Raw genomic sequence first — 144179 nt, 5'->3', positions numbered from 1 at the left:
TAACGCCTGAGTGTAGTGTGTGTGTCTGGATTGCCCAGTATGGTAGGATCCAGTGGTGGCAGCTTTAATGTGTCCAGTGCGTGAAGTCCCATTCCCAGTTCCCAGAGTATGGTGCCTGGTGCTCATTAAGAGGAGTACAGGTTAAGAGTCAGAGGCAGTGAGGAACTGTCTCACCAGTCTGGAGGGGGAGTGTGTGGATGAGTGGTGTCTTGAACTGGAGGAGTTGGTGTGAGTTCTTTTTTTTTTTAAGGAGCTTGCACGTGAGGTGTACCTCTGGTGGTGTGCAGGAGGTCCAGCAGAGGCACTGGACAGGAAGGTGGATGTCTGGCGGTGTGCTAGATGTCTTGCAGAGGCATTAGGAAGTGATTCTAAAAGGAGTGGCTTGTGTATCTGATGATCCTGTGAAGGGGAAGAGGTTCATGTGTAACCCAGCTAGGTCCCAGTAGTATGGTAGGGGTGTAGGGGCTCACGCCCTGTCTCAGTGGAGGCTGAGTGAGTGTGGGACGGTGTGTCCCAAGTTGGCCAGAAACCCTATCTCAGGGCCTGGAGTGTTCCCTAAGGGAGCGCCAGGTCAGGGGCCTAGGCTGTAAATACAGGTCATTTGAGGAGGATCTTCCTGTGTCTAGAGGACGGGGAGTGTCTGTAACCAGAACTCCGGCGGTCCTAGTGTTGGGCAGTACCGCTCCTAAGTGGAGAGTGCAGAAGTCCTGGCTCGCTGAGCATTTGACCGTCTAGAGTGCTTGACCATTTGTGGGGCCTCTGGAGGTTGTTCCCCGAGGAGGGGGGAGGCCAGGTTCAGGTTCAGCCTGACCTGGAGGGAAGAGCATCTGTACTCAGTGTCCTGACCGGTTTTGGCTTCTAGGGGTACCGCTCCAAGGTGGGAGGATGCAGAACTCTGGAAGGGGGTGCAGAGGGACAGTGTACTTCTGACCTCAGTGCAACCTGAGGGTTTAGATCCTAGGTTGGGAGATTAGGAAACTTCTAGGTCAAGAGGAATCTCTGCCAAAGTGGATCAGCTGAAGAGACTGAGGGGGCTGCCCTTGCTGTGTGTTCTGGGGCTCACCTGCAGTTTGTTGTTTCCACTAAGGTAGAGGAAAGGGGACTTTGCTGTGTGCTGTGTCCCCCCCACCTGCTTGAAGAGGAACTTTGCTGTGTGCTTTGTACCTCAGAAGTAAAATAGTTTCCAGGTGATAGACCAGTGATGGAGTGAGGTCCTGATCTGGTAGGAGAATTGTGTTCTGGTGAGTGCTTCCCTGTGAGGGTGCGGGAACCCAGAAGTAGAGGTAGGGTGGGGTATTCCTGCCCGTGACCTCTGGTCAGCCTGAGGGTGTGGTCCCTAGGTTGAAGGATCAGTGGTAGTTGTAGCTACACTGAGAGAGAGAGTGCAGAATGGCTATTGTGTGCCAGGGGTTACTGCCCCCCGCTCTGTGGATTGGTTAGGACCGGTGACATTTAGATGGCCTAGGGCCTGGTCCTGGCTGTGGATGACTAGTGAGTACCAGTGGGGTATCCTAGTTGTGTCAGAGAGTTCTTGTTTGGAGGAAACCAGGTGGGTTTAGAGTGGCGTAGAACCGGGAGGTGTCCCTGCTGTGCGGGTCCGTGTCCGTGTTTTGTCACCCAAAGCAAGGAAGCCCATCAGTGGAGTGATTGGTATACCCTGCGTTTGGCTGGAAGGGGGTTCTGTTGTACACGGCCCTTTTGGCAGGTTCACCCCGAGACTTTTTGCTTTTTCCTAGCCTGTTTCTGGAACCTGGTGGTGGTGATTTTAGGCCTCTGCGCACTTTTTCACTGTGGTACTGTGTAAAGTGCTTGAGCTCTCTGTGTATGTGTGGTGAGTGACCTGCCCTTCCATAGGAATGAATGGGGAATATGTATGCCATGGTAGCTCCTAATGTGTGGGGAATGCAGGGTCGAGTTTGATATGTACGAACTTGTGAGATTGAATGCTGCGAAATGATATATGCGGCATGACTGTGTCTAGTGTAGAAGTGCCACTTTTAGAAGTTGGCACATTTGTGTAATTTGTGTCTGGCGTGTGATTGGCTGGTGAGCCTGGTCCAGGAGTGCCTGGGCCTGCTTGTGGATTGACTGTCTGGTTTGAGGGTGACAGGGGCTGGAGAGCTCAGGAGGTTGTCTGAGTCAGCCTGTGGATGAAAGGTAGCATCTGCTGCCAGGGAAGTGGGAGGAGATGGCACCTGATAGTGAAGGGCTGTGCCTGCCTGACCACAATGCTGGCTCCACCCCCCCGCTGGGCGACTGTCACCTCTGTCCCTGATACTGAAGGGACTTCCCTATAACCAGTTCTAGCAGGTTCTCACACTGCCTGCACAAAGACTTCAAAGACTTTTCCCTGTATAAGAAGGGGCTGTGTCCCCTTCCAATTGGTTCTTGTTTCTGGACTTGAATCTGCCAGGGGCGTGCTGCTGCTTGGGCTCAGGGGAATCCCTGGGCCCTGCCCAGCCCCTGGACACCTGATGGACTTCCCTGGACTCCTGGGGGACCCCTCTGCCTTGCTTGGGCTGATGGGGGGGACTTGGCTTTGCCCCCTGGGAATTTCTGGGACCTTTGCAGCATGGAGAAGCTGCATTTTCCTACAGAGAGCGCTTGATTGGTATTTCTAGCGCCTGGAAGCGCTGTGCTTCCCCCTGAGCGCCTGGGAGCGCTCTGCCAGTTTTCTAGTGCTTTGGAGCGCTTTACTTTGCCCAAGCGCTTAGTAGCGCTTTTATTTTCATATTTAATGGAAGCCGGTGCCCACCCGGCATTGCCCCGTGTTGAAATTCACCGCCGCTGCCTGGGACGCAGCACCGAAGGGGCCGCGCTGGGTTTGGGCCGCTGATGGGGGCTCGTCCCTGTGTGCCGCGCTGCCATTGGCTGGCCGGCCCGGGATGCCTTGATGACGTCTCCCCGGGCCGCGCCGTGATTGGCTGCCGGGCCGAGTAGAAAAGAGAAGATGAGCGAGGCGGCCATTGCGGGGCTCCCGGGAGCCAGGAGAGCCCTGCTGGTGCCATGGAGGATGTTGCTGGTCTCCCGTGATTGAGAGGGAGACCGGGGAAGAAGGAATCCGCCTGCCGTGTCCGCCCCGGGGCTCCTGAGTGAAGGGAGAGCCCCGGGGAGGGAAAGAAGTCCGGCCGCCCGAGCCGCGAGGCGTCCGTACTGCGAAGAGAGCCCCGCAGCAGGACCGCGAGCAGCGGGTGAGTCTGAGCTGGGCCGGGCAAAGTGGGGCATGTCTGTTCTGCTCCATGAGGGAGCTAGGGGACTATTGTGGTGCCGGTTGTGAGGCACAGAGTCAGGGCGGCCCTGGTTGGCAGCGGGTCGCCCCAACGGTAATTAGAGCCCCGAGGCTCCCGGTCTACGTGGTTGTTGACGAGCCCAGCGAGGCTCGAGGGCCATTTTTGTGTTTAGAGCCACGGAGGCTCTAGGGGGCATACATGATTTACGAGCCCAGCGAGGCTCGAGGGCCATATTAGTTAGAGGGGGCGTCGGGGCACATTGCCGGTGTCCGCCCCCTCCTGCCTGCGAGTGTTAGGTTTAGAGTCCAGTGAGGCTCTAGGGGGCACCATCGTTTTCAGAGCCTGAGGGCTCCAGGGGCCTATAATTGTTTAAGAGCGTGTGTGGCTCCAAGTGCGCAGTTCAGAGCCTGTGTGGCTCCAGCAGTGGCGCAGTTTGCGCCTAAGGGTCAGTGAGGGCCCTGGCACAGTTTTGATGATTCCCAGCTGCCCAGCAATTAGTGGGCAGCTGCACCGTTTAGGTCTTGGGATTTCACAGGTGCCCAGCAAGTAGTGGGCACCTGCTACGTTTAGACTTGTGCTTTGACTGGCGCTGCCTGGCAGCGCGCCCTGACATTCTGGACACAGGGCGTCTTAGCCCCAACAAGGCCAGTTGGCCTAGGGACTGCCACAGGTGGTGGCTTATGTAAGTTTTGTGCAATTGTATGGTTATTGCACCTCTGAATGTGTTTTCTTGCATCATGTGTTATTCCTGCACCTCTGAATGTTTTTAGGCATCATGTGATTTTTGCGCTATTGTATTGTTCTGGCACCTCTGAATGTTTTTAGGCATCATGTGTCTTCCTTTTCCCTGCGCTGCACCTCTGAATGTTTTAGGTATCATGTGTCTGCTTGCGCTGCACCTCTGAATGTATTTTGTTGCATCATGTGCTTTGTTCTTAACACAGCTGAATGTGTAGGTTTAGGCATCATGTGTTTCTCTTTACTACTCCTCTGAATGTATATTTATGCTTCATGGGTAATGTGTTCTTTCCTAGACCCCTAAACGCTGTGTGATACTTAGGTGGTTGTCCTTACACCTCTGAATGTTTTTATGCATCATGTGTTTCCCTTTACTACTCCTCTGAATGTGTTTTGGCATCATGGGTAATGTGTTCTTGGTTATACCCCTAAATGCTGTGTGATACTTAGGTGGTTGTTCTTTTTAGTACAGGTGGTCCTAGTAAGGTCCTGGTTCCTGTTACCAGTGGATACTGGTTGTGATCTTTTCATTACCATTTTATGTTTATTATTCTTTATTCTCGAAGTGCTATATCTGATTCTGACAGGCGCCCACGTGGCCCTGTCCTGTACATAATCCCTTGTGAATATTGCCCGTGCCAGTTGGCACCATGTATTTTGTGTGATACTATCTGATGTGTTTTTACAATACAAACGTTATTTTATAATAACCTTGTGTGGAGTTCCTTCTGTGGTGTGCCTAGTATGTTGTTGCTGTTGTGTGCTGGCGCAAATGCTTTACACATTGCCTCCGAGATTAGCCTTACTGCTCGTGCCAAGCTACCAGGGGGTGAGCAGGGGTTATCTTGGCGTGTGACTCCCTTGCCCTGACTAGAATGGTGGTTTCTGCCTAGCTTTGGCGTCAGCCTTAGCCAACTAGAAATAGCCAGTTCTAACAAGAAGAGTAAACCTTCATACTTGGATTAAACAAAAGCCAAGTCAATGAAGGAAGGCAAATCCATGGCTAGGCTAAGGCTGCTAACCCCCCCCCCCCCATACAATAAGCATTGGCAAAGCCAGTAGGCATCGACATTGCTTATGCTTTTGTCAATCGTATGCAAGTGCATGTGTCCATATGTATGCACAAGCATGGCCAGCAAATCCTTTTCTGTACCAGGCTACAGTACTTTAGGTGGTTACTAGAGGTCTCTGTGCCTAGGCTTAGCTATATCTACAGGCTGTGGCACCCTAAGCTGTTCCTAGTTCAAGGTCCCCCAGCACATCAGAGATTTATGAAATGTCCACCAACCCTGCGAAACCTTCTCTCAGTAAAGAAGCAGTAGGGCATCAAGCTGCAGGACCATTAGTACATCAGTAAAGGAGGAGGGATTACACTGCCTGGCATACCAGCACACAGTTAGCCCAGATGCATTGTGGTAAATGCAGTGCTTGATAACACTCACTTCAGTTGAACGTCTTTAGTATTCACCATTGATGGTTCAGCCAGTGCTGTGTATCATTTGACATGTTTGAGGATTGTTGTCCTTTTTAAGTAGGAATTAACAAGTGAAAATTTGGGGTGCTGACAATGCTGCTCACAGTCTTCTCGTGTTTAGTACCACTCCCAGACGCAGGTGCATCCCAGAGCTCGTCAGCCCAAAAACTCAGCAAGGAGCTAATCACAAAAGGAGGCGGACGCACACTGCCTGGCATACCATAACACAAATAGCCCAGATGCACTGCGGCAAGTGCAGTGCATGATGGCACTCACTTCACATGAACGTCTTTAGTATTCACCATCGTTTGTGCAGCCAGTGCTGTGTATCTCTAGACACATGTTTCAGGATTGTTGTCCTTTTTCTCTAAGTGTTATCATGCACTGCATTTACCATGATGCATTGGGGCAAATCGAGTGCTGGGGTGTGAGGCAGTGTGCTCTCACCCTCCTTTTGTTTGATTAGTACATCAGTAACTGCCAGCATTTCATTCAATTAAATCAGTGGAAATTGCCAATATAGAAACTGAAAGCAATGGATCACAATGTATTTCCCTGGAATGACCCTAGAGCTCAACGAACATGAGATGATGCTGTTGGTCAAGCATGTGAAAGCGGTCTGTCTTTGAGAAGCATTTGATGGCTGAAATCTAATTAAATTTGGTGCCTGAATGTTAAACCTGGGACTTTAAATAGCCATCCATTTGGAAAACAAACAATGTGAGAACCTGCTGATGCCCATTAAGTTAAAGATACAATGGGGGGCGCTAGAGGGCGCACGACCTAATGGCCGCACTTCTGTGAGGCTCTGGCTGCCTGGCCAGAATAATCCTTCGTTTCTCCTTCTAATCTGCAGATCGGCGCCTAAGAATCACACCGGAGTTTGGCCCACCTACGCTGCTGAGCCCGTCCAACTCTGGAGCTGATCTGAGAGCTAGCGCCTGAGATACGACGCCGTGGAATATCCCCGGAGGGCACCGGGGCGGAGAGCTGCTGCAGCGGACTGGACACCGGCCTACGCGAGGCCGCGGCCTTCCACGAGGCGTCCAGGCCTCGAGGGCGCGGAGAACAGCCCACCGGGTGTGCAGACCACCGGAGGCTCACCGGACATAAACGGAGGTGAGTCGCACCAACCTGGTTCCGCTGCGGGGTGAGGAGACGCTGGGAGCCGCATCTGTGCTTCGCTGGAGCAGCGGGCTGCATTCGGCGCCCGCCGCCCGGACCTTGCTCTCGCTGCCCTGCCTCACAGCGCACCTTCCAACTGTAGACCCGTGGCCCGTGCGGACCTCTGCTGCACCGGCTCCGCTGCGGGGAGAGGAGACGCTGGGAGCCGCATCTGTGCTTCGCTGAAGCAGCGGGCTGCAATCGGCGCCCACCGCCAGGACCTTGCTCTAGCTGCCCTGCCTCACGGCGCAACTCCCCACTGATGACCCGTGGCCCGTGCGGACCTCTGCTGCACCCGGGCGTGTAGGCTTGGGGACTGACGGATGGACAATAGAGGCCGCTGAGGTGTCTGCATTGCGGACCCTACCGGGGAGTGTTAACCCGCCCCTCCCCCCCTCGCACCCATTTGCCGCCCGGGTGCTCCTGCTGCCGGGGCCCCCTTGACCATACCCCGGAGAACTGCTGTCAACGCAGGCTTGCTTGCTTTACCCCGGCCCTTGGGGACGGACGACGGAGGGGCTGGTCATCGCGCCGGCCCCCCTGCTTACTCCATTGACAAGACGCTGCCACGGTTGCCCCTGGGGCACTATATCTGGGACGGCCTGCGCGCGGGCTCTGCTCGTGGGGACTGACGGACCGCCCACTCTTTCCAACCACTGGGTGCCAACAGCTTGGGCACCATGGGCAAGAACGATGCCAAGCAGCCCAAACTGTCCTTCGAACCTGCAGCTTCGAAGAAACCAACGCGTGGCGCAACGGGCGCCGGGACCTCCACGGGGCAGCCAAGCACCGAGCCCCCTCCTGCGGTCATAACACCTGAACTGCGCCTGATCATCGAGGAGATGCGTCAGGGCTTCGCAACAGTTGTTGACAAGGTTGATCGGCTTTCTTCCAGGATGGACGGCGTGGTACAAAAAGTGGAGGTGCACGAGGAGCGGCTATCTGAGGCGGAGCGACGCATTTCCACGGCCGAAGACACTGCCGCGACGCACGACACACGCCTTACTCGCATGGACAATATCCTCAGGGTGATAGCGGCGAAGAATGAGGAGTTGGAGGCGAGAAGTAGACGCAATAACATCCGCGTCACGGGGGTGCCGGAGTCCACCAACACTGGACGCATGGAGGACTATGTTGAACGCATACTGCAAACGGCTGTGGGCAAGGAGGCCTTCTCGAGTCAATTCATAGTTGAGAGAGCGCACCGCTCTCTGGGCCCGGTCCCCAAGCCAGGAGCACAACCTAGGCCTATCATCGCCCGGTTACTCAACTACCGCGACAGGGACGTTGCCCTCCGAGCTGCCCGCACGCATCGGAATTTATCCTGTGATGGTGTGCAGTTTTCACTCTACCCGGACTTCACGCCCATGGTGCAGGACCAGAGGAAAAAGTTCCTGGAAGTGAAAAAGAAATTGAGGGACATGCAGATCGACTACGCCCTTCTGTACCCGGCCCGGCTCCGGGTGACCCATCAGGGCAAACAGCACTTCTTTACGAACCCACAGCACGCTGAGGATTATGTCAAACGGCTTCGCACTGAAAGGAGAGACAGGCGTAACGAGGGTGAGGATGAAGCGGGAGGGAATCCTGCTGAACAGGATGAATGACCCCTAACGGCGCCATCATGAAGTCTCTGCCACTCGCACCCTGCCGCTCTGCTGGAACAGGGGCTGGGGGCTGCTGGCGGTGTCATCGGTGTCCCCGCCCTGGCTGCTCCGAGGCGGCATGCTCCTTCCGTGTTTGTTTTGGGCACCTGCCTCGCTGTGCCATGGACCCCCAGCGGACTACTAGCCCAGCTGGAGCGCACTGATCCTTACATTGACTGGCGCCTGGGGCGCACGCACTGATAAAAAAGCAGGTGACTGTGCGGGTGGCAGCTGGGAATGGGACGGGGTCACTGAAGTTATTATTGTTTTCTACACTTGGAGGGCTGTGGGTCCGGCACTGATGGCTTTTCGCTGAGGCTTACCACTGCAGGACTACTTTAGGCCAGGCACCACCCCTTCTTCTCTGTCTTCCCCATATGGCATATGCGGGAGGGGAGGGGAGTGTTGGGGTGAGTAGACGTGTACCTCTGATGCCCCCAGGAGGGGATTCCCCACATGGTTTTACTATGGTTATTGCATACGGGGTTTGGGAGGGGGGGAGGAATTGTAATACTGGCAAGTTTGGGTTGCTTCAGTGGGTTGGGGGAGGGTTCGGGGAGTGGGGTTTCTGTTACTGTGAACGGAGTGAGGAGGACTGTTTACTTGTTGGGGGGGGGCTTGTTGGGAGAATGACTGATTGTGCGGATGGTAGTCATGGCATGTGTGTTGGGTCTGGACGTGCGGGTTGTGGCAGTATGACTGATCGGGACACTCGACGATGCTATGCGCGTTGGTTTTTGGTACAGGATGTGGCACCACAGGGTGCTGGAACTCTTTGCACTCATTGGGTACAGGGATGTGATGTTGAGCACGGGTGATCATATGTTGAATACTGTGTCTATAGTGTCCTGGAATGTCAGAGGCCTTAATAATCCGCGGAAATGTAGGAATGTGTTGGGATACTTAGATAAACACCAGGTGCAAATAGCTCTACTCCAGGAGACTCACCTTAATCCACGTTGCATCCCTCGCTTTGCAGACAGATGGGCGACTGTGCGGGAGTTCTCCTCCTATTCCACCTATTCCAGGGGTACTGCCATTTTGATTAATAAACGGCTAGCGTTCCAAAAACTGGGTGCTCGGACGGATAGTGAGGGGAGATACGTGATCCTCTGGGGGAGACTGGGCACTGATGTTGTTATGCTTATCAACTGTTACGCACCCAACATTGACACGCCTGGGTTCTTCTTGACACTATGGGGACATGCACTTGAGGTCGAGGCCACACATGTAGTCTGGGGAGGGGACTTTAATCTTTCCTTGTACCCGGGGGCGGACAGGTCAGACGGTAGCGGACAGTACAATGCGAAAGCCAGGGAGGCGTTGCGGGGCATACTGGAGGAAGCGGGATTGTTGGACAGCTGGAGGCACTTGCACCCGGGGGCTAGGGAGGGCACCCACTTCACCACACATGCACGCTCGTGGGCCAGGATTGATTACTGCTTCGTCTCACGTGGTCTTGCTGGTGGCGTCGCCAAGGTGCGGCACCTACCCCGAACATATTCGGATCACTGCCCTGTGCTGACCGTCCTGGAATTGCCTGGATATGCGAGAATACGCCCTCCGTGGCGGCTGTTCCCTTCGGCCCTCCTTGACCCGGTATTCAAACAAGAACTTGGAGAGGAAATCGAGGCCTTCTTCCCTAGGAACAAGGGTTCTGTCGCTAGGGTTGAGACGATCTGGGAGGCTTTCAAGGTCACAGTGCGCGGAGTCACAATCTCTAAAAGCTGTGGCGTGTTGCGGGAAATAGTGCGCACGCTGACGGGTATTGAGTCGGAACTTAAAGCGTTAGAGGCGGAGATGGTTGGAAACCCTTGCCCTGAACTGGCGATGGCATTTAGAGCCAAGTTATCCGAATTTGAGGAGGAGGCGGCCAGGGAAGCCAAATTCCGTGGTAAGTACTGGACGGCTCGACGCTATTGCGAAGGAGATAGGCCGGGTAAAGTTTTAGCAGCGCTCACTAGGCACCAGCGATTTGCCACGCATATACTGGAAATCACTGATGGCGCAGGCAGAACTCATCAGGACACTAGGGGAATACAGGACACCTTTCTGCAGCATTATAAACGGCTGTATACCACGCAACAGACTGAAGAGGCTGACCTCGGTGGGTTCCTCGACGACATTGCACTGTGTTGGCTGAGCGATAGTGATAGGGCTTTCTTGGGGTGCCCTTTTGAGATTGACGAGATCCGAGATGCGATCATGTCACTCAGTAACGGAAAAGCCGCGGGACTGGACGGCCTACCGGCCGAATTTTATAAATGCTACATGGACATAATGGCACCAGTGCTGAAGGAGGTGTATGAGGAGTCGCTGGAGGAGGGGATACTACCGGGCTCTATGAGGGAGGTGGCAATCACTTCACTGCTTAAGCCGGGGAAAGACCCGAAGGATACCGATGCCTATAGGCCCTTATCGCTGCTGAATTGCGACGCAAAGATTCTAGCGAAGGTACTCGCGACTAGGTTATCCCTACTTATGACTACCCTGGTGCTTCCGGATCAGGCTGGATTTGTCCCGGGCAGGGCTACGTCCCATAACCTCCGCACCCTGTTCTCCCTCATACCTACAATCTCGCCGGACCTGCCGGTCGCTGCTGTATTTCTGGACGCCACCAAGGCGTTCGATTCGGTGGAGTGGGGCTATCTCCTGGCCATATTGGGCAGGATGGGCTTCCCCCGGATCTTCATTGCCTGGGTGACATTGCTTTACACCTCTCCAGTTGCTAGGGTCATCGTCAACGGAGTGCTGTCGTCGCAGATGCCGATCACGAGAGGGACCCGGCAGGGTTGTCCATTGTCGCCCCTGCTTTTTGCCCTGGCTATTGAACCCCTGGCTTGCAGGATCCGGCAGTTGCATAAGGACAGCGCCTTTAATTGCAACCAGAGACAGATAGGCATATCCCTCTATGCGGATGACGTTACCCTATATGTGCGGCGCCCGCAAGTACACCTCAACCCCCTAATGAGAGAATTCGTGTTATTTGGCGGAATCTCCGGCGTACACATCAACTGGGAGAAGTCGCAGTTCTTCCCCCTCACGCCCTCGGTGGCCCCTTTCCCCCTTGATTACCCGCTGGAGTGGTGTAGTACGGATTTGAAGTATCTGGGAATTGTTGTGTCACTCGCTAAGGAGGACACGGTCCGACTGAACTACGGGGTGGCCATCTCCAAATTAGCCGATAATGTAACTCGCTGGTTGGCCCTCCCACTGTCGATGGCGGGAAGGGCATCCCTGATAAAAATGGTCATCCTCCCACGCTTCCTATACCTCTTTCAAAATATACCCTATTACCCGGGAGCCTACTTCTTCAAAAGACTCCGGTCCGAACTGCTTCGCCTATTTTGGGGCGGGAAACAACCGCGCCTCAGCTGGAAAGTGTTGACACAACCGTATGACAGGGGTGGATTCGATGTGCCTGACTTGGAGGTGTATTACCTCAGCGCGCAGGCGCAACATGCTTATTATTGGATCAATCCCACCCCCTTTATGCCTCAGGTGGCGGCTGAGGACTGGATAGTTCACCCACTGCCGCTCAAGGGCATGCTGCTGGGCCAGATCGGGGATGTTGAGACGCCTGCCACTACTGTAACTTGTACCATGGACGCTTGGCGGAGGGTGACTAGATTACTGGAAGCCCCCATGCTCTACTCACCGGCGCTGCCCCTTTCGTATCATCCGAAGTTATCCCTCCTGACGGAAAATGGATTTCATTCCATGTGCAATCGCATCCAACTTCATACCTGGGGGGACTTATTTCATGAGAAGCAGTTCCGCACTAAGGAGCAGTTCTTTGGTGCTACTCCCCCGACGCCAATGGAGGTCTTTTATTACATCAGGCTCCGTCAGGGTATGAAGGAGATAATTCCTGGCTACCCGGGGGAACCGGATACGGTCCTGCCGCTGCACATCATGCTAGTCTCGGACGGCAGACATTTGGTGTCGAAGCTATATTCGGCCATTCGAGAACAACGGCCTCCTGCTCCGTCCAAGGCACGTACTGCCTGGGACGCTGACCTACCCGCTGCTCTCACTGATGAACAGTGGAGATACTGCTGCTCGGTTACCGCAAGAGTCTCCTCTAGTTGTAGACTGAAAATTATCCACTACAAATTTGTACAACGGTATTACTATACCCCGGTTCGGAAACTGCGATTCCAACTGTCGGATGACGACAGATGTGCGCGGTGCCGGGCAGAGGGCGCAGGTTTCCTCCATCTGGCCTGGGAATGTGGAGCAATTCGGGAATACTGGGAGCAGGTTCATGCTGCTTTGCAGGTGATGATCGACGGCCCTCTTGACCTGGAGCCGGTGGTGATGCTGCTGGGTTATACCAAAAAAATTCCCAAATCGGATCGCAAGTTTGTCGATCTCGCGCTCCTTCTAGCTAAACGGAGGATTGCGTGCAGATGGGGGAGAGGGAGGGCACCCAAGTTTAAGGAGTGGCTGGACGACCTTAAGTACTGCCAGGACCAACATGGCGTTTATGCGGACCTGATGCCTGCCCGCTGTAGACCCAGGGACTTTTGGTCCCCCTTGCAGGCTTACTGGCTGTCCCTGGCTGCCGGCAGCGACTCCTCTGGTGAGGACGAGCCGATACCTGGCCCATGAGCGTGAAAATGCACATTACACTGCACTCACCGCAATACATACCGCCCGATGGATTGGCCCTTGACCAACAGAGCTCCACCTCACATATTCCTCCCATGGTTGGTTCCCTGGGGCGCGCAGCGGCTCCCTATCCACTGGGCACACTCATACCATATTGTTACACTGGGCGCCGTGGTTGTCTCACTGGGCGACGACAGGGAGACTTCGGACCGATGACATTACGAACTCCTGGTTTTCCTTGTGGAGGGGATACCTGACTTCGAGGGAGGGGGGGGTCCCCCCCCTTGCTAAAATTGCACAGCTAAGATGGCGGGGGGAGGGATGCAGGCACAGTGGCTTCTGACTCCGGGACATTGCTGGAATTCATCCATATTGTACCTTGCCCAGTGTGGACGATGGTTGTCCGCTGAATGTACCATGATCGATACTGTACAGGATAATTGCTGATGTTACTGTCATGACTATGTGCTGCACAATGTTAATAAAAAAGGTTTAAAAAAAAAAAAAAAAAAAAAAAAAAAAAAAAAAAAGTTAAAGATACAATAACTGATGGGGGAAAACCTCCTGACTGATTATTCCGGTCACTATAGACCAGTGGTTCTTAACCTTTTTACTTCTATCGACCCCCAATGAATCACTACTGGAAGCAAAGTACCCCTGCTTAAGCAATTTTTAAGATTTGATCCTTAAACAATTAACAAAAATACAGAAACAAGTATACCTCAAATAAATATACAAATTATAAAATATTTTATTTAATTCCCAAACAAAAAGAATATGCAAATCCAACTACTCGTCTGGGTCCAGCAGACTTGAGTGCAACTTTTGAGGGTCAGGACCTGGTCCCCCAGACTGCACTTCAGCGATCAGCGGTGGTCAGGTAATCTTGGCTATCAACTCACCTAGGCAGGCTTCTTCAGCATTTTGTTTCCTGTACCTGTAACAGGAAGTCAGCCAACTTCCTCTTGGAGTCACTTCTTCAGACTGCGTCTTGGGATTACTTTTCTGTGAGCAAGGCACCAAAGACACAATCCTCTCTTTGGTAGTCCAAGGCACAGCTGGTGCAGTCAGGTTTTGGTGCAGCAGGTCTTTAATAGGACCAGGGATCAGCAGGGCAATCCCTTGTCTTTCTACTCTTCAGTACAGACGTGATCTGAGGTCTGGGTGCCACTTTTATGCCCAGATTGTGTCCTCAAGGAACGAGGCACCTACTAGCCAATTTCCTGTGAAGTATGGCATCTAGTTTGTCCAGAATTGACCACTCTGGCCACTTATAATGACCACTCTCTTGGTGTGTGGCACCCCCTATCCCACCCCAGAGGTGGGGCGCACACCTTGTTTGGCCTTCCTGCCAGGGAAAGGTAACGCCTCTTACATCAACAAGTCCATTGTGTCTCTTCCTGAGAGCCGTTCACACCTCTGCCCATGATGGCAGAAGTCTGTCTTGTTCCATCAACCGTAAACTGTCACTGGAAAACTTTGGGCAGCAGAGTGGCAACTTTCTAAAGTTGCCATGTGCTCAAAAGTCACATTAAATTTGACTTGGGCATCAAGTCGGGTTTAATGCAGCAATTTTTTTGATACCTTTATGTACCAACTTTAGTAGTTTAGTAGTCCCATTCAGAAGTAAATATTGCTGAGTGGTCAGTCTGTAACTCTGTACTTGCCAATGGGGCTACTAGTCTTTCTACGGGAAAAACAATAACAGGTCCCACCTTTTAATATACGGCACACTGCCCTAGGGCTAAATAGACCTGCCTTAGGGTCACTTACAGATATACTAAAAATAAAATTCTAGATTTGTCAATACTTTAAATGGTGATAAAACTGCTCTGCCAGCCAGCAATGGTAGGCTGAGTTGTGTCTGCCACACTTGTGGTTGCACAATAAGTGTTTCAGTCCACGAGGGACACTTTAACTCACAGGCCCTGGGCACCCATGGTATCATATATTAGAGATTTGTAAGTAAGTTAACATATGCCAATTTTGGGAGAGCCAATCGGACATACACCTTTTAAGAGTCAGACCACTGGCACTAAGGATTGTTTGGCAGGGCTCACTACATTATCAGAGAAAAAAAAAGCATCATCAGTCCAGAACCTTGGTGGTGATGGTACAAAAAGAGGCATTTCCTTACAATTACCTTTAATATGTTCCACACTGTACCATACTGTTTGTCTGTTGTGGATAGAGTAAACAATGTTTAACCAATGTTAGGCAGACAATGGGGTTTCAGTGACTACTGTTTGCTCTCAGAGCTGCACATTTGTATGTACAAGAGATGGGGTACACAGCAGCTTTATGAAATGTTCCGTTAAGGTGCAAATGAATGCAGCATGAAGGTTTAGTTTTTGTCTACCTTTTTCCTGAAAGAATTTTGATTTAATAAAGAAGTAATGATTAAACAAAGGGCAATAATGTGTTCTGATGGTTTCATTTTTAAAGCCATTGTCATGCTTACAGACTCATGTAGCTAGTGAGGGAAATCAGAATGAGAACATACTTTTTCTACTGGATCTTATCCTATCTTTCAGCTGCATTCAACACCGTCGACCATGACATTTCGTCTAAGAGTTTACTACCATGCGGAATAATGAACCAAGCTCATAGCTTGGATAAAGTCATTTCTGTCCTAATGTACCTAGGACATCCATTTGGGTCCATTTAAATCCATGCAGAACGTTGTTTTTTGGAGTGTTCCTTAATGTTCAGCAATTTCACACCTATTTAGTAATCCCTGTGTTATTCCCCTTGCTCATCTGCTACATGAATAATGAAATATATATATATATATATATATATCCAACCAAACAAGTCGCTGTAGACCCCGGCCGCTTGTCAAAGGCGGGCCTCGGATGGGATAGCGAGTCCCAATGTATCAAACCAAAACCTTCTCCAGTAAAGAAAAAGAGATCCGGGCCACTTGGAAGTGCAAAGCGTGGTTTTATTCAATGGCTTTCTCGACGTGTTTCGCAGTCAATTCTGCTTTTTCACGAGAAAAAGCAGAATTGACTGCGAAACGCGTCGAGAAAGCCATTGAATAAAATCACGCTTTGCACTTCCAAGTGGCCCGGATCTCTTTTTCTTTACTGGAGAAGGTTTTGGTTTGATATATATATACTTGTCTAGATCGGGCATACAAGAAGATGAGTCTGAAATTTTTCCTTGGAATTATTTAGTATGGGCGAGGCAAGATGGCCGCCGAGACGCCGTAGTGGATGGTCGCACCCTGTAACCCTCCTGACTGGGAAGATGAGGTGTACTACGTGCTCATATGCTTAGATTGCAGACTTACAGATTTGCAGATTCACCGATCTACTACCAAGCTAAGTTGATTTAATCTAATCTGCTGTGGAAAATTTGCCTTTCTTACTGGGAGAAAAGAGCACTCGATACTGATAAAAAGCGATGCTGAGAGAACTCACTGGCTTGCTTTTTTTGATATGTGACTTTCCACAAGAGAAAAAGTGGGCTCTGCAGAAATATCTGCACAAACACTGTTCAGCTTTGATTTCCCGTTCGCCCCGACCTGGAAGTCGCTATTGGAAAGTTGCTTCAAAATCTATGGCTACAAAACCTGCACTTTACTCGAGGAAGAATCGTGACCGAGACGATTGGAGCCGTGACTCCGAGGTGGAGGAGGATATGGATAACCTCGGGGCCCCAGCGCTTAATTTAAGAGGGAAAGCACGATCTAAAGCGCAGCAAAGGCGAGAAGCGGCAAAGGAAAATAAATTAAAGAAAATACGTGAAAAAGAGGAAGGAGGGAAAAAAAAGAATGTGACTGTCCCAGCGCCAGCTATTGTAAGGAGAAGAGAGGAAGCAAAACTCACCGCTGGGGAGGTACTTGGAAAGGAAACTGCACTCCGCCAGATGACCATAGTTGAGACTTTTTTGCCCGCAGCAACACCAGTAACGACTGACCAAACAACTTTGCAGTCGAATCTGCCACAGGGAGTGAGAGTCCCCACGTTGGTGAGCCTGTGCAGGATGTTGCAGCCTGCTGTGGAGAGGGAACCGTTTGAACAGGCAGGAGCATATGGGGATGGTACCTGCACGCTCGAGGTACAGCCTCTAACTGAAGTTACAGAGGCAGCAGAAGGCGGAGACTTTTCTACTGCTGTGGAAGTGGGCGGACCCAAGCTCTTAAAGGAGAAAGCCACAATTCATTTGGCACCAGTGGTATCTGGAGTTAAAGGGCCAGGCGCAGAACAAAGCCTGGTGGAGGATACAGTTGTAGAAAAAAGTAATTCTGAGGCTGCAACTAACTTAATTGAAACAGAGCTACGGGTTGATAAAGATATTAACTTGGATTCAATTAATAAGAGGGATGCAAGCACACGCAAATTACCTGATGCACTTCCTGCCTCTCCCAGTGATGAGGTTTTTTTCACTGGTAATGACGAGGCGGATGATGAGGAAAGTATGAATGGAAGTCTGGGATCAACGACAGACACGGAGTCAGAGACGGAGAGTTCAGATGATGAAACAGTGAATACTGACACGGGAAGTAATGAGACTGTATCAGGGACTGACTCTGAAAACTCCTCAACTCCTATCAGTAGTGAGATAGAACTTATTGATAAAGAATATAAGGATTCAGTTCAAAAAACATTGCAAAAAGACGTCTCTTCTAGATCAAAGACAAATCCTGAGGGCAGTATCAGATCTGTGGAAAAAATTAAAACTAAGAGCAAAAAAAAGAAGTCAAGCAAACGAAAAGGGAAATCTAGACAACAGAGATTGTCAAAGGAACGCAGAGGCAATATGAAAACAGTAGTAAAAAAACTAAATTTGGATAAGATGGCAGAGAACTCTGGAATACCGGCAGATGAGTTTGTAAATGGTGAAACTCTGGACTCTGCGGACCGTGGAGCGGGTGGTGGTATGTCTAATTTTGAAGTTTTATTTACAACATTAAAACAAATGCAGAGTGAGGCTCGCATTGAGAGCCAAAAAGCAAAGCGCAGGACTAAACAGGCGAATAGGAAAATACAATCCTCCTTGCGTAAGGTCAGCAGGTTGTATGAGGAGATGGCTGAGAGAGTCTCTGAAGTAGAGACTAGAACCGGGAAATTAGAAGATGATATGGTCAAAGTGAAGGATGACAGAAAAGAACAAGATAAGACTACGGCCGACATGTTATGGAAACTCGAGGAATTTGAGAACAGACAAAGACGCAACAATGTTCGCCTGATTGGAATACAGGAAGGGAAAGAAGGAAGTGATGTTCGGGGGTATGTTGTTGACTTATTAAAGGGTGCCCTCCCAGAGTTGTCTACATGGGATCTTGACCATGAAATACAAAGGGCGCATCGTTTTCCTCTGATCCAGAAAGCAGCGCAGAGTAAGCCTCGCGCAATACTTCTATACGTGGGGAATTTTCTTTTGCGAGAAGAGATAATTAACAAAGCAAAGCCCGAAGCTAAATGCAAATACAACGGCGTAGAGTTCTTTGCACGTCCTGACTTTTGCCACACCACTGTGGAAAGAAGGTGGAGGATGAGGCAGCTCATTACCCCATTTCAAAACATAGGTTGTGAGGCTTACCTTCTGTATCCCGCTCGTTTGAAGATTGGAGTAAATGGGAACTTTAAAATTTTCTACTCTGAGATACTTGCATAAGAATATCTTAACTTTCTGCAAGACCAACGGAAAACAAGGCACAAGGAGAATGTTGAGAATAATGATCATGCAGTAGCTCTTAGGGATATTCCCCAAAAGAAACGAAGATAAATATAATATGGAAAATAGAGACTGTGTAAAGTAATTTTTGGGGACGAAAGCTACATATGAGGACTTATTTAAAATAATAGAGGAAACTGTTTGCTCAAGGTCTATGAAAAATGTATTTGATGTTTTACTCCTCTTTATCGGATGGTTTTCTTGAGTTGTAGCTTTTTCTGCTTCAATAAGTAAAGATTGGTATTAATATAAGAAGAATTGGGGTAGAGGTTGAGCACTAATAGGGGTGGTATTTGTTGGACATACACTGAGCACAGTAAGATGAAGGGAAAGTTAGGGGGGTTTACGGGTTTGACATCCAGGAGGCAAAAGTCGGCCAGACATAGGTCCGTTGAACCTATTTGCCTGTAGGGGGGGTGGGACTCTGAGGGTGGGCAGTCTGGGGTGGGGTTGGGGATGGGCAGGGAAATGGACAGGGCACAAAGGTACAAGACACTTAAGAGGATTTGACAAAAGTAATTTGTATCAACTGTATGATATGGGTAGTGACACTGAAGATGTGGAAGACAATATTGAAATTAACAGGGAAGTCTATTTATGCAGTGTGCTAGGCCTAGTATTGTATATCGTTTCTAGAACATTAAATAAAAGCAAGCAGATAGGGTCTGAAGAGAACTGGCTGGGGAAAAAAAATAAAATGAAAAATGTCTATTAGATTAGTGACATGGAATGTATGCGGCCTAAATGATGTAACGAAAAGGCAGAAGATAGGAATACGGCTACGGCAAATGAACGTAGATTTTGTGTTTCTTCAGGAGACACATGTAATGAGTACCCATGAGATATATCTTAATCAGCTGGGGTTTCAATTAATAGTTGCTTCTAAACAAGGAGTTAAACAGAGAGGGGTTGCGATTCTATCGAGGGATAAAAATGTAGTAACAAGGAGAAAGTTAAGAGATAATTGGGGGAGATGGGCGATGGTTGAGGTACTATTAGGGGGGGTGTGGACTACATTAGTTGCAGCATATGGTTCTACACAGGACGATCCAGAAATTCTGCAATTTTTGGATTCTGAGTTGGCAGACTGGGCCCCTCGAGTTATTATAGGTGGAGACTTAAATATTGACGGAGCGGAGGGTCTAGGATCAGGCTCAATAAGACAGTATAAGGGGAGGAAAAAAAAGGTCTACAAGGCCCTTACTGATCTTTTAGAAAATAATACATTGCAAGATGTCTGGGGGTCAATCAGATCGAAACAACTCGGTTATACATATTATTCAGCACCGCATCAGATATGCGTTAGGCTGGATTACTTCCTGGTTTCCAATGATTTAATTAGTATAGTGGAAATTGATAGACTTCCTCGGATACTTAGTGACCACAATCCCCTAATCCTAACGATAAAGCAGAGTGGGGGAACAACAATAAGAAGGGAGTGGACATTCGAAAGGGGATTGCTTTTAGATGATGACTATATAAAACATATGTCTAAATGGATTACTGAATTCTTTGAATATAATAGAGGAACTGCTGCAGTTGGCATAGTATGGGATGCCTTTAAGGCAGGAGCACGCGGTGAAACGTGTAGTTATAGCGCCTTCAAGAGGAAAACAGAAAGACTGCGATATGAGGAGAAAGAGGGAAAAGTACTGGAGGCAGAAGAACAACTTAATAACTGTGTAATAAGGGGAGAGCCGACTGAACAATTCGTAATAGAATTACTGAAGGTGAAAAGTGAGGCAGAGGAAGAACTTGCTAATAGAGCCGCAAAGCAATATACAATCAGAAGGGAGAGATGTTACGAGTTCAGTGAAAAAATAGGGCGAGTCCTTGCTATACGAACCAGACAGATAGCGGCGGCAGGGACGATTAAGGAAATAAAGGATGAAAAGGGACAACTACATTCAGATCCAGAAGAAATTCGGGAGGTCTTTAGGAAGTTTTACCAATCTTTATATGATAAGAAAGATCCCAGTAGTATCGATAGAATAAATGAATATCTCCAGAACATTGAGGTAAAAACTATATCCCCTGAAGATGCAGAGGAATTAGAGACCGTGTTGGACGAAACTGAGATTAAAGAAGCAATGACTGCTCTACCCTCGGGGAAGGCTGCTGGACCTGATCAGCTACCGATTGAGTTTTATAAAAACTTTCTGGGGATGTTTAGGTAATAATTTAACTCAAATGTTTCAAGCTGCACAAAGTGGGGTATCCATTCCCAAATCCTGGAGCGGGGCAGATATAGTATTAATTTTAAAAAAAGAAAAGCCTCCGAATGAACCAGGGTCGTACCGCCCAATAACATTGATGAATAATGACACCAAAATTTATTCGAAGGCACTGGCTGCAAGATTTGCAAGAATTATAAGTAACCTGGTTAGTGATAACCAACATGGGTTTATTCCTGGTAGAGGGACAACTCACCATATTAGAAAAGTCATAACTTTATTTGATGTGGCGGAAGTAGCAGGAGACCCGATGGCAGTTATGCTTTTGGATGCGGAAAAAGCATTTGATCGGGTCTCCTGGCAGTATTTGTGGCAGACCCTAGCTAGAGTTGGGATTAGAGGAGGCTATTTGAAAGCAATTCAGACTTTATATATGGACCCAGGTGCAGCATTAAGGATAAACGGGGGTATAACTGGTCAATTTAAAATCAAGAGAGGAACTCGCCAGGGATGTCCTTTCTCTCCCCTGCTATTTGCCATCTATATGGATCCCTTAATACGGAAGATAGAATCAGCACCAGAGATCACCCCAGTCAATACAGCTCTTGGGCCATGCAAGATATTAGCCTATGCTGACGACGTTGCGGTGATAACACCTTGCCCTACGGAAGCAACTACATTTGTAGAGGCCGAGGCCTTAAGATTTGGACAAGTCTCAGGGTACTCATTGAACGCGTCTAAAACTCAGATTATTAAAAACTCTTTTACACCTTGTGAAGATAGAAGAGTAGTGCCGGCAGGGAAATACCTCGGAATTAATATTATGTCTAATTTAGATAGTTTGGTGGATAATAATATTGCCCCAGTAATCGAAAAGGCAAGAAAAGATTTGGATCGTTATGAGAACTTACATTTATCATTAGTTGGGCGAGTTAATATTATTAAAATGCTGATCTTACCCAAACTGTTGTATCTTTTTAGGGCAATCCCTCTTCTAATTGAAAATAAGTGGTTTAAAATTTGCGAAAGTATGGTAAATCGTTTTATTTGGGCTAGAGGTAAAACCCGGAGGGCATTGAGGTATATGTCCCTTCCCAGGGAGAGAGGGGGGTGGTCACTGCCGGATCTAAAGGTATATTATTGGGCTGCAGCAATACAAGGAATGGTTGGATTAATTGGGGGGGCTGAGATGGATGGATGGGATAAGACAGGCTCGCTGGCTATATATGGTTTAGCTCTGGGTACAAATGCTGAAAATATTTTTTTAAGATTTACTGATGGAAGTTACTTTAAAAGAACACGTTTCAAGATAATTATGGCGGCCTACAGCATATGGAAAGGATTTTCCAAAAAAGTTGGAATAGGGAAATATAGTGTATATACTAGATTCAAAAATAATCCCTCATTACCTAGGGCTGTGTTCTCAGGAATGGTATATGAGGAATGGGAGAGTCGAGGTATAAGAATGATTGGTGATATGTGGGATGATAATGGCATCTTACAATTTATAGATTTGAAAAACAAGTATATGTTAAACACAAATCATTTCTTTAAATACCTCCAAATAAGGAGTTGTATATTAAATAAAAAAGGGGGAGCTCTAGGCTTTGGGAGGAGTATAATGATGGATCTCATACAAAAAGGTAATGACTGTACTATAAAAAGATTTTATTTAGAAATGACAAAGTTAAAAAAGGATGATCTTGACAAATGGATAATTAAATGGTCCTCAGATTTAGATATAGCTAGAGAAAGAGCTATTTTCTCTGAATCACTTGAGATGGGATGTAAATTACTATGCTCAGCGTCTCTTCAGGCCCAGCACTACAAGAGCCTGTATCACCTGTATTATACGCCATGGAAAATTGCTCAATGGGGGGCTGTGTCGGGCATCTTGTGTTTTAGATGTGGCAGTATGGAGGCCAATTTGTTACATATTTTCTCTACTTGTCCACACTTAGATGAGATAAAACAAGATATCGGGATTTTTTTCCGGAATGCCTTAGACACAACAATAGAGTTGGACTCAGCAACTATTTTGTTGGGAATATCCCCCAACTGACAAATTAATTGTAAATATTTTCTGTTTGTAGCAATGTCGATTTTTAGACTGCTTGTGGCCTCAACTTGGTTAGATCCAAATCCTCCCACGTATCATCAATGGCTAGGAAAAACTTTGTAAATACAAAAATTGGAAACAGCTATTTACTCTAGGAGAGGGAGAAAGGGTAAAAAGCTGGGTATACAAATCTGGGGTCCTTTGATTCAATGGAAGGCTGGAACTGAATAAGGTATTTTGAGGAATGTATGTATTATGGAATGTTAACATATATTATTTGTATCCGTATATATTATGATAGGATCTGTATGTAGTATGTATATTGTAATATTTCACTTTCCCTTTTTCTTTTGAATATGTAGTTGAGTATGTGGCTGCCTTATGAAACGTATTGTGCCTTGTCCATGTAATGGGGGAGGGGGGGGGGGAAATAAAATGTGGGGAAAAAATTTATCAATAAAAATATTTAAAAAAAAAAAAATGGAATTATTTAGTATATGAAATTGTCCAAATTGCTGCTTTCTCCCGCAAAGGATTCCCGGCTGGGAATTCTTGTTTAGCACTTTAATTTCACTTTCACACTTTACACTTAAGCACTTTACGGATTGACAGTATAAATTTTGTTTTTATTTACGGTACATGTGACAGAGACTTAAATTTGTATAATGATGTACAGAGGAATTTAGAAGGGGCAAATAGACGAAATTGAGCATTCTTTATGTCAGGGGCTTTAAAGATGGTCTGTATTATGCAGTAAAAAAGGAAAAAAAAGTTTAAAAAGTCGTTCATTACATTGTTACATTGTGACATGGGGAAAGGACATATTTTAAATGCTCATAAGGGGGGCGTGGCCAAGATGGCGGGCTGAGAGGTCGCACTTGCCGAGACCCCCGGGCCCCTGAAACCCTGCACCGCTCGTAACCGCTGATTCCCCCCCGGATCATGCGGTGATTGAGCCTGGAGACCCCGGTGGCGGTGCGGAGCGATCGTTGAGCCTTGATTGCCCCTTCGGAGGTGCGATTCAGACCGAAACAGCTTGGGGCGGAGCCCGCTGGGCGGCCTGTGTGTGAGCCGGGAGCCGCGAGTCCTCCGGGCCTGGGATCCTGGCGGTGTGCCCTGCCGCCTGTGAATGGCCCGCTGCAGTACCTGTGCCGTGATGTCGGAGTAGGAGTCGAAGGGGACTTCGCGAGCGGAGCGGAGCTGACCGAAGGTGGTTGATGAGAGCGGAGCTGCACGGAGGAGTAAGACGGAGGCGGAGCCGGCATCGAGTTGCTACGCAGGTCCGAGGCTTGAGGGTGCTCGCCCCGTGAGGCCGCTACGGTTCGACACTGGTTGTGGAGGAGTGGTGTTGGGTCCCCAGGGCGGATATTCCCCCAGGATTGCCGGCCCCGGCGGCCCCTGCCCCGCGAGTTTGCCCTCCGGCTGTGTTTCTCGCCACTGGACTTGAGACGAGGGTAGGCCTCACTCCTTGGGCGTTGGTCTATTGATAGTAACGGGCGGCCATTTTGTGGACTCCGGCCTGGCTGCTCGGCCCTGCTCGGGATCTCTGTGTGGCGGTGTTCCCTGACCGGTGTGTAGCTGCTCTGGCCCTGTTGATCTCTTTTGCCGAGCGTCGTCCACCGACGCCCCCTGTGCAGCCAAGATGTCGAACGCTAGGGGACAAAGAAGGGGTGATCGGACTCTGCCGGACATGTTGGGGCGCGGTGCCCTGCGTAGCGGAGGGAATCAACCCACCACGACCTCCCCGGCCCCGACCAGGGGCGCTGAAGGCGGAGAACCCCCGGTGACACGATCATTCCTCGAGTCGCTCTTCAGCTCCTTGCGGGAGGACTTTCAAACGTTGAAGCAAGAGGTGGCCGGGGAGGTCCGCGAGGTACGGAGAGAGGTGGACTCCCTGGGGGAGCGGGTCAACACCGTGGAGGAGGCTGGTCATTCCAGAGACGAGGAGATCACCCATCTGCAGCAGGAGGTCCTGCGGCTGCGGGAACAACAGATTGAGCTGCAGGCCCACGCCGAGTACCTCGAAAATCGATCCAGGCGGAATAACATCAGGGTCCGTGGCGTTCCGTCCGGCGAGGAGGGTGAGAACGTGACGGCATACTTGGAGGGCCTCTTCCGTGCAATTTTAGGGGAGTCGGAAGACTTTCAGGTCCGCATCGACAGGGCGCACCGGGTGGGTCGCCCCCGCAGAGCCACAGCACCCCCCCCGGACATCCTGGCCTTCTTGCCGGACTTCCCCCTGAAGGAGCGGATCCTCCGCGAGGCGCGGAGACAGCAGCCTTTCCGATTCCGAGACCACCCGGTGGCCCTGTATCAGGATTTATCTACGGTCACGCTGCAGAAGAGAAAATCCTTCAAAATCGCCACGGACTTCCTCCGGGAGCGGGGGACGCAGTACTCTTGGGGTCACCCTTTCCGCCTGATTTTTAGGTAGAACGGGACACTGCACCAGCTCCGGTCCCTCCAGGACGTTTGCGCGGTGTTGGGCCTCACTGCATCTGATACGGACACCCCGGCGCCCCGCCGCAGGCGAAGCACTCGAGACGGCTGGCAGCAAGCAGGGGGAAGGCGCTCCCCAACGCCGGAGCGACCGGGATCGCCCACGATTCGGGCGGACATGGCGGCCGCCATCCAGGAGGCCTCCAGAGTGGCGGCGACTGGCGAAGTGGCCCTGACGGCCTGAATTTACTTCGGGGGGAGTCTGCACTAGCCTTTTCTTATTGCAGGTGCGGGGGTTCTGGGGGAGGGTGGGGCAGGATGGCGAGTGCAGGAGGTGGTGGCTGGACGTCCACTAGACTGACTCTCCACGGCCTTGTCCGATACGGACCGGACTGGGACAATGTCTTCTTTGCAAAGTTTGAGAAGCGGGGAGTGGGAACGGGAACGGCAGGGGGATGTTTTGAGTTTGGGGGCTAGTGAGGGGATTGGTAGTTGGGGGTGGTACGGATTCGAGCGTTTGGGGTTCCAAGGGGAGGGGGGGTTCTTCTAGTTGTGGGGTGTTGGGGTCTGGGGACTGTACTGTGCCAGAGAGATATCCGTGGTTGCTGTGCGTTGAGGCTTCGTGAGATGGCCTCTATGTTTGCTTGCTGGGCTTTGCCTATCTGTGTGTGCTCCAATGATTCCCCTCCTTGATGGCTCTTAAAGTGGTCACTCTAAATGTGAAAGGGTTGAATAATCCGGTTAAAAGGCGGGCGGTATTGTCTCTGTTGGAGAACTCCCAGGCCGATGTTAGCCTGCTGCAAGAGACCCATCTGCTGGCTAAAGACTGTTCCAGAATGCGTACCCCCAAATTCCCTACGCAGCTTTTCTCCTCTAGCGCCTCTAAAACGGCAGGGGTGGCGCTCCTGTTCTCTAAGGGGTTCAGGGGGGAGATCTTACACAAAGTGGCGGAGCAGAAAGGGAGGCTTTTGGCATATAGGATCAGGGTGGGGGGTTTAGTACTGACTGTCGGCTCTATCTACGGCCCCAGTGACCACCAGGATCAATTTTTGCACAGGGCATTGGAAGATGTAGCGTCCACCTCTGATAGGCACATAGTGCTGGGGGGAGATTTGAATCTAGTTTTCGAAGCGGCTATGGACAGGTATGTGCAGCGGCGCCACCAGTTAGGTGAGCTCTCGGGCTCAATTTGCACTCGACTTGAGGAGCTGGACTTGCATGACATGTGGCGCCACCTCCACCCCACTACCCGCGCGTACTCCTACTTTTCACATGCACACAAGTCCTATGAGCGACTGGACCATCTACTTGTGTCGGGTCCAATGCTCGCTTTAGCCTCGAACGCTGATATGGGGGTCCTCTCTCTTTCCGACCACGCGCCGGTGGAGGGTACTTTCAATCTGCCCCCGGTGGCTCGGCCGAGAGGGGTCTGGCGGCTTCGGGACACGCTATTGCACAGACGGTCGACAGTGGACCAGATCCGCGCGGCCATTGTGGACTTCCAACGCGTGAACGATAATGACGATACCTCTCGCGCGACGCAGTGGGCAGCCCTGAAGGCTGTGCTCCGGGGCGAATTCATAGCTATCTCCTCGGCGGAGAACAAGGATCGACAGCTTAAGAGGGATGAGCTCACCCGGCAGGTGCGGGAGCTGGAGCAGGTTCATCATAGAACGGGGCCCCCAGGGTCTGGAGACAGCTGAAAGCTGCCAGGAAACTCTTGGCGGCCCTGGACACGGACCGGGCGGAGTACGCGATGCTTCGTCTGAAGCACAAGTATTACACCGGCGGCGATAGATGCGGGCGGCTCCTGGCCAATAAGCTTAGGGTGCAGCACCAACAGCACCGAGTGAAGGAGCTGGCTGACCCGACCGGAGGTTCTGTCACGGCAGATGAGCAAATAGCGGACGTCTTCCGTAGATTCTACGCAGACCTCTACACTGGTGAGGCCCCCTCCGCCCAAGCGGAGGCGGAATATCTAGAGTCGGTACCACTCCCGTCGTTAACGCCGGATCAGGCTCAGTATCTGGAACGAGACATCCGTATTGAGGAGGTGGTCACGGCGATATCCCGGCTCAAACCGGGCAAGGCCCCGGGACCGGATGGCTTTATCCCTCTGTTTTATAATACCTTCTGTCAGGAGCTGGCGCCTTTGCTGACCCGCCTTTTCAACACCTTCGCGGAGCCGGGTGCCATTCCCCCCGAATTCCTTCAGGCCACGGTCTCAGTGATCCCGAAACCGGGCAAGGACAGGACCGCCTGTGGATCCTACCGTCCTATCTCGTTGCTGAACACGGACTTGAAAGTGTTCACCAGTATATTAGCAGCACGCCGGGCACTTCATCTCCCGGGCATGGTTGACTCGGATCAAGCGGGCTTCGTGCCTGGCAGGCAAACAGTGGACAACACAAAGAGGGTGACTCATATTCTTGAGAAGGCCTCCAGGATCCCCGGGGAGAGGATGCTCCTCTCCATAGACGCGGAGAAGGCTTTTGACAGGGTGCACTGGCCCTACCTAGAGAAGGTCTTGGGCAAGTTCGGGATAGGCAAGAAGTTCCGTCATCTGATTTTCAACTGCTACCGGTCCCCGTCCGCGGTGGTCCGAGTGAACGGAGGTAGCTCCCGGCCCTTTGCCATAGAACGGGGTACGCGACAGGGGTGCCCACTGTCTCCTTTGCTCTTTGCCCTTTACATGGAGCCGTTTGCTCAAAGGGTTCGGCAGAACCCCGACATCGTTGGTGTCAAGATGGGCGAATTTCATCATGCGATTAGCCTGTACGCAGATGACGTCATTCTGACGCTCGATGACCCGCGGAGGTCACTGCCGGCTTGCATTGCAGAATTGGACCTCTTTGCCGAGGTGGCGGGCTTTAAGGTGAACCTCGGGAAATCAGCCGCCCTCGACATTTCGCTCGCTAGTGCCACCAGAGCGGAACTACAGACACTTTACCCTCTGAGCTGGTCCAAGGACCGGATTCCGTATTTAGGGATCCTGTTGGCGCCCTCCCTCCCGGCGATGGTCAAGGCCAATTATGCGGCTTTGAGCACGAAAATCAGAGAGGAACTGGGTCGGTGGGATAAGGGCACGTTGTCGTTGCTAGGTAGGGTGGCCGCAGTGAAGATGACCCTCCTGCCTCAGGTGCTATACCTGTTTAGGGCGTTGCCGCTCCAGCCCCCCACAGGGTGGCTTGCGGAGACCCAGGCGGCCATTACACGGTTCGTGTGGCAGGGCCGTAGACCGAGGATCAAGAGGAGCATCGCGACGCTGGCACCCGAATCTGGGGGGCTGGGGATACCGGACTTACGGAAATATTTCCAGGCCGCCCAACTCCGCTATCTGGTGGAATGGAGCCGGTGGGAGTCAGACAAACACTGGCTGTTCCAGGATCAAGCGGTGGCGGGCAGGACATTACAGGAGGTCCCATTCTTGAAGCGGGCTCATCGACCCCCTAACCTTTACGCATCTTTCGTGACGCGTGTCCCGCTTCGGGCATGGGACTCAGTGGCTGTTAGGAATGAGCCTACTACTTTTCCCTCTCCCTTTACGCCGCTCATTGGCAATCCGGACTTCGGTCCCGGTACGGAGCACGGTGCTTACGATCGCTGGCGGGCGGCCCGCTGCTGCACTTTGTATCATCTATACGGCCCGAGGGGGTCGTCCCCTTCCAGGACTTGCAGCGGGACTACGGCCTCCCAGAGGCGGAGCGTATGAGATATATGCAGGCGCGCCACTGGGCATTGCAACCCCAAGTGCGCGATACGGCAGATCGGGAGATCACGGTGTACAAGCGTTGGTTAATCACCCGCACATCGGACGCTAAACTGATCTCAGATTTGTATAAAATGTTGCAGCCCCCCCCCTTTCATATTCACAATCCCGGTCGGGAGCGATGGGAACGGGAACTCGGACGAGGGCTGAGTCACACGGAATGGGACCATATCTCCTACCGCTCACGCCACTCGGCCTATCACACGGGGCTCACGGAGACCTTCACCAAAATCTCGACCTACTGGTACCGCACTCCGGAGAAGTTACATGAGATGGATAGGGCAATACCGGGGACATGCTGGCGCAACTGTGGCAATAATGGCACGCTAACACACATACTGTGGGAATGCCCCCTTTTGGCTTCTTACTGGGAGGAGGTCCTGGGTGAGGTGGACAAATGTTTTGAGATAGAGCTGCCGAGGTTCCCTGCCTATGTTTTACTGGGTTTACCGAATGGGTTGATGTACCCCCTCAGGTCTAGGAGGGGCAGGCAGATTGCGATTGCTCTGGGGTCAGCGGTGCAAAACATTCTCATACACTGGCGCTCCACCACACTCCCCTCTGTTGTGGGATGGCTGCATAGATTGTGGCATGTCCTTGGCATGGAAAAGATGTCCTTAGTGGCCCTGGGGGATACTGATGCTTTTGAGGAACTGTGGGCGCCCTTCCATAGTCTGTTGTGTTCTGAGTTTCGGGAGATCACCTGTCCTAGATATCTTAGGTTGTTACGGCTGACGCCGCCACCGGATCCGCCTGCCTGATTGGTCGGGGTTGGCATTGCATAGCGGGGATTACTGGAGGGTCGCTATGAGGGGAGAGCAGAAGGTTATGGCACAGTACAGGGGGTGGGTTGGGGTGTGGTAGTTTTGGGGGTTTTGATGGTTAAGTAGGTTTTTGGAGCAGGGATGATTTCCCACCCTTCCCCTTTTTCCCCCCCTTTCTTTTCCCCCCCCCCCTCTTTCTTTTTTCCTCCTCTCCTCTCCCCTCCCCCTATTCTTCTTTCCATCCCCCCCTACCCCCCCTCCCCCCGTTATTTGTTTGTGACCACAGGCGCACAAGCTGTGTTCCTGAGTCGAATGGTGCCTATTGAAGAGATGTAACTGCTTTGTTGTATCTACTGTATTGTACGCATTGAATGTGCGGCTCCTGTGGTTTATCTTTTTCTTGCCCTGTTGTTTCCTATCTTACCCTGCTTCAATAAAATACTTTAAACCTAAATGCTCATATGCGGTTCAATTGATACATGTGTATTTGTAAATTAATATTACTTCTCTTTTACCTAAGTCTTAAGCAACGTGATTTTAAATGCAAAATCGGAAAAGGTAAGGGCTATAAGTCTGAACAAGCGACAGTCTTTCTTCTATGTACATCGATGGTCACAGGACAATCCGTAAATACGTTTTCATTGGTGGTTTGTATTTTTTAAAATGGGTGTGAACACAACCACTTTCATCTGGTGAGCAAGGCGACTGGGTTCGCCGAAACGCGTCGGATCGTGGCACTCCTGATTCACCAAAAATAAAAATAAACAAGATTGCTGCAACCTATACCGGATTCAAGTGTCCGTTTTTCTCCTGGAAGGTGCTGTGTATGCGGCATGCTTTGGGAGCGTTGGTATATATATATATATATATATATATATATATATATATATATATATATATATATATATATATATATATATATATATATATATATATATATATATATATATACACATCTCCAATGCATTATATTCTTCACAGTCTTGAGAATAGAGACCAAAATACCTTATTGTGACCTTAGGAAGGTACTCACTTTTGGATGGAATTGAGCTTTTTGAAATTAAATTGCTAAAAAACTTAGATTTTGGTTATCCACAAACAGCATGTTGATAGCGACATTAGGTTTTTGTCTTCCACCATGGGTAACCCTCTATTACCAACCCAAACAGAATTCTCTGACTCCTAGTTGATTATATTTATCGTTTGATAAACTACAGTCTTCCATGTCAAGATACATTTTTAATCATGGTCATCTACTACACAGTATTTTTCTTTTCTTATTATTCCTTCATCGAATTACCACCATCAATGCATTTGTCCAGTCAGGCTTTGAACCTTTTTCAAATATTTCAAATATTTGCTGTTTTCAGATGATCCAAAACATAGTTGCAAGGAGTTTGCTGAGAGTAAACAAATTGAAACCTATTTCAGCACACCCATGAGGATCACCTTGAGAACCTCCAGACTTTTGCCCAAAATGTTCTATGGCCTAGCTCCAAATTTCATATCCCAGAAATGTATTAAACATGTACCTAGATGAAATTTCAGGTCCGGCTCTCAAATTCCATTCTCACACTCTCACATATAAATGCAACAAATATGGATATACATTTCATGTTCAAGGTGTTAGAACTTGGAGCAATCTGCCTTTCCATCCTCATGCCCATCCTGATCATTTAAAATTCAGGAAACTCCGAAAACCGGGCTGTTTTCCTTCTAATCCCACTGATCTCCGGGTTTCCAATTCTTTCTCTCCATACCCTCTCTACTGCACTAATGGACTCCCTGGTCACTGTGCTTTACAAATATACTTATAATAAATTAACAAATAAATGTCAGTCAATGGAAAATTGACTTTTGAAAGGTCATTCACAGGTAAGACATTATTGCCGTATAATACAGGGTCTGAAACAACTGCTGCATGGACAAATGTGTAATTTGTCTATACGTTTGGTGTAACATTAGACTTTTCAGCGCATAAGCAACTAAGAGCTACAGCCTAGCAACTACCATGGCTCAGGACAATATTGCACAGACACATATAGAGAAGATACATAGAGAGTCAATGTATTATGAACCAATAATACCATGCAATCAAGGGGTTCGGTTAACTAAGACAAGAGGCAGTGGGTCCAGTTGTTTATAAATGTCAACAGAAGTGTGAGACTACGTTATTGGACTTTAACCCACGTTATCATTTATGTATTGGTTATTAATATTGGTTTCTTTTGAGCAGGAAGCTAGAAGAATAGCACCCTTAATCCAAACAGAAAAATGTTTATTGAAAACAATTTTACAATAGTTTGGTGTTTGGAATTTAATAGGAAAAAAGATTTATGTGCTAAGAAGCACATTCGATATGTAGAAATGCGATCTTTCAATAGTTGCTCCATTTAATGTTTGGCTAACAATGTCTCTGATTTCAATTAGAACCCTCTGGTTTTGTTTACCTATGATGTAGAGGATTCTGATTAAGGAAAGAGCAATGGTGAAACTCAGTACCATGACTTGGTGGCTTCATTATCTAAACACATCACAATGCTCGGAGACTAATGATCTACTAAAAGGAATATGACTCGAGTTGCCTTCGTGCTGGACAAAATCCACAATACACGTGAATTATGTCATATCATTTGATTATGAAACATTTTTCACAGGTATGAAACTATTCTCTTAAAATATGGGATTTGAAACCTCGCTGATTTAACCCTAATCCACTCACCACCTCTGTTTCCTCTCCAGTGTCCTTTGACACCAGCAGGTTTAGTGGCATCAACTATGAAGCTATGGTTGGCCCCACACAATGGTCAGACAGGGGTATGCAGGGGAAGCATATAGGTCTTGGGAGCAGCCACTGGCTTCAGTGAAAATACATCCTAGTTGGCCTTCTGAAATGCACCGTGCATGCGATTAGAAACCTTGGTGGCAGGCACCCACAGGTAAACCATGAGATGCCAAGAATGAATCTCTGATTTTGGATTGTAACAATGCTGATGTTGAGGAATCAATTTGCTCTGGTCACAGAGCCTTCATAACCCACAAGAATTGCACATGATTTGGGTTTTTGAATGCTCCAACGACATACCAATACACTTTGATTGATGGATCCCAATATCCAGGACATAATGCATTGACATATATACCAATGCTGTGGCTGAGGCCTTAATAGATAGTGTAAAGCAGAGGCATAATTTAGGAAATAGATTGGTCATTTAATGTACCCATCACCTGCTTAGAGCATTCAGAGAGAAGTGACCAAGGCTCCATTGAATACAGAGGCAGTGTCAGAGCACAGGAAAGGGGTCTGCTGCACACCCAGACAGCTTAAAACTAGGATAGTCAGATAAGGGAAATACCATTCAAATCAACACACAAAGCACTGGAGGAGGGGCAGATGGGGCTAGTAAGGTAACGAATAGGGGGAACTGGAGTAATGCAATGGGTATCCGAGGGAGAACAGAGCTGGATGGAAGGAGCACAATGAGGTGGACTCTGAACATGGAGAGCTGGATGTTATGTTATGTTAATAACTTTTATAAAGCGCTGCGATTACCCAAGGGTGTCCTGGCACTAGATTATTTATCCTGAAGGCAAGGAGCAAGGAGGAAAGGATTTATTCAGTAAAAAGCCAGGTCTTCAAGCCCTTCCTGAAGTTCAAGAGAGCAGTGGCGTTTCTAAGGTTGTCCCCTCATCACTGCTGCAGTCACTGCCACTCCTTTTGTCTCCTTAACTGAAGGTTCAATGGTGTAGGCCTGAATCTCTTTTGTCTGTGTATGGGTTTCTCATAGTGTTCGTCTGTGAGGTATGGTTAGGTTTTCTCGTGGCTGAACTTCTGGACATCCTTTTTAAGTTAGGTTAGTTTTGAATGTGTCAAGTACTCTTTGTATTGGGAGTAGTCACTGTTAATCTCCTCCAGTATCTTTTTGAAAACGGAAATGTGCACTGTTGTCTTTAGTTTACTTTCACTCTGTTGTATGTATATGATTAGTAGGTCGGCCAATTTCCTTACTGTATTGATTATTAATACCAGCTAATCCTTTGTGCATTTCTATGCAATATATGACCAGTTTTTTCAGAACTCCTTGTTGTTCAAAAAAAATCCTTGGTTCATTTGTTACTATTAATCCTGTGGGAGCTGTGTTCTTTCGAAGGTATTAAGTTATAAAAGCACCATGTAGGGCTGTGCGTATTTGCTCTTTTTTGATTGTAGAAAGAGCTTCCCATTGATTTGAGTTCTTTACGGTCTGTGCGACCCCGTATCTGCTAGTAAAGGGGGTGCTGTTATTATTTCCCCTATTGTAGCCTCATCAAATGCGAGTTTGTTGTTTATCTCCATTTTAACTACAGGGGCAAAATAAATATTGAGTCATCAATTTTCGGGGGACTATTAAAGCGAGTGGGTTATTAACACCTTATATTGAAGGTACCCTAGTGAATTGCTAGTATTGCCAATTTTTATAAAGTTGTTTTGTTCACACAGCCATCAGCTGTATAAACCAAGCAACACACTAAACCCTGGGGTTTCCCAGGGGAGGGAACTAGAGGCTACAGGGTGTTCAGGGTGATCTGGCCTCCAACCTTAACATGTACACACAAAGAAGCTACCCTGAAGAAAAATTACCAGGAAATTACAAGGTACTTGGTGGAATAGCAGGCATCTCAAAAAAAGTTAAGGACTGTCCTCACACACCACCGGGTGTTAAGCTTCATCATTGGCAGTCCTCGCTGTCTAGAAACTGTGTTTGGTAGAGAGCGGGCCGACACCTGGAGACGGGGAGGCACTTCTAAAGTCTAAGTGGGGGCCCGAGAAAATGAGTGAGTTTAAAAACCAATTCTGAGGGGAAAATATTCAATAGACAGTAGAGAGTCATTCAAGGAATATAAGATGGTTGGAGAGGTGTAAATAGTGGGTGTCGCTTAGGGACGAAAGAGAATTGGATGAAACAGGACATTGGAACTAAAAAAGAAGTGAGCTGGGTATGGAGTAATAAGAAAGCATGACCCATCAAGGACAGGTGGGAAATTACAAGAAAGGCATAGCTCAGCAGTAATGGAGTGGAACTAATGGAGAGAGCTTCGAAAAGGACTAAATTGGATCAAAAGGAATACACACATGGGTATGCGTTTACTCTTTTCTATCATCAACTTCCTTGTCTTTTTTGACAGTGTGACCCCGCCCAACCAGAGTAACAGGAACACTGAAAAGACTTCCACATCCTGTCCAGATCGCTTGCACTGAGCTCCCCTTCAACCACTGGCTCCCCTCCTTTCTCTAGATCCACTGGGGTGATGTGAACGTTCTGTGGGTTGAGGTGGAGGAAGGCGTTGAAGTCTTCAGGGTCCCTTCGGATGCAGCGACCTTTGTGCCTACAGAGCTGCTTACTGCAGACATCTGCCGCCCTGGTCACATTCAGCACGTATGGCCCCAAAGAGTTGATCAGATTCTGACGGAGGTTCCTACAGTGTCGCTGTGCAAAGGGGGAAAGAAAAGAAGAATTAGGGTGAGTCATTAACCCCAAGTGCTTGAGTTTAATGTCTCTAGAGTAGTTTGCACAGTTACTACAACATTACACTACAGTCCCATCCCTTTTGCTACATTTAGAAGTGCTGCCAGAGAAAATACTTTATGTTGAGGACCTGAACATTTTGATGTAAACTAAGTCACATTACAAAAATATTAGAAGTTGTTTCTTTCCCTTTTTTACCAAGGTTTGATATAAATCTGAAATATTTGGGATTAATCAGATCCATCAGTAATATCCTGGTTTCTCAATGCTCCATATAGTCCTTTTTAGGTCTCACTTAGGCAGCACGCATGCGCTGCATAGGAGAGACCTAATGCCATCGGCACAGCTTTGGGGGTTAAAACGTGCATGCGTTGTATTGCTTACAATGGCAACGCGTGCACGTCTGGCGATTTCCTTGCGGGAGCGCACGGCGCCATATGGTCGCAAGTATCGCACCTTGCTGCACTCTCCCGCAAGGGAATCACGTAGGCCCCCCTCCCCTGCTGCCACGCAAGGCGCGCGCTTTTTCTAATGTCGTGGCTAGTTAACATATGTGCTTCAGACCGGTTACCCAACTGTCTTGTCAACTTATGAAGTTAAGTCCAAATGAATAAAAAATAAAATTAGACTAAAAACATCCTAGAAAGTTGTCATCTTACTTCTCCTATTGACAGACCTTGAAATGCTAAAGATATTTTGGTAATTTGTTGACTCATCTGTGACTATGTAAAATCTGGTTATACTAATACGTACATCGAGATATGTCAAGATCACATATATTCTACTCTTGGACGTTTTCAGACAACCCTCAGCTTTATAGACCTGGCTTGGCTGCCCAACCGCGCGCAGTAGGTTTCCAACTTGCTCCCTTATTTCCTTCGTTTAGATCAAGCATTAATCCTAACAGTCTCTCAAAACCCTCATTAACCAACCGGTTCTCCCAGATAACGTAATCCACCTACCAACGTCTGCGACAATGTGTCGATACAACCTTTACTCCTTCTACCGCAAAGAAACATTAGCATCGTATGCTGACAGAAATTAATTCCTACCTGCTCCGCCATTTCCATGGTAGTTAATTATGCTGCAATATTTCCAGGAAAGTTTTATTTTACAGACTGAAATCAGTGTTCTGGTGATACAGCCTTAACGAACGCCGTTTGTCCCATAATAACGCCAAGTACGGCCAGAGTCAAGGAGAGGACACCCGGGTCAGTGCCTCCAATCATATTCGAGGAAACATATTGAAGTTATAGTGTGGGAAGCATAATGACCTTGGGTTGGTTGTGGACACGCTTATCTCTGGATTGGGTATAAGATTTCTCGATGTTTATTGGCTGTACTGGGCAGTCGGCTGGTTTCTGGTGTTGAGGAGGTAGTTTTGGCTGTTTCTGTACACATGTGTCCCAGTTGATGGCACCCAGAAGAAACAGAGTTCCATGTAAAACTATTCAAAGCTGACAAGGAGACTTTTCTCTACTAACATCTGTGTAGCTTGATAGGGAGAGGATGTGCCCTAATGGCCAGAGCTGCCGACTTTGGAGCGGGGTAACCAGGTTCAATCCTCAGCTTCGGCTCAACGTCCTGTGATTCGAGCAGCAAATCATTTAATCTCCTAGTGCATGCCAATAATGAATGTGTTCTCGTGTAACCATAACTAGTGTTCACGTAATGCGCTCCTAATACCTTCGGGTCGAGTTCCAGCTATTTACATACGCAAACAAACAAGCATTTGCAATGCAATAGGTCTCGCATTTATGCAAGTTTAGGCTATTGGCATTGTAAATGACAATGCCTTTTACTTACATTTTAAAAACAAAAATATAAATAAAAGTCATTGTCATTTACAACGCCAATAGCTAAAACATACGTAAATGCGAGACCTATTGCATTGCAAATGCTTGTTTTGGGTTCCTGCAGTATAGTCTATAACATGGTAAAGTTCTTTTCTGTCCATTGTGGCTACACACTTTCTAGATTTCAGTATACCTGAACATGCATGGCGACTATAATTTACTTAATTATAATACCAGAAGCGCTGATGTACCATGATAGCAGCCCAGCTGATAAACGGATAACAGTGAGGCGTGACATGGCTACTATTCTACTTGTACAACTATGATGTTATAGTGGTACTATTATCAATTTCACTTCTGCTGTGACAATAAGACAAGCTCATGGCTCGTTCCCCCTACTCACTCTATAAAGAGAGCATTGTTTGGTGGAAATGTTTTTACATGTTGTATTGAAACTTAAGGAATCCAGTTATTCAGTGTTTTATTTTTAGAAATGTAGAGGGGAAATAAAGTCAATTACTCACGATAATTTTCGTGGCAGCTACTGATAGTCAGTGTCAGATAGTAAGTAATGTAGATATTTTAAAGGTTACTGTGATTTTATTTCTATTTTAGGAGAGAGGAAGGACTTCTACAAGATAACGTTTAACAAAATAAAGAATATATTCAGATGAATGTGTAAAGAGATGCTTTTCTATGATATATATTCTTAGTTTATAGTGGTTGAGCATGCCCTTTGGAGTAAAAAATAAAAGTAAATAGAGCCACAAGTGGTTGAAAAAGCAAGGCCGTCACTGTGCTGGCGGGGTATCTTAGAGACTGCAGCTGGTACAGGTAAGAGTCTGAAAGAGCTAAACCTGGCCAAGCTCATTCTTACTCAGCAGAAGCATTTGCACCAAAAGTGAAAGAGAAAGAGCCAGTGAGCAAGCAGCGATACATAAAACACATCTGAAGCTCTTTGTGTCACTTAGTTTCTCAACTGCGCACTGTGCATGGGACCACCAGCCACGGATTGGTCCACGTTGTATGCAATAGGCTTCCTAATTTTAAGCAGGGCTTTGGACAATGAAACAAAACCTTAATATTCTCCGGCGACAGGAGCCTTTAGCTCTGCCGGGGACTGGTCCTGGTAAGTGACGTAAATAAATTGGCCTTGCAAGCTCTAGGAAACCAGTCTGGACCTCTATTGACCACAGCTCAGGACATACCTCTGTACAGACCCTCAAATGTTTCATGGTATGTGTTAAAGCATTACAACAGCAGTGGGCTGCCATTGCTCATTGCGAATACTGGCCATGGTCCTAAGCTCCACACAAGCTACTATGATATGCCAGGGTATCTCTAGTCATTTGGCATGCTGACCATAAGAACTGCCTGAAATGTAGTACCTCATAAAGGATGCCCGTCGGTCTCGCCGCAGCCCCGGTTACTCTAAAATCTAGGGTGAGATGACGCCAGAATATATCATTTTTGCCATGATCTCTACCATATTCATGGCATATGTGTGCAAAACCAACTTTCATCAGAAAGTCACGCTATTACCAAAGTATTATTTCTTACCGTCTCGTAGGCTGCGCAGCCACTTTCATCATTTTTGTGGCACTGGAAAAGCCTACTTTGGGGGATATCTTAAACTACAATTGTACCAAAAGCCATGATAACCTGTAGCTTAGGGAAACTTATGTAGCTGCAGTGGCAATGGCCACTACAAAATATGTACCAGAAATGTGAACTTACCTTCTTTAAAAAGAGGATGCCAAATGTCTGCTATGTTGGATACGTTTCTCAACATGGGAAGTCAACGATAAAGTGCTGAGGGAATTTGAGTACATTTAAAGATTTTGTTATGTTATATTTTTATAAAGTAGAACATTATTATCGAGACCAATGTGCAACGTCTGGAATTTTACAAAACCTGCCAGGGAATCCTGGTAAAAGTGTGAGTTGCCAGAAATTAGAACTGCATATAAATTGTTTACCCATAACAGATGTTTATCATAGGTATGGATATTATGTTTTATATACTTTTATGGTCTTGTTAGACCGAATAAAGGTATTTGTTTATGCTTTTTGATGACGCTCATGGGAAGGGGTGATTAGTATGCACCTTCCCCCAGGAAGGAAACCTACTGTGGAGTGGCCAGTCCTTGGATACTCATCAGCAATGCACGAGACAGCACAGAGGCTGTGCAGTTAACGTTCTGCCTTGAAGTCCTCTTTGTCTTGCAGACATTGCTCTTCCAAGAATCTGAGAAACCATGTTGAATCACTGCTTGCATTTACAGTGCCATCAACCAACGCTCATGAAGTGGGGGATAGCAGAGTATAGTAAACAGGAAGTGGATACACAAACAAAGCTGGTCACTTTATGGCTAGAAACCTGCACCAAACCAGGTATCCGGTATGAACTACCCAAACCAAGCTGAACCATTCCAAAACAATGCCCTCTTGGGGCTGGCTTGCTTACATAGTGAACAGGGTTTCTGCTTAAAGTCTCTTAGCCAGGATTGTAGAGGACATATTTCAGCTCCTATCACGACATCCGTGGACTCATCTGTTGTTTACCGTCAGCTACGCCCTTTCTGCATCATGGTCTAGTGCCTGCAAGGCACAGACTCAATGAGCTTGGACTATGGTACTCAACATCATGGAGGTATGGGGAAGAAGAGTACGGAGGGGAGGCCCGATCAAAGACCCTTTCAAGCAACTAAGTTAACTGAGAGGCAGTGTCTGCTGGATGCTGGAAGACCTGCATTTTGAAGGACTTAGTAGCATTTTATCATTGTGGTGTCCAGAACTGAAGATTTCGAAAATGGCAGTTTTGCAGGTTTGAAGCCAACATGAGACTCGTCCACGGTGAAGAAAGCAAAGAAAAATACAGTGCTTGACATTGCAGACTGCATGGTATTCCTCTGTACAGGGGAGACAACTCTTAGAAAGAGACTAAATAAAAACTAAGTTAAAAGGTAGATTTCTGGTCAGATTAAGACCTCATAGGTCTACTATGGCTCTGGATTTAGGAATGTTGTTTAGCTCTGCAAAACTTTCGAGTAGGTTTCAGGGGGAACCACCACATTTTACAATGTTAAAAAGAGAGCCCCATTTTTCCTCTTAACGTTCTTGTTCATGCAATTAAATATCTTTTTATTAATACTTGTTTCTACACTTTTCTGTAAATTAGCTTTCACATTGATAGTAATTATGCTTTTTGTTTTCTGCTTCCACAAGCACCATTGGTGTAGGTAAGCCTTTGGAGCCATGCCTGTACTAGGATTGGCGAGACAGAAGAATAAATACCTCAAGGAGACCTTTTGTTTGCCTTTGTGTGGAAATCCATGGATGGTGGATTTGTGGGAGGTCAAGTATAGTATCTAAAACATCTCGTCACTCTCACCATGCCCCACCAACCAGTTTCTTGCAATACCTCCGATTTTGTAAGGTCTTGCCAGAAACCTGAGTTGAATTTCTTTATTTGTCCCAACACTGAATGAACCTTCAGTTACAGCCCTCACTCTAAATGTGACTTCTCCACAGCTGTCCAAAGTAGTCTGGCTACTCGACTACTGCATACCAAAGAACGTGCTTTTTGATGATAATGTTAAGAAGTGTGTATAAAATAGATCTAATTTACTAGAAACCCAATGTCTGTATAATCTTTTTACTTACCACATTTACACCTCAGTGTGGGGACCCAGGTGTACAGAGGTTTTACAAAGTTAAAAGAGAGGAAGAGAGAGTGAGTGAGAATGTGTGTTGGTTGTGTGCGTGCGTGCAAGTGTTTTTGTGCGTGTGTCCCTCCCTTACCTCAATTCTCAGTAGGCGCCATCCCATCCACTACCTTATGGACAGCAGGCATACAAGCCTGCATTGTGGGAGTTGCACCAGTCCCACCGGGATCTGGTCCAAGAACTTAAAATAATTTACTACAGTGGAAAAGCCACTACATGTAAATGATCTGGTCGCTAGGAGACTGGGCCAATCTTGAACCAGTGATTCAGAGATGAAAGCCTCTCTTACACCTTGTCCAAGCTTATAAGCTTTCCAGTCATAGAGATTTCCTCTCCTCTTCAATCCTCACATCTCCTGGGCATCTCCTAATCCAGTGGACAAGTGACTGCGTACTTACTTCAGAATTGACGAAGGAGTTCCCACTCCACAGCACCACTCCAGCAGCTCCCATGGCAGCGCTCTCGCCGATGGTGTGTACCAAGTCCACCTAGGGTTGAAACCCAAAGTCAATCATTAATAGGCTGTCTCGTCTCTCACTCTTTCACACTGGCCACTTCCTATATACCAATCTCCGATACAACTTTCTTCGATCTTTTCCTTACTTTATCATTCTAATCCAACAATTGTACTGACACTCTTCTTTCAAGATTTCATTCACTGTGCTAAACCCACATTATTTATTTCTCCAGAATTTTTTGAACTGATACTGAGGACTGTCAGAAATTACAGTACTGCATGCACCATCACCTTTGAAACATAGATCCAGTTGAAACGGGGTTTATTCTAATGTTATACACATCACCTCTCCCTCTAGAAAAGTGGCTGTCTCCATTACCACTAGTTGATATCGCTCCCAAACTCACATCAACCAGTAACTTTATGGTTTTATGTTTCACTTCCTGTTTGTTTAAAATGAACAATGACAAATTGACCAAATCTTATCTTTAGCACCTTGACCTGTTTTTGAAGCTTTGTGTTTATCTGGGATAGATGCATGAAATACCATTGTATCAGACTCCATGCTCCATTGCTTTTCCATTTCAATCTGTTTTGCACCTTGCTGCCCTGTTAAATAACTAGTTATAGGAACTATGATGGATCCATCCTTACTAATGTTCACTGGGTCCAGCTCACTTAGAAAACTGTATTGCATTTATTTCAAAGACACTTACATTGGGAGAGCCAGCACAGGCAGCTGACATATTGTTTTCTGGTGGATAAGGTATCACTTGCAGTAAATATATCTCCCAACTGGGCTGCCCAATGCAATCAGGATGTGGACCCCTACCACTGCTCAGATATAGAATACATTACATTTTGATATATGACCAAATGTTGATCATGTTTGGCTTCGTCTAAGATGAGGTTGTAGAAGTTGAGAACACTCAGTGCAGGTTAAACTGATGGCCCTCACTTACATGCCCATTGTATATATAAAAAGAGAACTGCAGATTTATGCAACCTTCATACAAACTATAGCAATGAGGATGACCGAGCAGTGGCCAAGGTGATGGTGTTGACTGAGTGTAGGTTATCAATATACTTACCGTGAAAGTGGTGACCGTGAAAAGTGCTGGGGATCTCCCAAACAGGGCCCAATGGGTCGGCTGCCAATGGTTGTTACACTCACTGTTAATTGTGTTATGTCTTATAAGCTGTAACATTCAGATATGTCTATCTTTCTCTACGAAGGGCCTGATTTATACTTGGATGGAGCACCAGTACCATCCACCTGTCAGGGTGGGGGAGAACATGCCCTTCACCATCCTGATTGATTATCGTCCACCAAATTTAGAAACGGCTGCCGGCTAGAGGTCATCTCTGTATATTGAAAGAAACTGCCGTCCATTCAACGTACAAAAAGTTTGGTCTGGACGCCCACCTTTGGTTTTGACAACCGTTCACCAAATTCCAGCAACCTTCAAATCAGGCCCTAAAAGTCCTGCCAAACATTCATACTTCTCTCTTGATCAACCTTTATTATGTACATCTGACTCTTCAAGTGAGGTTCCTGAAACATTGACAATCACTAGGGTTGGGCCCCTTTTTCAACACTAGAGCGAAGCCACGATTAATTCAACATACACTGCCGTGCAGAGCTGGGATCCCTCCTTCGATCATACAACGAGCGAGCTAGGCAGGGTTTTCACGCTAAGCACAAAGATGAATAAAAATAGCACAACCACAAACTACCAAAAATAAGGAAGCAAGTAACTGCTCAGAGCTTCCACAGCGAATCCATTTCACAGGCTGCTCCAAATATAGTTGTGAGCGTCTCACCATCTCTCCTGATCTGTAAACCACCTGCTGTCCCTCGGTTCATAACTTCTCGGTGGCTCATCCATCTATTCAGCCAACTCCATGCCTGAGTCTCACAGCCCTGATGTCTGTGGGCAGTCAAATGACGTTTATGTACTAGAACACTGGTGTGTCAGGTTTACAGATGATATAAAATTGGACCAGCACTGTCCAGATATCATTATGACAAAACTTTACAATGTCAAATATCGCTCGGATATCACAGTATCTCTTGCTCTGTGTGTTTTCGATACCCTCCTTGCATTTCTCCGGACAACGGGTGCTGGGATATCTATGCAGAGCATGAGTCAGTCCTCCATTGGCTGATATTCTGTCTATATTTCTCATTAGCAAAAGCTGGGTCACATTACCCTCTGGAAAGAGCCAGGCCACATTTCACTCTTACCACTAGCAAGAGCCTGCCCGCATTTCAGGCCTGGCCTCGTTTTGATTTAACAAGAGTTGGGCCACATTTCTCTCTATCCAGAGTCTGGCTACATTTCACACTAGCAAGAACCTGTCCATATTTTACTTTAACCAAAGGATGGTCACATTTCACTCTAGCAGGAGCAAGACACATTTCACTCTAGCAAGAGCCTGGCTAGATTTCAATCTATCAAGAGAAAAAGAACTTGTCCAGAGACAGCCAGGTTTCATTGTCCAGTTTTCATTGTAGCAAGAGCTCTGCACATTTCACTCTAGCAAGAGCTCAATACTTTGATAGAGAACAAAATAAGAAGATATTGGTCCATAAATAGCACCAAGAAACCGTAGGTGTACGTGTGCTTTATATAAATCCTATTTTCATTCATTCATTTATTCACTTGATATATATATATGTACTTATACATAGATATTAAGCCAAGCAAATCCTGAGCGATATCCAAGACTTAACACCCTGCACACAGCGTGTTGGTTCCAAGTAGTTTTAATGGTAAGGCGATTCAACCCTTCTGAATCTTCGTCACGGTGTGTATAATATATACATATATGGTCATGTGATCAAGCCTCTTCCTGAGGCGAAACGTGTCATGGCGGACGCGCTGGCACGAAATTAAATAAACTCACTTTCTGCATCAGCAACCCCTGGGTCTACTCTTCGTCATTTTTGGACGTCTGACAGCGTATGCTGGCAGTGTGGCGATTTCTTGGATAGATAGATATATATATATATATATATATATATATATATATATATATATATATATATATATATATATATTCACAGAAAAAGCATGAATTAAAGTGGTGTTAATGTTAGGAACTGTAATTATAACTTACTTGACAAATTCACTGGGGAAAAAACAAAGGTTAAAGGGCCGTAGTTTGGTGAGAATTTAAGCTATAACATACAGTTTTAAACTAACAAAACCACTGAAATACATCAGTTATAGTGACCTTAAGTAACAGTAGCTTGTGCCCTAAAGTAACTATAATTTGTTCCCTCGGCATGCATAGTGTTGTTACCAATGATCTAATTTCATATGTTGCAATGATGTTATCAGTAAACTCATATGGGAGGTAATTAGCAGTGCAGCTCTCATAGGGTGGGAGCATACAAGTCTCCCTTGCCCGCGCTCAGGGAACTAGTGTCCACGGGGTCAAGGCTGTGATGATGGGCCGGATGTTGTCGTTGGAGGGGAGGGTGGTATCTGGAGTCTGCTCGCTGAAGTGGTCATTGAGGGCTTTGATTTTTAGGTGGAAGTAGGATCGGAGCTTGCTGCAGAGGTCTTGGGAGGGAGTGACGTCTGTGGTTCGCTATGGGGCTTGGTGAATTGCTGGACGATGTTGAAGAGTTCCTTCGAGTTGCTCGAGTTGGTGAGGATTTTGTTCCGGATGAAGGTCATCTTTCTGGATTTTATGCGTTGGTGGTACTCTGTACTGGTGTTCTTATAGGTGGTCATTCCGTGGTTTTCCGTGGTTTTGCTGTTTCTCCATCGTTTTTCGAGACGTCTGCAGGAGCGTCTGGCTTTCTGGAGGTTAGCCGTGAACCAGGTGGCCTTCAGGGATCGTTGTCTGTTGGTGGTGCAGAGGGGTGCAAGCTCGTCTGCGCAATTGGTGATCCAGTGGTGTAGTTCCTTAGCTCCAGAGTTGGCGTTGGTCGAGACAGGGGGGTCGCTGCTGAGGGCGAAGTTGAGGTGCTCCTCTGTGACCTTGCTCCAGTTCCTTTGCGGAGGGCGAGGAGTGGGTTTGAGAGCGGTGGCGGTGTTGAAAGATGTACTCAGTGTTGGTCAGTCTAGAGGGACTGTGTGATGTGGCTAAAGCAGATGTTGTTCCCACCTGCGAAGATGGAGTTGAGAGTGTGTCCTGCCTTGTGGGTAGGGGTGGTGATGAGCTGTTTCAGTCCGATGTTAGCGAGGTTGTCCAGGAGAGTGTTGGACTTGGGGTCGCTGAGGTTGTCGAGGTGGAAGTTCAGGTCTCCGATGAGTATGTAGTCTAGGGAGGCGATGGCCTGGGTGCGACAAGGTCAGCAATGGTAGTGGTGAATGAGGTGTGGGATCTGGCGGGTCTGTAGGCGAGGGTCCCGCAGAGAGTGGTTCTGGGGTTTGTCTGGATCTGGAAGTGAAGGTGTTCGGTGGTGGCAGGGGAGACGCTCAAGGAGGCGGAGGGAGCTGTTGTATGTGATGGTGAGTCCTCCACCTGGGCGGTGTGGGCAGTCCTTCCTCTGGAACTTGTATCTATCGGGGATGGCGGTGGCGATGTCCATGGCGGCGGAGGCGTTGGTCCAGGTTTCCGTGACGAAGGCAACGACTGGCGAGAGGGTGTCGAGGAGGTCCCAGATCTGCCATCGATTCGCGCATATTCCCCTTCAATAGCAGCATTCAGCATACTGTCACTAAGTAAATCAAATGCACTTCTTGTCTGTTTTTTTATAGAGACAATGCTTTTGCGTGCCATCCCTGACTTTTACCAGACAAAATCATTTATATATATTTGTTTGCAATTTTATAGATCACTAACTTGGGCCAAGGGAATTAGATCACTTTCCATGAGCCAATTCTAACAGAAATGCAAGCGACGTGGTTATTAGTATAGGTATTATGGCGCCTTTAGGTCAGTTTTGGACTAAATGTATGTTGGTTTCAAATTAGATTAAGGGTGCTCTAAGGTATGGAGAACCACTTCACTCCACGAGGCAAGAGAACAACTCTCAAAACATAAATTCTACTCCCAAGCACACGTTTTCAATAACCACCACATATACAATTCAAATACATCTCCCTTTTTTTACTCGGTAACAGTGTAAAGTATACATTTAAATATACTAACCAAGTTAACTGTCTACTTATTTTAACGTGGTCACTTTCAGTAATTAACTCAAGTATTGCTTTAAGTGTGAATACATTCGCATGATTTACAGTACATGAAAATAATTATAAAAAATGTGTTAACTCCTTGATGGATATTTCCCATGAAGGAACGAGAGTACCATCGGGAAAAACGCCATCTGCTATTACCTCTGTCAGGAATCTCATGGAATGCTTATACGAAACCCTGGAATACGGCAACACTGGTGGGGTGGAAATGTTGAGGCTGAACTCTGCTGCCCGCAAGGCTTCTTTTACTCGGTAGTGGACATAGAGAAGACCCTCCTGAGATGCCATCAACTTCTCCGGCATATAGATGCTAGGATAGATGGCCTTGGACTCTTCCCAAAGCCACTTAAGTTGGTCATTCTTGTGGATAGTCTCTGGTTGGCAAATACCGTCATATTTGCTCTCCTCCTTCTTATAAGCATAGTTGAAGCATTCGGGAAACCCATAGAAACCCCATAGACCCATTGGTCTCAGCTGTTGCCCAGTCCTTAATGTCTTCAATATGAGAGAATGTGCTGCTTTCTCAAACTCCAGCTTGGCCAGGTGTCCTATCTTCTCACTGGGCACACCAGGGAACTTCCTTAAGACCCACTCCTTGGATGCCCGCTGATAAATTTTCTTAGAACCCCAGTTTTGGTTCCACAAGGGACGCCATTCCTCCCAGTCAACCACTGCCAACCCTTTGAAGTCTACTTCCAGGAAGTGGCGAGTGTCTGTGGAGATTTTTGCAAGGTGCCTCTTCAAGTTTGTATTCTGAGGTAGGCCACCATTGATCCATTGGCCATTTGGGGCAATGTAGGGGTAGAAACCAAGCTTGTTCTTGTAGAAGATAGTCATATTCTGCCCCTGAAACCGGTGATCTCGGTTTTCCACAATGTCAAAGACTCCAAGAGGGAGATTTACGCCATACTGTTTCTCACACCCAGCAGTCGGCATGTTCCACACAACGATAAAAGGCTTATGATGAGCAACAGGACTGGACGACGACTTCCCCCAGACAACACTTTTCAGGAGCTGGACAGAGGAGAGCCAAAAAATGACCCAGGGAAGGTAATCTAAATTCATGGTGGGTCAATAAAATGTGATTCTAATCCAGGAAGCTTCTCAGGCCTAGCATCACGTCCTCTTTCAATAGGCAACCTAGAAGAAAACAGAGACACAGGTAAGAACATACAGAGTTATACAGTGTATGAAATGAGATTTTTTTTGTGTTTCTAGAGTGAGGCTTCGGGAATGAAGGCACATCACACTGTCATACTCTCTTATACTCTGCCAAAAAGTTATTGCATTGCCTGCCATTCTGCTACTGTGCACATTTGTGAATGCCAGGCCCACTCTTATTGTTTTGTGATTCGGTCTTTTTTGAAAATGGACATTTGCTTGAGCACTTACTGCTGCTCTCTGATGTGACTATTTCCAAGTGTTGGGTTACAAGCACATCTCTGCAGAAGACAGATGTCGATGCACTTTCCATGCTGTCTCCTAGTGTGGTCCACTCCATCTTTATGAGGCGGAGGTAGGTTGCAATGTGCAGGTACCTTTTACCTGCTAGTTGGTGTGCAGCTCCATGTAGCTAGTGTCCTCGCTAACACCTACCCAGTTATTTCTGCCCCGGTAGTTATCATTCTTCTCATACCACTCTAGCCTCAAGTAGTCACTTTTCACAACTGATAGTTTTCCCAAGGAAATCTATGTTTAAGGCTGAAAATGGCTTACTCACTTGTTAGATATCCACAAATGGGTACCCCTCTGGCATAAATGTTTTTTTACTGTATAATTGTAAACTATTAATGTCTACAAATATGTAGTAGGAAACTCTATCTTGACTCGCTTTGCATTGCTCGACTTACAAATTGTTTGTGCTTTAAATTGCTCATAGCGCTCTAATCACTCGCATTGCATTGCTCGACTTTACAAATTGTTTGTGCTTTAAAAATTTTCATAGCGCTCTATTGCTCGCATTGGAATCAGTGCCTGATTGTGTCGGTGCCTCTGCCCATTGCGACGTTACACATTGTGCCCCAATCTCACCCTGTTTGGCTTTGTTATTGTTGCTGCCATTTTGTTGTTGTGCCGTCCCAGCCCGTCTCTCCACCCGCTCCCGCCTCCCAGCTGCTCCTCCCTCCCACTGATAATATAGGTGAATCCCGTTCTCGTGCAGCGCTGTGACCGTCCTGTCCCGTGCAGAAGCGGTCGCTCCTCTCACCCCCTGATCTCCTGGGTATCGTAGCGCTACATCGCTGACTGCTGTTTGTGCTTTTAAAAGTATTCATAGCGATCTATCACTCGCTTTGCATTGCTCGACTTACAGATTGTTTGTGCTTTAAATTACTCATAGCGCTCTAATCACTCGCATTGCATTGCTCGACTTTACAAATTGTTTGTGCTTTAAAATTTTTCATAGCGCACTATTGCTCGCATTGGAATCAGTGCCTGATTGTGTCGGTGCCTCTGCCCATTGCGACGTTACACATTGTGCCCCAATCTCACCCTGTTTGGCTTTGTTGTTGTTGCTTGTTGTTGCTGTCATTTTGTTGTTGTGCCGTCCCAGCCCGTCTCTCCACCCCGCTCCCGCCTCCCAGCTGCTCCTCCCTCGCCCCACCCCCCTCCACTATCCACTTATTACAGATGCCTTTGCGCGCAGCGTTCACGCGCTGCGGGTGCGCCCCATGCACGCCGAAGGTGCGCCAAAGGTAAGCCCGCCTACGCCCGTCCGCGCCTGGACCGCGCCCAGCGCCAGACCCCCTGGTCCTCGCAAAACCCACTCCACCCGCATAACGTACGACGCCGCAACCCTCTCAGCACTTAACTCCGGCCGACTCCCAAACTGCTACCAAGCCGCCCCAGGACACACCCATGGACCCTTCACCTGCCACTCTTGCAAGTTCGACTGCATCAAGACCCACACCAAATCCACAAACTCCAAACAGAGCTCCGACAATAACCACCTGAAGTGCATCCTGCTCAACACCCGCTCGGTCCACAGAGACGCCATTGACCTTTGGAACCTACTCGACACCACATCGCCGGACGTCGCCTTTCTAACAGAAACCTGGATGAACGCCTCATCAGCACCCGACATCGCCATAGCCATAGCCATCCCGGACGGCTACAAGATCATCCGAAAGGAGCGCATCAACCAGACTGGAGGATGCATCGCCATCGTCCACAAGAACACCATCCGCATCACGACCAGTTCCGACGATAACCTCGCTGCCGCCGAACAACTTCACTTCCAGATCCACACCGACCCCAAGCCCACACTCAGAGGCACCCTCATCTACAGGCCACCAGGACCCCGCACACAATTCAGCTAAGACATCACTGACTTCATCAGCCCACACGCCCTCCCCTCCGAGGACTACATTCTACTGGGAGACCTCAACTTCCACCTGGAAAAGAACAACGACAGCAACACCACCACCCTTCTGGACAACCACCCCAAACTCGGACTCAAACAACTTGTTAACACCCCCACACATTATGCCGGGCACACGCTCGACCCAATATTCACCTCCAGCAAGCACATCTCCTTCAATCACACCACAGCTCTCCATTGGACAGACCACAGCTGTGTCCACTTCAACTACAAAAAGACTACGTCCCACAACCCCCCTCAACCAATTTCCCGCAGAAACTGGAACAAAATTACCACTGACCAACTCTTCACATCGCTTCTCCAAAACCCTCCTGCAAAATCTTCGGACCCAAACCTTGCAGCCACCAACCTCACACCATGGATCACCCACAGCGCTGACGATTTAGCACCCTTGAAAAAACATCAAATCAAGCAAGGTATCAAAAAAGCCCCCTGGTTCAACGATGACCTTAAGAAATCCAAGAAGTTCTGTCGCACCCTCGAGAAAGCCTGGAGAAAAAACCCAACCACTGACAACCTGACCACCTTCAAGAACGCCACCCGCAAACACCACCAACTGATCCGATCCACCCAAGAAATCAGCATTCAAGGATCGACTCGACAACAACGCCCACAACAGCAAGGAACTATTCAACATCGTCAAATAATTTACCCACCCCACCGCCGGCACCAACGACATCACTCCCTCCCAAGACCTCTGCGACTCCCTAGCCTCATTCTTCCACAACAAAATCGCTGACATACATAACAGCTTCGAAAACCAGTCCACCCCACCCACCTCTGAACTAAAACCCCCCTCCAACAAGCTTTGCGCCTGGAACCCAATCACCAGTGAAGACACCATCCGCCTGATGAACTCCATCCACTCAGGATCGCCAACCGACCCATGTCCCCACCACATTTTCAACAAAGCAGACTCCATTATCGCACCCCATCTCCGAGACGTCATCAACTGCTCCCTCAACTCCGCTGCCTTCCTGGAATGCTGGAACCATGCCGAACTCAGCGCCCTTCTGAAGAAACCCACAGCTGACCCCACTGAACTTACGAACTACCGCCCCATCTCACTCCTCCCATTCCCTGCCAAAGTCATTGAGAAAGCCGTCAACAGTCAGCTCGTCGCCTTCCTCAAATCCAACAAATCCCTCGACCCTTCACAGTCCGGCTTCCGAGCCAAACACAGCACCGAGACCGCCCTCATCGCAGCAACAGACGATATTCGAACTCTACTGGACAACGGAGAAACAGCTGCCCTCATCCTACTTGACCTCTCAGCAGCCTTCGACACAATCTGTCATAGCACCCTCATACAACGCCTCAGCAACGTCGGAATACAAGGAAAAGCATTGGACTGGATCATCTCGTTCCTCGCCGGAAGAACCCAGAGAGTCCGCCTCCCCCCTTTTAGATCAGAGGCCACCGAAGTCATCTGCGGCGTACCACAAGGATCATCACTCAGTCCCACCCTCTTCAACGTATACATGAGTCCCCTCGCATCCATCGCGCGCCAACACAACCTTAACATCATCTCCTACGCAGACGACACCCAGCTGATCCTCTCCCTCACCAAAGACCCAAACACCGCCAAAACCAACCTACTCGAAGGGATGAAAGAAGTAGCCGAGTGGATGAAGAACAGCCGTTTAAAACTGAACTCGGACAAAACAGAAGTCCTCATCTTAGGTTCATCCCCCTCCGCTTGGGACGCCTCATGGTGGCCACAGGCCCTGGGAAACGCACCCATACCTATGGACCACGCCCGTAACCTGGGCTTCATCCTGGACTCCTCCCTCTCGATGACCAGACAAGTCAACGCCGTCTCATCATCATGCTTCAACATCCTACGTATGCTCAAAAAAATCTTCCGTTGGATCCCCACCGAAACAAGAAAGACAGTCACCCATGCACTGGTCACAAGCCAATTGGACTATGGAAACCTCCTTTACGCCGGAACCACAGCCAAACTACAGAAAAAACTCCAACGCATCCAAAACGCATCAGCCAGACTCATACTAGACATACCCCGCCAAGCTCACATTTCCGGTCACCTGAAAGACCTCCACTGGCTCCCGTTAACAAGAGAATAACGTTCCGTCTCCTCAACCACGCACACAAAGCCCGACCTAGGACCCGAATGCCTCAACACACGCCTGTCCTTTTACACCCCCACCCGCCAACTACGATCGTCCAATCAACCCCTTGCCGCAATTCCACGCATCCATAGATCCACCATGGGGGGAAGATCCTTCTGCGACTTAGCGGCCAAAACCTGGAATCCTCTCCCCACCCACCTCCGCCTTACACAGAACCACCTCTCCTTCAGAAAACAACTAAAAACTTGGATATTCGATAAGTAAAGTACCCCCCTCCCTCAAGCGCCTTGAGACCCTCTGGGTGAGTAGTGCACTATACAAATGCTAAACTTGAAACTTAATGGTCGGGACAAATATTCCAGCCAAGGGTTGTGGTAGCTCCTCTTCTAGGTTGATAAATGGAACAGCCAACCTCAAACTTCGTGGGGGTCTAAGGGAAGGGGTTTCTCCACAGGGACTTGGGGTACAAAGGGAAAGACATTGGGCTGCATTTCCCCAAGGTAGAGTTCTGTCCTGCATAGAACTCCGCACTGGAGGAATAACAAACGTCACGTGACATTCCCATGACTGCAACTGGAGTGTCCGACTGGGAACGATTGTGAATTATCACCGCGTACACTTAAACCCTTGCATAGGAGTATATCTACTGGTGTAAAGGTACGACTTTACTTTGTGAATGGCCCTCAGGGTCTTCCCTAAAAGAATAATTTTTTTTTCAGCTTTTTAGTGCATTGGTCAGCTAGGGATACAGGTTAATACAACAACCAAAATGCTGTCCTGCATCACAAAACAAGTGGTTTCTTAAACCATGGCATTGTCACAGATTATAAGTGCTAGAAAGGATAAAATACCTTATGAAGAATACTTGGGGGTCTTGAGAACCCAAATTCAGAATATAAAATGTTTCCGGAGTCCCTATGACTTGAGTGAAAACTGTGACTATTCTGACATTTGGTGGAAAGAAAATGAGTAGGGCAAAAAAAGGGCAGGGTGTGTGCCAGTTTGTGTACCTCTCACCCAGAAAAGAACTTGAGTGTGAAAGACGACTGGATTCTGCTGCCTGTGCTCTCACGCTTTTGTGTATGTGTATGAAGCTTGCAATGCTGAGGCATGTTGTATGCTAGTTAAAGGAATAATTTATTGTTCAATTTGTGAGTGAAGCTTGAAATGCTGCTGCATGTTCTATGCCAGGTTAAGGAATAATGGGGAACATCCATCAAGGTAGGCTTTTGTGATTCCTTAATTTGCAAATACTAAGGAATCGCAATTATGGAATTGCAAGAGCCTATGCATATAGGAATCACACAAAAATAGCGATTCCTACACATTCCTTTATTGTGACTCGCAAATTGCGACTCGCAATTAAGGAATGGGTTCCCATTCATTCCTATGGGTCTACAGACCCATAGGAATGAATTGGAATTGCATGCGCTATTATGAGTACCCAATAGGTACTCGCAAATTGTGCATGCAATTTCAAGGGTGCCAAAAAGGTCTTATTAGCTTTTTGGTAACACAATTGTATGCAGGACACAATCCACCTAGAAATGGACTGCTTAGAGGTAGCAAGACCCGTCCTGACTGATCCATAATTAATAAACAACTGGTCAGACCTACGAATATCTTTGGTTTTATCTAGATAAAATTTCAACACCCTCCTAACATCCAGGGAATGGAGAGACCTTTCCGCTGGAGATGAAGGATTCTGAAGGCAAAGTTATGGTCTGGTTGACATGAAAATCAGAAATAACCTTGGGAAGAAATTTAGGGTGAGTACGCATAACAACCTTAGCAGCATGAAATACAGTATAAGGTTCTTGACAACACAACGCCTGAATTTCACTCACCCTGCGGGCCGATGTAATGGCCACGAGGAACGCCGCCTTCCAGGACAGGTGCTGCAACGAAGCCTTATGAATAGGTTCAAAAGGCTCCCTCCTCAACCTGGACAGCACCACATTCAGTTCCCATGAAGGCGAAGGAAGCCGGACAGGAGGGAATACTTTCTTCAATCCTTCCAGAAAATCTTTGATCACAGGGATCTGGAAAAAGGAAGTCTGTGAAGGGCATTTCCTGTAGGCAGTCAATGCGGCGAGATGAATCTTAATGGAATGAACATTAAGTCCAGACTGCGCCAAATGTAGAAGGTAAGGAAGGATGACATCTTCCTTACACGTCGTCGGGTCATGGTTCTTAGACTGGCACCAGATACAAAACCTCTTCCACTTGTAAGCATAGAGGGTCTGAGTGGAAGGTCTCTTAAACTCCTTCAGTATGTCCATGTAATCCGCAGGCAGATTCAGATGGCCATATTGCACTATCTCAGGAGCCATGCGGCCAAACTCAAAGACGAGAGGTTGGGGTGTAACATTCGTCCCCCGAACTTTGTGAGAAGGTCCGGCCTGCACGGCAGCCGAATGTGAGGAGGGAGAGACCGGTGAAGCAGGTCCGTGAACCACCACTGCCTGGGCCACTCCGGGGCAATGAATATCATCCGAGCCCTGGACCAGGCCAGCTTGATGAGCACTGCCGGAATCAGGGGAATGGGAGGAAAAGCGTACAGAAAGCTGTTCGACCAGTTGATCCATAACGCATTCCCCAGCGTTCCCCGCTGGTAGTACCTGGAGGCGAAGTCTCTGCATTTGCTGTTTTCGGCGGTGGCGAACAAATCTACGTTTGGAGTTCCCCACCTTGCGAAGACTTCTCCTAGTACTTCGTCGTTTATGACCCATTCGTGGTTTTCCTGGACCAGTCTGCTCAGCGTGTCTGCCTGAACATTCTGCACACCTGGCAGGTGGGTAGCCGTTATCGTCAGTCCTCTGGCTAGGAGCCAGTGCCAGATCGCTTGCGCCTCCTGCGACAGAGTGCGAGATCTCGAGCCCCCCTGCTTGTTGAGGTAATACATCGTGGTGGTATTGTCCGTCTGTACAAGCAGAGAGTTGGTCTGGAAGGACGGAAGAAAGGCCTTCAGTGCCAAGTGAACAGCTCTGAGTTCCAGGAAATTGATGTGATACGTGGCCTCCATCGGTGACCACGTTCCTTGAATCTGTAGGTTCCCGGAGTGCGCTCCCCATCCCAGGAGAGAAGCATCCGTCACAACAGTCTGCGTGGGAATGTCCTTGTGAAAGGGAACCCCTCTGAGGAGATTCTCCGCTGAACACCACCACTTCAGAGACTGAAGAGCATGCAGCGACAGTCGTATCTTGTCGTCCCAAGATCCTTTCCTCTGATCCCACTGGTCTTCCAAGCACTCCTGCAGCGGTCTCATGTGCAGCCGTGCGTGTGGCGTCAGGAAGATACAAGAGGCCATCGATCCCAGTAGAGAAGACACCATCCTCACTGTTGTAGATGGAGTTGTCGTAAGAGCCTGAGCCTTCCAAAGGAGAGATAATCGTCACTCTTCCGAAGGAGACACGCTTGCTGACAGCGTATTGATGGAGGCTCCCAAGTACTGTATGCATTGGACCGGAGTCGGGACAGACTTGGACATGTTGATGTGCAACCCCAGCTTGTTCAAGAGAACGTACGTCTTCTGGAAGTGTGCTCGCGCTTCCGAGAAGGAGGGTGCCTTGATCAACCAATCGTCCAGGTACGGGTAGACAAACACCTTGTTCTTCCGTAGGTGTGCTGCTACCACCACCATGCACTTCGAGAATGTTCTCGGCGCAGACTTTAGTCTGAATGGGAGTACTGTGTATTGATAATGATTGGCGCCGACTTGGAACCGCAGGAACTTCCTGTGTTTGTGTGCAATGGGCACATGGAAGTAAGCATCCTGTAGGTCTATAGCACATAGCCAGTCTCCCTGTTGCAACTGAGGATAAATCTGATGCAACGACAGCATGCAAAACTTTTCCCTGCGAATCCATTTGTTTGCCTGTCGCAAGCCCAGAATGGGCCTGAACTCGTTCCTGTCCTTCTTGCGAACCAGGAAGAACCGGGAGTACAGACCTCTTCCTCTCTGGGACAGAGGTACGTCTTCTATCGCCCTTTTCCTTAACAGGATATCCGCTTCGGCCTGAAGCTTGCGCAGCTGAAACTGCGAGCTGACCGGTGGAATCGCTGGAGGGGGGCTTGTGAACCGAAGACTGTATCCATTGCAAACAATATTCAGCACCCACTTGTCCTGAGTAATTTTTCTCCACTCTGCCAGAAAAAATTGAATGCTTCCCCCTACCGGAGTGGGTAACAGATCCGGGGGAAGTAGGTTCCTAGACCCAGCCTGGCCCTTGGTCGCCGGAGCCGACTGCTGGCCTCCTCTGCCCTTCTGGCGTTTCTGGAATGGCTTACGGAACTGTTGTTGTTGTTGCGACTGTCCCGAAGCTTGGCCACGTCCTCTGCCTTGCCCACCGAACTGCCGTTGGAATGGGTGGTACGATTTCTTCGTGGCTTCTCCAGGCCCACAGCCGTGAGCGTTTCAGCCTCCGCCTTCATGCAGGCCATCTCGTCATCCGCATGTTTCCCGAAGAGGGTCTCGCCAGAGAATGGCAGGTTGGCTACCCTCTGCTGTGCGTCCGGTTTCAGGGACGTAAGACGGGGCCAGGCGTGACGTCGCTGGTTAACTCCATGGCAAAACCCATGTGCCGCCAACAGAGATGAGTCTGCTGCAGCGCTGATAATCTGGTTCGCCACCAGCATCCCTTCATTCAGCACTTCCTGGAAGTCCTCCCGCTTCTCGCGAGGTAAGTGTTCCGCAAACTGCTGGAGGGAGTCCCAGAGGGCGCGGTCGTAGCGTCCCAACAACGCCGTGGCACTCGCAGCCTTCATAGAGGTTGCCGATGTTCCACATACTTTCCTCCCCGCAGAATCCATCCATCTAGACTCCTTATCCGGGGGAACCGTGGATGACGGGGTGGTGGCATGTTGTTTGCGGGCCGCCGTCACAATCACAGAATCCGGAGGAGGTTCCGCCCTCAGAAAAGCCGGGTCCGAATCGGGAGCCCGGTACTTTTTCAGCAATCTCGATGGAGCCGCCTTCGCCACCACAGGGGTGAGGAAAAGGGCCATGGCCGGTTCCTCCAGGCCCGGCACCAGAGGTAGCAGTGGACAAGACAGTTGTTTCTGATGCAATGTCTCGAAAATGACTGAAGTCTTAGGTGTAGGCACCGTCAAGGATATGCCCAACTTTGCAGCGCCCCTTAAAAGGACATCATGGAACGCCACCAGGTCATCAATAGGAGACACCCTCATGTCCGGTGAACCCGACAAGGTCGGAGAGTAGTCCCTGGTCCCTGAGGACCTTGTGTGAGAGCGAGATCTGTGCCTCCTATGGCGGTGTCTCGACCGCGTGGACGATCTGTGGCGCGATCGCTCCTTCCTCCTAGAGCGAGAGCGAGATCTGCCAGCCCGTGGCCGCTCCACAGGTTTCCGTGGGGGAGTCTTCCTCGGTTCCTCCTGGGGTCTAAATTTCGGTGTCCCCTTAGTAGGTGTAGGCAGAGGAGGTAACGACGTGGACCTCGGCGGAGGGACCGGAGGTATCACCGACCGAGGGGCCGGCCCATGCGGTGGAAGCGGTGGCAGTGGTCTGCCTGGCGGAAGTGGAGGGTTGGTAGGAGGGTCCTCCTTAGGTACAGGCGGAGGTGGCGACCTAGGCCGAGATCGTGTGTATACCACCGAGTGCACCGAGCCCGGTGACCCCTTCGGCGAAGGGGGCTGAGATCGCAGCAGGTGATCGCTTCCTCTTGCGTCCTCCACTAGATCCAGTCTGACTTCTGGGGCCAGAATCCCTCTTGCGCCATTTAGGAGAGGTGGAGCGACTCCTAGACGCCGATCTCTTCTTTCTCGACGCTGAGCGTCGCTTTTCCGGCGTCGAACGTCGCCTCCGTGACTTCGGCGTCGAACGCCGCCTCCACGACGTCGATCTCTTCTTCCACGACGTCGAACGCCGCCTCCGCGACGTCGACCTCTTCCTTCGTGACGCCGTACGCCGCCTCCGCGACGTCAAACGTTCCGTTCTCGATTCCTCCTTCTTGAGGTCCTCGACGTCGAGGAGCCCCTCGACGTCGACCGTTGTCTCGACGACGATCGGCGGTGTCGCCTCGACCGCGAGCGCCGATGCTTGTCACTTCGTCTCCGACGTCGATAGGTAGACTCCGACGTCGACGATGACGACGACGATGCCGTCGACGGTGGCTTCGACGGCGGCCTTTCCAGGCCCTTCGTCGAGTCGTCACGCCGTCTCGACCCGGAGCCCCGGGGAGACGGGGAACACACCGTCGTCATCCCTCTTGACGTCGTCATCGATGCAATCGACGCCGACGGAGACCGGGACCCTTTGCTGGTCTTCCTGCCTCTGGGGAGCCCCCCAGAGGCCTCAGCAGAGGCAGAGGGAACCTTCCCAGCCTGCCCAGACCCACCAGCAGCCTGCAGACGTCTCTCTTCAAGGCCTGAAAGCCTAATCTTCAGCCTGTCCCTCAGGGTCCTTGCTGAAAACTGCTGGCAGATGTCACAGTCTTCAGGGACATGTTCTTCAGGGAGACAGACGATGCAGACGTCGTGTGGATCACTCTTGGCCTTCTTCCTTCCACATGCCGGGCACTTGTCAAAAAGACCAGGCATTTTAGAGCCCTAAAACGCCTGAAACAACACACAGGAGAGAAGAAAAGCACCAAGAAAGCTAAACTCAAACACTTTTAAACACAAAAGTGACAAAAATCCAATAAACCCTTGAAACAAGGGAGAGCTCAATGCCAGGGTCCTGTTAGCAGGAGCCGGAAAAAAGAACTGAAAGTAAGAGGGACCTACTATGCATTCTGGGGTACTGGGAGAAAGTTCTGGAAAGTTCTCTTAAAGGCACAGTATCCTATGTAAGCCACATAATGGCAGCCTATGGGGCTTGTCTGTCCATGCCTTCCTCTCTATCATTCCAGAGTCTTTTACTGGTGGAGGCAAGTTTCTCTATGGTAGAAACTGCAGGCTGGGTTATGTGTGGTGTTGTTTGGTGGAATTTCTAGTTGAAGTACTGGACAGTGTAGCCTGTGGATATAGGCTGCATTATTTGTCTTTTAATTCTCTCTTAAGTGTCTTGAAGGGTCTGCATGATTTGACAACTTAAGAGATTATTTTTGATTGCCGGGGTCCACGCACATGGGCGGGACTATTCACTAGATTATGACTATACACAGAGATCCCCTACTACAGAACTTTGAAAATTACTGTCAAGTTTCACTTGACGGTAATTTGCGTCCCCTAATAGCAAAATCGTTATTTTCAATGGCATTATGCATTGCATTTGAGGCATCGCAATTGAGACTCCTTAAATGCAATCGCAATTTAAGTAATCGCAAATTTTGCGATTCCTTAAATTGCAATTTAGCATTTGGGATGATGCATCCCAAAAGCAAAAATACCGGTCGCAAAGGGGCAGATTCTGAGAATCTGCGAGTTTGCGACCGATTTTCTTTTGATGCATGTGGCCCAATGTATTGTTCAATGTGTGAGTGAGGCTTGTAATGCTGCTGCATGTTCTATGTCCAGTTAAGAAATAATGTATTGCTCAATGCGTGAGTGAATCTTGCAATGCTGCTGCATGTTCTATGTCCGGTCGGTTAAGGAATAATATATTGTTCAATGTGTGAGTGAATCTTGCAATGCTGCTGCATGTTCTATGCCGGGTTAAGGAATAATGAATGTATTGATCAATGTGTGAGTGAAGCTTGCACTGCTGATCCTGTGCTGGAGGCACTCTCCTTACTTCTACTCCATCAATCTGATCCATGATACTGGAACTGCATTTACTAGCACGCCTACTATTCCTTCGACTCTACTGCTGAGACATACCATTGCTTTGAGCATGGCATCCAGACTTCGACTCTAGTCTTATAGAAGTAGAACGTTTGAGCAAAATGAAAAGTAATACCAAATAAAGGAGATCTGAAATTGGAATGAAAAAATGCTAAATTCATACTTAAAAAGAAACTGAGCTGTCAGTATGATAGACATGGGATACTTTAAAAAAAAGTATATATACTTCCTTTAATTTCCTTATTGTTACGCGTAGCCTTGTGTTATGACCAGGCGTAGAATGACCATTAATGCTAGCTGGAAAAAAAGAGGGTTTTACATTTGGCCGATGTGGTGACATATATCCTTATTCTGTACCTTTTGAGTGTGTGAGGGAAGTTTAGTGCTATCACTTTCTGTGCTGTACCTTTTCAGGGTGTTTTTCGCCATGGTGGGAGTCAAATCCGATGCTGGTAACGGGCATTCAAACACTGACCCATTTAAAGACTGAATAAAAGAAATAGTGGGCCACACAATGCTTAGAGCTGCATTGTAAGGACGTATAATATTATTCGGACTTTCAACGACTACAGTAAGAAAATAATTATTGGAACTTAAAGAGTATTTAATGGAATATGACAAAAACTTGGGGATCACCTAGTCGAAATACGTTTTGCCAAATGGAAAAAGCACAAAAATAGGGTAACAGATGCATCAGTCAAAAAGAGTTCACACTCACCCAACATGCCAATATTCACACAAAACAGGTAAACAATTTTCTCTGAAACAACATGATCATCTAAAGTGCTATGTTTCACTAGAGCGAGTGACATTATGTACCCTGTGACCTGCCTCTCCTTGACTCCTGTCATTCGTCATTTCTTTCCTCTCTTCTTTCCTTTGATTTTTTTTACTATGATCGGATCTCTTAAAGATATTGCTTAGTATGGAATGTCGCGTTTTTACTATTATTATTAAAATTAAACCACCGCCATGGCATGCTGGTTCCACCATACCCTATTAGCTTCAATGTACTGAAATGTTGATTTGCTTCACCGAAGATATGATTAGGGCTGACAATATAAATCTGTTCCAATGTTAACCAGCTCAAAGTCAGGCAAAAAGATGTTGTTTTAATATTTGTTAATGCAATAATAGAAAAGTTATTAGAGCATTTTTCTAATTCACTGTGGCCGATGTGATCGAGTTATCACACTAGAATAGGAGGTCTGCTTGGAATTTGCTGTCAACACTAACGCTACATATGACTGGCTGCCCGGTGGGATCTTTTCCTTGGCAGTTTTACTTTCAGCATTGAACTAAGTTATTAGATCCAAATTGTACCTGGACTCTAATTTGTTCTATAATTGGAGGGAAGTTATGTTCCCTACGACTGGAGTTTTTCAGAAACCTGAGCCTATTTGTTCTAGTTATTTTATGTTGGTCTTGTATTACTATTGTTCTCGTCTTAATACTAATTCATAACCAACTTCAATTGGTCTAGTAAGTGTAATTCCCTCACTCTTGAGACCAGATCATTTGCCCACACTAGCTCAGTTATTTCATCTTTCCAAGTTCTTTTTGATCATTTACCTTACGGGGTACTCGCACTCGTATCATGCTAGGAATCCATTCTAATGAAATAATATATTAAGATGTAATATGTGACAACTTGGGAATGTCTCCAATTAATCTCATAATGGAGCCCCTGCTAAACATATCATAGGTTTCTTCTGAAGCATAATTCAGAGTAAATATCTGTATTTTCCCAGATCTATCAATCCACAATTTGAGAATCCCCCCACCTGATGTAATTGCAATGAGTCTAATGTTCTTCACTGTCCAACTATTAACTGCACAGATGTTACCTAGTTTGACATCCTTAATAGTATTTTTTATTTTTATCCTCATTTTGCGATTGTATAGATAAGGGGGTTGCGGGAGTCTGATGATCTTTTGTGTTGCCTTTACCTTCACTGCCCCATCATTTTCCGAAGTTGTTTTGGGGGAGTATCCCTTTTGGCGTTATGATCCATCAGTTTTTCTCCACTTACCCTTTATCGTTTTCCATAATACCGTAGTTTAGTGGGGGAGCTAGCCAGTTTGGCTACTCAGTAGGAATCATTCCTACCTGGCATTGTGGTTATCGCGTTAATCATTGGATTTCTTTGTCCATAACCCAGTAAAAGTTAATAATTTGTTTGAAAATGCTGTTCCCAAATTTCCCAGAAGTTTATTCTCTTTGAGTATTTCCCTTTTCTATCAAGATTATTGATTTTTATTGTGTAGTTTAGCCAGTTTGTATGGCTTGGAGAGACTGGTTTAACCCAGTTATTGCATATTTCTCTCCGCGCTAACAGCATTAGAACGAAAAGTAAGCTTTCCTGTTTTTTACTTAGATTAATTATATTAGCACCTGTATTATTATGTATCCCAAAAATAATAAGAGAAGTACTTACAGTTATGTTGGTTCCCAATACCATGTTCAGTGTCTTACCAATCTCATCCCAATAGTTGGTTATTGTGGGGCATTTTTGGAACATGTGAATGTCATCCGCTTTAGCTTCTCCACACTTAGGGCAGGACTTAACATTGGTTCCTTTGAATTTGGACAGTCTTTTTGGGGTTCAATAGGCACGATGGATTGTGTACAGGTGATTCCTCCTTAATGAAGCTGATTTTATACAGGACCAACATTTTTCCATAGAACTTTGCCATACCAGTTGTAAATCTAACTCCTGATCAGGTATAATGGAGGAACATGGCGGCCGGCTAACACGCTCGGTCGGGAGTTCCGACTCACCAGCTACTATGAACTAAGGAGACAAACTTTCCCGCGGCACTTTCTGTGGATTTCTGACTCCTATCAAAGCGGCAACCGGCAATTATAGCCCAAAAGCACAGGGAGACAGAACGAAAGTTCACATTTCAACCTTTCGATCACAAGAGACCTCATACTTTAAAATCAGTGACACGGCACGGAAAAGACCTTACCCTTACGCTTTAAACAAACGACACGGCGCGACATGGTGAACGGGAGCCCGTGGTTTCAAAAGCAAAGTTTAAACATATCACCAGCTCTTCGGTCTCAACGGCAGCTTTCACCATGCATTGGAGCCTGGACGGTCGCACGGAGAGCGACGTGGAGCTGCCGGAGGGCGTTCCAGAGGATCGTCTTTTAGTTCCGGGGCATGAGCGGCAGGATCAGCGGGACGGTATCAGAACAGAGAGGTGTTCAGAGCGTCTCTGTGCAGTTGCCTTTGGACACAGGATTGAAGGTCAGGTCGGAGGGTTTACCGGGTGCATGGTACTCGAGTCAGACACTAGGGGGATTGCAGAGGGGCAAAAGAGAAACCGAGCAACAAAAAACAGTCAGTTTATCTAATACTGGCGAACTAAAGTTCCCTCGATTAATGAATAAGGAGAGGGAGACCCCACTATTCAAAGAGAAAACGGAGGGAAAAGGGTTGCCCTCAATCTACAGAGAAACAGTGAGCAGAGGCACCCTAAAATACTGGAAAACCTGAAAACTCTTACTGAAACAAAAGGACAGGCATATGGGGAAGTAGGGGGTCTGGAAAAGATAACACCAGATTTAATTACAAGCTATACAGAACAAAAGGTTGCTGGGAAAAGCAAAGAGGAGAGTCACAGTCACCCACAAACAGGAGTGTCTATATACAACACAATTCAGAAAAGGGGGTGGTGATGAACAGAGTGTCTGAATTGAGCAGACCACTCTTACCCAGTCCAAAGATCAGGGCTTGATCCATCACCGTTATTTATCTCACTGCCCCATCCCAGCTCAGAACCTGGCTATATGGGACAGGAACAGACTAATTTGCATACAGCCAGGTTCTGAAACTGGGATGGTGCAGTGAGCTAAAAAACGGTGTTGGATCTAGCCCTGATCTCTTGACTGGGTGAGAGCTTTCTGCTTAATTCAGAGACTCTGTCCCTCACCACCCCTTGTTGTAAATATATACAACACAAGATCCAGGAAATTAGAAAGAGGAGTTGAAACGAGCACTTTAACAGAGGCAGAAAAGGACGAAGAACCGGGAGGTGGAGGAAAATCTTCTTACTGCCTAAGAAATCGTAAATTAGTGCAACAATTCGAACCATTAAAAAGTGTGTGACTCCAAAAATCACAAAAAGAAAGCAGAGAGTGTCCCCCAACCTGGTAGAAATGTCATAAAATATAAAATTAAGATCTACGAAACCGAAGCTCATTTCAAAACAAAAGATTAAAGTTACCCCATCTTTACGGTCTTATTTTAAGGTTCAGCAATCAGTACAAGTAAGAGGAGGCCAATTTTCTATCCAGAACGAGTACACTGAACCATCTTCAGGTGACGGTGATTGCTTAAGTAAATCCCTCACGTCTAAAGGAAACTTAGAAGATCAAAAAAGTAGGGGGACACCAGTGATATTTGGAAACGAAATGTCAACGGAAACTACTATCCCACCTAATATAGTCTCGAACACTACACCTTTAATGGAGGTAAATGGAGACTTGAATGGAGACGCGCAAATATCTCCACAAGCTAAAACTCCAGAGAGCACAACAGAACAAGTAACTAAAAACCTCCTAACAGTACATCCAGCTGAAAAAGCTATGGAGAGGTTTGTAGAAAAAATAATGGGTGTAATGACAGAACAATTTTCAGTCTCTGAGGGGAATCAAAATAAGATACGCGAGGTTTGTGAAGGCTTGGACCAAAAATTAAATGACTTGGGGGAGAGAGTCACTGCAGTAGAAGCGGCAGTTGAAACCCTTAGCAAAAAGGTGAGCATAAATCAAAAAGATATCAGGCACCTAAAATACAGTGAAGGATTGGTTAAAGAGAAACTGGAATCATTGGAAAATCAAGGAAGAAAAACCAACATTAGAATCCTAAATGTACCGGAAAATTTGGAGGGATCAGACATAAAATCATTTATCATTTCCCTCTTCGAGGAATACTTCCCGTGGACAAAAAGCTGCAATTTGATGGAGGACATTCAAAGTGTCCACAGGGATCCTTTCAGGAAAAGTAAGGAAAGGAAAACCCCAAGAAAAATTTTAGGTAACTTTATGACTTACACCCTTAAAGAAAAAAAATTGAGCGAGGGTCTAAAAAATGAAACACAAAACAAGGATAACTGGTCCTTTAAAATACGCTCAGGCATATGTAAAGCCACACAAGACAGACAGTGGGAACTGGGGCAACATATGCAAGAGCTGAAAACTCTTGGATCTAACGTCCAGATGAATTTTCCAGCAGCGCTAAGAATCATGTGGCGCAATAAAATGCACAATATAAGGGAGCCCCAGGAGGTAGAAAATCTTATAAATCAGATAAAAGACCAGATCCAAAGGGAGAAGTCTAACTAGTTTAATCAGAGAAGGAACCTTTTCGAAAATTCCCTACCCCCAAAAAAGGGGGTCTAGTTTTAACTAAATAATGGAAAGTGATCTTCTAAATAAAATAATCAAGTAAAAAAAACTGGTGAAATTGGAACTCGAATCGGGTGGAAATTCCATCCAAAAGAAGAAGGGAAGCTTCCTCAGGGGGGGGAAAGCAACCCTCACAAATAATTTACAATGTAAGATATGTTAAAGCACGTGTGGGGAGCAAACTAGGGAAAAAAAACAGAAAAATATCCTCATAAAACAAAAAAAATAAAGTAGTTAAAAGGGTGTCCTCTCATGGAACGTTAACGGACTTAGAACTCCTAATAGAAGAAGGAAAATCTTGGAATACTTAAAGGAGATGGAGAGTGAGATTATCATACTTCAAAAAACTCACCTTGTAAGCACTGAGTGGGATCAGATAATAAAAAATATTAAAATGGGTGGATACCTGTATATATACTACCCAAGATTGTAATGTGAAGGGGGTAGCAATTATCTTAAAAAAATCCTTAAAGGCAAAAGTTGAAAGTAAGGCAGTAGATAATAAAGGAAGATGGGCTGTAGCGAAAGTAAGAATAGGTAATAACATACTAAACATAGTGGGATACTATGTTCCAAACCTAGACGACTCTACCCCTCCTCAAAATCTATATTCGGAACTCCTATCAACATCTGCCCCCATAATAATAGGAGGAGATTATAATATAATACTTGATCCGAAAATAGATAGATCACCTCCGAATAACCAACTTAATCTACCTAAGATGAGGGAATGGCTAAGTATATATAAAAAAGACCTAGATCTAGAAGATATGTGGCCACATAAGGGAGAGAAAACGTATCCTTTTACTTTTCATAATAAGAAATTAGGCCATAAATTAAGAATAGATTTTTTTCTTTTAAATAGATCCCTTGAAAGTAATGTTAACTGCATTTAACACTTCCCTGCACATTTATCTGACCACTCGGCGGTAAAATTAACTCTACTTTTACCAAAAGACTTAACTCCTCCTAGATGGACAGTAGACCGGTCCCTACTCAACAACCCACAAAATGTTAACCAGCTAGACATTGCCTCGACATACTACTTTGAAGATAATGCAACTGGTACCTCGAAACAAACAAACTGGGATGCTTATAAAGCTGTGATAAGGGGTAAACTACTTAGTCTAGGGGCACATAAAATAAAAACAAAGAAACTAGAAATCAAAAAGATAGAGCTAGACATTAAAACTGTGGAGATACAACTAGAGAATGGAATCTATTCAGAGACAAAGGAAGAATTAGAGGGAAAACATCGAAGCCTTAAAGAAACGCTAAGTAATTATTTGGAAAACATCGTGAGAGAAAAATGGGAGAACAGTAAAATAGCGAGCTATGAATATGGGGAAGGTTGCGGAAAACTACTAGCATGGAGAACTAAAACCCAGAACAACTATCACAAACATCTGAAGATAATATAATAAGGCAGGAGTTCTCAAAAAAAATTCGGGCATATACAAAGATATAAATCCGAATAAAGAACAAATTAGTAAATACCTAGAGGCTATCTCCCTTCCAAAATTAACAGAAGAAGAAATGACAGAATTAAATCAAAAGATTAAGCCCGCGTAAGTTAGAGCAGCTATAAACAACCTAAAAATAGGAAAAGCTGCTGGGCCTGATGCTCTCCCAAATGTATTTTATATAGCGTTAAAAGAATCCCTAGTCGATAAACTAACAGATTTAATGAATAATATATATCTGGATCATGAGAAAATTCCTGATACTTGGAACAATGCGACAATTAGCATTATCCTGAAACCTGGAAAAAATCCAAAATTGTGTGAGTCATACAGACCAATATCGTTACTTAATTGTGACTACAAACTCTTCATGCAAGTTGTAGCAAAAAGACTAGCTAAGGAAATGCCAGGGCTGATTAACTTAGACCAAAAGGGTTTTATAAAAGGACGGCAAATCCATGAGACCATCCATGAATTATTTGCAGCTATAGATATTGCCACCACCGAAAAACTTCCCCTTACTATAATTACCTACGACGCTGCTAAAGCGTACGATAGAGTAAACTGGGCATTTCTAAACGAAATCATTAGAAAATACAACTTGGGGGAAAGTGTTACCCATATGATAAAGGAAGTATACAAGAATCCAAGGGCTAAAATAATAGTTAATGGAAGACTAACTAGTAACATCGAAATACAACGTGGTACAAGGCAAGGTTGCCCGCTGTCGCCGCTACTTTTTAATCTTTACATTGAACCGCTAGCCTCCTTGATTAGAGAACATCCACTAATCCATCCTTTTAAACATCAAAATTGGTCAAAGAAAGTAGCACTATATGCGGACGACCTAATGGTTTTCACTACAAACTATGAAAATGCCTACCAAGCATTGGAAGATACGATGAACAATTTTGGTAAAGTCTCAGGTTACCTGACAAACGGAGGAAAAACGGAGGCGATGAGCCGGAACTGCAATCCGACCACACCATATAGTAGGGATAAAATAAAATATCTGGGAGTTATCTTAGTAAAAGAAATCGAGAAAGTTCCACAATTAAATCTAACGACAATCGCCAAAGAAATGAAAAGACTTCTTAAAACATGGGCAGGTCTGCCGCTAACCTTTCTGGGAAGATCCAATGTAATAAAAATGACCATTATCCCAAAGTTCACTTACCTTTTTAATACAATACCATTGGATTTTAAAAAAGAACCCTTAAAGAAGATTCAGGGCGAAATAGCAAGCTTTATCAGGGCATCAAAAGGAACGAGAATAGCCTGGAGTAAGCTTAGGAGGAGGAAAGATCAAGGCAGAATAGCTAGCCCTGACTTACTTGAATACTATAGGTCTTTCCAATTTAAGAATTTTAGACCATTATTAAGGAAATACCAATATTACCCAAGTTTCCTGCAAAATATGACGGAAAAAACAGACTATTTCCATTTCAAATTTGGACATCCAAAATTAAAAAAATTAAAGATTTTACACAATGCGGCCAGAATCTGGTTCCAAATCAGAAGCACAGTAAAAATACTGTACTACAGTACAAAGGCACCAATATGGGACTCCCCAGGGTGACTGGAATGCTTAAAAGACTCTAGCGGTACCACTCAAAACAGCAGGAATAGAAAAATGGGGACAACTGTTAAAAGGAAATGAGATAACTCCATGGAACCTGCTACATGAACTTACAGATGGTAAGATATCGAAATTTAAATATTAACAACTAACTAATTGGGCTAAATCCCTCCAAGAAAAAAACTCCGGAAATGAAAACTTTGAAAGTGAAATGATAAAAACTATACCAATAAAAAAAGAAATATCAAAGTGGTATTGGGCACTAATTGAAGCCGGAGAGGAAGAATTCCTAATCCTTAATAGTATTACATTCCCTATCATCCAGAACCCTAGTTTTAGAAGCAACCTTTATAAGATCAGACTGTGTTGTACTTGTCCATATTAGCTCTGGGGCCAAAGATATGTGGCTTACATTCACAACCATATTTATTCTCTAATATGTGGAGCAGTCATCTGACTTGTCTTTACCCTGTTAGTGATCGTAAACATTCCAGACTGATCACCAAACATTAATTAAGTACCTGGTCTGGCCTCTTGTATGTGAAGTACATGTGAGGCTTGTTCAGCTGTTGTATATTCGAACCTTATTTCAGTTTATGTAAAATGCTTGTTCTCTTGAGATGCTACTATTCAACTAAAAGGCACGGTCTATATTCAATGGGATTGTGAGCTCACGTAATTTGCAAATTATATTCTAAATCTACATTTAATCTCCTACTCAATTTCTGATGCTAGTGCACCACACATTAATTGCTTATTATGACCTTCTTTACTAACCATGGTTACAAAAGTACTTTTTAGGTTTCACCTGCACAGCTCTTGCGCTGTGCTTGAGAAATCTATTATTTTTAATATAAACCTAAAAAGGGACTTACATCCCGCCTCCTCTCTTTCCTGGCTTCTAATTGGTTTCTGTGCATGCCTCTTACCTTTCCTCAATTTATATTGGCTGCAGCATATTATCCTGTATTTACCAATACTTGTTCCTCTGTGCTTCACCTATCAGTTTCCCGCTGCCAAAATACTAACAACATCCACTTTGGTGGAACTATATTTTCATAAAGTTTTGCCTTTTACTATTGCAGCATATTTATATAACGATGTATCACCCAGAGAGATTAAGTGATTTGCATGGAATCAGGATGTTGCATGGCACCTCCGAGACTCGAATGGGATCCCCAGTTATCGAGTCAGCAGCTCTGGCCACTGCACCACATCTTCGTCACTCCCATGAGATCTTCCTTCTATCGGACGATGATTGCTGGAAACAGCTTTTTTTCTTATTACACAAGCGAAACAGATGCATTACCAATACTTGTTTCTTGTGCTTTTAGTAACTTCTTTCGCATTTTTTTTTTTTGAGAGAACCTTTTCAAATAGTGGTTTACCAATTATAGTGTCCCCCTAGGTTCTCTTCTGTAACAAGCTATGGTTTCAAAACTCCCAAGGAGCAGGAATTGGGGGGAGGGGCGGGGGGAGGAATCGCAGGGCCTCTATGACCTCTCCTTAGCATTCTGCTCAAATCTCTTTACCTTCCCCAATCTGTATTAAATACATCTACTTGTTTTCTTTCCTGTCATCCATATAAGAATGATTTCTTGCCATTGTCTTCTGGTTCCCTTTCTCCTGTGATCTTCATTATCTAGCCTCTACCTCTCAAACTCGACTTGTACTTCCCAGATCACCCTACGTTCACTCCCAGCTCCAATCATTTTCTCAGATTTCTTATACACTCTTGAGAGCGCACTCTCAAGTCTATACACTCTGCTCTACTTCTAGTCTTCATTTATTCCGTTTCATCCTCAATGATCCTTTGCTATGTCTGATCCGCGACTCTTCTACTTGTAATGAAATCATAGACATTCTTTTTTAGAATGTCTGGATTTGTGCAGAAGTTTGTTGAAAGTGCTTTATGTATCTAATAAAATGAAATGATTGATCGAAATTCAGTTTGACACGGATGCACCCGATTTCTATATTATGAACGTTTTATAGTTAAACTTATAAACCCCTCGAAATTAACCGGAATGATTGTGTTTTTTTTTATATACTGAAGTGATACCAGTAGGAAAAAAAAAATGAAACTTCATTAGTAAATTTAATTTGAACACCATTATACTGGTATCGACCTAGAGATGTCTGTCCGCCTTGTGATTTTTTTGATTATTTAGTGCGTTGCTTCTCCATATGTGGTACAAAAGGGGGTGGTGATGGACGAAGCATCTGAATCAATTAAACACTCACACCCAGTCAAAAGATCTGGGTTTAATCCATCACCGTTCTATAGCCCACTCTGCCACCCCGGTTTAGACATGGCTATATGCAAATCAGTCTTACCATGTGCCTCATGGACACAGCCCAGCCCGAACTGCCAAGCCATGTCTTCCCTGGACCGGAAACAAGCTTCCTAAGATCGGTTTCTGGCATTCCAGCCGTCTTCATCCCGGCCTGCTTGAATCCAGTGGCAAAAATGAGCAAGGGACTCACTTCTGAACATACCCTGCCACACTTATGGCGGCCAAAAGCGGTACAAAAGGGGGTGGTGATGGACGGAGCACCTGAATCAATCAAACACTCACACCCAGTCAAAAGATCTGGGTTTAATCCATCACCGTTCTTTAGCCCACTCTGCTACCCCAGTTCAGACATGGCTATATGCAAATCAGTATGGCCCTGTGCCTCATGGAAACAGTCCAGCCCGAACTGCCAAGCCATGTCTTCCCTGGACCGGAAACAAGCTTCCGAGGACTGGTTTCTGGCATTCCAGCCGTCTTCAGCCCGGCTTGCTTGAATCCAGTGGCAAAGTGAGCATGGGACTCACGTCTGAGCATACCCTGCCACACTTATGACGGCCACAAGCGGTACAAAAGGGGGTGGTGATGGACGGAGCATCTGAATCAATTAAACACTCACACCTAGTCAAAAGATCTGGGTTTAATCCATCATCGTTCTTTAGCCCACTCTGCCACCCCAGTTCACTGGATTCAAGCAAGCCGGGCTGAAGACGGCTGGAATGCCAGAAACCGGTCCTCAGAAGCTTGTTTCCGATTCAGGGAAGACATGGCTTGGTAGTTCGGGCTGGACTGTTCCCATGAGGCACAGGGTCAGACTGATTTGCATATAGCCATGTCGGAACTGGGGTGGCAGAGTGGGCTAAAGAACAGTGATGGATTAAACCCAGATCTTTTGACTGGGTGCGAGTGTTTGATTGATTCAGATGCTCCGTCCATCACCACCCCCTTTTGTATTACTTTTGGCCGCCATAAGTGTGGCAGGGTATGCTCAGACGGGAGTCCTTTGCTCACTTTCCCACTGGATTCAAGCAACCTGGGCTGAAGACGGCTGGAATGCCAGAAACCGGTCCTCGGAAGCTTGTTTCCGGTCCAGGGAAGACATGGCTTGGCAGTACAGGCTGGACTGTTCCCATGAGGCACAGGGTCAGACTGATTTGCATATAGCCATGTCTGAACTGGGGTGGCAGAGTGATCTAAAGAACGGTGATGGATTAAACCCAGATCTTTTGACTGGGTGTGAGTGTTTGATTGATTCAGATGATCCGTCCATCACCACCCCCTTTTGTACCGCTTCTCCATATGTATCATTTATATGGTGCTCGGTAACCCCAGACGAGGACACAGGCGCCTAACCCTTTTATTGGACCTTCATGTGGAGTCCCCTAATAGGATGTAGGTAGTAGTTTGGCCTAGTGGGGAAAAAGGTGGATACAATGCATAAGGTATGGAGCAAAGTTGACCTGGTGCAGGGAATATAGGGATAAACATAGAAAGGCATGTGGTACTTACCATCTTTGTGTATTGTTGGTTAGAAGAAGAGGTTGCCCTAGAAGACATTAAGCAGGTTATTTCTCTACATAAGTCATCAAGCAATCTTGTGTAAGTAAAGAAGGATCCTTCCAATAATTGAAGGTCAATCCACTGGCGCTTTGTGCTTATCAGGTGGAGCAGGGAGGGAAAGAGAATTGTCAGGTACTATTTATAAACAGAGGTGGCAGTTGCTCAGTTATTTTTATTTAATTTAAGAGTTTTATATAGCGCGAACTTGACCCGAATAGGGTATCAGCACGCTTTACATAGCACCAGTTGCGTTACATGAGGATATAGTAATTTTTTGTTAGGCATGGGGAGAGTAAGTGATTTGCCCAGAATCACAGGATGTTCAGCGTCATTGCCGAGACTCAAACCCAGTTCCCCAGATTCAAGGTCGGACGCCCTACCCGTTAGGCCAACTCCTCTCCAACACATTTGGGGTGTTTCATTTGGATCGATTTAGGCCATGTACTGAGTTCAAGAAGCAATTTGTGGTGGTAAAGGCACGTTTTTATTGCTTTCATGACATTAGACTAGATGCCAACTATTTCCTTATGCAAGGTGTTCCATGGTTTGCAGGTTAATACAGAAAAGGGACTAACACTGGAAAAGAAACAGTCGTGCCCAAACAAAGTCCAGCGAAGTCCAGAGTGCTCAGATGGTAGAAGAAGAAGTGGTGTCTGACCTGAATCTTAACCCTAGGACGAATCTAGGGACCCACCCACAGGTAAGCCCTTATGTACCCTAGGGAAAGGGTTGGATGATTCAGGGTACCCTCCCAGGGGAGGGTCTGGACAGTGGGGAGGTTACCCCCATGTCCAGTTTTGCGCCTGAGAAGGAGCCAATGGCTCCCAGAACTGGTTTGAACTGGAATATGCATGGGGACACCAAATGTGCCCCTCATGCAGACCGGGTGGCGCCGGCAAGCGCACCCACTCTGTCCTATTACACTAAATCCTGTCTGGGAGGTGGTCACACCTCCCTGTGACAGGATGCCTATTGTTCTTCCTTCCCCTGCTCGAGCTTGGCTCACCAGCAGGAGGGCAGAATCGTGTCTCTGATCAGCAGCAACCATTTTGTGCTGTCCGGGTCTGGAAGACTGGAACTGGGGACATGGAGAGCCTAACAGAGGGTTCTTCCAGTGCTTGGAATTATACCTCCCAACACCGTTTATGGTGTGGGAGGTATGATTTCCAAACATGATACTATTTGTTGCAGCCAGTTTCGAGATGGTCATTCTGTAATTACGCAGTGCCCCTCTATAAGGTATATGGTTGCTTCACTGACAACCCAGGAGAAGGGACTCCGTTGGCTGTAGGGGTGTCCTGCTCATGCAGGGGCACCCTCTCAGTTAGAACCAAGCACCCTGCCTTAAGGATTGCACAGGCCCGCTATAGGGGTGACGTATTGGTTTCAAGGTCAGTGACTACTAGATGTAGGAAACCAATATCTTTAGTAAGTGGTGCTAGCACCAGCTTAAACAGGCTGCAATGGCGGGCCTGTAGTTCCATTTTGAATGGTCTCCCATGGGTGGCATAATGCTTGCTTCAGCCCATGGGGGACCTCTGGGGTACCTATATCCTGGGTACCTAAGTACTATATACTAGTTACTTATAAGGGTACCCCAGTATCCAATCTGGGATGTACCCGAGTACTGAACATTACAATTTAGGGAGAAAGCAGATAGAATGGGGCCCTGATTAGCAGGATCCAGTCAGACTAGTCAATAACAGCTTAGCAACAGGCAAAAAGTGAGTGTAACCATAGCAGCAGATTCTCCTTTCCTACTGAGAGAGACTCACTGGAAAGACACCGCCTCAGCACAGCCGTTTTTTATCCGAAGTGGGGAATCTCAAGGCCCTCAGTGGACTGGGAAGCAGTGCTGGACTGGTGTCAGAACAAGTGATATACAAACCCAGATGCTGTCCCAAAAAGTGGGAGAAAGTGTGGGGGGGGGGGGGGGGGGGGGCTGGCGTGATTACTGAGGATATGGCTAAACAAGGGGCAGGACAGTTGCTGGGAGGGGGGAATAGGAGGGCACTCAGTGGGAAGTATGGCCCCTTTCCACATGTTAATGGGCTGTAAAAGCCCCACTTTTGAATGGATGGAAATGTTTATCCTGCAACGTGCCACACCGAAGGTTTATACATGGAAAATATTTATCAACTTATTCTCTACTATATGCTGCATGAAGCTTTTGTTTAATAAAAATAATTTAAAAAACAAAAAGAAGGGTACTTTTGTTAATTGTACTTGTATTCAGAAGAATGTAAAGAAGTGTTAATTTTAATTTAACTTAGGACAGGGTGGGTGCGCTTGCCAGCACCACTCTGCATGAGGGGCACATTTGGTGTCCCCATGCATATTCCAGTTCAAACCAGTCCTGGGAGCCATTGGCTCCTTCTCTGGCGCGAAACTGGACATAGGACATGGGGGTAACCTCCCCACTGTCTAGACCCTCCCCTTGGAGGGTCCCCTGAATCATCCAACCCTTTCCCTAGGGTACTTAAGGGCTTACCTGTGGGTGGGTCCCTAGATTCGTCCTAGGGTTAAGATTCAGGTCAGACACCACTTCTTCTACCATCTGAGCACTCTGGACTTTGTTTGGGCACAACTGTTTCTCTTCCAGTCTGCTGTATCGTCTGTGCCTGTGCACCATACAGAAACCTTCCAAGGTCTGTGGGCATCAAAGACACCTGAAGGAATCTCCCTTGAAGTGAAGGAGTCACTTCCCTGCATTCGCCGACACCACAACTAAGTTGAGTGGTCTGCTGATCCTGAGCTCCTCCGGACTTTGAAAGGTTCTGCACCACAGGTGGTGGTTTTCCAAAGCTCCCGAGGCGTGCCCTGCCCTCTTACCAAGTTTGAGACCAGTATCCCTCGTGGGGGCTGTAATAACCGAACCCCTGTGCACCGCATTAACTTGCAGTTGCAAAGGCTTGGTGGCTTTCTTCTACCAAGATCTTCAGGCTCTAAGTAGCCCCAACATCAAGCCCATCCAGGGACCAGAATTTTCAACTACACCGAATCGTGTGCACCAATGCCTGCATCTTTTGGTGAGCTGCTAGAGGTCCTCTGGCGACTCCAGTGCCTCCGGCCTGTGGGTCCTTTTGAGGGTCACCTTTGTTTCCTGTAAGCTTCCCGGATTGCTCAGGGCCTGCCCTGACTTTCCTGCTTGTGGTGGGTCCCCTGGACCTTGCTGCTCCTGACGTTGCTCCTTCTTCACCTCCTGCATTGGTTGCACTTGCCAAGACTGGTTGGTGTTACCGCTGGACTCCGACCCCTCAGCACTCGAGATCCTTTGTGGGACAGCTCGTGCACGGCTCCTAGTCTTTCTCAGTGTCGCCTGGTCCTCACAGCTGCAGAGTCAAGGTCATCGTCAACTCTCCTGCAACACCCAACATTGGAGGGCAATCGTCTTCCGGCACCCTCGTTACTCCTGAGTGACATAGACTCTGACCATTCTGCTTGCAGGTACCTCTCAACATGAATCCACCTTCAGATTCCACTCAACACTTTCTCCTTCTTCAGCAGCGGCACTTTCCTGAAGTCCTCCATTGGGTTTGACGGCGGTTTCCAACACCACTTCACACGTATGCACCCGGCTTCCCTGGTGTAGGTAACTTGGGTACTAGGGTATCCACAGGTGGGCTGGCTCTCCAACCTTCTATCTTCCACAGGGTTTCTTCAGGGTCCACTAGGAAGGATCCTTATTCTTTAAAAATCCAACTGCGACTTACACGTACACTTGTACGGAGCACACAGTCGTGTTTTCACACTGCACATGCTCTTCATGAGGTTCCTAGTCACTTACCATGGGTGGTTTCTTGGATCTCTAGCACTTCTACGTCCTCTCGATAGGTCTTGACCAGAGTTGTGGTTCCTATACCACTTTTTTGTATATGGTTTGGTCCTCCCCTGGGGTCCACTGTGTATTCTATGCTATTTACTGTGTTTCTTTGCAAAGTATCATGTACATCGTGCATATCTCCTGGTAGGAGATATTTGTATGTGTTAGAGAGTATTATATAATAAATACATATTTTTGAAAATAACTTGTGTGGTTCTTTTTACTTAATCTATACTATAAGATTGCATTCTGGTCAAACAAGCTGCTTTGCACTCCTTCTGGACTAAGCCGGAAGGCTGCTCTCCACAGCTATCACTTAGAGAGCCTACTAAGGTTCTCTAAAACCTCTTAAATCACCATAAGGGTTGTCTGGACTGGTGGAGGGTGCCCACTTACATAAGTGGACATCATACACCAGGCCAGCTTCTCACAGTCTCGCTGTGCAAACCGGGAATCTTGTGGCATCTCTCCAGACCCCGACTACTGTCATTGTATGTTGCACTATGTCTCGGTCTCTCTTCACCCCACAGAGGAGATCTTTGTGTCCCCCACACTCAATCGTCTCTCTATTCACCAGGTAAGCAGGGTTCTGGCAGTCAGTAAAAAACAATTTGTTAATCACTAGGAGTTGTGAGGACTAGTAGTATTTTAAAAGGTCTGGGACTGCGAGTTTCCCATCGTAGACTCCTCTTTGCAGTTTAACCAACACTTTTCTAGGGGTCTCCTGCCATCATAACCGTTAAACCTCCTGATCTAATTCTTTAAACACCTCTGCTGAGATTTTGTAGGGTGAGTTTTGCATAACATACAAAAACCGTGGAAAGCTCATCATTTTGTTGAGGGCTGCTATTCCCATTAGCACCAACGGCAAGCTGCCCGAGAGTGTCACATCTCCCCTAAGCCTTCCCAGTTGGGGGAGGATATGTCTTTTGAGGAATTCCTTGGAAGCTTGTGTAACAAACATCGTCAGGTAGCGGAACCCTTCTGAGGAAAACAGAGCCGGGCAATTGCGTGGCATGCGGGGCTTTGCTCCCGAGAGCGGGTAAATCACCTACTTTAACCAATTAATTTTGTAGCCTAAATGATCCACAAAGATACGGAACACCTGCATGATACAATCTACAGAAAAAGTCGGTTGTGTAACAGAGGATGTCATCAGCTATATCGTTCCTCCCAGCCCCCAGATGTCGGAATTCCCAGTATAAAGGGTCCTGGAGGACTCATGCCGCCAGTTTCTCCAGTGACAAAGCAAATAACATGGGGGAGACATCCCTGGCGAGTGCCTCTCCACAGTTCAAAACTGCAGGACGTTGCTTCTTTCACCTTTACTCTGGCCATAGGAGAACGACAGAGTAGCCTGACCCAAGCATAAACCACAGACCGAAACCCAGCCTTTACCACGGCAAACAAGTAAATTCACTCAACAGAGTAAAAAGCCAATCTGGCATCAAGGGCCATAAGGACAGCTGAGTCTTCCACTTCAGACTCCGTCAGATGGGGAACCCCATATAGGTGTCGAAGGTTGAGCCTAGTGCTACTGTTGGGCATAATACCCGACGTATCAGAAAGCACATTCGATAGGATGACCCCTGCAACCCGGTCTCCAGGGCCTTCGCCAATACTTTTGCCTCCACATTCAACAGGGATATCGGTCTATAGGACCCAAAGTCAGGGGGGCTTGCCTTCTTTGTGCATAACGATTAGAGTTGCCATCCTTTGGTCTTCCGGTAAGCAGCCAGATTTAGATGCCTCCTGTAGCAGTCTGAAGCAAGGGCTTAGCAGCGATATATTCGCCAAGCCCTTATATAATTCAAGTGGCAGGCCATTAGGGCCCAGTAACTTCCCCGACTGTAGGTCCCGCAACGCTTGGGTTAGTTCGTACTCCGTCAGGTCCTCGCGGTTGTACGCTGTCAACTCCTGAAGAAACACGTCTATGAGAGGTCAGTGCAGTCAGCTGTCTCCATGGCAGTCTTGGGGGCGTAAAGGGCCTCTGAGGCAAAGGCCTACGCTAAAGCTTTGTTGAACGAATGGTGGAGGCCCAATTTAACCAATATAGTCAGTACCCATGAGAGTTCCTTGTACCGTTTGCCGAGCCGAGCCACGCCAGAAGCCTACTGCCCTTTTTGGCCACTTCATAGAGGACGGATGATGGAGGATTTTTTCCGGGCGGCCTCAGAGCCTCTCTAACTTGCTAACCACGCCCCCCCTCGCCCCCCACCCCACAAAGGTACCATTCTTTATCTATGATTCCTTCTATGGGTGTAGAGTTTCAATCTAGGCTGGGTAAAATTGAGCCAGTGTGCTCTAGTATGTCTTGTGGGTTGTGAAAATAACTTTGAAAGAGACACTTCTCACAACCAATAGCCTGCGCAGTGCTTTGAGGACAAGGGTTATGTGTCAAGTCAGTTTAGGCCAAGAACTTGTGTTGTGGTAGCGCACTTGTTTCTTCGTTTATAAGGTGCTTTGTAAGCTTTGTGTAAAGCCTATTAGCATATTCTGGACATGAGAGCATTACAGGAATGGAGTTGTGTACTGCCTGGGGGAAACTCAGATAGTGGAATGTCACTCATAATATTCTGATTGTGTTGAAGGGAACTTTTGTCACACTGTTGACCTGACTTTCAAGACAGGGCTTTGAGTTTATAATTGCAGAAAAGTTCTTTCTTCTGTCGATTGTTGGTGGGGAGATCCAATTTCCTTAAGCCAAACTGCAGTTAGGACTAGATTTTCCATGTACCACAAGCTAAAACTGTTTTTGAAGGATTTAGTTTCAGTTGATCTTCTAACATCCAGCTGTCTGCTGCCTGCAGGCACTCAGCAAGTCCAGGAGTCGCAAGGTTCAATGGTTTTTTACAATGTAACACCTTGACGGCGGCACAAATTACGCCACAGTGCTGGTGATTTATTGAGAGGGCGGAGTTCAGACGGTCCCAGGCCGTCCTCCACACACGCCCACTGTGACGTCGGACTGCCGAATCATGGAAGGGGTTAAGAAAAAAACAGTAGATCTAGCAGGTAATTTTGAAGCAGTTGAAAAGCACAATTAGTGGGACTGGATATAAAATAGGAATAGAAGAGGGACAATCACTGGACCTCCGGGGACATCTTTATTGAGAGTGCCTCATAGAACGTCACAGCTGTGGCTCGGGATTTCAGAGGAGATAGAGGAAGCTGTCTCTGCATACAAACAACTTTGTAGACTAATTGTGATTTGACATTTCCCCTATTGTCACTGTGGAAACTTTCTCCTGAAACTGGGGAGTGTAGAAGATCGTTTGAATAGAGAGAGTAAAATACTGAGATCCAGTTAGAAGGTGAAATTTTTCTGTCAATCTGAACTGGAGTTCTAGGATCATCCCTGTATATTGAAAACTGAGGACCCTATCTGAGGATCCCATCCCGATGATCTGACACTTAGGTATTTAAATACCTTTTTAGCAAGAACATTTACCGCAACGTTGAGCAGTTGCACAGAAAGCGAACAGAACTTCTTCCTGAACTAATCTGTTCAAAGCTAAAAGGATCTCATTGTGGTATTTTGGTGCCAAAAAGAAATGCACTTCTGCATATTTGTGAAAATTTGGCAAACATTACTGTTTTGCTGGAGCTGAATGCATCTATTTTTAACCAAAATAACTCCAATATGTTTGCTGTCTTATCATCCTTGTATCAGAATTCCTGCATACATGTGTTCGGTTATCTTTAACATTAATAACGTTCTAACTTGGTTTGAGCCTTTTACATTCATTCTTTGTTTGCGTTACTATTATTTTGATTTGTTGCACATGCACCACATTCAGAGAAAGCCTTGATGCTTGAGCTTAGCTACAAATAGTGATACCCCGGTTCCTCTGCAGTTTACCTGTTAGCATGAAGGCTACTTAGACCTTGTGGAAGATCTATCAGAATCCACATCAATGATGTTGCCTTAATAGATCAACAATTTGATTTCCAACATTCACCATTCTTATGTTTAGTAGACCTAGAATCCACAGTGTCTTCCATGGCTTATTTTTGCTAGGCCAGGGCGGAGTTCGTGGAGTTCCGTGTGACTAAAAACCTCTGCCACACTATGCGAAGTTCCGCAAACGGCAGAGTTCATTCGGTCTGCCACTCGCGTTGATTTTCAGTGCCGGGTGCTTGTCCTGCACCGTAAAAATCAGCACAAATGGCACCATGTGCAGCGCAGGAGGGCGCTGTTTCTTTTCTGCCATTCGAGTAGATTTTCTACTCGAGCAGCATCTTTCTCAACGCAAACTGAACATTTCTAAAAGTGAGCGGCCGTGACTGCCTGCATTGAGAAACCCGACCACCTGCGTTGAGAAATCTCACCGAGAGGTGGATTTTCCTTGCTCGGCAACTTGCCGCTGGCGAGTGCGAGAGAAGAAAAAAAATATGCTACTCAGAGCAGAGTTTTTTGGAACTCCACGGAGCACAGAAAACCTCAAAAATTGAGTGGAGTTAACCGCCCAGGCCTAATTTTTGCACCAGTCCTTTGATGAAGCATAAGATCTTGCACAAAAGAAACAATCGATCAAAGAAATGTTTTCAAACATCTGCAAAAAGCTAGTCAGAGGACTGATACTGTTAATAGACATACAGATATAGTTCACCACTCTGTACATAGTGTGTGGCAGAGTAACAAGAATCTAAAAATGTGTTGTTACATAAACTAACCAATGCCTTGAAGGTACACTTGTGATGAAAAGTTCTGGCAGCGTGTCCTATTTTTCACTCTAAATTGATTCCCTTATTAGGCCTTTTAGATATCCTTATTGAAGCCAGTTAGAGTTGAATGATTCTGTAATATGCTACATTACAGAGCAGAAGTTTTAGATGGGACTTCAAATTTGAAATACAGGATAGAAGGTGAAGACTCTAGGTCTGAAAAGATGTACAGGAGTTTGTCATACTTTAAATAGTATTAATAATAATAAAAATAATAATAATAGCAGTTTCCAGCGGTTCGTTCATGGGAACCTACAAATTCAGGCCCCGATTATGAGTGAGTTGGTGTTGTCCAACCCCTACGCAAACTCCTGTTTGCACATGGGTCGGAATTAAGAGTGGAGTGTTATTTAACATACCCAATAATCACTGGGTGCGTTAAATAACTCAATCCTTGTTACATTTCAGTAGGTCACACTTGCCGGAAATTAGCAGGCAAAACGTATAAAATATTTATAGTTCCATGTGGATTTGGGTTATTTATTGCATCCGATAAATAATGGACCCTCCCTGATCGTTGTTTCTGAGGTGCAATAAATAACACCTTGATTCCAAAGAACTTTGAATAAGGGCCTAAGGGGTTTTATTTCATATTCCCTAAAACGTATGGGAATACTTTGATTAAAGCTTGATGAAGGTTCTCAAAGGGGAATACTGTAAGATATCTGACAACACAAAGAAAAGTGAAAGTGAGAAGCTGATTTTGAGACCTGTAAGTTTCAAATCAGAGTACCACTATTTGATATTTGCCTAAAAGAGAAACCTGCTGGTCCATCATCTAGAGTAATCACATGGAAAATGGTCATTGCCATCTTTGGTGGAGAGAAGCAGGGTTTTTGTATGGGTGGTCTTCCATGTAGGACATTTGTGTTTTGTAAGGAGCTATTACATGTATTTATCAGACTGTAGTTGACTGCGTATTGATGTCATTCATACAGAGTCTATCCAAAGAATCAGCAGGCTCACAACAGGCATCCTCAGAGACTACACATGTTCTGACAAGTAGTACTAAATTCTGAAAGATGTACTTCTTGTTTGCAGACAGGGTTGATACTTTAGCACTGCCAAGTGTGCTTCATTGCTACATATATGTGCCCTCCTTTGGCCTTGATGGCTGTTCCAGCAGTGCCCAGTAGGACTTTCTCAACTTTGATGTCAATGTCAAGGTACATTTATGAAATGAACTGCCTCAGCTTATTGGGTGAGACAAGCCATCCTTCTTACAACACTGCATTTAGGTTTATTACAGACCATGAAAGAAACTCAGATGCTTTCACAAAGGACATCATGACTGATGGATTGTGAATTTTCACAGGAGACGACTTTAAAAAGTTGTGTTTTTCTCTCTACTATAAAGATAGGACACACATAGACACATGCGGTGAGAGGAGCCATTCAAATGATGAGAGAACATGCCACCAAAGGCATACAGACCAACCATCCCCAATAGGTAACCACCCCAATGTACACCATAAGCCTCTTTATTGAATAGTGACTATTCCAGCAGAGATAGGATGTCTCTTGCAAACATGATTGCTTTTTCTACGAAAGAAAACATTAACCCATGCTGGTTGGAATTTGAAAGTGATTTTTTTAAGCTATAAACACACACAATCAAAATATTACAATCTTCACATTTCAGAGGTTGCAACACTGATGTAAAAGCATGGTCATCACTTCAGATAGTTCTGGTGGTTTAGTGAAGTTCATAATCAATTTGGGTTCTTCATATGTTTTTCTTCATCCAGAAGATAGGAAGTCCTCGGAGGTCTCTGTGTGGTGTCTGCAGCAGAGTCTGTTCAAAGCGCTTTTGACTTTGAATGTTGGAATCAAGTGGACCCCCTGTGGCATTATGTAAAGATAATCCTGGTAAAACAGGATCTTTAGAATTGTGCTGGGTACCAGCAGGGCATAGAGAGGAAGCCATTAAAGTATTAGGTGGCAAAGGTGGTGGTGGAGGTGGAGGTGGAGAACTCATTGAACATCCAAATGGATCTCTGCTATTTAGAAGTGGTAGAGGAGGTGGAGGAGGAGGAGGTAGGTTCATGGGCAATGCTGGAGGAGCAGATGAAGATATAGGTGGCAATGGTGGTGGTGGCGGAGGAAGACCATTTTGGCAAACAGTAGCCGGTGTGGAAGCCAAAAGCTGCAATGATGGACATCCCAGAATTCTTAAGGAGGAAGGTGATGGAGGTGGCGGTGGTGTGGTTTCTATTGAAGATCCATTACTGAAACTGGGCAATGCAGAATGAGCTGCCTTAGATCCTGATTCAGATGTACTTGCAGATGGCTGCCTGGAGAGCGCCTCCAGAAACTCCATTGATACAAAAGAGGACATGGCTCCTACATTCTGGACTGGCTCAGACAATGCATAGCCCAGATGGGCATAGAAGTGCTGCTTATCGTGGGTGGTTAGATGAAGCTGTCTGAATCCACGAGAGCGGGCATAGCCCTCAGTGGCTTCCATAAGCTTCCGTCCAAGACCCTTGCCCCGCAATTGTTTGCTGATCACCACTGACTCAACAAACAAACTTCCTGGTTGGCCCAAAACTCTAGCCAGCCTAGCGTGTCCCAAGAGTTGACTTTGCACCTTTACATCCTCGCCAGAGCTGTGGGCTGCCCTTTGAGTTTTGATAAGCACTAGGCATACTGGAAAATCATCACAGGATTTCTGGAGAGAGTGCATGCGAGAGGCTTGGCTTCTTTTCCATTCTTCATTGATGAGATCAGCACAGGCTTCGACGAGATCAGGCCTCTGGTGAATAGGAACCACTGCAATGACCTCAGGAGTGGAACCCATTGCTTCACTAGGGAGAAGAAGCAGCAGAGCCTTACCAGTCACATTCCAACTTCCTTCCATTGAACAACATGCATCAGAATGGTAAACAACATGTGTACACACTCGCATGCAAAAGTGAGGCACAGGCGATTGGAACTAGAGCATGGTAAGCACAACTGATAGTGCTCTTCCACACAGAAGGAAACATAGCGACAGGAAATCTGAGCAGACCACCTGTGTCACTGAAGACCATGTCTATTTGTGTAACCTCTTTTATGGCATATCTCTTTTCATCAATTAGAAAGCAAAAACTGAAAACCACAACATATTTTCAAACAACATGTTATATGAATTATCTGCACAACAAGTGTGCTACAAAATCTAGAATATGAGATCTGGTTAATAAGGAAAGTATGCAGTTAGATGACGTGCAAGATGCAATACAGACTATGAATCATGAATGGTAATCCTGCTGCTCCTGTACACACTCATAGTTGCTAGATGCTGGCCTGTCAGCATCTTTCAATTTACTAAATTTCATTTTCCTGTTCAATAAGGATTGAACCATAGACATTTGCCTATGTTGTTGCTATGTACTCCTTGGAGCTGCGGTTGAGACCCAGACCTTTATGAATATTCCAAAAGGCAATAAATAACTTGATGGTTATTTCTGATGACATATGTAGTTGCTGTCTTTATTTGCATTACCTTAGATATTAAATGCATGCATTTTTTGTAAGGAAGGTAGTAAGTCGCATATTCACATCAGGTGGAAGAAAACGCAACATGATCCACTTCGTTTGAGGCTTCAAAAGTAAATGGTACCTAGAAAGTAGACTCTCCAACAACAAACTAATTAATACCCCCTTATTAGCCTTCCAGTAAACATTTTACCTAGAACTAGATTTCAAAGCATGGATTAATCAGTAGCGCATGCCTCTTTCACAGGGCCCTGACTTCATAGCCTTGAAAGTCACCAAGCTGTATCTAATTGGAACTTGGCATCTTACGAGAAGCAGACTTCATGACACATACTAGTCTCCAGTACTATGTTCACAGTAGAACCTGGCATCCATGAGTTGTAGCAGTTTACTAGGTGAGAATTAATGTTTACCTGGTTTCATCTGACTTGTCAGATTCGTGCTGCATGTCTTGTGTGAGCACGACCTGAAAGTTTCCATGAAATGCCAAAGCCCAAAGAGGCATAAAGGTATTTTACCAAGTTCCTAGGTATTATCTGAATGAAAAGTGATTTTAATAGACTTACCGGCTTTGCAGTACACTTCAGTGTTGAACTCAACCACAATGGATGTGGCAGTCTTCCAAACCACATTTACGTGCGACCTAACCGAAATGAATGACTGTCCTTAGCTACATCTCACTAGAACCAGACCTATATAGACAAAGGGCCTTATTACGAGTTTGGCGGTCTTCCTGTAGGACCGCAGAGCCAGTGGTGAACCTGCGCGCCGTATTACGACTTGAATTCAGGGCAGGCGGGCGGTTCTTTGACTGAGGGTTACAACCAGCAGTCATGCCACCACCGTGGGATTGCTACCACGTCGGGTGCACTGTGTGGCATGTACCATGTTGTCCATGCCACACAGTGCATGCTGAAGCATGCACTTGTGTCGGGGACATTTGCCCAGAAGCCCTGTTGGGGGCACTTTTCCCTACTTTTCCGACAAGCATTTCATTGCGGGGTCACCGCAATGATATGCTTGGTGGAAAGGCAGGTCGCAGTTCATTCAGTGGTGCCGGCATTGGCACCACTGCTAACCTGGCCTGCTTTCCGCAACGCCACGGGATCCTGGATCATAATGGCGGTCTTGTGGCAATCCCAACGCCACCATTGTAATACAGTGATCAGACCGCCGGGATGGTGGTGGTCGGACCAGCGGTACTTGTAATAAGCCCCAACGTTTTCATATGGCATGTTTCCTTTAACTGTACTGGTTAAAGCTTCAATGGGCTTCCCGACCAGTCAGGGCACTATTCACCACAACTCGACAATGATAACTGCAATCATCTAGTGGACCATATCGCATGCCAACCCATCATCAATATATGTAATAGTTGCCCAGGCTGCACATCGCCTAGCAAGGATTAGGAGGGGGTTCCTTGATTTATTTATTTTTAAAACAGATTTTATTCAAATTTCGTACAAGTGCAACACTCAGATAATCTCATAGAGTACATTATAAAAGCGCAACTCAGCATAGAGTTGTGGCCACATCGTTACACATCCTCGCATCCCAATTTCATCTAGGCCGGCCTTTCCTTCATCACGAGGAGAGCAGTCCATCAAATGTAGTGTTCATATCCCACCTGGCGGTTAGCCCCGAGGGGCTGAATCGCGGCACTCCAAGATTATGCAAGCACTGTTGACACCCATTCACCATACCAGTTAACCAAGAACGTAACATCCCCCCAACTCACTCCCCCCACCCCGGTCCCTTCCCATTAGCCCCGCCACCCTCCACCCCTCAGACATGTTGTTCTCCCTAACAGCGCACTTGCTGCACAATAGTTATTCCACATGTTCTGTTGGATTCCCAATGGCAGTGATCCATGTCTCAGTTAGGAGGATGCCCCTACATTAGCCATTTCCTCATCTAGCCTCTCACCCTGCGGCCTATGTTTGTGTTCTCATGTAGCAAAGGGTGACCCTAATATCCGACTAGGTCAGTCATCCTCATCGATCGGGTTTTTTAGAAGATCCGCCATCGCCACCCAGGCTCTCGCAGTGTCCCATAGCTTGTCATTGTCAGTTCTCTGAGCCAGCTGGAGCCGGAGGGTCCCCTCGCAGTCGCCCAATTTGTGAGTTCCCGCAGGCAGCGTGCCGCATTGGGGCCTGTGACCGCTTTCCAATGGCTAGTAATTTCTCGTTTGGCTTGGACTAACCCCAGATCCAGGAATTTACCATGGAGTAAGTTGCAGTTCCCTTTCCGTCACCTCTGTCAGTTTGGCCATGACCTCTCCCCAATACCCCTGAAGCAATGGACAATCCCAGAACATGTGCATGAACGTTGCGTCTTCGAGTCTGCTTCGTGGGCAGGCAGTGCGGGAGCCAAAAAATTCATTGATTTTGCAAGGAGTGAGATACACCCGATGAAACACATAGAATTGTATGAGTTGGAATCTCACATTCCGGGAGCATTTCCACGCTCGTTCTAGTAGCATTTCCCAGGGTTTTGCCTCTATAGGTGTTCCCAGATCAGCCTCCCATTTAAGGCGTAGTTCCTCCAGAGGAGCCCTTAAGCCCTGCGCCAGTCTTCGGTACAAACACGTAACCTCCTTAATTTTACCTGCGGAGGTGACCACGTATTGGCAAGGGAGGAAGACCTGTGGTTCCTCCATCCCTTTTTTTCCCAATGTTTGCGCACAGCAGCCGTCACTGCCGCATGTAGAAGAAAGTCCTGAGCTGGCAGCTCGTGTCTTTCCATGAGGTCTTGAAATGGTAAGAGGGTAGCATCCTCATATAGATCCCCAATGGAGGAAATCCCCAGCTCCTTCCATTCCAGCAGCCGCTGCCAATCCCCTCCATGGGGCAGTTCCCCGCAGAACCACACCGGAATCTCAGGTGCATACGCAGGACTCACTTTAGTGTGTTGTAGAGCCCTGTTCCAGCATTGCCGTACTACCCATAAATCTCTGGGCACTTCTCTTTCGCGCACCGGAAGCTGTAACATAATCCGAATCAGGTGGCGAAGTCCCAGGTCCCTACCCCTCTGACCTACCTCAACTCCCAGTTTCTCCACCATCCGCTGTGTGAACAACTGGAACTGAGCCGCGTGGTAGTAAGCCTCGAAGTCCGGGACTACGAAGCCCCCTTCTTGTCTGGGACGCATCATAGTAGTCAACACCACTCTACGCCTCCCTGATCCCCAGAGAAAGCTCGAAACCATTGAGTTTAGTTGGGCAAAGCACTTCCCAGGCACCCAGAGCGGTAGCATAACAAAATAGTAAAGCAAACGGGGCAGGGTGATCATTTTTAGCAATGCCACTCGTCCCGCGATCGATAGAGGCAAGGACCCCCAGAATTCAAGATTACTTTTGGTGGTTCGCAGGGCCCGCCCTATATTACCCTCAAATAAGTCAGGACCCTCATGATAAATTCGGACCCCCAAATAGGGCAAGCAACTGCCCTCCCATCTGACATCAAGCCCTTCAGGCGGGTCGCCTCGCCCCCCACACACCGGAAAAACACAGGTTTTGGCCCAATTAACTTTGAGTCCTGCCACTCGCCCCAGCCTCTCCAGCAATTCTCGGGCTCCCCGTAACTCAGCAGCGGCGCTCGCAAGAAACATTAACAAATCTTCAGCATACAGGGTAATATAGTGCATCTGACCCATCCCCTCTAGGCCCCTGTAGTGTCTCCTTGTCCGTGCGTGAGCCGCCAGCGGCTCCATTGCCAAGGCAAACAGAAGGGGAGACAGTGGGCAACCCTGTCTCGTCCCCCTGCCTACGTCACAAGCCGCAGAAATCGCCCCTCCCGTCCTTACCCTGGCCGTCGAGCGAGTGTAGAGAATCTTTGTCCAGGCCACAAATCCCTCACCTAAGCCAAAGGCCCTCACAACCCGAAACAGATATGGCCACTCTAAACTATCGAAGGCCTTTTCAATGTCTATCGATAGTACACATGCCTCCTCGCCCCGCACCGCCGCCTCGTGCAGCAATTGACACAACCTCCGAGTATTCACAGCCGTGCTCCGGGTAGGAATGAACCCAGCCTGGTCCTTGTGCACCAGAGTTGTCATGTAGCCCATCAGGCGATTGGCCAAAATACCGCTCAGGATCTTATAATCAATATTTAACATCGCCAGAGGGCGATATGCTGTACGGGCCCACACTGGATTACCCGGTTTAAGGAGTGGTACTATCACTGCCTCCCTTGTCGAGCTAGGCAAGTAGCCAGTCCGTTTTGACAGATTATAAAGGGTCATCAGCTGCGGAGCCAGCACGTCGATATAAGCGACATAGAACTCTGAAGGTAGCCCATCACTACCTGGCGTTTTGTTCCTGGCCATACGCTTGATAGCTCCCCGGACCTTGCCCAATTCTACTGGACAAGCCAGGCTCTCCGCCTCTTCCGCATCAATCTGAGGTAACTATGTCAAGAAAATCCCCTTCCTCTAACTCTCTAGGGTCCAGCTTGCTGCAATAAAGGGTGGAATAGTATTCCAGGAACTGCGAGTTAATGGCCTGCTGTCTGTAGTGGACTGCCCCGCCCCCTCCCCCCTCTTCCCGTAATTCAAGAATCGGTGTACCCCTGCGCGCTAGATTTGCCAACCAAGCTAGGAGCGCCCCAGACTTATCCCGTTCCGTATGCACCCGTACCATGTATGCCCTGTAATCGAAGCACCTCAGCCTTTCCACTTGTGTTGCCAACTCTTCCTTCGCCTTCAGTAGCCCTTCTTGTAGGAGGGGGTTCCTTGATAGCAGAACTCCATGGAGAGGGACCTCACCTCAAAGACCATTTTCAAATGTGGTTGCAATGAGGATCCGTTTCAAAGGACAGGGTTGTGGTTCAGCTAAACGATACCTCCGACTTCACTCCTTTTGGTTCCTTTGCACAGTCATCTTCCTGTTCACAGGTTTACTTTGCTAAACCCCATGTAAAAACACATTTTTATCTGACACTCATAGTAGAAAGCGCCTGCCCTTGAGAAAAGTAACACGTTTATCTGTAGTGCCGAAGAGCATACGAACCTATATTCTTATACTACCCCGTAGCCAGTGAAGATAGCTCAGTGTGAAAACCTAGTGCAGAATGCTCAAGGGTGTGGAGGCAGCTGCACAGAAATTCTGCCCCAAATCAGGGGCAGAGTATAACATAAGTACATGCATGTTTAAAGAAATTGCATGAACGGGGCAAAGAAACTCTTATGAAATGAAGGAAAAGCGTGGTACAGATGTTCCGGACTAAACAAAAGGGGCATAATTGCATTTATGTAGCGCTTCCTACACCAGAAGCGCATTGCGGCGAGGAGCACACTACTCCGGAAACCACGGTTTGCGGTAAATAGGTAGCAGGTTAGTAAATTGTGCTTCCTTTTTCTGGTAGGATTAGCTGAGATAGTGGAAAAGGCGTTTTCTACAAGTCTTGAGAGAGATTTTTGATGTAATGACTGCTCTGAGCAGTAATTCAAATGTACCAGCTGCTAACAAAGCAAACTACGCAGGATACCCAACAATAGACTTCATCAGAATACCCACTCCTAAGGCTAGCAGCTCCATTGGGTTCATGACCACTGTGTCACTTTGCATGCATTTGTCTGTATGTCCAAGTTCCTTCTCTGAAGTCCTAGGCTCACTCCAAAGAGTTTCTCCACCCCTGTGTTTCAGCACCTATTCTCAGGGTTTGCTCTTGGGCTTCTTGCCCCTCTTGTTTCAGTAATGTGGCTCTCTCTACATCTCGAAAATTCCTCGCCAACCCAACCTTCATTCTCTTCCGTTTTGGCCTTTCGCTACTGAACTCTTTCTAATAATTAAGCGCTTCAATGCCTCGTAAACGCTATATGAATGCAATTTACATTTTCAATTATCACAGTTTACATCTTTGCAGTCACAGTGTAAAAGTGCTCATGATAAAAATATCAATCGCAAAATAAATAAAACCCAATCAAAATACCACCCTACAACACAAGAGAGGGGTGGGAACTTTTACCTAAAATAACTTGCACAAAAAAACATTCACTGCACCTAGAAATCAGAAACTGTCAAGGCAATGTAAAACAAGATACCGTGGTTTGCTGTTGTATTTTTGTGCTGGGCTTTAATTGCTTTGTAAAACTACTACAATCTACCCTTTCACCTACATTTTAGGGGTGTGGATGAGAGTGGATGGAAGGCTTGTCCCCTGCATACCTTGGCCACTCTCAAGTGGGTTAAAATACTCTGCAACAACACAAACGCCCATGATAAAGATACATTTTGGAAGGGAACCAAAAATAATATAGGTTAGTATCGCACGGACCTCTGCAAACTATTTTAACCCTTTCGATGCTGATGACGAGGTGTCGTGTGCTGATGACGAGCTGAGCTCGTCATGACAACAGCAAAATGGTAATTTGCAGCACAGAGCAAAAATCACCGCAGCAGCGATGCGGTTAAGGAAGCCCAGATCTTATGAATTTTCAGTTATTTGAGATTTGTAGACAACTGGGATTTCCTGAAGTGCGGTTTCCAAACTTCATGAAACGGCTGGCGTTTGTGTGCTGCAGTTAAATGTTATGTTATGTTATGTTATGATATTTTATATAGCGCGCGGATGCCGCAGCAAAGTGGCGTCCCGGCGCTTTGGAGAATTGAGTAACACAACACATCAGAGAATAAAAGGAGTCAGGGACTAAGCTGTAGAGAAGAGGAAGGTTTTTAGTGCCTTCCTAAAAAGGAACAAGTCAGGGATTGAACGGAGAGGACCCGGCAGAGAGTTCCAGAGGGCAGCCGCCAGCACGGAGAAAGAGCGTCCACCCATTCTAGCTTTTTTAAAACGTGGCACAATGACAAGATTTGATCCAGCGGAGCGAAGAGCTCTAGCAGGGACATAGTGCAGAATAGTCTGTGAGAGAATAGGAGGGGAGGCTAATTTAAGAATTTTAAAAGTTAAGCACAGAGCTTTAAACTTAATTCTTTGCCCTACCGGTAACCAATGTAGATCATGGATAGTTCGACGAGCCGAGACAAACTTCGGGAGGCCGACAAGCATCCTGGCCGCCGCATTTTGGACCCTCTGAAGGCGGGATAGCTCGGCCTGATTTAGACTCAAAAACAGAGAGCTGGCGTAGTCCAATCTGGTAAGAACCAGAGCTTGGACTATAATCTGTCTGGTCTCCGCATCAAAAAACGTAAAAATTGGTCGGAGACACTGCAGAGTACCTAAGCAAGTGCCAGCCACACGTTTAGTGTGGGAGGTGAAAGAGAGCTTGTCATCAAACCACACCCCGAGGTTTCTGACTTCAGTCACGGGGGAGCGAACAGGGCCTAATTCAGAAGGCCACCATTGATCTCCCCATAACCCACTTTCCCTACCAAAAATAATGACCTCGGTCTTAGAGGCATTAAGTTGGAGTCGATTGTTCGCCATCCAGCCCGCCACAGCTTTTAGAGCTGACTGAAAGGTGGGGGCATCCATGTCGGAGTCACCATTGAGTGCCACCGCCAGCTGCGTGTCATCGGCGTATGACACCAAGGAGAGACCAAAACTATGGGCTACCTCCGCCAATGGCTGAACATATAAATAAAATAAGGTAGGACTAAGGGCCGATCCTTGGGGAACACCCTGAAGAATAGGGCGAGAAGCAGAAACAAAAGGAGGTGTAGATACTTTGAAGGCTCGATCCTTCAAAAAGGAACAAAACCACTCAAGTGCCACCTCTCCAACTCCTGCCTCCATCAGACGATGTAAAAGAATCTGATGGAACACCGTATCGAAGGCGGCACTGAGATCCAAAAGGATCAGTGCCGCCGTCTGACCCTGGTCCAACAGCTTCCTGATGTGCTCCACCACAGCCAAAAGAGCAGTTTCGGTGCTATGACTCGCACGGAATCCGTTCTGGGATTTATCCAGTATATTCGCTTGCTGCAGGTGAGATGATAGAATATGATTAGCATGCGCTTCTGCTAGTTTGGCTGGCCAGGGGAGAAGGGAAATGGGTCGATAGTGTTCTGGCTTAGTGGGGTCAAGGGCGGGTTTTTTAAGAATAGGAATGACCGTCGCCTGTTTCCAAGCCTTCCGTGCTGAAGGACAGATTAATCAGACCATGCAAGGCAGGATAGCAGCATTCAGCAAGTTCCCGGAATTGAATGGGTCTCATGGGGTCATCCGGGGAACCGGATTTGACTTTTGTTGTCAGGGCTAAAAACTCATCCAGAGTCGGGCTAGGAATAATCAACAGTGGTTTAGAAACCAATGATGTGGACATATTCTCCCTGATGGGAAGCTGAGAGAATGACCTATAAATGGCCTCCACCTTTTCGACAAAAAACGAGGCTAAATCCTCGCAGTGTGCCATGGAGGGCTCAAGAATAGCAATGTCAGTCCTTTTACTTGTAAGGTCCTTACACACCCTGAAGATGACCTTGGTGGGATTTGTGCTGTTCTTTATCTCCTGAGAGTAAAAAGCAGCCCTAGCTGCGCATATGGCCCGATGATACACTCTAGTGCAGGCCCTGTAGGCCGCCTTGAGGTCAGTATCATAAGTTTTGCGCCACGCGCGTTCCGCTTTTTTACAAGAGACTTTGAGTTTTTTAAGAGATTCATCATACCAAGGGCTAGAAGGGCTGGATCTGGTCTTACTCCACTTGGCCGGAATAAGCATATCTAGCGAGTGATTTAGCCATTCACAGAAGCTATCATAGCCACGAGAAACTTCAATAGGGGGTAGAGGATGGTATTTCATCAAAAGCTGGTGAAAATGCTCTACGTTCAAGTTTCTCCAAGGGCGTCTGAAGCTGGCTGGGGTGTTATTTCTAGGGGAGGGAATGGTAGTGATGATACGAATTTCAATCAAATGGTGATCAGTCCAGGCCATAGGTCTAGGATGAACCACTGAAATATTGGTAGTAAGGTTCGTCAGAACGGGATCTAATAAGTGGCCGCCTGTGTGAGTCGGTAACTGTACCATTTGAATCAATTGAAGCGCTTCGAGATCTGCTAACAAGCTATGGACCGAGTTAGAAAGTGGGGCATCCATATGCAAGTTAAGGTCGCCAATAATCGTAAAGTTAGCAGTTTTTAAAACTAGGGAGGAAATCACCTCCGGGAGACTTTGACGAAAAGCGCCATCAGGACCGGGGGGTCCATAAATTAATAGTCCCGCAAAGGTAAAGTGGGAATTCACTGATGTTAAAAAGAGCACTCTCACATCCTGCTATGGTGATAGGTTTCCAGATGCAGGGGTAGCATGTTTTTACCGCAACTGCTATACCTCCACCTCTAGCATTGCGAGGGAGGGAGTGCATAGTGTATCCCACAGGAAGGGCTAAATTCACGACCGCCATGGACTGATCATGCAGCCAGGTTTCCGTGAAGAAAAAAATATCCGGATTATCATCAGTAATCAAGGAAAAAACTTCTTGGGAGTGACATGACAATGATCTGACATTCAGATGTAAAACTTTAAGGGTAGATTGAGTAGCTGTGCCTCCAACGGCGTCTGTTTTATTGTCAACTGGGGGCCTAAACTGGAGATCCTTAATAAGCAGAGGCATAGCAAGTTTAAAAGAACAGGTGGGGCACTGGTAAGGCCCACTAAGAGGATCCAAGGCGCCATGACAGCAATCTCGTACCTGGTGTCGCAGTCTACGCAGGTTATCAGCAGATATCATCCTGAGAAATCCAGAGTCCCCTGCCCTAGCCCTGCCTTAGCGCTGACGGGCGCAGACGGGCAGGACTCTGGCGAGACTCCGGCGTAGCGAAGGCGCGACCGCTGCGCTAGACCGCTACGCTCCAGGCGAGCATTAAATAGGCGAGTGGCGGTAAAAAGCGCTAGCGCGCTAACCCCCAACAAGGAAGGTACCAGCCTTCCCAAGATGGCGTCGTCGTCACGTCGTAGTCACGTGACCCAGGAACCCCGGAGCCCGGACCCGCTAAGTAGCGGTGCTTGAATTTGTAATTATATGCGGTAAGGGCCAGGGGGGAGGTCGCAGCAGTAGCGGAATAAAATCAGGGAAAAATGTAACACAAATTAACAAAGATGCACAAAAGGGTTTTAAAATGCGAAGCGCGAGCCACAGCACAGCGCAATTCAGGAAATCGCTCTAAGCGCTCTAAACGCGGTGGTCACCTTCTCCAGGCTGACCCCGAGTCAAAGCTCACCTTAAGTAGGCGAGTGGCGGTAAAAAGCGCTAGCGCGCTAACCCCCAACAAGGAAGGTACCAGCCTTCCCAAGATGGCGTCGTCGTCACGTCGTAGTCACGTGACCCAGGAACCCCGGAGCCCGGACCCGCTAAGTAGCGGTGCTTGAATTTGTAATTATATGCGGTAAGGGCCAGGGGGGAGGTCGCAGCAGTAGCGGAATAAAATCAGGGAAAAATGTAACACAAATTAACAAAGATGCACAAAAGGGTTTTAAAATGCGAAGCGCGAGCCACAGCACAGCGCAATTCAGGAAATCGCTCTAAGCGCTCTAAACGCGGTGGTCACCTTCTCCAGGCTGACCCCGAGTCAAAGCTCACCTTAAGTAGGCGAGTGGCGGTAAAAAGCGCTAGCGCGCTAACCCCCAACAAGGAAGGTACCAGCCTTCCCAAGATGGCGTCGTCGTCACGTCGTAGTCACGTGACCCAGGAACCCCGGAGCCCGGACCCGCTAAGTAGCGGTGCTTGAATTTGTAATTATATGCGGTAAGGGCCAGGGGGGGTCGCAGCAGTAGCGGAATAAAATCAGGGAAAAATGTAACACAAATTAACAAAGATGCACAAAAGGGTTTTAAAATGCGAAGCGCGAGCCACAGCACAGCGCAATTCAGGAAATCGCCCTAAGCGCTCTAAACGCGGTGGTCACCTTCTCCAGGTGATGAAATGCCACGACAATCTCTTAGCCTCGCAGTTTGTTGAGATGGTGTGTCCACTGCATGACGCTTAAAAAAGACAATTGAATTACTTGCACCTTGATTCTGCACTACACAAACCCTTCCCATTAGGGCCTAGAAACCCTATTTTTAACCAATAAGATAAACAAGTATTTGCAATGCAATAGGTCTCGTATTGACGCGAGTTTAAACTATTGGCATTGTAAATGACAATGCCTATTATAGCTTCAACTCCCGTAAATGCGAAACCTATTGCATTGCAAATGTTTCTTTAAGTTTCAAAGTGAGCGTGACGCTGCTTCAAGGACACCGTGCTCAGTTTCTTTTTTTTTTTTACTTTAACACTGATCATGGTGTCCTGGGAGCAGGCACCCCGCTTAGGGTTAAAGTAAAAAAAAATAGAAAGAAACCAAGCGAGGTGTCCCTGAAAGGGTCCCTGCGCTAACTCAAAGTAAAAAAAACAACAAAAAAAACAGAGAGGGGTGTCCCAAAAGTGTACGCCGCGCTCAACATAAAGGTTATATAGAATTAAAATTTTAAATGATCGCAGTGTCCCTAAAGCGGGCGCCACGCTCATTATGCAAATACCCAAAAAAGCACCCGCCATTGTCCCCATCATTGACAATAACAAAAAAATAGTGCTCACTTACTAGATAAAGCAGTCCGTGTAACGTGCCAAGTAAAAGGTCCAGTCCTTATGGGCGGGAACAAGGAGGGACTAACAAGCCTCATAATGAATTGGAAGCCAGCATTTACCAACGACAATGACACCAGCCAATGAAAAATATGGGAGGAGAGTGGGTGAGGCTTCCACGGCATACTCTTCTACAGCATGCCTCACAGAGCGAGCAGTGCATGCGTGCTGCAGCAAGGCTCGACCTGAAAAAACCACAAATGACTCCCAGTGCAGCGGTCTCCGTCTTCATGAGATCAATAAAAGGAGTACTTTCACTAGTCTATTTTCCACCAACATCATAAACTTCGTAAAAGCAATGTTCAGTTGCAAGTTCTTCAGGTCCAGGCATGGAATTATTGCCTGCCTTCAGAAGCGGATGCCCTTTTTGTTAGGTCGAGTCAAGAGCCAGCGCGCAAGCGCTGCTCTGCGAGTCTTATTGTAGAAGAGTAGGTGAATAGAAGCTCCGCCCACTCTCCACCCATATTTGCCAATGTGTCATTGTCTGTCCTAAATGCTGGCTTCCGATTCGTCAATAGGCTTGTTATTCCCTCCTTAGTACCGCCTCTTCTTCATTTATCACCTCCCATGGCGACTGGCCCCTTTACTTCGATTGTTAAATGGTACGTGTTATTTAGACTGTGAGCACTATTTTCTTTCATGAGGTTCTCCCACTGCAGGCACAACATGCTTAGGTGCCTTCGTTACTCCCCCCTCCCTCCCGTTAGCATGCCTTTTCCACACCCTCCCTCTATTTGTTCGTGCCCTCACACCCCCCTCCCATTGTCCGTGGCTTCTCCTCCCACCAGCCACCCTTCCGTTGTCTGTGCCTTCTACCCCCTCGCCCTTCCTCCCGTTGTCGTGATGCCTACCATTTGCAATGAAATAGGTCTCTCATGGAATTATTGCATGCCTGCAGAAGCAAATGCCTTTTTGTTTAGAAGTTCTCTCAAAAGAGATCTCAGTTCAACTAGTAGACAGGGACAGAAGCAGATCATGTGAAAAATAGTCTCCACTGCTGAATTGCTAAGTCTGCACCCATTGCTTTGCTTAAATTTCATCCAAGGTGGGGCAAAGTCATTTGTATCCAAATATTTTCAGAAAGAGCTAATAATATTCACGCTGGCTGTTTCCATCCAGGTCGCAGAATCAAGAGCGTCAGGCTTAGCGGCCTTTAGCTTGAAACATGTTTTTATACAAGCACCTAGACTTGCAACTACCTTGCAATTTAAGCCAAATTCCATGCAGATTTGGGCCAGTTGGGCATTACTTGGGAGGCGAAAAACTTGCCTATATATTTTTGCAATGATATTATTATGAAAATGTTCAACGCTACCACAAAAGGCTTCAAAACCAAAAGGTTGAGATGGCAGCAACTTGACATTCATTATTTTGACCACTGGCTCCATCGTCATTCTACTCAAGGTCCTGTTAAGAGGCAAAAAAGGCTATCAGCAGTACATTAGCTTTTGATTTAATGGCCTGCTTATGAGCTTTCCCTCGAATGTCCACTATAACTCCTAGGTACTTATACTCTGATTTTCTTTTCACTGGATTGCCACTGATGGCACTTGCCTTCTTTATTCACTTATGTGCCGACAAAAAGGATTTTAGCTTTTTTTCCAATTAATTTCTGTTTTATTTCTTGCAGAAAACTCATCCAGTTTCACAAGAAGTCTTTGCAAACGAACCCGGTTTTACTGAGAAGTAAATAATTGATATACAAAATGCATGGTAACGCCTCTCCTCACCGCCTAGGGGAATGTCCAGGCACCTTACCCAGCTCGATTGGAAGATCAGCAATATACAGGTTAAACAGGAGTGGCGCAAGAACACAGCCCTCCTTCGGTCCAGACTCGGTTTTCAATTGTAGGAAGGTAGAGCTGTCACCAATCTTTATTCGTACACATGTATCTGAGTATAGTAACTCAATCCCTTTCAGCGGGGTTGGTGGGATCCCCCATTGGGAAAGTTCTAACTATAGGATGTTTCTAGACACTCCATCGAATGCAGTCTTAAAGTCCACAAGCACAGATATAATAACGTTTGCTATGCAAAAGCTTGATCACTTATTAGGGATAAAGCCATCAGATTTGAAGCGGTTCTCATAAAGCCTGTTTGGTGCCTTGTGATACTTTTTTGTTCTGTTGGCCAGGAGAGCAGATCTTGCAAAAGAAGTCTAGCAAAAAGTTTGGCCTCGACATCTAGAAGAGTAATTAACATGTAATTTGACAGGTCTTTCAAGCTACCCCCTTTAAATATTGGATGGATTACTGCTGGTCTCCAAGAGTCCTGGACTTGTCATAGGGCACAGTTGTACAAAGGAATTCATTTATTTGCCCAAAATTCCGGCATTGCCCTAAATAGAGCTTGCTGGATACCATTAGGGTCAGGTGCGCCTTCCGATCGGCTATTTGTTATAATCTTTTGAAGGTGCAGAACGTTGTGTACAAGCTCAGTGCCATTCCTTTGACATTTTTCCTCCGAAGAGGTTTTGCTGTGGCTGGTTTCATAAATGAGACACCTAAAAGATAGTGTGTTCATATGTGAGTTTTCCAAGTGTGCCTTCAAGTTGGGTCTAGTTTGACAGCACAGCCATCTGCAAGACATATTGTTACCAATTATTTCAAATATACATACAGTGGGCTTTGGCTCCCCCCAGAGGAGCATTTCACTCTCAACTCATGTTATTGGCTGATTGGGGTCTTATTCTGCCTCCTGTGGAGTGCTAACATTCCAATGCATGCGGGACAATTTTACTTTTCAGACGTGCACCGATACATCACATATTAATGTACTGTATACTGAAAGTAATCCGTTTTTTTTGTTTTTTCCACCTCAGTAGGCATTGTTTCAATGTTTTCCGGGACTCAAAATGCAAGTCAGACCTATTATCTTTGACAATGCTTGTTTTTTTCTGTTGCTTGTAGTAGCTGCTTTTACAATTTATCTTGCTTAGTTATCCTCACAACTTATGACTTTTATTATTAATGTGAAAACAATTGCACTCCAGGCACTCCCATGGACACAGCTCTGGCTCCCCATTTGGCCAATGTCAGATTCCTGGATTACTGTGAAAGTTTACAGTAAGAAGCATCTCAAGGGCCCAGGCTGGGGCACGACTGCAGTGACGGGGAATCCAAGAGCACCACAAAGAAGCTGCAACTCTCTTTGCTCAAGGAGAATATGAAATGATGAATGTAAAAAGCAAATGTGTTTCAGCTGCTAAATTTAAAATAAAGAGGAATAGTGCACACATCAAAAATAATGGTAAATCAGTGAGCTACACTAGTGTAAACGGTGATGTCAGGTTGTCAAGGGTCAGGTGGGAATAGATTTAGGTTTAAGTGAATTTACTTAGAGCTAGCGTGCGTGGTCTAGTAAAAGTTTTTTAAAAATACAGGACATGGTTTATATTGAGACTCTCACGTAGATACAAGTATTTAAGTTAGGGCCATGTATAGGCATCAGGCCTTCTACCCAGCACTTCCCCTTTTCTCTGCTGTAATCAGCTTTTGCCTCACTAGCAGTTGCCACAAGAGCTTTCAACACGTGTGTGTAACACACTAGATCAGATTAAGGCCGGGGTTAGCACTTAGTTCTCAGGAAAATAAACTACTTATCACTCTCCGAGAAAAAGAAGTAATGTCCTAAACTTCCTCAACAGCGGTCACCACACAGATCCACTTCTGTATACATATATCTGTTTATTCGACCACGCTTTCCATCTGCTACCTATCCACCTTTCTCTGCATTTACCATGCCTTCCTTCTACTCACAACACACACATAACCAACATTAATTTAATCGAACTACTGGAGTAACGAACTGACAACACCCGCTATTACTTAGATCCTAGCTACTCCAAGCTCCATTGTTCCATTAATGAAGAACAACATCTGCATGCAGATCTATGCATCACTCATAACACCCCCTCACCAGTCAATCACTCCTGTATCACCCATGCCACTGCTTTGTTTGTGGTCCCAAGAGCCCATTTGAGATTGAATATACCTCTCAAAGTACTCCATACTTAAGTAACTCATTCAAACACATCTGCCCCTAGAAGCCCCAGACCCTATCAGCCCAGCAGTAAAAGGTATAAGCACTGATCCATTAACAGTGCACGACAAAACAACGTGTTAAGCAGTAGTTTTTCAAATTGCACAATGGTGCAATATTTCGATGTAAAAATGATTTTCAGCACGCCAACTGTGATGAATAATGAAAAAAAATTCTCATCGCAGTGTTTTTCTTACCACATCCACTTTCAAGAGCGAATGCTCCTTAAAGTACCTCATGGATCAATTAACCACAAAGTTACTATGAAAGGAGAAGAGTACTTTGGAAATGTGGAGCATCTTGGAATTAAATGAATGACAGGTTATGTGGCTTAAGATAACCATATATTTTAAATACTTTAATCCAAGGACCCACACATATTATTCACACGAATAACTACACTCTCTTTAGGAAGCTAAATACTTTTTTTTTGTTAAAGGAGAAGTGGCATTTACTTTTAAAGATACAAACGATGTAAACCCCATTAGCAGGCCATATCAAACTAAAATAAGTGACCACGTGGACAGCAGGAGACGGTACCCCCAGCTCTGTAGCTCTCGAGGGAGGAAAGGGGGTAGCAGGAACAGTATTGGAGGCCCTGAAAACCCCTTTTCCTATGGAAAGGCGTCCCTAATGTTCCCTACCAATAAACGAACTTATTAAAGTGAATATATTACAGGCAACTAAGAAACAAAATGTATTGTACAGATTTTGTGGTTTACCTAAAAAGCATGTTTATACGAATATTCAAAGTTCTACTGATTTAATGTGTATTGGCTCTCAAAGCCATTTTTTAAATTAAAGGGAAAGATGTTATTTACCAACAATGTTTTTTCACATTTTTCTTTTGCCTATTGCAGCATACACCATGAGACAATGGGTCAGCCCACTTCAGCCACCAGCTAACTTTATTGTGCCTGGTGGATTTCTGCCCTTCTAGAAGTAGCACACCCACACACAAAGTAGTTCCTTCAATGCCAGCGACCACTATGCCAATATGTGCATTTTGAGACCAAAAATATATTTTTGATTTTAGCCAATTTTGTTTTTAATTGACAAGGGCTGTAAAGCTTTCCCAACAATAAAGTTTGGCAGAAACCGCAAGAAAACAAGTATTGGCAAAATTAAAAAGCGCCGGCAGTCAACTCCCGACCTATTGGTTTTGCAAATGATAGTTTCATAGATGTTTTACCCTGCTACAACAATGACCACTGGCCTGACAGGCCTGATTCACAAAGTCATTTGAGAGTGTAGGCTGATCCTATATACGCCCACACTGCTTTGTTAATAATTCAGAATTTACGTTTGAAACTCACAAAGCATCGAATTACACTTGTAAAGGGATTTATTTATTGTATGCTATTTAAAAAGAGCACATCCTCCCTCGGTGCAGACAGTGGACATACAAGGGCAGGGAAGGCCTCAAAAGAGTATGCATAACCCACAAACTCATAAAAGTTGTGGATATTCAAAAACGTCTCGCCTACCCATCGAAAACCGAGGAAACAAACCCCGGAAACAGTCTAACATTTACTCCTGTGAAGAGCATGAGTAAATCTGTGCTGGCATTGACAATAGAGCAGCCCCAAAAAAGGGCAAACGTAGAGGATTTTTATACCCCCTTCGAAAATATGTTTGCACTTGGGGCTTCACAGAACTAATCTATCATTATGACTGTTGCATGTTTTCAGGAGTATTGATGGAGCATTTTGTGAATTCTTGAAATTTGTAGATCTGCACCATACAAGGGTGCAGACTTTTTAAAAAACAAAATCTGGCACCAAGTCTCTCAGTAAACAGATATATCAGCCAGATACTGTACATGTACACCCTATCGCTTCTTTAACATAAGCGGAGGAAGAGTGGAAAAATGACAACTTGAGTAAACAAGCACTGGAAATGCAATAGGTCTCGCATTGGGAAAGTTTGAGCTATTGGTCTTATAAATGACTTTTTTTTATTTATGTGTTGTTTTTTAAAATAGCTAAATTAATAGCTTTGTCATTTACAATGCCAATAGTTATAACTTTCGCAAATGTGACACCTATAGCATTTGTAATGCAACATGTTTTGTATTTACGTGACTTAGATGTATTGATATTACAAATAACAATGGCTTTTAATTTTTTTAAATAATTAATACTTAAATAATTTATTTAATTTGTAATGTCAATAGCTTAAACTTTTGTAAAAAGCTTTTGTGAAGATTATGTTCAGTTTTTTTTATTGTGACGAAAATCCAAGAACAAAAGTGAAATATTCACATCTTTTTTGTGATTTGTAATAAAGCTTGAAAGCTTGAAAACAGCTTGAAGCATTGAAAGAACATATTTGAACCAGTGATGCTGTGGTGGTGCGGAGTGATGCTGTAGTTGCGCTGAGTGATGCTGTAGTTGCGCTGAGTGATGCTGTGGTGGTGCGCTGAGTGATGCTGTGGTGGTGCGCTGAGTGATGCTGTGGTGGTGCGCTGAGTGATGCTGTGGTGGTGCGCTGAGTGATGCTGTGGTGGTGCGCTGAGTGATGCTGTGGTGGTGCGCTGAGTGATGCTGTGGTGGTGCGCTGAGTGATGCTGTAGTGGTGCTGAGTGATGCTGGGGTGGCACTAAGTGATGCTGGGGTGGCACTGAGTGATGCTGTGGTGGCGCTGAGTGATAATGTGGTGGTGCTGAGTGATAATGTGGTGGTGCTGAGTGATAATGTGGTGGTGCTGAGTGATGCTGGGGTAGCGCTGAGTGATGATGTGGTGATGCTGAGTGGTGCGAGGTGATGCGGAGTGATGATGTGGTGATGGTGAGTGGTGCTGAGTGGTGATGGTGAGTGGTGCTGAGTGATGCTGTGGTGGTGCTGAGTGGGAGATGGGGAGAGGGAGAAAAAGGAGAGCAGGGAGAGGGAGAGGGTAAAGAGTGAGAGAGGAGAGAGAGGTGGAGAGTGGAGAGAGAGAGGGGGAGAGAGGAGAGAGAGACAGAGACGGGGAGACAGGAGAGTGAAGAGAGGGAAAGGGAGATAGGGAGAGGGAAGTGAGGGAAAGGGAGAGAGGGAAAGGGAGAGGGGGGAAGAGGGAGAAAGGGGGGAGGACAAGAGCGAAGGACGGAGGGGAGGGGAGAGAGGGGAGGGAGAGAGGGAAAGAGAGAGAGAGAGGAGAGGGGGAGAGGGAGAAAAAGGAGAGCAGGGGGAAGGTAAATAGAGGGAGAGAGGAGAGAGAGGGGGAGAGAGGAGAGAGAGAGGGAGAGAGGAGAGAGAGGGGGAGAGAGGAGAGAGGAGAGAGAGAGGGTGAGAGAGGAGAGAGGGAAGTGAGGGAAAGGGAGAGAGGTAGACGGGGAGAGTGAGAGAGTGAGGGGAGGGAGAGAGAGGGAGGACGAGAGGGAAGGAGGGAGAGGAGAGGGAGTGGAGTGAGAGAGAGGTAAAGAAAAACAGAAAACTGTGAAGCCTTGCTTCAAAAAGAGGCATACCTTATGTTTTACTTATTTGTAACACAATACTGATATTGCCGACCACATTAAACATGTTAGGATGTTGTCAGAGCATGTGATTTCATAAGAGTTCCATCTATTAATTGGAGAACTTCAAATTGTCACCCTACATAAATCTAAATGAAACAAACGTATGTTTGACATGATATAGACTACCGATTTAAGGTGTGCATTGGTCACACAGACAGGCAGTTAGGTGTCAATCGAAGAGAGGGCGCTACTGCACGCTTAAACAAAAGACTAATCTTAATATTGCCACATAAATCTGCAGCCGCATGTGACTTTATTGCACCAAATAACCGATAAAAATCATGTGCATGCGCTTTGACAGGCGAGACCTAAAAAGACGCCTAATATCCCCCAAGTTCTGCTTTTATTATAAGTAAATCTGGAATCTCACATGCCCCTTCCCTACCTGCACCTTGCTGCTTGGAACAAAAGCAGACAACCTGCAGGCCCTGCTGAAAGTGTTATGCTGTTAGAAAATTACCCCGGGACACAAGTTCAGCATTTCTGTAAATTACGGGAACAGTAGGAAATGAAATTGGCACTTAGTTGAAGGCAACCAGCTTTGCAGCAGGGTAGACCGCGACTATCAACTGAAAATAATGAGTAGACGGCGGGGAACAACAGGCTTACCTGACGCTTTTCGCCATCGGGCATTGCCGTGAGGGGAACGGCGGGAAAAGCAGCAACCAGAGGCACACGCCGGGAGGCGAGGGAGGCGTCCCGTGTAACCGGATCACACTCCCCAGCATTCCCTCTGCAACCAGCGCGCCCGTGACGCGCAGTGAGCGCCGGAGGCGCCGAATAAAGGCTGACCCCCCGGGAGCCCAGCGGGGGAACAACAGGCTTACCTGACGCTTTTCGCCATCGGGCATTGCCGTGAGGGGAACGGCGGGAAAAGCAGCAACCAGAGGCACACGCCGGGAGGCGAGGGAGGCGTCCCGTGTAACCGGACCACACTCCCCAGCATTCCCTCTGCAACCAGCGCGCCCGTGACGCGCAGTGAGCGCCGGAGGCGCCGAATAAAGGCTGACACCCCCTCTCGCCGCGGGAGCGACCGGGAGAAGCCCGGGACAAGGGCGGGGCCGTCTGTGGCCGTCAGGGGCCAGAAGAGGCCGGGCAGGGCCAGCCCCCTTGGCTCGAACTGTGAGTACTATTGAAGGACAAACCCTGTACAAGTCACTGTTACCCCACGTATTTTAACTTGAGTTATACGGATTTTTGTCACTGAAACCCCTGCAATGTCAGTCCAAAGTACATTACCGGATAACTACTTACTTAAAGTGGTGTCTAAAATCAACAGCGACAGGAGGAAGTCATTGGGAAAAAGTATTATTGCTGACCCTCTTTCCACTGATGTAATCAATCATGTAAACCCTGTAAATCTTAACAATACTGTTCACGAGATGGTCGCACCTGTGGAACTTAACAACAGCACCACTAGTGTTAATGTTGAAGTAACCAATACATTAAACCAGTCTATAATGGGGGAGGAAGACCAAGGTAATAATCCCGAGGGGACACCTCAGCAATTTGGGAGGGCATCTAAATTTATGCGTGCCTGCAGAAAACCAATCCCTAAAAGAAGTAGTCATATCTCTAGAAGGAAAAAGGATACGACCCAAGTGGAACATACCAATGATCTAGTATCTGTGAATCTTGATAATTATGTTTCTCTGAAGCCTGATCAAATTGACTCATTAACAAGTGCAATTCTTAGTAAACTTAGTATGGTGATAGAGCCATTGATAACTAAGATAGGAGATCTTCAGGAGGAAGTAGCCAGGTTAAGCGGTATGGTGGGTAACCGCGCAGACAATTTGGAAAAGTCCTTAGCTGACATTAAAAAGTCAATTGGTCCTGTTACTGCTCCCACCAGGGACAAGGAGCAGTCACAAGCCTCTACCAGTGTCAGCTCCACTTTGGCCAGGAAACACTCTAATAAAGATCCGACGAAATCACAGAGGCCACCACCTACTTTGTCACAGGAGGGAGGGAGTTCCTCAAATCCATCCAACCAAGGGGTTACAGGCAATCCAATGGGTGCTAAATCATCAACACCCATGCAAGCCCCTACGCAAACATCAGCACCTACGGTGTCAATCCCAACTGATACGATGGGAGGATTAAATGGGGAGCCCACTAGGATCTGTAGACGCCCTGTTGATCTACCACCCGACTGTGTACCTTACGTGGTGGTTTTAACTAATGTCCCTATTCTCACTCAGCCCCCAAGTGAATATGAGACACTAGATTCTTTGAGAAATAAAACCATTTCCTGGCTAAACCGTCATTGTGGCTACCCAGTCGGCTACGCTGACCAAATAATCTCCATCAGGAGAGTAAATTGGATAGGTAACACCAAAAAAATAGGTGGAGGGGACTGCGTGATTATAAACTTCAAGCACCCACAACATGTGGCAACGGTCCTGCTTAGAGCAGCATCAATTACGCAGTCCGAGACTGAAGTAATTGCTAGGCGTTGGGGTATTTTTATAACCACCTCGGCAGGCAACCGCCATCTAATTGTAAGGAAAAGGCTCTGAGCAATCCCACCTATCCTCATCTGGTAAATAGGCCATCGTTGCCTAACCTCTTTTTTGGTCCACAACATGGTCCATTCATTCTGTCGCTACACATGGGGAACCCTATGTTTGGGGGGAATGTCCCTTTAATGCATATCCCTAACCCTTTTGTTCCATTTGGCAACTCCCCTCTGTTTGATAATGGAATGGTGTACCAGGTCCCTACTCAAAATAGGTTTCAGTCCCTGAGTCACCTAGATCAGAATGATTGACATGAGATTGAACCCCCTAGAGACTTAGAGTCTAGGAATTCTAATGAAGCGGCCGTATTGTTAATTAATGAAATAAGTAATGTACGTTTGAACTGTACGTTGAATGGGGGAGACACCTTAAACTCTATACCTAGCATAGAGCTTTTTAATATTGATAACAACATGTCCACCCCTAGTGTGGATCTGTCAAACGCTAGCAATGAAAGAGAGAATATAACTTGTCATATCGCTAGTTGGAATATTGCGGGAATTGTGGCCAAGGAGGATGCCTTAGGCTGGATAGATTTTGTGCATTTGTTTGACATCCTATGTTTCCAGGAAACATGGAGTAAAAAATTTAATGGTATTGATGGGTATGTGTCTTATGAGCTTCCAGCACTACCCTCACCCCATGGCAGAGCTAAAGGGGGTCTGTTGGTGTTAATTTCTGTCAAACTACCTATTTTTGTTAAAAGATTTGTTAACGTGGGGGCGCATTCACAAATCCTATGGCTTACACAAGAACCAGGCAGAAATATCCTATTGATAAATTTCTACAATAATGTATTTGACAACACTAGACATTTAGTGATTAATGAACTAGATACGGCGGTGAACAATTTCGTGAGGAATTTTAATAATGTATTTTAATTTATTTTTGTGGGGGATTTTAATGTATCTGTATGCCCATTATCCACCCAGAAAGTTTGTGGTGTGTATAACCGACAGGGGGAAGCTGAAGCCCATTTTCCACACCACACTTATGGGGAAACTTTGAATAACTTTATGATTCATTACGATTTGGAAATTTTGGATAATGCTAAAAATGACTCGGTGGTAATATTCCAACTTTTAAAGGAAGGGGCGCTAATACCGTTATTGATTTTATATGTATGTCAGCAACTATTGCCCGGTTATGTCCGATGCCCAATGTGATAGATATTATGTTGAGTGACCATAACTGTTTGACCACTGAACTAACCTTCTGGGTAAAAAATCATGCCTGTGAAAATGGTATTATCAACAACATTGAACCCCATAGACAGAATGGTTATAGATTGAGGTGGAAAGGAGATAAAGCCGCCATAACTTCAGATTTAATTATATCTAGTTGTGTGATAGATATAGCGGCAATCTTAGAATGTGTAGACACCTCGTCCGACAGTATTGACCACTTTAACAATATTAATTCCTTTATTAACAAAAAATTCACTAAAAAGGCGGGGTCCAAAGCAAGGTGTCCAAGGGGCTGGTTTGATCATGCCTGTTCCAATGCCCGCAAAGAACTCAAAGAGGCCCTTGCAGCCAAACCGAGGGACAACGTTTTGGTGGCCCAACTTAGACAGGGTTTTAATTCTACCCTGAAACGTAGGAAAGCTGAATTACAGCAAGAGGCTTGGGATAACCTCACCCTAGCGGCAGACACGAACAATTGTACCCTGTTTTGGTCCACGGTAAATAGCCCATTTCTAAAAGATGATAGGGTTCCTGAACTCACTTCTAACGTGAGCATGGACTCATGGATCCAACATTTTTCTAAAATCTTTGATTCTTGTAATTTAAAAGATATTAATGGGGATAGGTGGCCCATCCTTGCCTTAGATATAACTATCAGCGAAACCATGGCTAGTATTAGAGCTAGCAAAGGAGGCAAGGCCCAGGGGCCAGATGGCGTTCCCATAGACGTGTACAAGACCGCCCCAGATATATGGGGGCCTTTGCTCACCAAAATCTTTAACACAGCTGTTAGCGGTAATATACCGTCTACATGGGAAGAGTCAATAATCATCCCTATTTTTAAAAAAGGAGATCGTGGGGATGCAAAAAACTATAGACCTATATCCTTATTGGATTCATCTGTTAAAATCATGAGTAGGGTCCTCCTTGTAAGATTAGAAGAGTGGGCTGAATCTAATGAGATTTTAAGTAATTGCCAGTTTGGCTTTAGAAAAGGCCGTGGTACTATAGAACAGTGTTTGAATCTAGAGCTATTGGTGGGAAAATATACCAAGGCAAAAAATGGGTCGCTCTATCTCTGTTTCGCCGACCTTAGTAGTGCCTTTGATCTGGTAGATCACGCAATACTATGGGCCAAACTACTGGAGATGGGTGCTCCAGAGGGAATTATTTACTTCTTAGCCCGTTTGTATGAAAAACTTCGCACCAGTGTTCGCTATGGACCCAATGGAGAGTGTACCACTAAGTTTGGGATAGGAAGGGGCATCAGACAGGGGTGCGTTCTTGCGCCCCTGCTTTTTACCCTTTTTATTAATGAGGTTAAATCTGCCCTGCAGGCAGTCGCTGCAGATGCCCCTAGAGTTAATAATTTGAACATACCAGTATTACTCTATGCGGACGACGCAGTGTTACTGTCAAGGACACCATTGGGTCTCCAACACTTAATGGACTGCTTTGTATCCTTTATTAAGAATAGGAAACTGGTGATTAATAAGGCTAAGACTTATGTAATGGAATGCAGCTCTGGAAAAGTTAAAAGAAATGGGAAAACCCACTATGTTATTGATGGTGAACCAGTGAAAAAAGTTGAAAATTTTTGCTATTTGGGAATTACCTTTTCGCATAACGGGAGCTGGGCCAATGAACATAAGGTGGTCAGAACTAAGATGACTAGGAGCGCCAATGGGGTCTTTCTGTTTGCCAAGAAATTGGGGAATAGACGCATTAAAGATATGTTAAACATCTATAAATCTAAATGTCGTTCGGCTGCCCTGTACGGGGCAGGAGTCTGGGGGGTGATATCTGCTAAGAGCTTGCAGGTAGAGGAGAACCTCTTCCTGAAAAAGCTCCTATGCTTACCCAGGTCTACTTCCAAATCCTTGGTTTACAATGAAACAGGGACCCAAGCCCTAAATGATTTGATCATGTTAAGGCCCATTCTATTGTGGCGCTCGGTCTGGCTCAGTGAAGGTACCAGTCTGAACAGAGCAATTATTAAGGACTGCCTTCTATTGGTCCAACACTTGAAGATCCCCAGGATCGGTTACATTATTGACCGTGTACAAAATTTATTTGGTATCAATGTTTTAATGGACCCCTACAGGCTTTCGGAAATCTCCAAATCTGATGTGAAAACAATATTTTTAAATCACTGTAACGAAAGGCATCATTTGGAGGACTCTAAATTAACAACTTTTTTACTATACAATAACATGAATGAATTTACCGGTTTCAGACCATATTTATCACAGGTGACTAGATCCTCACACCAGTTTGTATTGACCAGAATGAGGTTGGGTATAGCACATCATCTGGTCGCGTGGCCTAACATCAAATCGCGCCCTGTTGGTCCCTGTAAATGTGACAATAAGTCCAAACAATGTACTAAGCACTTTTTGTTAACTTGTGATTTGTACACTGAGTTAAGGAAATTCTATCTGAAGCCATTATTCATTAGATTTGGAGTGAGAGACACAACAGAGGCTATGAAATTGATTTTTAATCTGAATCATGCGGACATTTGTTTTTTTTACTGCATCTTTTTTATTTAAAGCGATTAGCGCCAGGAAAAGTATGTGTTTTTAAATCAAAATTTCTGTACATTTTAAATATTTATTCCATCCCCCTCTGGATATTTTGCAATATGTGTATTTTGTTAGTTGATTTATATGTATATTATGTTTGCCTCTAAGAATTGTATGAATTGTCTGTATTATTTGTGCTTTTATGGACATGTTTTTTAAATGTTCCGAATAAAGCTTTATGAAATGAAATGAGTAGACGGCGTCTACCCTCGACTGGAGCCCCAATGAATAGCTCACCAATTATAATTGTTTGCAGTTCTATATAGCGCAAACTCGACCAGAAGGTATTAGGTAGCTTTACATGCGTAGCAGTTGCATTATACAAGAACACATTGTGATGTCTTGGAATTGGAGAAAGTGCTTTAAGGTGGCTGATGGAACTGGAGCTGGAAGGCTGAAGTCTGCTGTGAAGGGCTGACAAAGAAATGTAATTTCTTACCAATTCAGGAGTCAATAAATAACTTTCTGGAACGCGCTTCCAGGACTCACTAAGTAGCGCTCCAAAAGAAAGCGGTTTTCCGGCCAACGCCCATATATTACATGAAATACACTTTCTAGCTCTTCTTATGTGCGCGCCCTTCCCTAATTTCTCTTGCTAATAACTTTTCTTCACGTTGCCTGAAGTCGTTCGGTGTCACGTGCTGCCGGCATCTCTGGATTCTTGCCAGATCTGTCCGTTGAGTAGTGACAGAGCAACGAAGATGGCGGCGCCGGAGAGCGATGCTAGTGAAGTGACGGCCGCCTCTCCTAATCAGGTGAGCAATCGCGGTATTACGAGGATAAGGGGGTGGTAGGAACCCACTGAGAAAGTATACAAGTTGATGGTGGGGGTCACTTAGAGAAACAGTGCTCGAGGTGTCTGAGAGCAAACCACAGCGGAGCTTGCGTGATAGTCGGGAGGATCATCTGTGCAGGGTTTTAATGTGTGGGACATCACGTCACCAGGAGGCGTTAAGATAAATCCAGTCCAATCTATATTTGTAGGCAAAGGGGCTGTTTAGTCTAACGATTAGTCTGATGCTTTCACGGCCTGGCGGCCGTGAAACTGAAAGCACGGCCGGCTGGCCGGCCGCGAAAGCCTTTGATGCAGCAGGGGGTGGAGCGGCACCAAGCTGGGCAACAGATGGCTGGCGATTTGCTGCTGTGCACGCGCATTTTAGCTCAATGCGCTTGCGCATTGAGCTAACAGCGCACGGGCACAGCAGCAAATCGCCAGTGTAGTTAAAGTCTGTTTAAGCCCCTATAGTCTCTCTCCGCTCAATGCGCATGCGCATTGACAGGTGAGACCTAAAAAACACCAGTAAGACCCGAACTTCACCATAAAATGAGCCAATTTTCCACAATTAGCCTTGCCCAAACACAAAGTCTGCTTGCAGTACTTAAGAAGAGTCCAGGGTCAGGACATTTCAAATCAAAGGACTCTCAGACCAAAAGCTCACCCTTTCCTGGATGTGTTCCGAGCACGGAACAATGGGCTACATATATAGGCTGACGGTATTGTTCTTAGAGGGTCACCAGAAGTAAATCATGAGCCATAAGGAAGACGTAGACTCTAGTTTGCTCTGCAGGGGGAAATTAAATCAACAAAAGTACTATCAGAAGAAACCCCCCTTCAAGATAATCAAGCTCCAAGACAGAACTATTGTCATACCACAGTGCGCCTCTTCAAGGGCTTTAAGTTCAACAAGGTCACCTCAACTTTAAGAACCTACACTAGCTCCCACTGCAGGCCTCTATTAACTCCAAGACTAGTAGCATCACTCTTATCCTGAGAAACTAACCACCACAAGTGGGTAGTGCCACACCAGGAGTAGAACATCTTCTGACTAGAAACAAAGCGCAAGTAAGAAAAAAGCAGAAGGCCGGCTTTCTACAGCTACACACAAAATATCTAAAACAATGTTCCCATAAACACTGTAACCAATCCACACCTCACGAGATTTAGAAAGAAACTAAAAACTCCTCTCTTCAAGCATTATCATAACCCCTCACACGAATCACAAATACACACACCTACGCTAGCTACCTCTTGTAAAAATAACTTGAATTTGAAATGTACCACCTGGGCATTCACATACTGTTCAGCCCTCTGTTGAGTCACAGCTAGGTTTGCCCTATAAAAGCGCTGATACATACTTGCATAAAATTTAGAAAAACAGTAGGAATAACCATCTGAACTGCCTCCTCCAGGTTAATGCGTTTGTCTTTGATGCTTTAAACACAATGTATACATATTGTACAAGAACGGTTATTTAAAAATAAACAGATACAGCATTTAGCTTCTTAGGAGTAAATAATCATTTACAAATGTGAGGACGCTAAGATGCTATATCTACAATGTACATCTTGGTAGGATAGAGCGGATGGACTAGGTGTAAGATTTTAATGGACGTTGCTAACTCTCCATTTTGGAGGCACTCTGTAACGAACCAAGATAACTAGCGGAGGTCAGTAAATGTAACTGTAGATGGGCATCCTAAGTTTGGACCCAAATCCTGAGGTGTCAGAATCATTTTGGGATCAGAAAATAAAGAACTGCTGATGAGATATGGAAGATGTGATCCGTAGATCAGTATCTGGCATCCATAACATCCACAACTACTTTTGGGCCACCTCTGTTCCTACCATGAAGGCCTCATTAAGACCAGCACAGTAGTCAGGATTATTAGGAAAATGTGTGGTAATCCATTTGCCCACCTGTAGGCATTAACACTTTATTGACAGACAGCACATAATTCCTTATCTCTCTCATACAGTGTTGAATTAATATGCAATGTAACAAATGTCTCATCAACCTTCCGAGATCACTTGAGACCTGCATTCATCCGCCACAGACCCCACTCATACTGCCATCGAGCTCAAAAACATTCAGACTGCTCCTAGAAACAACTGAACTCATCCCAGTACATGGATCAATGACCTTTCCAACAAGGACAAACTTGCCTTACAAGAGGTCTATAACTCCCAAACATCCTCAACAGTTTTCCTTACAAACCTCTTTCCCCTTCAACAATGCCCATTGCCACTTAACACAGACCATTGAAAAGGGTAGTGCACATTAACCTTATTCAGGTTCCACATGACTAAATAATAAACAATAAAACAATTTGTTTTTAAAGAGTGCTTCGTATCCCACATCTGTCTTTCCTAGGTGCTGTAAAAACAGATATTACTACTGTCAAATTTATGGCACTTAATTTACTAACTTTGGAAGGACGAGAGGCCATGTCGCCCTTGCTGACTTGTGCACTTGTGACTGACTGGTCACTACCCATGCCAGTGGCAAGTATTCAGCTCCGTGAGCCACCCTGCTAGCTAATAAGGACCTTCATACTGATTTGGTACGGTATGTGTTACCATTTTGCAACCGATTTCTGGTCACAAAATAGTTATACTTTACCACCATTCTAAACATGGTGGTAAACCATTTACAAATAGGAAGGGGACCCCTTCCCATTTGAGAATGTTTAAGAACTATTTTTTAAAAGCAGGCAAATCTCACACAGACCACTGCCTACTCTTAAAACAATGAAACTTCCCATTTAAAACATTTTATTTTAAAAAGCATCCAATTTTTTTTTTAAGAAAACAGATTGCCTTAAAAAATAAAGATTGCTTTATTAAAAAGCAATCACAGACAGGATGGCCTTCAGACCTCAGTGGCTACCATCAATGAGATGGCTATGATCCCTAATGGGTCGCAATTTGAGACCTACCTCATTAATATTCAAGAGGTAGGTCGATTGGCGACCTACTAAGGATCGCAGATTAAGAATGAAACATTTTATACATTTAGAATACAGATTACCGAATAGGGGGTTCAGAAAAAATGCTATTTGGGAATCGTCATTCTAAAGGTACGTAAGTCTACCTTTACAAATAATGATCTTCTGTGGCCAGGTACACAATATAAATAAAATGCAACTGATATGGTATGGATATTTGAGTGTACTATCTGTATAGATAGAAGACTGTGGTGAAGAGCTTTGCCATTTATTTAGTTTCTCTGGGGTGAGATCTTGTTCATTGCACTGCCTTCACAGACTGGCATTTGGTGCAATGTTGTGCACCACAGGTTGCAGTGTATTTACATAGCTTACTCTCAATGGTTTTAAGACATATATTGGTGTCGTGACTGGGATATGCTGTTGAGGTAGCTACACCAATTACGCAATATTGGTGCGGAGTTGTGGGATTGAGGGTGACTGGGTCAGGTAGACTATGCCGGGTGTTATTTAGGCTCCTGCAGCTCAGAATGGTCCCCATTCCCCACAAGGCCAATTAAAGTATGTGGGAAATATGAGTCTCAGGGGCCAGTGACATTCAGCATGAGGGCAGCATCATTTATCGTTACACCACTAGGTCGGACGTGTTCTGTTGGGGCAGAGGAGCTTCCAAACTGTGCTGAATTTGTTCATTGTATACTGTTCTATGACATTATATTTCATGGTATTACCTATGGTAAGATCAACGAGGCAACACTATATGTCCTTACCTCAGGGAGGTGGTACTCGCAATGAAGGCATGAGCCTACTAAAAGACAATAGCAACACATGGACGTCAAATTAAGATAAATGATAACGTATGTAACACCAACAAAAGTTTACACTCAAGTGGGTAGGCTGACAGATTCTCATACAAGACTTTCTATGCCAGTCATACTGACCATCAACTACCCACGGCTGCCTCCTGAACTCCTTGAAACATGCTCCAAGTTTCAACACAACCATTAGCATATGGGGATGTTCTCCGATAATATGCATGGGCTGGAGATAAGATTGCATTACACAATTTCACAATACAGTGCAATATCCTTGCAGTTGTTCCAATTGTACATCTTATCAGCTGTTAGGGTTCCACAGCCCTACCGATAACACATCTGCTGTGCTGCCCTCACTGACATTATAATGGAGATGGGGAAGCGGTTGAATAAGGATTGTGACTTTAAGCGGTGATCGCAGTGTCAGCGCCAGTAAGTAATAATGACAGAGGAGTACAATAGGGAACCGCTCTACTGCACTCTACGCCACTGCACTCTACTTTACACCATTCTACTCCACTATATGCCACTGCACTCGATGGAACTGCACTCGATGGAACTGCAGTCTCCCCTGTAGTGTACTTGCATGCTGTCCTCTCTTGCACGTGGACAACTTGTATGTGAACCTGGTGGAAGATTTAGCTTAAAAGAAAAGTTACCGTTAAAAGGCCTTGTCCAAAAGGAACTCCAGTACACCTAAAGTCTTTAGTAGAACATGATTACAAAAGGTTGATCAGGATTTTACTTTTTCCATGTTCTGAGGGAGAGGGCACAGAGCAACCAAGGCTAGACTGCGATGCTACCCTGGGAGTTGACAGCATTTGCTTCTACTTCTAAACCAGTTTACCTAAACCACACAACATGCGACTGGGTAGACCTAATTAAACTGGTCATCAGAGTTCTGGGTTGCAAAGTGTATGCTTGCCTGTTGCATAGGTTTATGTCACAGGTACTTAAATGCACTGAACAGGACCAGGTGGAATGCTGCTGGGTGGACCTCATTAAACTGATCATCAGAGTTCTGGGTTGCAAAGTGTATGCTAACCTACAGTAGCTCACAAGGAGTTAAATGCATTGAAAAGGACCAGGAGGAATGCAGTTGTGGTGGGGTTGTGCTATTGGTGTGGCCCCTTGTCCTAGAGAGAGATGAATAAATCAGCAAAGCATGTACATGCAGATCTGAAATTGAAACTAATGAAACAGTTCAATCCCTCAGGGTCTGTCAAAGTAGAAACCACGTATCTGCTCCTGCCAGAAAACGGTCTGCTTATAGAATCACTGGTTGCTGGCCAAATAATCTAGGGAGATTTACATCACAGGACAGCCAGTTAGAGCTGCTGCCCAATGTGCCAGCAATGTAGGAATAAAGAACGCCTCTCAAATATAGTATCAAGGTTTAATAGAGAACCTTCTTCAGAATTATCTACCTCACAAGAAGCAAGGGATTTATCCCAATTATGCGTGAAAATAATTTATTTTAGTAATGGATTATTGCTATAAAGATTGGGTGCAACCAGTTAAGGCATCAAAGCACTCAGGGTGGAAGGTGAGAGGGGGGTGGCACAAGAGAAGAGAAGCTTCGATAATAACCGAATCCAGATCTAAGTTTGCCTGCAGATGTGTACAATCCTTGCAGTTTGTCTTGTTACAGAGGGACAAGAGCAGCAATTTCTAAAGGGTGAAGCATTGGGAAATCAATAGCCTAACCCAGTACTGCTTTTAATGCCTAAAGCTTCTGCTTTCATGTAATATGAGAAATACAGGAAATAAATAAAAAACAACACCCAAAGTCTGCTCTCCAGCCAGTCACTAACAAAAATATCCCTATTGCTGTGCTTTTACAGCCATCAAACAAGCAAACGAACAAATGACAGTGGCAAAAGGCCAATGAATGGGATGCAGTGGGCAGCCTTTATTCTCCATATACATTCTTGGCAAACTGGCAATATGTCTTTTTCAACCAGAGAGCAGTGCAGTCTGGTAAGCTTGACCTAAAAATGCGGCCCTGGGTTGAGGAAATTGCCTTCCAATGCCATAAACTTTTTTCAGTAGAAATGCTATGTGCAACAAATCAAGCACTTTTAGTCAAGTAGTCGTCCCCATTTTTAGGTTTCGCCTAGACAGCGCTTGCGATGTTGCTGCGAGACATCTTGTTTACATACAGTGGGCTTTCAGCCTGCCTATAGCTTGCCATTTGTTAGTGTTAAAATCACCCTCATTGTCATTGTCCCCATTTGTCACGCCATGCGGGTGTTCTGTCCTCTTCTTGTGTTTGGTCCTCCCCTAGAGAATGGATCAAGTACTTGTGTCCATTCACTGCTCCAATTTTTCGAGCTACTTTTTTCTTTGTGTTAAAGCTAAGGCACTCCATAGGATTGCTTGTGGTTTCACTCCGTCTCCCATATCCCCGTCCATGTAGCTTCTATTCTTGCGGATCCGTCCCCTGCCCATGCTGCTTCTTTTCCCTCTCACTCCTTAGCCTGTACCCTACGCCATTGCACAGTACTCTATGTCACTGCACTCTATGCCACTGCACTCCACTCTGCACCACTCCAATCTACAAAACTGCATTCTATTCTGCACCACTCTACTCATTGACACTGCACTCTACATCACTTTACATCATTGCACTCAATGCCACACTGTGCTTCTCTGCACTACTCCACTCTAAGAAACTGCACTCTACTCTGCACCACTGCACTCTACGCCACTCTACTCCCCGACACTGCACTCTACGCCACTGTGCTCTTCTCTGCACCTCAAGCCATTCTACTGTACTCTGCACCATTCTACGCCACTGCCACCTGCAGCACTGCACTCTACTCTGCACCACTCAGCTATACGCTACTGCGCTCTGCGCCACTGCATTCTTCTCTGTACCACTCTACTCTGCATCACTCCACTGCACTTTATGCCAATGCACTCTACACCACTGCACTCTGCAGCTTTCTACTCAATACTGTTGCACTCTACGCCACTACACTCTACACCACTCTACTCTATGCCACTGCACTCTACACTGCACCACTCTATGCCACTGCACTCTACGTCACTCTATTCTGCACCAATCTAGCCACTTCACTCTACTCAACACCACTGCACTCTATGCTACTTTAAACCACTCTACTGCACTCTACTCTTCACCACAGTACTGTATGCCACTGCACTCTACACACACCTCAATCCAAGTTCTGATACTCCATATAATTGGATAGCAAAATGCTCACAAAGCACTATCAACTAAAATACAAGAAACAATACAACACACCAGATTAGACAGAACAAATTACCCAACGTCCTGTACAGATACACAACACTGCCCTGATATGCCATATGATTGTGTATCAACGTGACCACAACTGCACTAATCATTTAAAACACATACACACAAACAACAGTACAACGAATTAGTCAGAACACTCTACACATATCTAACACAACCCAAATATTCTTTAAGGTTCAGTAGCAACATGCTCATAACACACACTATCTGATGCTTCACAAACAAATTAATCAGCGGATCATGCTTAAACAACGTAGTCATTCAGCTTAATTCAACAAGCACAGCCTGAATATGTCTGAAAATGCATAGTCTAGAGCGACAACACCACTACTACAGTTAACGAGCTCATGTAACAATTCAGGCAAAGCACCTGCCAATTAACTCAGGTATCAACTAAACGCTTAACATGACTTCCAGCCACATCCATTTAACTCTGAAATTCATTGATATATTATTAAAAACATATTTTGTAAAGAACAACCGAAGCACAAGTACACTACCTGTGTTACACATACAACCCACACAGACAATGGTATAACCTTCGAAATAAGGGAAGACTTTACCGGACTTTCGTGGCACTTGACAGTCATACTAACAGACAGCTGAATGGGTGTTAGATAAATATCCCTCACAAAACAGACAACTTACTTGTGCACTAATTGCACTAGAATGCATTCATGAAATTGACTTTCTTGCTTTGAAAAAAGAAAGGGAGATTTCCTGCGGAAAACAGGGAATCACATGCCATACTGACGAATGTACAGCCTGGCAAGTGGACAGTCTACATTCAGTTATATTTACCTTTGTAGTACATGTCAAGCCTGGGCACGTCTTTGCAACAATCAGGGAGCTTCACCATGACAGTGGCTGTGCCCAGACCATGAAGTGTATCTAATGCTGTACAATGGGAAATTGACATGCAAAACCATGTTTGTGTAGAGCAGTTTCTAAGTATTAAAAATATCAATGCCTTCTCCCGAATTTCTGACTTCCTCAGTCCCGCGTTCTTATGGATAAACTGGGCCATTCGTTAGCTGAAAAGGAGTATCCCTGAAAACCATGCATTGATAGTGTATATAGCTCTCGAGAACCTTTTTCAGTCTGCGACCTCCAGCAGGCTTACTACCACCGTGAGACAAAGAAATGTGGGCTTAGCACGACACAAAAATAATGATTTAATGCCCCAGCAACTGGGTGTTGTTGCTTCAACTCTCGGAGGGTAAAAGGGGCAAAGACAGTGCTTCATTTGGGGGCTCGAAGTTGCAGGTGACGTAAACTGGTACTCATTTTTGACAAGAGAGGTTTACTTTTAATTATCAGATTTTCATCCCTAGCAAGAAGCAGAAAAGTAAGAAAGACGGGGGGACAAGCGTTTGAAAAATACACAGGAAGTGTAGTGGGGTGGAAGAAAGAGTCCACGAGGGGGAATCGACGCTAAGCCCCCTTGGCATTCTGCAAGCCCTGCATTCGGGAGCCCCAGTGGTGGGCTCACTGTGAAAACTTTAGGTCAGTGCATTTATCTGATAAGAAATGAAACAGACAAAGGCAACCCTCACTACTAGGTAAACCGAGGGACTGTGGTGGCATTGAGCACATCAGGGCCTGTAATACTAAAAACTGGTGACACCACCGACCCACTCGAGTTACTAAGTACCAAAAATATACATCCGACCAACACAAATATTAACAGTAGGCTGCATCGCACGCCTGCGAGCATAAGGAAGTCACAGCAATGGCAGTTATGTGGACGATAAGGGGTTGTGACATACCTCAGGCGTCAAGGTCCCAGATCCTCTTTGAGGTGCCAGCAGCCAGACTGCAAGAGTCACAACTGAGCTAACGCTTAAGTACTGCTGGAAAAGGAAGTTCGGAAACTTCCTTCTTGTCGCAGCACAGCCCCCACGACGTCAAGTAACCCCTAAAGTCCAGGCACCGTTTCATTTTCCAGACGGAGGGCGTCCACAGTCCCCCTCAAAGCCTTAAGACTGCCTGGCAAGGCGTGTGCCTACAGGAGCTATTCGAAAGGGTGGGCAAGCAAGAGGGTTCAGCAACCAATACCCAGGTTCAAATAAGAAAAAAAAACATCTTCCCACATTATTACCCAAACCCCACACGAGAAGGCTCTTGCAGTCTTCACAGGCTGACAACCAGACCCCTGTCGAGCTAAAAAGACGTAGTGCTGAGCTAGAGACACAGGCTGATTTCATAAATCTTTAGTTCCCATTTATGAACTCCTTAACTTATGCACGTGAGGCTCACCCGCACTCATTTTTGGGGACCGGCTCTTATTTTTATTCAACAGACTTTGATCCAGAGCACGAGACAGAAAAACGCAATAGGGGAAGAGAAGGAGCAAGTGAAGGACATACAGTGACATAGGCAGGTAAGAACAAGAATCTGCACGAGTGAGATAAAGAAGGCTGGGTGTGGTCTGAAGGTGGATTAAAGAGGCATGAGGTATATTCAAGCATAAGCAGCCTTAGTATATGGCACCCAGTTCTTTGACAGTGCTGACCGTAGGCTTCTGAGCAAAACCTTGGACCCCGGCAGTTAGTCGTTTACAAACTAAGCACTGATGATGAAGTTTCATCTTGATGACCACAATCAGCAACCCAAGAGTTATGTTGCCATTCTTCAACATAAAGGCAAATCAGGGTGTCACCTGGGGCTTACAGTACATATTCCTGTCAGGATGAATGACTTCATAACCCTTATAATGACATCAGTGAGAAAGTAGTCTGTGCTGGTGTCTGAAGGAAGTGGGTACCAATTTTCATTTTTGGTGGACCTGAATTTATTTATAATCATCAGACTTTGGCACAAAGTAAGAGAAACAATGGCTGGACTTGAAGAAAGTAGGAGGAAAAGAAATTTGGGAAAACAATAAAAAAGGAGAAATGAGAGATAAAAAAAACTGCAAACGTGTGATGAGATGACTGGTAGTATAGGAAAGAGGCATGAAGCGGAATCAAGACACGGCAGCCTTGATATTCAGTAACCTCTGCATTCGGAAGTGTTTGGAGGCAGGGTCCAAATAAAACCTCCTTCTTTTATTTGTCTTTTTTTTCAACAATGTAATCACTAGTTATTGCTTTGCCAAAGTAAGGTGGCATAGTCTTCTGTCGCTCACTCTGCCCTAAAAAGACTTCACATCAGGGCTGTTGCCAGGTTCTCCAGATATGCAGGGTCTGAGGTTTCACATTTAAATTCAAACGTGTTTACACCAATTTCAAAATCTAGCTTAAGAGATAAATATACATTCAGGGGAGATGTTGTACCCTTATATCAGCAAATTGTTCATTGGTTTCCAGGCTGATGCAGGGATGGATGAAAGAAGATTATCAGGTGGGCTTACATTACATAGGCCCGGCTTGCCGTTGCAGCAGATTAACGTTCCTGAGCATGCAGGCTTACTCGATTTCAAACGGTGATCTAACAGACGCCCACGAAACACTCCGGGAATACGTGCCGTCCATTTAAATAAGGCACGAGCGCAAACTACCTGGGTGCACCAAGACAACTAATATACGCAGACCTTCCCTCTAAAACAGATTCAGAGGCAGGAAGGATATTCGTTTCTATTTACAAAAGAAAAAATCGTTGTCATACAAGAATATCTTGAGGATCTCGATTGGAAAACCGAAAACGAGTGCATAAATTTGAATGACACCGTATTTGAAACTTTCCATCTGCTTTTTTAATATTGAGGAGTTTGGGAAATCGTGAAATTTCAAATAACGACCCCAGAGAGAAAAATAATCGATACAACTCACCAAGATGCAAATGCATAGGTGACATACAGTTTGTGGAGAAAATTGTTATTGTTATTTTTGATTTGTAACGCGTTCAATCACCTGCAGGCCTCTAAGCGCTCGGAAATCGATGGTACAAACAACAACTTTAGCAATACAGAGAGGCATCCACTAGCCTAGATGGCACTCAAGGACCTCCTAAACAGAAGGGTTTTCAACCCCTTTCTAAAGCGTAGGAGGTTCTCTTCCCTGCGCAGCGGCTCAGGTAGTGTGTTCCATAGCTGAGGAACCAACACCGAGAAGGCTCTTCCACCCTTGGTGACACGTTTGTACCGAGGGCAGACCAATAATTGAGAGTCTGAAGATCTGAGAGTTCTCCTTGGGCTGTACACCGCCACACGGTCTTTGATGTATGCGGGCGCCATGCCATAGATGGCTTTGTGGGCTGTACACAAACTTTTAAATTCCACTCGCTCCTTAATGGGGAGCCAATGGAGGCTCTGTAACAGGGGGGATGCTTTGGTTCGTCTTGGCAGTCTAAAAATGATACTGTCCTGAGGAAGGAGGCCATAATCATTCAAGGCTTCCGAAACGCGTCAACGCATTTATAAAGAGTTAAATTCAGAGTTGCCAACAAACATATTGGTTATAAGGAAAGAAAATCCTTCCCAGTGTTGTCAAACAGGGGGTCCGAATTGACAAGATTAAGACAAATACTATTGTCTGTTCCCATTCTTTCTGCATTTCCACATTAGGTGGTTTTTATTGTACAGTATATGTGTTTTTAATTAGAATTGCATAAGAATTCATGTTTTTTATTGAAATAAAATGTATATTTTTACATAAATATTGTTTTTTCCTTCTGGTGAGTGTTCCCCGAGCTAAATGTTGAAAGTTGAGTGAGTGATGCAGACTGAGTGAGATAGGTCTCTGAATTCCGTTTGGATCTGAGATAACTTGATCTCCCATAGGGAAAACATTTTTCTTTACTTGATAGTTACCATGAAAGAAACATGCAGTATTGGGCCCCATTTTTTTTCTTTCAAAATTTGATTTTGGGAGAAATCACTATCCAAACCTTGCACAGCGATACAGAGGCAGAAACTCTTTTTTCCACTTACAACATAGGGTTAGAATTATATTTTAAATGGCTGCTTTTTGATCCTACATGGCTCTTGTGTCTTGCAATGTGCCATTTATATGATGTACTTATAGAAACCTCTGCACCACATACAACTCCTGCCACTAGAAATCCTACACGAATTAGGGGCTTATTACGAGTACGGTAGTTCTAGGACCGCCGCACTCAAGATTGCGGACCGAATACCTAGCTCCGCCTGCCGTATTAGGAGTGCTGTGGTTGGCCCGCCAGCAGCCCGCTACAACACCGCCAACACTGCCAGGATCCTGGGTCCCGCAGTGCCGGCGGTGTTAAAATTGGGGAGGAATGAAGTCTATACCGATCCCAGCACCGCTGTCCATATTACGACTTGCCCTTCCACAAGCCTTTTCATGGAGGTGATCCCGCCATGAAAAAGATGGTGGAAAGGCAAGGAGGGGGCCCCAACAGGGTTCTGGGACAAATCTGCGCATGGGGTGGCACATGTTGTTACCCCCTACAATTGCAATTTCATGCGTGCACTGTGTGGCATGGACAACATGGTGCATGCCACACAGTGCATGTACGTGGAGCAGGCTATCTCATAGCAGCGGTATGTGGTATAGGCTCTCCTAACATACCACTGCCATGAGAGCACTGTAGCACCACCCGCCTACCCTGAATTACAGTCATAATCCAGAGGGCTGCTGCAAAACGGGCTTGGTAGTCCTCCTGTGAGTGCAGCAGTGGTAGTCTCATAGAAGGACCACCAAACTCATAATTAGACCCTTAGTACTGTTGGCTGTAAGAAGGTGCCATCATGCTGTGACGGGCTTGTGAGTAGGAGCACGGATTCACATTGAGGATACTAATGCAATAAGTAGGGGCTCACGTACATGGTAAATTGAAGAACATTATGGAACACCTATGCTGCCGGACAAACAAGCATTTGCAAAGCCAACAGGATCGTTGTTACACACTGACGTGCACTAACTCACACGCAAGAATTGCTTTGACAATGCTTGTGTCTAGCTACCAGCTAAGATCCGATCATAGTGAAACAGGAAAAAAGTGTGATATTTATCAAACCAACATACTCTGAAACCACGGGGATCGGAATTCACTGCATACGATAAAGAGTACCCAATTAGGGTCACAGACCTTTTTAAATGTGGCTTAACGTGGTGATTTTGCTGATTACCGCATCCAAATGCTCATGTTTTGTTATTTATTGGACATTATGGCCCAAAAGGTTTTCTGACATTTATGCGGGCTGAACAAGACTTATCACATAACTTTTAATTGCAATATTTGCTGTAACTCATACCGTAATTATTTTGACTGAGCATAATGGTTAAGATTTATTGAATGTATTCCCAGTCCCTTAAAACCAGTGCCATGTTCTAACGGTCCACTAGATGTAAGGTGTGCTATGTGGAGAAGTGTGGCTCAATGGTTAAAGCGGCAGACCCTGATGCAGAGGTCTGGCCCGGGACCAGGGTTCAATTCCCGCCTCGGCGGATCTTGGGCTCATAATTCCTCGGACCTGATTTCTTGCCTTGGTGCCTATTCTAATCATGGGTCCCACACTGCAACTCTGGGCAATAGCTTGCTTAGTCTCCACAACAGCCCCCAACAGCGCTGGGGATGCCCAGGAGTGGACATTTCACGGGGAAAAACCAGGAAGGGTTCCCTAGCGGTATGAGTACAGCGCCAGGACACTCAGGAGTATCAGTGTGCTTTACAAGTACGGCTACATCTGCATGTTCTCCTGTTCGCTCGCTATAACAGTAATCGTACAGCCAGCTGGTATCGCAGTCTCACCGGTGCCACTGAAGGAAATCGGAAATAATCTCCTGCTGGCAACCTAGGAGGACACAGTTGGAAGTGTTCTTTCTTGCAATTTTTGGAAACTAAACATTTCCCTGATGCCTTTGAAGCCCTCCTGAGCACAGAAGACTCCATGAACGCTTCCATGTGCGCTGTTGCCATTTGCTTGGCCCATGCTGGCGTGTTTCTCAGTACTCAAGGGCTTTAGCGATGTTTCTTAACACCCTCTTCCTTCCACCTCTGCATATCTCTCCCGTGCACATGCACACCGACCTGAGTGAAATTCTCCAGATACAGCAGAGCCAACTCGGGGGCGCGTGCGCTTTCTATACTGAGAGAGACAGCCCGTCTCATGGTAGTTAAGCAGTAGGCACTTTTAAGGAATTTCGAAAATATGCAGAAAACCTTGTTCCTTGGCTGGGAGGAGCGACATGTTCAAAAGCAGCTGTGAGCTGTTGGACTCTTCTGGGGCAAACTCTGGATTCCAGTGACAGTCAGGGCCGGACAAGGAACCAAAACCGCCACTAGCTAAGTGTGTCTTACCACCAACTTAGATAATGCGCCGAACGTACGAGCGCAGCAAGCAAGCCCCCTACCACTAAGGAGGGTTGGGGAGGGAGATTCTCCCCCTAAGAATTAAACAAACAAGCCCGCAAGTGGTGCACCTTCGCTGCAAGGAATGCAGCTGCCACCCTGTGCGCCGAAGCTCGCTCCCGCAAGCAAAATGCTGTGGGAGTGAGCATTTGCATTTGACGTGCGCCCACCAATACCCATTTGCAGCCTCCCTTTACAGATTGACAAAGACAAGAGCCAACCAAATGCGAGGGGGGGGGGGGGGGGTCAGACCCACACAGAAAAGTTTAGACTGATTACACGATTCTATAGAGCAGCACATGCCCGCTGCACTAGGCTCAACCTAAAAATGGGACTGGCCTCATTAACCTAGAAAAAATAGCAGCTATGTAGCTGTTAAAGAGTTGCTTGTGGCTAGTCTATACAGAATATGTTTCGTAGGATGTGTAGGAAAGTTTCAACAACTTGTTGGAAGCAATGTTCAGTAGAGAGCATTTTGGTGTCATGCATGAGTGACCAGAATGCAGGTATTTTATTGTCTTGGTTCACAGTGCTTAATACTTTGAAATAAAGTGAGAGAATGAGTGTGCTTACTTCACATTTAGTTGTTCTGAATCACTCTCCTGAATTACCAGTTAACCCATTGTCACTCATTTCCCAAGCACGGGTTTTCTTCTTAATAACCTTCACGTTAGTTAGTTCAATGAGCCTATATAAGACTACAATTCCCAGAATAATCTGCTTCTTTTGAGGGGATTATGATGAAGGTAAATGCCCATGATCAGTAGCCCTATGTACTGGTAACACTGCAACACAACGTGTGAACTGACTATTACATTCTCCCCCCCCTCCCCAGTACATGCATACATTGACTGTCAGGCTCCATTTTACAATCTCCACCCCTCGTGATTCCAGCTCCTTTCCTCCGCCATATATTGTCCTCCAATGTATGAGTTACCGGAGTAAATGTTTTCCAAATCCCGCACTCGGGGATCTAAAACACAGTCGACGTGATATTTTCGCAGCTGACAGCCCCTCCAGTGTTATCGCTCGTCGGGCTACGATGACGTGCAGTTTACGCCATACAGTGAGTTATGGCGTAATATCTGGCAGGGCTCGCTGAATAAAATCGAGCAAAGCCTTTTATGTTTTTTATTTTAAACTTTTAATAGTCGACAGCGAAAGTTCGTTCGTGTTGTCGGGGAAGAGGGGCTGTGAGCGCAGTGTTAGTAAGGGGCTTCGAAGTAAAGCGTGTTCATTCACGCATGCAGCCACGGTCTATATCGGGAATAAGAGGCTCTAGCCGGGGTTATCAGAGACTCGGAAGGGCGTCATATTAAAAGCGAGCTCAACGAGATGAGGGAGGAAATACGGACAAGGAGCAATCCTCAAGCACTCGAAGCAGACCATCGCTGGTTAAGGAGGGAGAAGAGTTTGATGCCCTTAAATAAATATACTTACATGGCTGGTAGTGCGAGCCGCTCAGCGACCAACTCTGTTTATAATTAGTTCTCCGGGCTGCACCCTGCCTGCCTTCCTATGTATCTCTCATTTCAGCAGTAGCTGAGCTAGGTTCCTGCCGTGCATCAATCTGCTGCTCCTCCTGCTGGACCGGAGGACACATCACACCATTTTGCTGTTCAGGCATATAGGAAGATCTTGGGAGAATGCGAGCTCCAGTATATATATTTTTTTTTGCAGTTTTATATAGCGCCAATTGAGGCGAAGGTATTGAGGCGCTTTACGTGAGCACCCGTTACATTACACGAGGACACATTCTTTTTTGGTAGGTACAAGCAGACATGCCAACCCTCCCGATTCAGGCGTGAGACTACCGATTTCAAGGTTAGTCTCCCGCCTCCCGATTCCTGCAAGCAACAAGCATTTACAATGCAACGGTCTCGCCTTTGCCAAAGTTAGAGCTATTGGCATTGTAAATGACAACATTTTTATTTATGTGTTGGTTTTGAAAACGGATAAATAAATGGCATTGTCATTTACATTGTCAATAGCTTAATCTCTCCCAAATGCGATACCTATTGCATTTGCACCCACTCACACACCCACAGAGAGCCCCCCCACACACACAGCCACACACACACACACACAGAGCCCCCCCCCCCCCCCCACACACACACAGCTCTTATTGCAAGCGCCCCGGTAACTGTTAAACTATCCGCAAACTTTCTTTTTCACAATTTCGAGATGACAGATTTTCTTCTAATTAAGCTTCCAATACCAGTTTTTGCACGTGCAGGTCCGTCCTGTTAAAAACTTGAAGAATTTGAACTGACCGGACAGTGTAGAAATCGAAATATCGGCCATGATGTATCAAAGGATTGTACCCATTCTGTGTCTATAGGAAAATGTGTTAGCACATAGAAGTCACTGCTTGGTAATACCAGTCACAGAGGCCATTTCTCTGTTACTCCCCATTTCCATTGGGTAAACATAGAAATGGGTGGAATGATTGCCTGGATAAATAAAGTCACCATGTAGTAAGGGTATTTCTTCTAGGTGGGGATTGTAACAGATTCTAGCAGCACACTTGTAATATGGGGGCTCCCAAGCCCTCTATAGCAGGCCCTAGAGGAACAGGGTTAGGTTACTAACCCTGGACTCTCAACATTAGACATCAGTGCTCTCAGGTGCTAGTCTAACCTGCTCAATTGAAGGAAACCAAGACTACAACACCCAGAATGCTTTAGGTTAACTATGAAAGCCCTCGACAAGAAACACAGTCGTTGGTGAAATATATGGAATTGCTCGCCGGACTGACGGGTGCTGCTGCTGAAATATCGTATTTAAAAGAAGGGGGATTTTTTTTGCTGCCTTTCTAGCGCAGGCACTTACTGTTTATTCTTAAATGGATTTTGCTAATACAGACCGGCATTTCATTTTCTCTGAATGAGATATGAGCAGGCTGTTTGCCATTCCGTTCGAGGATTTTTAAAAAGTGCTCTGCGCTGGTGCAACGTAATTAATTTTTAGACTACTTTTTAGCGTAACCTGTTTTCTGATGGTTAGGAAATGTTATGATTGTGTATCGCTGTATATAGATTTTTGATGATTTTATGAAGCGTCTCGTTACTATTGTTCTTATATGATTGTTGTTAAATAATCGAATAAAGAGATATGATGATGAAGGTATTCGTCAGATTCACTACTGTACCAATATTTATTTTCTTTATTTATTTGAAGCTGTACATAGTCAGTACTTTTAGCAAGCAGGTAGTCAGTCTTCAGTCCTGAGTACCTGCACTTCTTTAATTTGAAATGAAGAGTTCCTGCACTTCTCAGCACTGCAGAAATACATCTAATGGAAGGTACTCTTCAGGAGTACACAGATACTTTAGATAGTGAGTACCTGCAATTCGATATTTCCATTTGACCCACTGAATATAGTACACACCACATTTGGGTGACACCTGAGCCTTTTCAGGTTGACAGAATGAAAAACACAGTATGGACGCAGCGCACCTTGTTATGAATCAACTTCTACGCCCCCAAACGCCTCCTCCGATCAGCCAGCCACGCCCTCGTCCCCCGCATCCGAAGAGCGACAACAGGAGGAAGGTCCTTTTCCTACCTGGCCGCCAAGACCTGGAACTCCCTCCCTCCCGACCTGCGCCTGACCCAAGACCACCTCTCCTTCAGGAAGAAGCTCAAGACCTGGCTGTTCGAGCAGTAACGGCACCCCCCCCCCCCCCCCCAAGCGCCTTGAGACCCTACGGGTAAGTAGTGCGCTCTATAAATGTCTTTGATTGATTGATTGATTGATGAATCGATAATAGGAGATTGCATTATGCGAGTGTGCATAAAGACAGCATATAGACTAGCGCTAGGACACTGGTATGCAAGAGAGGGGTGTAACTCGTCAAAAAAGGCAGGACTGTAGCCATTAGAAGCAGCATGGTAATGTGCTCATTGGGAGAGATGTTAAGATAACCCCAAGACTGCAGTCAGAGAGCCTGAAAATATTTCACTACAAGGGGGTGGGGGTGAGAGGGGTGGGGGGGGGGGTCGCATGAAGAGGGCCCAGCAACAAAGCTGCAAAGCCAGGTTCTCAGGATAACCACTGCATATGAATTTGTGTCGTGTGATACGCTGAATATCTGGCACGGACCTAGCCCTTGTGGAACAAGGCTGGAGTCCATGACAGTTATAAGAGCGATGAAGTAATGACGGCGGACGCGCGCACATGGCTTTGTAGCTGGGCCCCTTGAGCCCAGCTTCACTTTTGGAGAAACAAAAAGCCCCACTGACATCCCGAGGCGCCTAGAGACTCTTGGGTAGCCAGCACTAATCAATCAATCAATAAACCGCCTCCCCCCCCATCATTACTACAAAGGCCCAGGTGTTAATTTTAAACATCCTGGAAAAATCATGAACACATCATCTCCTGTAATGAGGTACGGTAAGGTAAGGAGTACTTTATTTAGAAAATCAAGTCCATTAAAGTGCAAAGTGTAAGTGAAAGGTACACGAAGAGAAAGTCAGCAAGACACTACACAAATTTAGCCACGTTTGTTAAAAAGTAAAAAGCATGTGTTTGAAATGTGTCTTTAAAAATGTACCCTTTAATGGTTAATTGCAGTGCCTTTAAAAAGTGAGGGTATAATAACATAACATGATGGTCAGTGCAATTTCGTGATCTCCTTTAATGAGTTACAGCCCACTGACTTTTGGTTAGAGCATGTAATATTCTGCAAACCTCCACAGTGGCTGCCTGTCTCGCAGGACACCTTTAGCCCGTCCAGTTTCATTTTTTTTGTTTCTTTTTACTTATAGCACTTTGCACTCTGGGACTTAGTTTTGCTTTTCCTATGTAAAACAAGCAATGTCCATAGGTCAGGCTTATGAAGGCAGTCAATCCAAACCTAAAAATCCATATACCTTAATAACCACCCTTCTCCCATCGGCCCCATGATGCCAGAGGAACGAAAGTAAAGTAAATTATCTAATTACCCAAGACATTTTAATAACATTAGAACGATAGGTATGTACGTGCCCCTGTAGGTCCAAGCTCAGGCAGCTGGATATCACAGCTGTGTGGAGGCCAAGGACGTTTTTCGTAGAAGCACAGAAGTTCGGCTTATTCGAAACGTGTATACTTGACTCCCAATATGTGGGTGAAGCCAAAGCCACTCTTCTGGTGAGTCTCGACATAACTGTCTGACAACCGCTGCGCTAGCAAGCCGGACGATAAAAATGGAAAAAGTGTCATCCCTTTCAAACGTGTTAACTGTCCAATGGCTAAACAACACATATGGAGAGAAGCCTCAATTATTCAAACTGCAGGAGTCGATATCGTAATTATCTTTTTTACCACCAAACGTAACAGGTGCTTCGTAGCGCAATTTCAGTATGTTTAATCTCTGACGCTTCCCAATGCATCTGTACCTAAGACTTCAAGACTTCCTTATGGGTACTCCAATGGAAAAATATGCAGGTCTCAAAAGCTAAAGAGCAGCAATATGTTATACCCACGGTGAAGAATAGTCGATGCTGCCCTAAAGCATATCCAAATTTCACAATCATACAATTTTTATTTAAAAGTGGAAGCCGGATACAGTAGATGGAAATACACACAAGAAGCCACTAAGAGAGAAAATATCGCAATAAATTGGACCGAAGGCTCCCACGAGGTTCGAAAGAAATATGTGGGATAAAATATAAGCAACATTTGAATGTTGAAGTTTGCAGCTTTTTCACGCAAGGGTAGAACGCTAACCACAACCACAAAAAGGTAAACGGTGTTATTTCTAGGGATAAAGGAAAAGCTCAAACAGGGGGAAAACATGAATACTTACTAAAGAGTTGGGCGACTAAGAGGGAGGGGTGGTAGAAATTCTTAGATCACTAGAAGAAGAAAAACGCAGGTGCTGAACTTCCCTGGTATTCATTACCGTTAACAACTCACTATGAAAACACCAAGACATATCAATGGCGTTCACGCACCAGCAGGTCATGAAAGGCAAAGCAAATAGCGGGAAAAGCATGACAGCTAACGCCTGGTACCCATTCGAGTGACGTTCATCTTTGCAAGGTCAGCTCCCCTCACCATCTTCTTCAACATCTCGTAATTTTACAACGCCGGGAAGCACCTAAGCTTCAGACTGAAGGAAGGGGCGGGGCAAAGTAGCTGGCACATACCTGCCACCAGTATCTGCAGGCATAAGTGGTAACCGATCATCCCTCCCCATAATAACCAGTCTTGGAGCCCTGACAGGATGCCCGTCGCGCTTGCTGATAAAATATCCCATCCTTCTATTTAACGGTCACCTCCCCTCACCTGAAATATGTAGAGAGCTTCGGTACGGGAAAGGCTGTGCGTGAGCGCCGCCTGTCTTATAAAGCCTTGCGCCGGGCGGGTCCCACCACTGACGACACGCTCCGCCGAATGTTCCCGAGCAAGGGAGCGGGGCATATGACAGAGCCGGGAGTAGGGGACACCGGGGAGGAGCGGGAGACAACAGGTGGGGGGGGAAACTGACAGGAGGTGTGCGACCACCGGGGTCTCAAAAGGACAACAAGCTGTGAGCGTGAACGCTCCCGAACTTCCGGTTTCGGGAACACTCCCGAACTTCTGGTTTCGGGATGTGCACGCTCACGGCTGTCGTGGGGCGGGACTTATGTCTTTCGGAGAAGCCCGCGCCCACGGAGTGGATGGCCCAGAGGACCGGTGGCAGCAGAAGGAGTGGCGGCTGAGGCCACTGATGCAGTAAGTGGGGCTTGGGGTCTTGGCACGTGTGTGTGTGTGTGTGTGTGCGTGCGTGTGTGCGTGTGTGTGCGTGCGTGAGTGTGTGCTTCTGTGAGTGTGAATGTGGAGCAAGAGATGTGCACGGCTCCAGGAGGCTCGGCGTGCGCGTCCACGAGTTGTAATCGGCGCTCGTGGCCAGATCTACGTCGCTTGACAAGGAACTCGGTAACAATAGGTCTAGCGAGATCTAAAAACGGGATTCCTCGGGGGTTTTAGCTGACAGGGTTTGGTATTGTGTGAAGTGCTAATTCTTCCAGCAATATTCAGAGTGGCGATGCAGGGGCTCTAGAAGGGGTGAAAAAACCAACAAAGCGTCATTAACAAGGCAATGGTCTTTTAAAGACCTGTGAAGTACTGGGACGGCTGTGTGTGTGCCAGGAAGCTGTTACAGCCCGGGCTGCCACACCGGAGGGGGAGGAGGAGTGCATGCACTGCCAGCAACCTGCCAGACCAGTGCACAACACTTGCATCACCCTCTCTCTGCCTGCCATTGCGCTCTATGCATCTGAAAGGTAAAGAAAACGTGCATTTGCGTTTCAAATGTCCGATCCTGCAGCAGCACACTTCCAAAGCCCATACATGCATAGTCACATCAGGGCCACAAGAACCCCCCCCGCCTCACAATGCCCAAACCCGCAAATAACACACAGACACAAGTGTTAAGTTTGGGAAAATTTGCTGCAGGTTTATTACATACAACATATGTAATGATGGTGGGTTAACTTACGGGCGATCCTAAGGCAGGCCGCATTCTCGCCACCTGCCCGCCTGTTGAGCCAAACAGCACAGTGGCGAACCACCCAACTGCTGCACAATTACCATAATTATACTAGACATGCCCTTTGCGAGGCGTGACATGGCAAACCCCCGGTTGCACAGGCCCACAACCGCCCAAAGTACTACTGGGGCGCCGACACGAGTTCCTGCACCTCCCATGAGGTTACAGGTTAGGCTCTGGCACCCCTATGTGCCCGCTGAAGTACAGTGTTTGCACCTCTCTTCTTCCGGATCGCCCAGTACCTCCGCCTGCAACGATAAAGCAACACATTAAAAGCTCCCCAAGAGCCCCCCCTCAATCAGACACTCTGGGTTCGAGGAAGGGTGGGGAAAGAGTGTCCCGTCGAGACTGTTGTGACGATGTCCGGAGCGGCAAAGAGGCTTCCCAACAGGGCCAGGTGGGTAATGTACCCCTGGAGGCTCCTCCTAGCCGCCCCGGACGTGCGTCATGGACATGCCTCCTCCCACAGGAAACAGCCTGCCCGGGGGAGGAGTGGCTGGCCATACGTGGGCGGGGGCAGCCCTCCGTGACTAGGAGCCCGCCCTCCTGATGGCCACTGCGTGGCCTCGGGCAAGCGCATAGTCACATCAGGGCCACAAGAACCCCCCCGCCCCACAATGCCATAACCCGCAAATAACACACAGACACAAGTGTTAAGTTTGGGAAAATTTGCTGCAGGTTTATTACATACAACATATGTAATGATGGTGGGTTAACTTACGGGCGATCCTAGGGCAGGCCGCATTCTCGCCACCTGCCTGCCTGTTGAGCCAAACAGCACAGTGGCGAACCACCCAACTGCTGCACAATTACCATAATTATACTAGACACGCCCTTTGCGAGGCGTGACATGGCAAACCCCCGGTTGCACAGGCCCACAACCGCCCAAAGGACTACTGGGCCGCCGACACGAGTTCCTGCACCTCCCATAAGGTTACAGGTTAGGCTCTGGCACCCTTATGTGCCCGCTGAAGTACAGTGTTTGCACCTCTCTTCTTCCGGATCGCCCAGTAACTCCGCCACAGCCTGTGCGGTGGTACCCGCTGCCGCACGGGCCCCCCACCACTGCTACCCTTATTACCTGCAACCTTTGTTCATGAGTGCCTCTTTCAAATCTAGGAGAAAGAGGTCTAAACCAACAGGCGTGAGATGAACACCATCCGCCTCAAAATAGCCTTTGACTTTATCCTGAATCATGTCATGTTTGATGAAGCCTAGACCTCTACGGAGGGTGAACTTTTTCATGGCTCCATTGACTCGCCTCCTAGACCTCTCAATTGCCTCCCTAGAATTAGCGCCCCGCCAGAATCTCCTAGGCACTATTTCAGACCACCAGCTCTCGCATTCGCGCATGAGCCCACAGATGACCCCCAAGTCAGTCTCCATCTTTTGCAGCAAAGTAGATCTCCCCAGATTTGTAAGATCATTGCCACCCAGGTGAATTATCAAGTGCTGAGGAGGAGGTCCTGCTACAGCGAGGGCTTCCCGCAGCCGGTGCAGCAAGCTATTCCAGCGCATGCCAGGAAAACCCAACCAAACACAGTCCATGCTCTGAAAGCCGCGAGTCCAATGCCTGATCGCTGCCCACCGGCCCAACCTGTCGACCATGGAGTGCCCCACGACCCACACTCTTGACCCTGCCAAAGAAAGACGCAATATATTCACGAATGTTTATTGAGACATATTGCACAGCAAAGTGGCATAACTGCCAAAATCACAACACAGCAAACAAATTATACAAATGTACATGTTTAGGAAAACCAGTTCAGGGTCTAATGTATCGTTTATAACAAGAAGACTCCCAACGCCCTACCATTTGAACCTTATCTGGCTGCAAGCCCGCCCTGAAAGCAGAGGTAGCCGCCCCTATGCGGAAGGAATGGCTGGAGAACTTTTTCCCTTGTTTCAGCAAACCAGCCCGATCCAGGCAAGCCAGCATAATTTTATCCATCTGATACTTGGTCAGGGGGCTAAGATCAGAGTGGACAAGAAGGTAACCCAATCCCGTAGGCCTGAGTGCCAGAAAAGCTTGTAAGGCTGACACCGGGCAGTAACGGGGATCCCCGAGGGGGGGCAATCTAATGACTGACCCTTTGCCAGCCTGGTCAGTCTTGGACCGTCTGAGCGTGATGGACAAACCCTCCTCAAAAGACACATCCGCCACCCCAAGGGCGTCCCCAGAGAGATCTGCCTTGGAGCGAGCAACTAACTCACTGCTCCGAAAAGCCCCAAAGAATGCCAGGATGAAGGCTGCCGCGAAGAGGGCCGCCTCATACTGTGAAGGTACCACCGACTGCAAGACCGCTAACATGGCCTGCAGGGAGGGGAAGTCTATGGGGGACCTGTCATCAGGGATCTTAGGTTCTTCCCGCGCCCAACCTTTCAAAGCAGCCCTGATTACAAAAGACTTGGCTGGATCACCCCCACCCGCTCAACCTAGCCTCGTGACTAATGGCCGCCAAGTGGCCACATACCCAGGAGTGTGATTTCTTCTGTTTCTTGGCCCACACTACAAAGGCCTGTACTCTATCCTCCAGTGGCAGGGCCTGCAAACCTATGTCAGAAATGGCTTTGTGGAATGTGGACCGATAGCTCGCATAGCGCTTCCTTGTACCTGGTGCTAAGGATTTCTCCCCTAACTCTCTCAATTCCTGCTCCACTCCAAGATGCGCCAAAGTCCTGGTGCAAAGGGGGTCATCTCCTCTCTCGCCTGTGGGCAGGCCGCCCGGAAACGGTCCCACTGAAAACGAGAAAGAGCGTCAGCCGCGACATTTGTGACCCCCGCGATGTGCCTAGCCCTAAATTCTACATTGCAGCGCAGGCTCCTGCTGACCAGTTCTCGGAGTAAGGACAGAACAAGCGGGCAGCTAGCAGTCTGACCATTAATTGCCTGCACCACCGCCATATTTATCAAAAAGGAGGGAGGAAAATTGATCTCTTGATCAACGGACACAGATTACCACTCAGGATGGTGGAAGGTCCAGTATCAGCATGTGTCCGTATCTAGTACAGATGACGCAATAGAGGGGTTGCTGAACTGTTCCTGTAGACAGACAAGGGAGGTTTAGCTGGCGTGACCAAAGGTGTTTGAATGACACCCTAGGGCATCCATTATGTTGGATGTAGTTGCCTCACACACCCAGAAGGGTGTCATGCTTCATCATAGGCGTTTGCTCCTCGTCGGGGAGGCGGTGCAACCCCCGACGGGCTCACCTCAAAGAGGGGCTCTTTGGCGGAGATCTTTTTATCCAACAGCCTTATGGTGAAGTGAGGGTGTGTGGGCAGGATGGTGTGTTGCTTGGTGAGGTTATTAAAATGTAGCAAGGGGTACCGGAATTCACTTTATTCTGGGGGTCCCCTGGCTGCAATTAAAACGTGGGACTAGCTCGCTAGGTATCAACAGGTTAGGTCGAGTGACCCTAGAGAAGGCTAGAAGTGAGACTGGTCGACATGTTTCTCGCTCAGGGTAACATCACCCGCGATTCATCAGGACCTTATAAAAGTGAAAATAAGAAGAACAACAACATGCTTGTGTCATGTGTGTGATGTAAGTTACCTCTGTGGATACTCCTATGCCTAAACACAGAGGAAAAATAAGGAAACAAGCAATGGTTAAAACGTTTTCTGTAAACCAAAACAAGTCAAGTCATCGCCAGGGCATGAATATGATGTGGCATGCTGTTGAGCACAACCAGAAAATTGCGTGGAATTCCTTTCGGAAAAAATATAAGCGGTCTAGTGTACCTGCACGAGGATTTATAGGGAGTGAAAACAGTAAACTAGATTTGGCCAGGTGGAAAATCCAGCAGGTAAAATCACTATGGGAAATGCCTGCTTTTATGCCCCAACCCCTTTTATGACCTGTGCCCAAACCTCAAACAAGGCACAGAGGAAGCATTACATGCTCTTCAAGCCAGTCAACATTTTCCAATCCTTCCTTCACTCTTTCCTTCAACTGCGCCTTACCATACACTTTTACCACAGCTCACTGCCGTTTTACCACTTGTTCACAACAGGTGCCAAATGTATGTGTTAAACCCTACAGAAAAGGGAATACCATGCGGATGACCACCTGGTAAATCCAGGTCTGCACAGTAATTCCCAGTTAATTTGGATGTAACCCATAATTGCACAGTACTGATGGGTTGCTACCACACACTACTGGTAATTACTGGTGTGGAGTTTGCACTCCGCCAGTACTGTGCAACTTGTAATCAGGGCCATGTTGGGCCACTCAAAATGCCTGGGGATAGATCAACAGGGATGAAAGGCCTGGTTATCACTTACCAGCACATCTACAAAACCTTCTTTTTGTCTGAGCCACTTGACAGCTTGTGTTATTAATGTCACCTCATTTCTAGATTCAACTATGCCAATGCTGGCTAAATCTATCTTACTGAGTCATATATTTACAAGCTTCAAGATGTTCAGAATATGGTGGTGTGACTTGACATGAATTTCAGGAAATTCATAGGTTCTCCGAGACCCTCCCTAAGCTATACTGGTTGCTAGTTTCCAAAAGGATCCATTAGAAGTAGTCCACTTTGCAATTATTTCGTGATAAATTGCCTCCAGCATTGCTCGCTGACTAGCCTCTTGGGTATCCTCAAAGTTATGTTCTCGAATCAAATTGCCTTGGAGCAGTGTCGTCGGCGAGTGGTCCCAGGCCAGCTTCGTCTGCTTTTTTGATGGCGCCATCGTTTTGACCGCCGTAGTAACCAGATCTCCCTCTGGGTCACTCTCTGTCTCTGGGTTACTGCCATCTATGTCCGAGCTTTGTTCCTCTTCATCCTCGGACCAATCTGCCTCCTCCGGCACTGAGACAAAGCCCTCGCTTGGAGTCTTCTCCTCCTCCCTTTCTTGCTCTTGATTCATATTTGTCTGGAGGATATTGCTTGGTTGCGCAGTTCCTGGTTGTGCCTTATCATGATTTTTTCTTATGCTGCTCGTAACCTTCTTAGTTGTGGGGCAGTTGCCGGTGCTGGTATCGACCCCTATTAAGCTCTTAGTCTCGCTTCCAGGATCCTCACCCTGATCAACCTCATTGCCTCCTGACGTGCAAAGTATGCCCAAGTCTTGAATAGAAACTTGGCCCTGGGTCATGCTCCCAATCATGCACTCAGAGTCACCAGTCATATTTTGGCTTACCATGGGTTCAGGCAGTTCTGTCACATCCAGTCTCTCATCCTCTGTCTCCGGTTCTAAGTCTGCCTCGCCTCCTGGAGCTCTGGTCTCCTTCTCCTTACCGGCTCGATTGAACATATCCACGATGCTCAAATTGGCTGTGGCCAGCCTGGTCCTGACTGTAGATGGTCTCATTTCCTTTGTTGACTCCTGCGTTTTCATTTTCCCTTTTCCGTCCGCTTCGGTTTGAGTGTTAACTCCATCCGAATTTATTTGCACGTTTGTAGCAGGATTAATATTTTCCACCACTTTCTTTTTTGTAGACGCTTTCCCAACGTTGTTTTGTTTCGGGGGCATCTTGCACAGCCGCCGCCTCTCACCCGGACCGCACCGCCTTGCAATCACCCAACCCGTAAGCTCCGCCTTGATTCCAATAACGATGTTCACTCTGGAGCCTCTGGGACCACTCTGCCTTCCTGCTCCGTGAGCTCCGCGAGCTCCGCCTGCTCCGCCTGCTGTGACTGGTACGCTGCTGAAAAACGCCAAAGGACTGTCGGCGCACAGACCCGCCAACGCCCTGATCAGGCCGAATGAGAGCCGGTATGTCGTCTCCATCCGTTTAGTTTCTCTAAATTTTCTTTCTGGGGGGATTTTTTCGAGAAAATTTGAGATCTACACGCCAACAATCATATTGAATCCAGAGTCCTTGCTGATGCTGCCGCTCAGCCGCTAGTAGCGGCCCCCATCTTGCCCCAATTTTTCACGAAATAATTGCACATCGGGAAGAAACCAGGCAGGATAGCTTGAAAGCGGAAGCGGCCATGAGGAAAATGAAAAGCGTGGTTAGAAAGCTATCCAAGGCCACTGTGAATGTGGGGGACAGGGTCTCGAACCTAGAGGAAAGAGTTGTTGCTACAGAGAATGAAGCCGCTGCGGCCACTGTTAAGGTGGAATCATTTGGGGCTCAGGCACAGGATGTCCAGTGGAAGCTGGAAGATTTGGAAAATATGCTCAGTAGGAACAATCTAAGAGTCCTTGGCGTCCCTGAAGGTCGGGAAGGGGGCGATGTTAAAGCCTTCATAGTGAACCTATTTGAGAAAGCCTTTCCCGAGCTGGCCAGCTGGAACTGGGCCCTAGAAATTCAGAGGGCACACCGGACACCGTTTAGGATCCGCCGGAACACGAAAGAAGGCGATAAGCCCAGAGCAATTTTGGTATTCTTTGGGAACTATATCCTAAGACAATCTGTGGCAGAGAAAGCAAGACCGGACACGAGGAAAACCGGCGAGGGGGTCATCTTCTTCGTTAGACCGGACTTTTGCCATACTACGGTGGAGCGGCGGTGGAGGCTACGACAATTAATTAAGCCCTTCCAAGATAAAAAAATCCAGGTCTATCTTATAAATCCGGCTCAGCTTAAAGTAATTTATTTAGGCAAAACATTGCACTTTTCTTCAGAGATCAAAGCCCAAGACTTTCTGGACTCTGTATAAGTAATAGGAATAGAAGCGATCTAATCACTCGTTCATGCACTAGGGGCATATACACTGGGGGGGAAGGGCTCTGGGTAATAGCTATAGGTTATGTGCTGATTTATGTTTAAATAGATATGTATTGGTTTGGGTTTCTTTGAGGTTTACACTATTAAGTAGGTTTATTGAGTCCACTGCTATGCTGCACCCATCACATGCACAGACTTTGTCTGCGCGCCTTGCCAGGGAGAGTGTGGGGGGTGGGGGCCAAGGAGGTGGGGGGTAAAGGTAAGGGGGGCGGCTGGATGGAGGGAGGCGGGTGAGGGGGGGAGGGGGGTGAAAACATTAAAATGAAGAGTTTGTATCGTCAATGTGTTCATAAACGTAAGAGTAATTTCGAAACAAAGGACATATTTCTATTATGTATCTACTAGTTATCTAGACAGGTTGATGAGATGGCAATGTTTGATATATAGCTATGCCTAAGCTCAGGGTTGGATCTCTTAATATAGGAGGATTAAATGACTGGAAAAAGAGGGGTAGGTTTGAGCAATATCTTAATGTGGTGGGTCTAGATATCATATGTCTACAGGAGACCCACTTACCCTGGAAGAAAAAACATTGGCTGAATCTAAAAGGATACGAAATGTTGTCTTGCTCGTCCCAGACCTCTATGATAAGAGGGGTGGCTATTATTAGTAAGGTTGGTCTAGGGGGGGCTAAAAGGTGTAAGGCAGATGTTATGGGTAGGTGGGCTATCTGTGAAATGAACTTGGGATTTACTATATGCTCGGTGTATGGGTCTAACATAGATGATTCGGAGGTCTTCAGTTGTATAGAGAATGAATTGATAGACTGGTCAACTCCTATAGTATTATGTGGGGACTTCAATATTTCAGCTAATTTTTCAGATGATAGTCCCTACGTAGGTAGGAAGCCGAGGGTATATAGAGCGGTAACCTCAATGATGCAGTCACATGGATTAATTGATGTGTGGGGGAACTTAGAGGCAGGCGACCCAGGGTATACGTACTTCTCGCACCCTTTCAATAAATACACGAAACTGGACTATTTTATGATCTCTGCCACCCAGCTAAGTAGGGTGAAAATAACCAAACTCCCAAAAGTTCTGTCAGACCACAACCCTCTAGTTTTAACTATGGATATCAACAAACCACGAAAAACTCCTAGGCCCTGGACCTTCAATAGGAAACTATTAGCGGATGCGGATTACCTAAAACATATGAAGGTTTGGTCCCAGGCCTTCTTTGATGCTAATAGGTATAGCGCATCTAGGGGTGTGGTTTGGGACAGCTTCAAGGCAGGACTAAGAGGCGAGACCATCAGCTATACCACTTGGATTTGGAAAAGGATTAGTCAGGAAAGAGAACTTTTGATGAGCAAGTTGATTGTAGCTGAGGCACAACACAGACAGGATATAATTCTAGGGGAACAATCCACTGCGAGTCTAGAAAGGGTAAATTCTATAAAAGCAGAGATCCAGAAACAACTGGCTAAAAAGGCGGCAGCAGAATATCAGTCGCAGAGATCAAGATTGTACGAAACGGGGGAGCAAGCAGGAAGAGCGCTGGCATTACGAACTAGGCAGGTGGCTTCCAAGAATACAGTGACACAAATAGAATATGAGGGTCAAACATATGATTAATCGAGTGAAATTCTAGATGCTTTTAGAAAATGTTATCAAGTATTGTACCAGGAGGAGGCGGAAGCAGAGGTTTCAAATAAAGTTGGCTTGATATGGGCACCAAACTACAACAGGCCCAAATAGATTCTTTGGAGCAAGATATTACTTTGTCTGAAGTATTAGAGGCCCTGCAAGATCTGGCAAGTGGGAAGGCTGCGGGTCCAGATGCTATACCGCTAGAGATGTATAAGAGTTTAAGGGATGAAACAACTCCGATGCTCCTGGATCTGTTTAAGGGTGTTATGAATACAGGAGTAATACCCGAGTCTTGGACAGAAACTAATATAGTGATTTTCCACAAAAAAGGGAAACCAAGGATTAATCCCGGTTCCTACAGACCAATATCCCTGATAAATAGCGACAATAAGCTCTATGCAAAGATCATGGCCGCTCGCATGGGGAGGATTGTTGCGACCTTGGTTTCTCCCTGGCAGCATGGGTTTATCCCAGGTAGGGGTACTACCGACCATATTCGGAGAGCTATTACCCTATTTGACATCGGGGCTGCCAGGGGGGAGAGGGTCGCAATGATCGTCCTCGATGCGGAGAAGGCATTTGACTGCGTCAGATGGAGCTTCCTATGGAAGGTTTTGGAGGAAAGGGGGTTTGGCCCAAGATTCTGTCAGGCAATTCAGGCAATGTACTCCACACCTACGGCAAGAATCCAGTTGATGGGTGAAAGATCTGGGAAGATAAATATAACAAGGGGTACGCGACAGGGGTGCCCGTGTTCACCAATCCTATTTGCGCTATATATCGATCCTTTAATTACCCAAATAATGAATAGTGTTGCCATCAATCCGGTAGTCACCAACGGGTTCCAGACTAAACTTCTCGCATACGCAGACGACCTAGCAGTTATCACTAATGACCCAGAGTCAGCTATGAGAGAACTAGTTAATATTACCGATCAGTTTGGTGGTTCGTCGGGCTATCGATTAAACGTGGGGAAAACACAAGTATTATGTTCTAAAAAGGTAGCCAAGCAGGATGCCAGGTATGTGGATTCTGTCGTCTACCTGGGTATAACAATAGATGCAGAACCCGGAAAAATAATTAAGGATAACTTTTCATCGCTTATGCACTCAATGGAAAAAGATTTTAAAAGGATGGACTCACTCCAGCTGTCGATAATCGGTAGGGCTAATGTCATTAAAATGACCATGTTTCCTAAGGTTCTATATAAATTCAGGGCAATCCCCTTCAAAATTGAAGAGAAGGTCATCAAGGAAATTGAAGCCATATTTATGAATTTCCGGTGGCATTATGGTAAAATAAGGAGATCAAGTAGATACATGTCACTGCCACAGGAAAGAGGTGGGTTGGGGCTGCCAGATCTAAGGAGTTATTACTGGGCATGTCTTCTTATTGATATGGCAATCCTATTCCATCCAGGGGGACCAACCTTCAGACAGGAGGATATACCATCGATCTTCCAGCTAGCACTGGGTAGCGAAGCAACAGGTGTGCTGTTGAGGAGAACTCAGAAGAGTTATTACAAGAAACTGGGGTATAAAATATTGGAAGATGTATGGCGAATGTGGTCAACTGTTAAGAAAATCCTAGCTATACCCAGGTACCACCATCTCACACCACTTTGGAATTCGACACTCTTCCCAAATTTGAGTAGGGATGGACCCTGGCGGCACTGGGAGAGACAGGGTATTGTCACACTGGGGCAAATAATGGTAAAGGATGAGTGTAGACCCTTGGAAGATCTCAAGCTGCGGTATTCGCTACAGGGCTGTCAAGAGTTTAAGTATTTACAGCTTGTTAACGGAATCAAATCAATAAGGCCACGCATTATCATGACAAAGAGTTGTGAACTATTGGAGTATTTGAAGCTGGGTGGCCATAGAATTAAGGATATATACAAAATATTCATGGAAGGGTCAATGGACGATATGGTTAAGATGGAATCAGCCTGGTCCACAAAGCTGGGGGATCCATAAGTAGATCTGGATAAGGCCCTCGCGATGGATAAAAGATTTCTGCGATCCTCGAATCTAAGGGCCCAACACTATAAAACTTTATTTAACTTGTATTACACACCGGCAAAACTATTCTCCTGGGGGAAAAAGGCGGACAGTAATTGTCCGAGGTGTGGAAATGGCCCAGCTGATATTATACACATGTTTTATGGATGCGAAAAATTGAATACTATTAAAGCTGAGATAGAGGTGATTTTAGAGGGGCTGCTAGATGTTATAATTAATCTATCCCCAACTCTGATAATCATTGGGTGCGATGTGAAATTGAATTTGTGCATTGAGGCTGAAGCTCTAGTTTTTATTGCTGCAGCAATACTGAGGATTTTAATCAGTGCAGCATGGAAGGATACTGAAGCACCAACCTTTCAAATGTGGATGTGTAGGATGCTGGGTATACATAATATTGAGGAAGCACTTTATGAGTTAAAGAGAGCTAAGACAAGGGAAATGGGTCTAAGACTCTGGGCTCCAGTTACGGCCTGGAGGGCGGCAAGAGTCTAATGGCTGCTAGTGTATTGTAACTATATCGTATGTCTACCACTTTTAAGAACTTTTGGGAAGGTTGGTCAGCGGTTCCGCTGTATTAGTAAAATGCTGGAGAAATTTTTTATCATCTATGGTTTATATGAATTTATGTATTTATAATGAAAAAATGTTTGTGTACTGCATTGTATGTGTATGAACTCTCAATAAAAAAAATAAAAAAAAAAATAGAAGTAGTCGACTTTGGCTACAGAGTGTATTATAATACACAGCCTATGCTGCTGATATGTTTAAATTCCAAATTTAAACAGTCCCTTGATTTGGGGTCTTGCAAAATGCTATAAGTCCCCTGATTTAGAAAAACTTGGAGGTTCCGTATCATTTTTTGCTTCCTCTATTTGGAATGTACTTTTCTTGGCCTGCACAAAGTACAGAAATATTCAATGTTTACATAGTCTCAATAAATTCACCTATTTAATTGATCATCTTCATATCTTCTCTGCTGTTGTTAGTTCAGCCTTAGGGCTTTCATTACACTTAATAACTAACAATTCAACTCATATCTTGCATGTATAGATTTTCAGTATATATAGTAGGTGCTCTGAAGCACAAAATGCAAAGCCAGCAGCACTTTTAGATATAATTGAGCAAAAATGATGGAGTAGTGTAACCTGAGGGAAAGCTCGTATGTCTGCCACCTGACCTATTAGTAGACTGAGAGACAGTTCAGCTGTGTGACACCGTAACATATTATTTATGTCTAGCTATAGGCGTACCTCTTCTGCCTAAAGCAAACACCTTTATGATCGGCTTTTAATAGTGCATAGTAAGACAGGTGTTGAATTTGCTTTAAAATATGTCTTGTCTGGATTTTCTCAGGGATGTTGTCTATAAAGAGTAGGTCCACCAGTTACTAGTGCAGAAGCATTGCACAATAAAAACACCACTTACTGTGTTCACTGCGTGTTCCAGTGTTACAATGACAAACAGGTAACAATGTTGTCTGTCTGGTGTCTCTCTTGTGCTCTATTTGAGGTTATCCCTTTCTGTACCTAAGCCAGGCTAAATGCTAGAATTAGTATAGACGTTTAGGATTACATGTTCATTCTTCTCAAATGAATATTGGAGATATTTGTACCAAATGTTGCCGCTGCAGGAGTTAAAAACAACATTGATACGTTAGTAGATTCTGACACTTTATGTGCTGCAGACTTATGAACAGAATTAAAAGCATGATTGTTGTTATTATAACATATGCAATTAAGAGGCATGATTTCTGCTGGAGTGACCTTTTTGCAGGACACTGGGCATCATCCACATGTTCTATGTATTCTGGAGCTTGAAGAAATACTAGCATCTGTTGCATGCTTGAACACCATTTGTTGCCAGGATATTTCAAGGCAACTACCTTTCTTGCCTTTTCTTTAGCCCTGGTGGATGTAGTTCTGTCATCTAATATAA

The 144179-nt window shown here is 46.2% G+C and overlaps 2 protein-coding genes across 3 annotated transcripts; both read right to left on the bottom strand.

Moving 5' to 3' along the window:
* Window positions 1–32016: 32016 nt before the first annotated feature.
* Window positions 32017–125963, bottom strand: LOC147668660 (hyaluronidase-3-like). 2 transcript variants are annotated; one of them, XM_086948541.1, is made up of 4 exons: window positions 125864–125963; window positions 46545–47543; window positions 41186–41275; window positions 32017–35224 (listed from the first exon to the last, which is right to left on the bottom strand). In XM_086948541.1, exons 2-4 carry the CDS (start codon window positions 47466–47468, stop codon window positions 34898–34900), a joined length of 1341 nt encoding a protein of 446 aa, XP_086804667.1. In that variant the 5' UTR covers window positions 47469–47543; window positions 125864–125963; the 3' UTR covers window positions 32017–34897. The 2 variants fall into 2 exon arrangements, with proteins under 2 accessions (XP_086804667.1, XP_086804668.1); XM_086948542.1 differs by lacking the exon at window positions 125864–125963 and adding an exon at window positions 118918–118968.
* On the bottom strand, window positions 81950–125986 carry LOC147668659 (N-alpha-acetyltransferase 80-like). The gene is made up of 2 exons (XM_086948543.1): window positions 125864–125986; window positions 81950–83291 (listed from the first exon to the last, which is right to left on the bottom strand). The coding sequence occupies exon 2, from the start codon at window positions 83282–83284 to the stop codon at window positions 82211–82213; it is 1074 nt and encodes a 357-aa protein (XP_086804669.1). The 5' UTR covers window positions 83285–83291; window positions 125864–125986; the 3' UTR covers window positions 81950–82210.
* Between the last annotated feature and the right edge of the window lie 18193 nt (window positions 125987–144179).

This window comes from Lissotriton vulgaris, unplaced genomic scaffold (assembly GCF_964263255.1).
Source record: "Lissotriton vulgaris unplaced genomic scaffold, aLisVul1.2 SCAFFOLD_265, whole genome shotgun sequence".
In the NCBI taxonomy this organism is placed as follows: Eukaryota; Metazoa; Chordata; class Amphibia; order Caudata; family Salamandridae; genus Lissotriton; species Lissotriton vulgaris.
This window is presented reverse-complemented; position numbering and strand designations above follow the sequence as displayed.

Bases quoted from the DNA above. Each gene is read 5' to 3' on its own strand.
- LOC147668660 (XM_086948541.1), bottom strand. From the start codon at position 47,468: ATGAATTTAGATTACCTTCCCTGGGTCATTTTTTGGCTCTCCTCTGTC. The intron at 41,276-46,544 runs GTAATAGCAGAT...TTTCAACCCTAG, and splicing joins CCATGAGATTCCTGACAGAG to GTGGACTTGGTACACACCAT. The intron at 35,225-41,185 runs GTAAGTACGCAG...CCCTTTGCACAG, and splicing joins ACTCCTTCGTCAATTCTGAA to CGACACTGTAGGAACCTCCG.
- LOC147668659 (XM_086948543.1), bottom strand. From the start codon at position 83,284: ATGGGTTCCACTCCTGAGGTCATTGCAGTGGTTCCTATTCACCAGAGG.